Below are 144,179 nucleotides of genomic sequence, written 5' to 3' on the forward strand. Positions count from 1 at the left end.
TTATTAACTTGGCAGTATCAATTCAAATTTTACATTAGTGTACTTCAAGACCCAGTAATGATACTCATGTTTTCTCTACACAAACACTTTTATATCCCAAGGAGTCCTGTACAACAAAACTATTGAATTATTATTTGTCTGCAACATGAGAATAACCAAGATAGTCAATAAAGAAAAGGCTAAATATTATTATGGACTACTAATAATAATTAAATATCTCCAAGATATAGTATTAACTGAAAATTGCAACCTGCAGGCTACTATCTGATATCGCTTATGTAATGGGTGTGAGGAGAAAGAGAGAGCGAGTGATAGAAAGAGCAAGAGAGAGAGAGAACTCACATGTACAACACATATAAAATGATCAGCACTCATATATGTATAAAATAAACCTATCTAGAAGTATATATAGTAAATTAATTGTCATAGTTACTTCTGGGAGAGAAATTTGTGTTGGCAGTTTGATAGTCAAGGAGAACTTTTTCCTTACCTACATTGTTAGTTTTTTGTTTACTTTGTATTTTTATGTACTATCTGAATAGTAATGGATATTAAGATAACATTTAAGCAAAAAGTACTTTCTGAAAATATTATATTTTTATCATATAAAGAAAAAATGTACATATATGCACATATTTTGCTTTACGAATTCAAATTATCCAGCCTGGTGATTTTTTACCTATGTATAACTTTGGGACCCACCACTCCAAGATATAGAATGTGAAATAGCTAATTTATAATACAGAATATTATCTCATTTATTTAACAAAAAATGAAACTGATGATGGAATTGAGGAAAGGCATAAATATCACACTTATCTTAGTGACTGCAAACAAATCGGAACATTTGCATTTGCATCTACATGGTAAGATAGCAAAATGAGAATAGAATATACTGTATATTGTATTTAAAAAGAAAAGTGACAATGATATTATGGTCAAAGTCCTTTCAGATTTGTCAGCATACTTGATTTTCATTTAATCCAGTTATGCAGGATGAAAGTGATTTCGGGGCGTCCTCTTTTCTTCTTTTCTGTAACGTGATTATTTCATTACCATGAGGATAACAATTAGCTGTGTGAACTGACCAACAAACTAATTTTGCTTTTGCAACAACTGTTTGGTACTGTTTAACTTACTAGTATTTGCTGAATAAGTCATGCCGGTACTTTTGTGTAGGTGATAATATCTTTAAATTAATAACTACATTAGATATAGTAATGGTTTTGATGTTTAGAGAAAGTAGAACCAGAAACAGATGTCTTGTATGATTAGATGATCAAAACCTTTATCTGGAGCAACGACGGACATTGAGAAAGTGGTTTTTATATTTTAGTCTCAATCTTGATGATGCTTTGTTTAGTTATGAGGCTGGTAAAATGGCAATGCAACATCTCCTAGAAGCCATAAAACCATGGTTCATTTAGCTTACACTGTTCCCGATGAAGACCTAATAGAGCTGAAATGAGAAGCACAGTTTTTATGATTCTTATTAATATAAACACCCCCCCCCCACACACACACACATACACACACACACACACACTTCAAGCAAATGGAAAGTATAGGAAATAATATAATGAGTATCCATGCATCTTTATCTAGGTTGGTGATATCTGAGTAGTGTACATTATATGCTTTTGTTAAGGATTATTTTAAAGAACTAAACAGTTATTTTTATAATGAAATTACCTTTATAACTTTTTCCATTCTCAAATTGATCAATTTCAGAGTAAAACATTTTTGATTTGATATTTATCTTCCCACATAAGTTTTATACATTATTTTTCAAGTTATATAACTACATGTGAATTATATCATTATCCAGGTATCCTTTTAAAACTTGCTCATTTCTTTTAACCCAAGATTGCTTTTGAGATTTACCCAAGATGAAAAAAGGAGTACTGTTAGTCTTAGATCTTTGGCCAATAAATTAATCATTACAAATAAATTATAAGTCTTTTATATTCTCAATAGAGGCCCAGTGCATGAAATTCCTGCACTGTGGGGGGTGTCCCTCAGCCCAGCCTGCACCCTCTCCAATCTGGGACCCCTCGGGAGATGTCCAACTGCTGGTTTAGGCCCGATCCCTCTCACAATCTGGACCAATGGCTCCTAACCACTTGCCTGCCTGCCTGCCTGCCTGATTGCCCCTAACCACTCTGCCTTCCAGCTTGATCACCCCTAACTGCTCTCCTGCTGTCCTGATTGACACCTAACTGCTTCCCTGCTGGCCTGATTGCTCCCAACTATCCTCCCCTGCTGGCCCGATCACCCCCAACTGCCCTCCCCTGCAGGCCTGGTCACCCCCAACTGCCCTTCCCTGCTGGCCATCTTGTGATGATGTGGGGGTGGCCATCTTGTGATGACATGGAGGCAGTCATCTTGTGATGACGGGGGGCTGCCATCTTGTGACACGAGGGCATGAGGGTCAATTTGCATATTACCTCTTTATTATATAGGATCCTTCAAGTGCCATCCTTTTTGTTCCTCCTGGATATGAACACTTATCATAAGTGTTTTCATGACTGGTCAAATTATTTGCAATTATATTGCATATACATATATCCAGAAACTAGAGACCCGATGCATGAAGATTCGTGCAAGAATGGGCCTTCCTTCCCCTGGGTGCTGGCACTGCCATTGCTCCGTCCTTTTCTGCCTTCAATCTGCCCAGAGGCCCAGAGTGTCTGGGGTGGTGTGGAACGCCTGTGACGTCGCCATGGCGATGATGCAAGCATCCTGCCCCCGGCCACTCAGTGCCTGTGTATGCAAATTAACCATCCATCTTTGTTGGGTTAATTTCCATACTCACTCCTGATTGGCTGGTGGGCATTGCGAAGGTATGGTCAATTTGCATCTTTCTCTTTTATTAGTGTAGATAATATGCTATATTGTTTTGTGTTTATGTGCATTTTGCCGTATATCCATATAAAATATTATTTTTTATAATTTTGGCAATACTTTTGTAATACAGTCTGGTTTTATCTGAGTTTACATAGTCACTCTGGACTTCTTAGATTTACTGTTTACATAATTTATTTATGCTAGTCTTTTATTTTCAACTTATTTGCACCTTTATATTGAAAGACACATACTATGTAGTTGGGCCTACCTTTTTAAAATTGGGTTTAATAATCTGCTTTTTATTTTGAGAACTTAATCCATTTATATTCAATGTAATTGCTGCTATGGTTGGATATAGGTCTATCATTTTATAATTTGTTCTCTATTTGTTATAATTTTTAGTTTCTTTGATCCTTTCTTAACTGCATTTATGTTAATTAAGTATTTTAGTCTTCCATTTTATTTTAGCTATAACTCTGCATTATTTTAAAGTGTTTTCTCTAAAGTTTATAAAATGTTTCTCTCACAGTCCAATTAATGTTTATAGTGGACTAAGTTGAGAAGCTTGCAAAGTTCAATTTCATCTAACACCTCTCCCATTCTTTGTGATATGGTGTCATAGGTATTAGGTCTAATTCTCTTATAAATTCAAGAATAAAATATAATTTTGCTTTAAACAGTTACTTGTCTTTTTTAAAAAATGAAAAAGAGAAGGGAAAATATATATCTCATACTTGTCCACATAATTGTCATTTTTCATAGCTTTATTTTTTCTTATAGACCTAAGTTTCTATTTGGAGTGGAGTTTCATCACTTTTTCCCTGAAGCAAACAACAATGTTGAATAAAAATGGTGAGTGTGGACACCTATTTCATTCCTATTTAATTTAAGCAATAGCTTCTAATGTTCCTTACTCTGAATATTATTATTATTATAGATTAGTCAATTTATTAAGTTAAAGTATTTTTCTATGTTATTAGGTTACTAAGAGCTCTCATCATGAATACATGTTTAATTTTATTAGTCTTAACTGTATTTAATGAAATAATCATCTTTCCCTTCTTTAATCTTTGAGTGTAGTGAAGATATTTCTCAAATTGTTAACTAAAACCAATCTTTGTATTCCTAGGCTAAAGATAATTTAGTAATTTTTAAATTATCATATTTTTATATAGTGTGGAATTTGTTGCTGTTTTGGCCTTTAACACTTACATTCATGAGTGATATAGATTTTTAATTTTTCCATTTTAATATTGTTCTTTTTCTGGTTCTTTATTCCTAAGTACCATCTTTAGTAGTTGTTTGAGTAACTGTGTTAATAGAAAATTGTCTCAATTTTTATTTCATTCTGATCCTGTTTGAGCATGTATTAATTGTTGAGAAGTATTTGTATAGTACTTTTAATGCATTATTCCATTTATTTTCTGGCCCCTACTGTTGTTTTGAAAAACTTGCTATCAGAGGCAGTTTATGTTTTATAATTATTTCCTAGTAATTTCTATTTTCTCCATAATTGCCTTTATGTTCCCCTTTATGGAGTTCTGTAGTTTTTACTAATATAAATTTAAGTTTGAATACTTTTTAATTTGTATCATTCAGTTCATGTTGCATAATGAAATAAAGATTTCAGCAGTCGCTTAAATGTGTTAATATCTCAAATTTTGCCTCTTTGCAATCTGTCTGGTCTTTCATTTTGAAAATACATTATTTTAAATTCAAAAGTTGGATTTTCTCCTTCTCTCCTGATGCTATTTAACCTTCTTTCTTAGTTTCTATTTATTCATCTACTGTGTTCTAATCTGTGCTTCTATATTATCTTCAAATATCTCCAATCTTTTGTATGAGCTGTTTTCTTTCTTATGTTTTTAACTGATTATTATATTTTACTATTTATTTTAAATAGACATAGTTTCATCTGTGAGGATTCCTAGTTGAAGTTCTCGGTGGTCTAATTCTGTAGATGTTATGCCTGATGACTTTTGCTTCGAGTGTTTGATAATTCTGAAACTGTGAGCTTTTTCTTATACCTTAGCTATGGGAATCCTATGAGCATGAAGGAAGATTTCATTGACTTCTACCAGGGACCCATTTTATTATTAATTTTTAAGCTTGTAGTTGTATCCATTAAAACAAAAAATATAAAATTAAAAATCTATCATATGTCATGGAATATCCATGACTAGACATTTTCTCACCCTCTTCTATGTGGTTTACAGTGGATTGGCCCAGTGAAGGAACATGACACTGATAAACAGTAAAAATTATTTCTTATTTATAAAAAGGACATTGCTTATCTGAAAATTTTGAGTGACAACATGGTAAAGAGATTTGTAAATGATTAAAGTACTCTAAATACTCATTTACCATGCTGAATTAATATATTTACTTCAAAGAGGTACACTGTATAAGTTTGAGGGTGTTTTGCTAATATAATTACAGTATTAAGAAAATAATTTCAATGATCTGTGCTCCCAGGTATCAAAAAGTTACATAAATAAACATTTGAAGTGTGTAAGTTCCAGAGTTTATATACTAACATTAAGCTTTTATTACATTAGTAATGAGCATGATAGTAAATTAAAAAATTACATTGATTATTTGGCAGTTCACATAGTGCCTCCATAGGAGAAGTTAATTACATCTTTAATTACATTTTTAGAATAGTAAAGGAAGTAAGGCAGAAATAATTACATTCATTTTTATATATAGGTCAGCAGCCTCAACCTAGTTAAGTAACTTCTAACATTGAAGGTGGAATGTGATCATAGGCGTTTTAAAAAATATATTTTTACTGATTTCAGAGAGGAAGGGAAAGGGAGAAATAGAAACATCAATGATGAGAATCATTAATTGGCTGCCTTCTGCAAGCCCCACACTGGGGATTGAATCCACAACCCAAGCATGTGCTCTGACTGGGATTCAAACATGTGCTCTGACTGGGATTCTGACCTCCTGGTTCATAGGTTGAGCACTGAGCCACACTGGTCAGGCAATCCTAGACTTTTAATACTAAATTCATTACCCTTATAATTACACCTTTGTACTAAAGATTCCAGGAATAGTCATTTAAAAAACAGCCCTGAACTTTTTTTCACACTGTGAGTATTACTTACTCTTTTGGTTAAGTTTAAGTTTGTGGTAGTATAAAAAATAAAAAAAATAAAAATCTGAAGGAACAGAAATGTAATCCTGATTCTGACTGAATTCTTTTTCTTCTCTGTGGGAGTTATACAATTGTAAATGCAGCTTTTAAGATTCCTAGTGTGTTAAATTTTGAGTCTCTGGGCACCAGATTTATCATGTAATAAATACTAAGATGATTTATTCCTTTAATTACTTAACTCAACAATGACAATTTATTTAAAAACTAGAGGCCCGGTGCATGAAATTCGTGCATGGATGGGGTTGTCCCTCAGCCCAGCCTGTACCCTCTCCAATCTGGGACCCCTCAAGGGATGTCCGACTGCCCGTTTAGGCCCGATCCCTGGGATCGGGCCTAAACGGGCAGTCGGACATCCCTCTCACAATCCAGGACTGCTGGCTCCCAACTGCTTGCCTGCCTGCCTTCCTGATTGTCCCTAACCACTTCTGCCTGCCAGCCTGATCACCCCCTAACCACTCTGCTGCCAGCCTGTTTGCCCCCAACTTCCCTCCTCTGCCTGCCTGGTTACCCCTAACTACCCTCTCCTGCAGGGTTGATCACCTCCAACTGCCCTCCCTTGCAGGCCTGGTCCCTCACAACTGCCCTCCCTTGCAGGCTGGGTGCCTCCCAACTGCCCTCTCCTGCTGGCCATCTTGTGGTGGCCATCTTGTGTCCACATGGGGGCAGGATCTTTGACCACATGGGGGCAGCTATATTGTGTGTTGCAGTGATGATCAATCTGCATAGTACTCTTTTGTTAGATAGGATAGAGGCCTGGTGCACGGGTGGGGGCCAGCTGGTTTGCCCTGAAGGGTGTCCCCGATCAGGGTGGGGTTCCCTTGGGGCGTGGGGCGGCCTGAGCGAGGGGCCTGTGGTGGTTTGCAGGCGGGCCACGCCCCCTGGCAACTCAAGCAGAGGCCCTGGTATCTGGAATTTATTTTCCTTCTACAATTGAAACTTTGTAGCCTGGAGCAGAGCCAAGCCTGGGGCTCCCTCCGAGGCCCACAGCCATTTGTGTTGGGTTATAATTGAAACTTTGTTGCCTTAAGCGGGTGGGCCCGGCCAGGGTGTGCAGAAAGCTTTGCTTCCCCTGTTGCCGGCAGCAAGCCTGGCCTGCTCTCTCAAGCTCCATTCTGCCGCCATTTGTTTGAATTTGTTTACCTTCTATAATTGAAACTTTGTAGCTTGAGTGGAGGCTTAGGCCTGGCAAGGACAGGCGAAAAGCTTGACTTCCTCTGTTACCTAGGAAACCTTGCTCTCTGTGGCTGTAGCCATCTTGGTTTGGGTTAATTTGCATACTCGCTCTGATTGGATGGTGGGCGTGGCTTGTGGGCGTGGCTTGTGGGTGTGTCGGAATTGTGGTCAATTTGCATATTTGTCTATTATTAGATAGGATATCTCTAATAATATTTTTCACAGTGCAGATTTTCCTTGTTTAGTCTAATAATAACCAACTATTGGGTAGAGCTGAAGATTTCTATTTTTGGTATATTCCTATCTAGTTGAATTATAGCACAATTTTAGCATCTGAGATTTTATTAAGAAAACATGTATGAGCCCTGACCAGTTTGGCTCAGTGGATAGAGCATTGGCCTGCGGACTGAAGGGTCCCGGGTTCGATTCCAGTCAAGGGCATGTAGCCTGGTTGCGGGCACATCCCCAGTGCGGGGTGTGCAGGAGGCAGCTGGTCGATGTTTCTCTCTCATTGATGTTTCTGGCTCTCTATGCCTCTCCCTTCCTCTCTGTAAAAAAATCAATATAATATATTTAAAAAAAAAGAAAACATGTATAAGTTAAGCTTTGGTTTAGTGCTATAACTAATGGTACTTTGTGTATAAAAATATATATTTACCTATTTACCTTTTGCTTTATTTCCTAATTTGTAAAGTAACAGTAAGGTCTAAGGAAGAGATTATAGATGATGATGTAATTTTCTGTCAAAAACTATTTGATTTGAACTTTGATTTTGTATATATTGCTGTTAGTCTCTGAGTTCCTGTCACATTGGGACTCTGAAATCACATTATCATACTTTTCTTATAATTTATAAATTGTAGTTGAAGTATAAATGTTTATCAATAAATGTAAATTATTGTATAATATTTATTTAGCATATTGTTTAAATATACATATTTTCATTAATGATATCCATATGTTTCTAGCTGCTATTATCTTTGAAAAAAATTATGTTTGCATAAGGCTAAAAGTATGTGGTTGGCTACTCATTTATATGAAATTGTTCATTACAAGTTACTGAACTCCATGAATTCTAGCATTTATATTATTATATGATAAATACTGAAAATATTTCATTGATTACGTGGGCTCAGTAACATCTTGTATGGTGGTTGAGATAAAAACTTAATTAGAAACATAGGAGATTTAAAAACTTTTCAATGAAATGCTTTAAGGATCTGTTTGGACCTTATCAACAATAACTTTAATGAGATCTCTAGAGGAAACTATGGACCATTTTAGATCTAGAGTTGTTTGCATGTTTACTTTTGTTTGTTTTGGACTCCTAAATTTTCCTCCTGTGTTCTGATTCGTACTTTCTTAATTGTAAAATCCCATCTTAATTCAGCAAAGTTATTTATTTGGTTAAACTATCTAGATTTCAAAGAGTTTATTGAAATATGTAAGATGTAGGGGAAAAAGCTGACTAAAAACTATATAAAATATCTTATCTAATGTAGGAGAATACTGACTATGAACTGGATTCAGTATCATTAACTTATTGGCTGCAAAACCCAGAGTAAGCATGGTCTTTTATTAGTAGGAACTGGTATGCATAAGGATTGAATTTTATATTGATACTAGAAGCCCGATGCATGAAGATTCGTGCAAGAATGGGTCTTCCTTTCCCTAACTGCCGGCACCGCCTTTCTGCTCCGGCCCAAGAGCCGCCTCTTTCCACTCCGGCCCTGCCTTCCCATGCTGCCCAGAGTCCCTGAGTGGCTGGGGCGGTGCGGAACTCCCCTGGCCTGCTCAGCGCCTGTGTATGCAAATTAACCCACCATATTTGTTGGGTTAATTTGCATACCCACTCCTGATTGACTGGTGGGCATCGTGAAGGTATGGTCAATTTGCATCTTTCTCTTTTCTTAGTGTAGATTAATTTTTTATTTAATGCCATAATGGGATATTACACTAAGAAGCACATTGTGTATTATATCTAGAGCAACTTCAAGAGATACCACTTATTGATATAAATATGCACTTACTAAAGAGTCACTCATATTTATACTGTTAGAATGATAAGGAATTATAAGTCCCAGTAAAATATAAATCAAACAACTTCTTCATACTCCTAAAATAATGTCACAATTCAAGTTTTTCTCAAACATCAGTATGACTCTAACCTATGTGGGAGGTAATGCACAATGGAAAGTCTGTCACTATCACATTAGGGCAAGGGATGCTCAAGAAAAATATCTTTCCCTGACAGTTCATTTTTTTTTCTATGACATAATTTACAAAAGGTTCCCTCAGGTCAGTTTTCCCTTTAGGGTAAGATCATTTGAAAACACTCAGCCTTTCCTCAGAACAAAAGTATCTGGCAATGTTTTTTTAAACCTTTTTCTTGTTGGAAAAATCTGGGATTTATAGAGATCAAATTTATCAGGCCAAAACAGAAAACAGTGTCAGGGGCTCAGACAACAGTGATAAACAGCCATCTCCTGATGCCACATGTCACAGCTGATGGAGTCTTGCTGCTGATCCATTTCTTTCATCAATCGCCTAACACTGTTTTATATAGCAGTGCCTCAGGGCACAGAGAAGGGCTTGGATGTTGAACAGTTTTTCCCACTGAGCATCTGTTTCTTGAGACTGTCTTGCATGTGTTATTGACTTTGTTCTGTAGCATATCCTCAGGCATGCAGAGGCACCGAGCACAGAATCAACGTCAGTAAATTGCTAAGATTTTGTGAGTCTGTACCCAACTAGACTATGGAGCATCTGTGGAACTGACTGGCTAAAATTTCCAAAGAAATGCAAATAGAAAGTTTCCATCAAAAGGTACTTACCAGAGAGCAACACACTCTTTTATGTTAAATGAAACTGAAGAGGACGAAGTTCAAATAATAATCAGAAAATTCAGTAGGTACTTAAAAAAAAAACATTAAAATCCCAAATCTACATATATTCAGCTATTCCTATTCCCATCATTATCCTGTCAATTTCTGTCTCAATCCAGTTCCTTTCTTTAAAATATATATATATATGTGTGTGTGTGTGTGTGTGTATATATATATATATATATATATATATATATATATATATATATATATATTTCTTTTTATTGATTTCAGAGAGGAAGAGAGAAGGAGAGAGATAGAAACATCAATGATGAGAGAGAATCATTGATTGGCTGCCTCCTGCACACCCCCCACTGGGGATTGAGCCGCAACCCAGGCATGTGCTCTTGGCCGGAATCGAACCCGGGACCCTTCAGTCTGCAGGCCGACGCTCTATCTACTGAGCCAAACCAGCTAGGGCTGAAGAGTATTCTTATTTTTCAAAGTTGTTTTTGCAAGTGACAAGACCTCCCATTGTGCAGTGGCAAATCTTATTGTGGAAATAAACAATACAAATAGAATTAGCACAAAAGGTCTTTAGGTTTAAAGTAGTCCAAGCGAGTAAGTACCTAGTCATTATGTTACATGACTCAAAACACATGGTTGAAAAACTAAAACATCTAAAGAACACAAAACCTACAGATATTTGGAAATACTGGGAAAATTAACTCCTTTTTTGGTTTACTTTTTGAATTCAGATTTGCTCCATGTTGCCAAAGACACAAAAATTTGTTTTCTTCATTAAAGTAGTTATTAACTTTTGTTTGAGTTTATATCATGAGAATTTTGGTAGAAAATGTGGCTTGTTTTTCCTGAACAACTCAGAATTCAACTTCATAACTTTTTAATATATATATATTTTGGTTTGTTCTTTTAATATAAATATACTAGAAATGCCACATGGATCTGAGCATTTTTTGTCATCAAACAAAACAGACTTCAGTGGTTGCAGTGGGTGAAAATAATTTATTAATAGGGTACTAGCAGAAGCATGGGAAGTAGCCATTAAACTCTGCCAAGTTTTACTGGAAATACTTAAAAAAACAACAACCCACCATATCTGAGAGGGAAGAGGCTGGCACCAGCAAGAGGGCAGAGTAGAGATCCCAGCCTTCATCTCACCACAGAAAGCTGTCCAGGGATGAAACTAGCTCTAGGGATACTCAAGAGTCCAGTTAGGAAGGTGCAGCAACACAGTGGAGCAAAACACCCTGAAAATAACTGCACACAAAGGGTAGGAAGAACAGTTGCATTTTGCCTGCATCAACCCATCACCCAGACTGACACAGCTCAGTCAAGATCCCCTCCCAGGGGCAAAGGAGAGCAGGATGAAGGAGCAGCTTCCCCAGTCCTTTGCCAACCGCGTCAATTCTGTGCACACATACAGCTGGACAGCCTGAAGGATTTGCTTTGATTTAACCCACCCAGATTGCTGGGGAAACGGGATGTAGCTGAGATGTCTGGAGACTGCCAGGAACAAAGAAGCAAGGTGGAGGCCATCCGTATTAGCCATGTGGTAGGTGCAGCCATGGTCCCCAGTGGCCTACTGTGCAGAGGACACTGCGGCCTTTGTCACTGAGGATGTCAATAGCCCTTGTGACTGCCCTAGAGGTTTCACCACCAAGGACACTGCAGTGTTCACTGTTGCAGATCCCAGCAGCCTGCTCTGCAGAGAATCTCAGTTGCTTTTGCCAGTGAAGAAACCAACAGCTATTGCAGCTACTATGGATGGAGGCAGTTTCACCTATGAGAGACCATAGTCTTTGCCTCTGCAGACTGGCTGCCGGAGCTGCCACCCCCTGGAGCCAGAATACTTAGTCCCACTGTGAGTACCCTGCCCCTTGGCAATAGTGTAGCCATTATGTTTACACTCATGACCTGCCTCAGCCCCGGCCACCAGCCCTGGCTTTCGCTACTGCACGTGTGCACATGGCCAACCCCTGCAGCCGTGTGTGCATGCATAGCTGGCTCAGGTAGTGGTGCTGATCCCCATCACTGCAACCATGCCCACAATTGGCCTTGGCAGCTACACACGTGCATACCACCGGCCCCTAACCAGGCGTGTTCACCACTGGACCTGCAGTGGTCAGACGGCTGGATCTCAAGAGTTTTCACAGTAAAAATGGGCCCCCTCCCCACACAGCTTTTACTGCCAAGGACCACAGGTGACACTGCAGAACATAGCAGCCTAACGTCACCAAGTCACTGCAGCTCCGAGACCGGGAGTCACCACAGGCCTCTCGTGTAGAAACCTGCATGCCACTTGGCACTGTGTGACAGCATCTGCTGCGTGCTGCCCTAGTCGGCGCCTCATTGCCCCATCCCACAGGTGAAAGCCTTTCCTTACCAAACCCATAAAGTGTGGATTTTAGGCAATAAATCTGGAAATGTGTAGACGCCAATGCAAGGGTACAGGAGTACAATAAGTCAGGGAAATATTACACAACCATAGAAAAAAATGACTAGAACACACTTTGTTTCTATCTATGTATGTGTTTTCTACAAATTAAAATTATATGTATGCAAAATAAACCTTCTTATGATGTGTTGACATTTACATTATGACGAGTTGCCATTTTTGTTTGCATTATGCAATCTGATAATATCCCAATAAAAATGAAGCAGTAATTGAAGAAGGGACAAAATAATCCCCCAGGTCAGGAGACAAAAACAAATGAACAGCACACGTCACAAAATATGATTTATTTTGAATTGAGTGTCAACAAAAATGCTACATATAAAAGTTTGTGAATTACATTTAAAGCAATTCTTAAAGGAAACTGAGCTTTAAAAATTCTTTTCTAAGAAGTAGAAAATAAGGATAGTTAAAAAAGCAAGCAAGCCCTGACTGGTTTGGCTCAGTGGATATAGCATCAGCCTGTGGACTCAAGGGTCCCAGGTTCGATTCCAGTCAAGGGCATGTACCTTGGTTGCGGGCACATCCCCAGTAGGGAGTGTGCAGGAGGCAGCTGATCGATGTTTCTAACTCTCTATCCCTCTCCCTTCCTCTCTGTAAAGAAATCAATAATATATATATATTAAAAAAAAGCAAGCAAGGCATTCTACTTAAGAAGTTTGAAATATAAGAACAGAGTATATATAAAGATATAATAAAAATAAAAGTATTTAATTTTTTAAAACTTAAAACAATTTTCACCCTTCCAGTGTGGCTCAGTTGGTTGAGCATCTTCCCAAGTGCTAGGAGGTCACAGTTAGATTCCTGGTCAGAGTACATGCCTGAGTTTCAGGCTCAATCTCAAGTGGGGGCCATGTAGGAGGCAGCTAATCTATGTTTCTCTCTCATTGATGTTTCTTTTTTTTTAATAATATATTTTTATTGATTTCAGAGAGGAAAGGAGAAGGAGAGACAAATCAATGATGAGAGAGAATCATTGATTGGCTGCCTCCTGCACGCCCCCTACTGGGGATCAAGCGAACAACACAGGCATGTGCCCTAACCAGAATCAAACCATGACCTTCTGGTTCATAGGTCGACACTCAACCACTGATCCATGCCAGCTGGGCTCATTGATGTTTCTATCTATCTCTCTCTGAAATCAATAAAAACATAATTTTTAAAAAAGTTAAACAATTAAAAATAAACAAAATAGTTCCTTGGGAAAAAAAATTGGGATCAAGAAATCTCTGGAAAGTCCAGTCAGCTAAAAAGGGGAGACAGCAAAAACAAAGTATAAATTTGAATAATACAAAAACCAAATACATGTGTTTAAAATGTATGAAGACTATACAAACATGTCTCTAAAATTGAAAACTTGATTAAATGGATGGATTTAAAAAAATAAATATAAAGTATCTAAAAATTGAATGGACCAATTATCTTTAACAAATTAAAATGTAATCTTAGATATACATACAAATCTATTGAACTAAATGGTTTATTGAGATCCAACAACCTTTCAAAGGATAGATAATATCTATTTTCTTTAAGATATTCTTAAACATAGAATATCAGGGAAACCTGTAGATTGTATCTAGAAGGCTAGTAAAATCTTATTCACATTCCTCACAGTGGACTAAGAAGCTTTAGATGTATCCCTATTCCACGTAACATCCAGAAATACAGGTGATAAGTAGATGCCTGACATGACTGTTAAAAATAGTACTGGAATTTCAGGTTGTAGTAGTTCATTCATTCATTTGTCCAACAAATATTTATTTATTGAGCACCTACTATGTTCTCAGTATTATTTTAGGGCCTGGGACCTTAGAGTGGATGAAATTTTAAAAAAAGCTGTGGTCTTGATAGGGCTTGAGTTCTACCAACAGAAAACAGATAAAATTAGCAAGTGAAATATACAGTGTATTAGAGTGTGGTTAAGTACTATGGCAAAAACCTTACAGGGAAAGGGGACAGGAAGTAAAGGAAGTGAGGTGTTTCAATGGGCTGCAATTTAAAATAGAATAACCAGGAAAAGCCACACTGCAAGGTGATTATAAACAAATAGGAAAAGATATGAAAAAATGAGTCAGACAGAGAGGTGGAGGGGAACACACCCACACCGTGCACAGAAAATGGCAAATGCAAAGGCCCTACGGCTGGTGCATTTGAGGACCATAAAGGGTCACCAATATAGTGGGAGCTCAGAATGCGCCATGGAAAGAGTAGCAGTAAATAAGGTCAGAGAGGAAACAGAAGGCCTGATGTCTAAGTGATAGGGCAAATTATGAGGGCAAAATAAGCATGAACTATGTCAATGCAGCATTTTTGTGGTAGTGAGGAGTTCCCAGGAATTTATCATTATGGGAACACATAGGTTAAATATAGTTAACACATATACAAAATGTACGAGCCATTAAAAACAACATAAATATATGCAGAAATTTGGGTTAATGGCCAAAATTGATATTTGAGTAAAAATTTTTAAACCAGTAACTATACTTATATCTTTATCAAAGTACCAACTCTATACATTAAAATACACAGGACACACACAAGAGACCTGTCTTCGGCAAAAGTAGATGAATACACAAGAAAACAGATAAAGCACATTAAAAGGTATATATGGGAAGGGGAGATGAACATTGTGATGAGGAATGAAGGAGAAAAATAATATGAAAAAAGAGGGCTGTTGGCAGTACTGAAAATGATACTGTTCTGTGAACAGATAAGTTAAGAAAACCTTCCTAGGGTAAAAAAAAATCATATATCTACCTGCAAAAGTAAAAAGTGCATTGAAATTAATCATATGCCACCATTTTTTATATTGTGGGATGCCAGGTATGTATTTTTGGATGGTTTTCCCTACTTAACTTTATTCTTTTTTCACATATATGTAAAAGTGAAATGGTGGTGAGTAAAATAGTAGAATTTCTTGTTTGGGATTCCTTGCCAGAATGAATTATTAAAGTCATGTAAAAATTCTATTGAAGCATGATCTTTAAAATGAGAAAAATATTAGTTTATTAATAACTTAATCATACATTTTGTTCCAATTGCAGACTTCTTAGATCAGTTTTTTTTTCTCAGTATGTGAAGAGTGTAACAGGGTATATTACAGAAAGATTGACTTCTCATCTTGTTGCTGCAAATTGTTCATTGCTAACTACACTTAAAATGTAATGCCATTCATAATATCCAATTTAATGCTTGCTTTGTCGTGAATAATGCAGATCAAGAATGCTATGTGAATACTTTTAAGCTGTAGTGTTAGCATCAATATGATAAGAATTCTGTTATGTTTTCTGTCTATGAAGATTTTCTACGAAGATTGGTATTCTTACTCTGTTTGTCTTAGGATGCCAGCTCTGGAAGTGGAGGGTGTAATGTTGTGTAAGCAACATGAAAGGTAAAAAATGTTCCCAAATATATAAGCTGCACAAAAGTAACCTCAGAGCCACAATTACCATCTGTTTCTGGGCTCCACTAATGAGAGAACTTGTTCGATTGCACATCAGCTCAATCTGAAAGTAATAAAACCATGACTTCCATGAGTTAAAAAACATGCCCCTCTAACCTCCCCCTTTCAACCTCAAGTTTCACTTGTTGAAAAACAAGGAAAACAAATAGACATGTGGCCACCCACATGGTTGTGTAAATTTTTTTTAAAAAAAAGGGAAAATAACATGCGACAGAATGCCTGAAGGTTTCACTTAGTTCTTCACACATGGACTTAATCACTTTGGCAAATGCTCTCTCCCTCCCATATGAACTTTAATAGATCATCTTTCAAATGAAAAGTGCCCTCTTTTCTTTTATGTTTTAAGAACTAGTGGCCCAGGGAAGGACTGGGAATTGATTTGGGAAACTGTATTATCTACTCAGAATTTTGCTGCTTTTTAAAATTCACCAGAAATGTGCCAATAATATAGATGATAAAAATTTTTTGAAGGGCTCCTTGGTATATGGGACGATGTGTATGTGTGTGGGGAGGGTGTGTGTGTGTACATGCACACTCATGATCTCAGTTTAAGCCCTCCCTGAAGCAGAAGTGTTCAGGTTCCATGGGATACACATACTGTATTAAGGCAAATCCATGTTCCATTGGGCTTTGATTTTTAAAGTTATTTCTAGGGGCGAACTACTCTGCAAATCAAGATTAGAGAAAATGATCAAAAACATTGGATGATGGCGTTGACAATGGGGAGGGGAACACACCCACACCTAAATATTCTAAACCCACCTAAATATTCTTTAGACAAGACCACTTTAGTCTATAAAATTGGAAAACAATCAGTTCTCTAGTGGAATGGGGACCTTTTGTTTCTTGATAACCTACAGAATTCAAGTTTACATGGAAAGCATGAATAAAAGCTATAGGGTCTTACTCATAGATCTGCATACACAGAGCTGGTCAACAAAAACACCTTACAGTTGGCTTTTAATTCAGTAGATTAAAGGTCAATAGACAACGTGGCTTGTTTAAGGGCTCTCATGAATTGTTCATCGTAGCCTTGATTTCCATCCTTCTTAATCCTCTTGCTTCATGAATGCTTATTCCATAAATCTCATTCTTTTTGACATGCTTTCTATCGATAAGCTGAAATATGACAAAACACCTTCCATCCATCCAAACACTTCAATGTCACCACTTCCCTATATTTGTCAGTCATGTAACTTAGAGGTTAGCAAGTATTTTCTGTTAGGAGTCAGATAGTATTTTAGGCTTTATGGGTCAGAGGTTGTCCGTTGCAACTACTTAACTCAGTGCTTGTAGAGTGAAGGTAGTCATAGACATCATGTGAAAGAATGAGTATAGTTGTGTTCCCAAAATCTGTTATTTATAAAAATAAGTGATTGGCTGGATTTGGCCCTTGGACTGTAGTTTTTTTTAGAAATTCCTCTGATTTGCTCTAAGCTTTAGTGGGAGGACTAAATGACAAAGCCAATGCTTTTTGTTTTTCCCCTATATGACATTAGACTTGGTGACAGTCAAACAACAACCTCTGTGGTCTTGGGAAAGAGACAAACTTTCAAATCTTTATTTTTCTCATCCATAAAATAAGATACTAATAATATATATATTCCAAAGAGTTGTTATGAGGTAAAATGAGAAAATGTTTACAAAGAGGACAGTATGGTTAAGTCTTTATTCATTCATTTATTTATTTATTTTTTCTTTATTGATTAAGGTATTACATATGTGTCCTTATCCCCCCATTGCTTCCCCCTCCAAACCCCAACTCATGCCCTCACCCCCCTGGTGTCTGTGTCCATTGGTTAGGCTTATATGCATGCATACAAGTCCTTTGGTTGATCTTTCCCCCTTATCCCCACCCTCTTCTACCTTCCCTCTGAGGTTTGACAGTCTGATCAATACTTCTCTTGTCTCTGGATCTGTTTTTGTTCATCAGTTTAAGTTGTTCATTATATTCCACATATGAGTGAGATCATGTGATATTTATCTTTCTCTGACTGGCTTATTTCGCTTAGCATAATGGTCTTATTTCAGGTTTTTGTTTTTAGAAAGTGAGCTCTGGATATAGTCCATGAATTATATTGATACAAATTCATAAAATCTTTTGTAATGAATGACTAGTTGGACATTGTTATTGCTAATAATGTTAATTCAAGATTAAAATAAGAGCAAAAGCAGGGAAGCAAAATGAAGCTATGAGCAACAAACCAGAACACCTTAGCTTGAAAGACTCCATTAACTTTATCTGTTCTGTTTATAAGTTTATTATCTGGAAAATTATTTTTAGTTACTACTGAAAGATGTGAACACTTGATGATGGCTCTGCATATATAAACACTCTCTGAACAAGAGATGAGATCTCTTTATTTATTTTTAAATATATTTTATTGATTTCAGAGAGGATGGGAGAGGGAGAGAGAGATAGAAACATCAATGATGAAAGAGAATCATTGATTGGCTGCCTCCTGCATGCCTCCTACTGGGGATGGAGTCCCAATCCAGGCATGTGCCCTTTACCAGAATCAAACTCAGGACCCTTTAGTCCACAGGCTAACGCTCTGTCCACTAAGCAAACCAACTAGGGCAAGATCTCTTTAATAAAGAGGAAATTGGACATGGCTCTCAACTGTCCTGTAGAAGTGAGTGATATAGTTGAACAATGTTTATCTGAAATCACTGTACTCTGACTGATACTCTGAGAAATTACCCATGTTTTGTTTTCATGGCCTTCTCTCAGCACAACTGGGCACATACTTTCAAGTTCTCAGTGTAAAGCTAGTGTGTTTACTTTATCCGTTTTCAGGTGGATATTTTCACATCCCCTGAAGGAAATGAATTAAGAGCAGATACTGTAGTATGAACCCAAATTGAAATGGTATAAAATATGAACATATTTAATAAGTATTTATATTCAAGGTTTATTGGCTTAATAATATGCAATGAGTTAAAACTATATCTGGACCTCTGCTTTAGGCAAAGCATAATATGCTAAATTCAGCATGTGTTTTTAAAATTCTCTCCCTGTGATGTAATTGTTCACTGATAAACCTTGCTGTAAGGATTTAACTATAGTGCCAGACTGAATACCTGGGGTGATTCCATTGGATCATTAGATTGTGGCCAGTGCCAGACAGGTCCCACAGAAGCTGAGGGCCTGCACAGGCTTTGTACATATGGGGGAGAAACACCATTAATATTTGTCAATTTCAATTTATTCTCTTAGTTGATAGATGAGTGTGAATGCATACAGACTGTTTATTTTAAAGGTATTATTTAAATTCTGTGCTGTGTGTTTAGAGATTTCCATTTTTTTTCTGAGTAATGGTAAAACATAAGATTTACAATGATGTGATTTGGTGGTGATGCTATCTAAGAACATTTTGGAGCGTGTACAGCAAATGTCCAAACAATCAAAGCTCTTGTCTGCACCTTCCTGAGTTTTTCAAGACGTCCAATGCTTTCCTTTAAAATATAGTTTCTAGGCCAGTGAGTTTCCATATTTGTCTTTAATGTACTTCAAATACCCTACTTTATGTGCACAGCCCTTATTTTGTTGTGTATTTTAAAAAATACTTCCTCTTCATACTATAATATGTTAAGCCCTATGAATGAAATTACCCAGTCCCTTTTATCAAGAATATTTTAGCAATAGGCAAAACTAGAAAAAAAATCCCCATTTAAAATATAGATTGCAACATATAAAATATATTTTTCGATTTGTAAAAAACATGTGATGTACAGTTTGAATGAAAATTATATTTAAAACCACTTGTCATATTAGGATTCAGTTTCAAACAAATTGAGGTGGTTAATGTGTACATAGTGACAGGTACTCTGGTACAGTGTAGAAAGTGAAGGTGGTTTTTCACTATTGCTAAGTTAATGAAAAAAGAAAAAATGGATTCATATAGGATTCACATGCTGTAATAGTTCTGTTGTTTAAGGAGGAAAGACAGCAATAAGGCCAGTGGGACTCTTAGATACTTTCCTCCTACACCAACAAGCAGTCTGCATTTTAAACTGTATTTAGCTTTTACAATGTCTTTCTGTGCAATTGAATAACACCGAAAGCTTAAAAAATGAATGGCAGTTTTGTTTTCTTAAATGTGGAAAAAAATAACACGGTTGCTCTTTTATTCTTTCTTTGCTTCACACATTAATGATATTTTTCATGATCCTTCAAACCTTCCTGGAACTGCAAGGTGAAGTTGCCATCCTTGCTGCTCGTGGGAGTCCATTATTGTCCCGGTGTATACAGGTGTATAAAGCCCACGAGGAAAATCCTTGTTTTATTCCCCATCAGTGTTGCTTTTGTCCAAACGCTCTGGTGAGGGGAAAAAGGAAAGTGTTGAAAAGTATGTAGTGGCCCCACCTTTTCAGGGAGGAAGATGTGGGGCTGGGATTTTTTCCACACAGATTCATCAGATGCATGACTGTCTCTGAGCACTGATTGGCTGGCAGGTGGTGGAGAGCTCCCCTTACTGAACTCCTACTGGGAGACCAGAAATAGATCAACATGACCAGGGATTTCCAAATCCTCAGCCAGCCAACCACAGGATGAGGCCAGAAAACAATGGCTCCAGCGTGTTGATGTAAAGCCCTAGATAGTTGGACCTGAATTCTTGAGGTGGCGTGATTTTGTATTAAAAAGAGCAGACAAGATTTGGCTGGCTTGTGCCTCAGAATGCCAGGATCAAATTATTATTTGGGAATCAGCCTTTTTTTTTTTTCCTGATAGGAAACATTGGATTGGAAGGAATTCTTACTTTGTCACATTGTTTTAAAAGCTGAGCTGGCCGCCTTTGCTCATCCTTGGCTGATTCCTCCTGTCAGGACTGATGGGGACCGACGCCTGGTTCTTGCCATCAACCTGCTTCATCATCTGGGGACATACAACTGCAAACCATTATTTCATAGTTCCAGGATTTCTGACAAATTTAGCTGGCACACTGAATTCTACAATAAATTAAAAGCTTTCCCATTTTATTATTTTAAAAGGAAGGGCTCTTAGCACCACTGCACAGTTTCGGGGTATAGGTAAGAAAGGGTTGGCACAAGAATATTAGTTTCCGTACCAAATATTTAAGCATTAACTCTATGACCAAAGGTCTTTGGTTTTGAAAATTTGATTGGCCCAATGTTAAAGGCCATGTCACTTCATTAGGTCCTTCAGAAGCAGAATGAAGTCCAGAGGTGTATCTATCCATTTTCTGATAGTTCGTAGAAAGACATGTTTACGTTAATCTACTGTATTTTTATTTTACATAGGGATTTTTTTCACCCTTTCTCTTCACTCTGCAAATACATATGATCTTGAGGTGAGGATTTTTTTCTATTTACCTTCATAGCATCGCCATTTAATTGTGTAAATGTAAGGTGGAAAATTTGGAAGACAGAAAATGCCTTTTCCCAGTTCTCCCCATCAAAACACATGCCTCTTGTTGAAACTCATCGCACAAAATATTTGCACATAGTTTAACTAGAGTATTTGTTTATAAGATTTTGTAAGATTGCATAGTTTATATATGTTGCTCATAAATTAATACATCTGCATAATTCTCAGGAGAGATGTGCACACCATTTACAATTGCATGGAGGTCTATGAAATCATTGCAGACAGGAATCGGCATCTTTTAATTATTTTTCCCACTGGAATTTATTTCACTGTTTACAGTGCAAGTTCAATAACTAATGTTGTCTTACTACTTAAATGACAAATAAGGTAAGTTTAGCTAAAAATAATTTAAGAATAATGCTAAGGTAACTTAGTAAAGCTCTGTAAAGCACTGTGTTAGATATTTTAGATCACTTTTTAAAATGCAATACCTGTATGTGGTAGGACCTAGTAATCTAAGCTTTATATACCCTAAGGTAGGACAATATTAAAGCCCTACTCAGGCTACACGCTACCGTGAAGAATAAGGGGGCAGGACAAGATCCTGGTCCTACGAGCTAGACCACACTCCTACAAATATTTTGGAAACCCTTTAAATCTTGACTTTTAAATGCCCCCAAAATAGAAGCAGGAATATCACATCATCTCATTTTTTTTAGAGCTCACAGTGCACAGGTGTAGCCAAATATGTAAGTAAACAATATAACAGCATGATGGGTATTACATAAATGCATGACAATGTGCCATTGTCAACAGAAGGCCGGAAGAGGGAGCAGTGCTCTCTAGAGAAAGTGATATCTGTGCTGTATAAACTCTTCCACACATACGTGTATCTGTAAATATGTCTGTGTATAATCCTCTGTATTTCTATTAAGCTAAACATCAGTTATACTGATGTCTCCAACTCTGATGTCTAAGCCCATGCATCATCCTAGCCTCCTCCTCTTAATTCTCTATAATCACCTCCTGCTCCAATAGTGAGAAACCTGGATCTCACCATCTGCCATCTATTTAGTTAAGTATTTAATCCCAGTACCCATGCATGGTGGCTTTTGAATTGATAAGCCATACTTCCATGGGAAACAACTTTATAGTACTATGAACAGTTCCTTTCGCATTTAGTCTTACGGACTCCGCATATTTTCAAAGTGACTTAGGTCAGCAACTTTCCCCCAACGCCCTTCAGGAAGGTTGATTAATATTTTGGTAATAAAGATATGTCCTGTTGTCACATTCTGCATTCCATCCTGGGATCCCCTGACCGTCTAAATGATTTATTATTGAAGTTGCATCCATGAAGTTTATCTCTTTGAGCTGTAGGTGTCATGCACCCATCATTACAGTATCATGCAGGATTGTTTCACCAACTTAGAAAGTATCTGTACCTTACCTATTCAACCTTTTTCCTTTTTCCACATCCCTGACAATCTATCTTAACAATATGAATGCATACAACAGTAACTAAATATGCTAGCCTAGAGAGGGCTATTGGCTGTTTCCTTGAGTCTCTTTGACTTGTTACTTAATCAATAATTAATCTCTTTATGCTCTTTAAAAATTGTGAAATCTGACATTTCTGTGTCCATAAAATTAGGCCCTCTAGTTTTACTGAGATGAGTCAGTATCCTCATATTTTGTATCCCTGGCCAAACCCTGTTTTCTATGGTGTAAGGCCTGTCCAGAAGCATGTTGGGAATGTAGCATCGAGAACTTTGCTCTTTAATGATGCAGATTATACTTCTGATATTACCTACTAATATTGAATCAACTGTGCCATCATAGTAAATGAGTTTTCCCTTGCGTGTGCCTAATTTTAATTATAATAGCCTGTTATGGATCTGGCACACTTAATCATACTTGATCTATACTGTGTGATAAACAATCTTTTAGTTATGTCATGCAGTTTTGGGTTTTTATAACAAAAATTTCAGCTGTGGCATATGCACATAGTGGATTGTCTAGTTCTTTCTCCAACATCTTTTTTTCCCCTTTCTCTTATGTGTACCAGGGTAATTTGGTAGCAATCCATTCCAAACTCTACTGGTGAATGTTGACTTATCTGACCATAAGGGGTTATTTCAAGTAGCATAGACCTCAGCCAACCAGTATTCCCTTGGCCACAGGAACTAGTGCAGTGGTATTTTGACCTGTGAAAGGCTCGGGACATTTTTAGATTGTTATGAGATAATATTCCTTCTTTCTCATTTTTGGATGTAAGTGAAGAGCTATGACCCCAGTTATTGGTGACATCCATATTGCGGCCCTGAGAAAAGCCAACCTGAAGACACAGTGGATGTATGAAGACAGAAGTGACAAATGTCAGAGATGTGGACCTTGGACCTCTATCTCATCCCAACTGAAGCCCACATCAGGACATTTCAGTAATATTGGCAGTAAATCCCATATTTGATTAAATTGTTTTGAGTTGAGTTTTCACTTATTAGCAATTCAAAGTACTCAAACAGGTAAGTATGCCTGGGAATAGTGAAGCTGTAGGCTGTGTAAAATTCAGTAAATTAGCATTCCAGGATACCTACCATGACCCTACTTTATTAGTTCTACCCTCTTTCTCAACCTTCTTTGATCACATATTTTTATAGATTACTTTTATCTATAACATCTCAACAGTGTGTTTAATATGTGAAATATTTTCATGAACTAAAATTTTTCAAGGCCTCATTAGCATAGAACTTGGACAAAAAATAAAACAAGTAGTAAAATAAATAGATTTAAAATAATACTAGAGGTCCAGTGGACAAACTCGTTCATGGGTGGGGTCCCTAGGCCTGGCTGGAGCTCAGGGCCAATCAGGGCCAGGCTGATTGAAGCTTGCCTACCAGGGGGGATGGACAGGGGGAGGGACCTGAGGGCCTATTGGGGCCTGCCAGCTAGGGGGGGAGAGAGACAGAGTGTGGGAGGTTGGCCGTCAGACTCAAGGAGGGAGCCAGCCCTCGGCCCTCTTTGGAAAGGGGCCTCATCTGCCACCACCTAACCCTGGTTCCCTGTCCCAGCCCAGGGCTGAAGGCCCCGGCAGGGTTGGGAGAGGAGGTGCTGGTCCTTGGGCTGGCGGAAGTAATGGACGCTGGACACTGACGCTGCCGGCCGGCTGTGGAAGGTTGACTGTGGTAGCACACTGACCACCAGGGGCAGCTCCTGCATTGATTGTCTGCCCCCTGGTGGTCAGTGTGCATCATAGTCATTCCAGTCGTTCCAGTCATTCGGTCCTAATGGTTGCTTAGGCTTTCATATATATAGATGCTTCTATGATTCTTCAGATTTATCTTTATTATAATCATTTTGTATCTTGTGGACATGAAAATATACAAATACAACACTAGCTATTTTCTACACTAGGACTAATATAATAATTAAGAATTTCAAGTATTTCATATGTGCTTTGAAGTGAATAATACAGGTGGGTATAGTTTCATTATATAGTATTATTCTTAACCCTTTGCACTCGCTTGCTTTTTTCATCGAGCTGCTACCGATGCTAACCGTGTCGAGTCACACTCGACATCCGAGTGCAAAAGGTTAATACTACAATTAAGCTATTCTTGAATATTTGGTTTTAGTCTGCTTTATAAGTAGATATATATTTTTATCGAAGTATAATTGACTTATAATGTTACTAGAAGCCCGGTGCATGAAATTCATGCATGGGGGGGGGGGCTCCCCTCAGCCCAGCCTGCACCCTCTCCAATCCAGCAGTTGGAAATCCCTCTCACAATTCTGGACTGCTGGCTCCTAATCGCTCACCTGCCTGCCTGCCTGGTCACCCCTTACTGCCCCTCCCTGCTGGCCTGGTTACCCCTCACTGCCCCCTCCCATTGGCCTGGTCGCCCCACGCAACCTGCTGTTCAGTCATTTGGTCATCCCTCACTAACCCCCCTGCTGGCCTGGTCGCCCCATGCAGCCTACTTGTTCAGTAGTTTGGTTGTCCCTCACTAACCCCCCCTGCCGGCCTGGTTGCCCCACGCAGCCTGCTGTTCAGTAGTTTGGTTGTCCCTCACTAACCCCCCCTGCCGGCCTGGTTGCCCCACGTAGCCTGCTTGTTCAGTCATTTGGTCGTCCCTTGCTAACCCCCCTGCCAGCCTGGTTGTAAGCAGCCATCTTGTGAGGGTGTGAGGGTTAATTTGCATATTACCTCTTAAGCCCTGTTGTATATTAGTTTCAAATATACAACAGGGCTTTAATATTTATATTCATTACAAAGTGATTGCCACAATAAATTAGTTACCTTCTGCCACTATACAAACTAGATAACTTCATTCTGTTCTTACACTCCTTCCCCAAAATGCTTCATAGTAGGCAAATAGTAATTGGAAATGCATATGTCTCTGGTATTTTATTACAATTTAAATCTTTGTAACTATTGTGCTAGGCAGGTATACCATCCCGTTTTGTAGATTAGACAAGTGAGATTCATGTGGTTTTGGTCTCCTACCCAGTATCACACGGCTACTAAGTAGCTGCAGAGGCATTTGAAACCTATGCCTGTCTGACTCTGGAGTCACTTCATTTGCTAATTGAATTTTCAGGGTTTGTAATTTTCCTATCCTTTGTTTTTTTCCTCCCAGTGCATGAAAAGGATAGTGTTTTAATCTAGCCTAGACCACTCTTTGTGAGGGAAGGAGAGAGGAAAGTTGGACAGATGGAAGGAATAGAGCTTTCCCATGACTGGAGTCACTGCTGGAGTAGATGAGATCAAGCCAGGAACATATGGATAGTAAGCACATGTGGATGGCAAGAGTGCACATGCTGAAAGTGACTTTCCCAATGTCTGTGCTGAAATCATGGATTGTAGATGAACCCTCATGCATCTCAGGGACTCTCATAATATGGGTCCTACTTGTAAAGGCATGATCCTGAAAGAAATCCACATGTTCTTTTGAGACTAGAATTTATTTACTTATTCTTTTCCTCTGTAGTTGGGTAGAGGGGGAGGTGAGTAGCGCATCTTTTTCTAGCCTTCCATGACATGGCCCATATGGAACTCCTTTCTTTTGACAGTTCTTTGATGCTAAATTGGTAATGATTAATCCCTTTTAAATTAGATGTATTATTGCATCTTGCTTAGAAGCCTTTTATTTTAATATTTTCTTACCTTTTTACTCTTAAAAATTCTCAGTGGCTTAAAACTTATGAGAAAAGATTGGAGACACCAAAATCTTGACAACTATTTTTAGACTAAAATTTCAATAAGTAAACAATTATTTCAGTCCTGTTGAAACCAGAGAACAATTAAATCAAAATGTCCAAAGTAAATGTAATATATATTTTGATTATGATACCAAAGGTAGTGACTCTTTTGAAGATATCATAGTAAAATTCTACACTGGGCAGAATCACATTGAGTTATGTGGTAAGCCATTAGGAAAATTTATCTTTATCTGAAAAATTGAATATATTGTAGGATAGATTGTTATGTGATGTGGTTAACTCTGTGTTGTAATTTTATTATAACTTTAAGAGAGCAGTGAAGTAGAGTTTCCTATAGTCAGATGAAAGGGGAAAGGCTGTGGATATTTTAAATATTTCTGTTCATTTAAATCAAAGAAAATTGTGAGTTTGATCACTCCAAATATCTAAATCAAAATAATCATGACAGATGTGAATTAGGTTTTAAATAAAATATTTCCTTCTTCCTATGGACGAATGTTCTTCTTTGATTCAATTTACTGAAAAATGGAGAAATCTCCATTTTAATGTAATTTGGTAGGTCTGACTTTTGAGATGGAAAGTCTTCCAAGCACAACATGATTGGACATATGTGTGTTGGAGTCAAGATCACTATGTAGGAGACTGTTTTGTAGCTGCCTGTGCTTTGCAAACCCACTCTTTTTCCCTCCTAGTTCATTTTTATGGTGGGTCATTAAAGTTCCACAAATCAACCCTATCTTGCTTGTCTTTGTGCTGTATAGCAAAGAGGAAGGAACTTATTTTAAAAAATATATATTTTATTAATTTTTTACAGAGAAGAAGGGAGAGGGATAGAGAGTTAGAAACATCAATGAGAGAGAAACATCCATCAATCAGCTGCCTCCTGCACACTCCCTACTGGGTATGTGCCCGCAACCAAGGTACATGCCCTTCACCAGAATCAAACCTGGGAACCTTGAGTCCGCAGGCCAACGCTCTATCCACTGAGCAAAACCGGTTAGTGCGAGGAAGAAACTTCTTATCAATTTGTTCTTGAAAAATTAATGAAGATAGCCATTACATGAGTCTGATAAATATTTGAGAAGTATGGCAATAACATACATGTTATTGTCAAGGTGAAGTTGCCAATTAAAATATGCCCTAGTTTTATGGCCTTGTTATGTACTTGGTGGCTTTCTTGTTATTGAAGAATTATTAATAATAAGGAAATTGAATTTAATGTTATTTCAGTTAACTGAATTGAGAGTAGAAGTATATTATTCATACGTAAATATTTTTGTTTGCCTGTGTACTGAGAAAAAATATCGGGTATTTCTGTTTTGAAGGAGGTAGAAAAAAATAAAATGTTTACAATTTGCTAAATTTCACAAGAATAAAATGCAACGATTTTTTTCCAGATTATTGAGCCAATTCTCTTCTATGTAGATTGTCCTTTAGTCTTGCTACTTAACTGTGTCAGTTTTAAACTAGTTTTAACCCAGAGCTTCTGCATATTTTGCACCAATGAAATATGTCTAAAAGATGATAGTACTCAGTTTGCTCACCAAAGTCATCACATGGCTCTTTAAAGTTTCTGTAGGATATCTGTATTTTTAAAAAATATTTTTATTGATTTCAGAGAGGATGGGAGAGGGAGAGAGAAACATCAATGATGAGAGAGAATAATTGATTGGTTGCCTCCTGCATGCCCCTACTGGGGATCAAGCCTGCAATCCTGGACATGTGCCCTTGACCAAAATCGAACCCGGAATCCTTCAGTCTGCAGGCTGATGCTCTATCCACTGAGAAAAACTGGCTAGGGCAGATATCTGTATTTTTGTGAGTATAATGTGTGTATTTGCAGTTGTATGCTTACCCTACTATGTGATCATAGGAACCATCACAGAAATATCAAATTGTGGTTCATCAAATCCATTTAAAAGTATTACATCATGAACTTTAATTGCACTGTGTATGTGACAAATGCCATTTTTTATGATGACACACATTTATCTTTGTATATTTTATATGCAACAAAAATGAAGAATACACAGCTAATCTATTAGTTTCCAAATTAAATAAAAACTAGAGAATTAGTATCTTTGATAGCACTTTTGGTTCTATTTTTGATAGAGTTGAAGAATTCATAGGTTTTTTTTTTTTTGTTTTCATGATATAGTTTTAGACTAATATGGATATAAAATATGATTATATGTTAAAGTAAAACATAATTCTGATTATTTTCCATTGTTTCATAGCTCTTAGTTGTTCATTTAAAAATATTGAACACATATATATGAAAGTGGAGTACATAAATATTCATCTGGGTAATCCAAAAAAATAGATTGCTTCAATTGTTTAGATATTTTTTATTTTTATTGTTGCTACTGTTACAGATGTCCCCATTTCCCTGTCCTCTTTGCCCATCTCCACACAGCCCTACCCATTTCCCCCCTCTGTCCTTCACCACACTGTTGTCTGTACCTATGGGCTATGCATATATGTTCTTTGGCTAATCCATTCACCTTCTTTCCTCCAGTCTCCCCTCCCAGTCCTCTCTGACAGCTTTCAGACTGTTACATGTATCCATACCTCTGTTTCTATTTTGCTTGTCAGATTATTTTGTTCATTAGATTCCACATATAAGTAAGGTTATGTGATATGATTCTTTTTCTGATTGGCTTATTTCACTTAGCACAATAATTTCCAGTCTATCCATGCTGTCATAAAAAGAAAGATTTCCTTCTTTTTTATTCCATTGTGTTATGTACCACAGCTTTTTATCCACTTACCTATTTTAAACACCAAGTCTTCATTTTAATTTTTGGAGATGCAATTAGTGTTTCTTATACACAACAGCGTTTATGTAGGTTAGTGTTGCATTGTGTAATAGCATGCTATGAAGCACATTATCTTACCTGAACCTCAGGATAAACTTGAAATATAAGCAATGTAGGTTCCTTCCCTGTTAGTGAATACAAGGCCAGAAATATTTAGCAATTGGCCCAAGTTCATGGGGCTACTAAAGAGCAGAGATAAGAATAGAAATGGGCACTGAAAGACTGTATACCCTGGTGCTTTCCATTTTAATGGTCCTGCCAAATAGCATAAATAGTCAGTTAGCCAAAATAGTAGGGATATAGTTTTTTAACAATAGTAACAGTGTATATGATATATAGGATACATTTAACAGAACTGTGCTTGCCTATTTGAGGAAAATAGATGGATTTTACTGAAGGGCCTAGAAAAAATATTAAGAGGTGATCTCTGAAGAGGAAGAAGTCAACTCCTCAAGTTCACCTACAAACTTAACACAATTCTAATCAAGTTCCCAGTGGAACTGGTTTGGAACTTGTCAAATTATTTTGAAGTTTATCTGGAAAAGAAGTTAATGAATAGCCAGAACTTTATTTTTAAAGAAGAGCAATGCCACCTCCAGATTGTAAAATGTACTATTAAAGTATAAAAATCATATGTGGTAGGGTTGTGCCAGACTGAACTGAAAGATCTAAGAAACAGAAGAGAAATGCAGAAAAAAGAACTCTATATGGGATTTTAGTATATGAGAGAGATGACATTTCAAACTGGTGAGGAAAGAATGGATAAATGAATAAATCATGGTAGAGCCACTTGGAAACTACCTCACACCTTATACCAAAGTGAATTCCAGATAAGTTAAATATTTATATGGAAAAACTGAACTTACAAATCCACTGGAACAAAATATAGTGAATATTTATATACTCAGACGGAGGAAGGATTTTCTAAGGCCTAATACCTAAAGAAGAAAGGTTTATAAATTTGAGTACATAAATATGTTAAAATTTAGTATGGTCAGTTACCATAATTCAAAGTTACAATGTAATTGATAAATATAAGGCTAATAAAATTGATAGCAGGATCTTACCAAGTAATAACAAAAGTATATAAACATGATAATATAAAAATGAGCAAAAAAATCTAATGTAAATAACTTACTGAAGGAGAATTGCAAATGGACAAAAAACTAAAATGTTTACTAGTTTACCAAAATATGCGAATTAAGTCAAGGCAGTGATGTCCCTGGATAGGAAAAATCAGTGAATTTTATCAAATATGGGAACAAAAGTGTTTTTTTTAAACTTTCACATAGCCAGTTCCTTGAATGGCTGACACTTTCATAGAACCATGTTCACAATTGCTTTCTAAGCTGACTTAAGCTATGTCAGCAAATATGGGATTTTTCTTGAGGATCTGTCTTATTGTTTCCTCTTAATACTTGAATTTTGATTTTATGTATTTCAGTGTACCCAAGGCAAAAAAGTACCTGAGGCAAAAAAAACACAAAACACCAAAACAAACAAAACAAAATTCTGCATCATATTATGTGATTCTCATATCTGAATTGTGGATTATTAGTTGCTTTCAGTTTATTTAAGGTGAAATAAAAAAAAAAAAACTTAAGAAGAAACACACACCATCACACACTAATCCTACCATGTAGTATCATTCACCGATTAGACTATAAACCTGCAGTGTAGGCAAGAAATTGTTTCCTTAAAGATTTTTGTTAAATTTAAAAATGTATTTTAAAATTCTTAAGTATTATTTAAAAAAATTTTTTAAATTTAGTTAACTCTTTTTTTTAAGTTGTTTTTTTTTAAAAGTTGTAATTGGAGTCATAGCCATAGAGTTCAGAGTTCACTAAGAAGAAGTAATCAGTTGGACTACTAATCTCAAAGAAGAGAAAAGAAAAGAGCTCTGATTAGCATACAGATCCCTAGTATACATATCTTCAGAAAAAGGCAGCAGCACCTCACTCCATTTATTTTTTCAGATATCTTGAATTCTAATGGGAAAATGCTACAATGGATGGAAACTCTTAAAATTATAGGGTTATTTTCTTTCAAATAACACATTTTATCTGATTTTTACATTTTCTAAATCCTGCAAAGCCAAACCAAAATAAGTTTTACGAGGGGGAAAAGTATAAAGATGACCAAAGGAAATATACAAAGAAGAAAGAAGAAATTCCATTTCAATGGAAAAAAAACCCAACAATATGTAATTATAAGCATTATAATAGAGCTTTATATAGACATAACATGTGGTACTGTTATTACTAATTTCTACAATGTTAAGATATTTTATTCTCCTTTTTTCCTTAATGAACAATGTAAACCCATACATAAAAAAAATCTTGTTTTGTAGTTTTGCAAATAGATTTAGAGTTTCAGATGTTTGAAACTAAACAGTTGTGGATAGATGCTTACCTTGCAAATCAACATGACATATGCACTACCAATTTTGAATTAATTCATGTGTTAGAATGTGAACATTTAACAAAACTTTGAACTAAAGAAGATTATGTGTTTTGAACTTAGATGGATTAAACAGGTATTTTTAAAACTGAAAATGACTTGAAAATATCATTTTAAAAAGTAGCACCTCATTTTCACATTGGTTTGTATTTACAAAACACTTTTATGTCTATGGAACACTCTTTTAATTCATATTTCACATATGAATAATAAGGAATGGAAATGTCAGTGGATCACCAAAGGTTGCATATATCTACTATGGGTAATATTATAGCTAATATTATAGGACTTTTCCAAAAGATTTATTTTAGAATGTTGGGATAATTTTAGTTTTAATGAAGATAGAAATGTTAACTCATTGTACTTTAGCATGTTTAATTTTAGTATTTACATTTTTAAAAGGTTCTAAAAATCCTGGTATTCTGATTGAGTGTGAAATAATTGGCAAGAAAAATTATAATTTATCACATTAGACTTTAATAGGAGTCTCCATTTGGCATTTTTGATGGAATGTGTTAATGAGAGAAAGAGTAGGCAATATTGTACACTGCTAATAATTGAAAATATATTCCCCAAAGGACACGAAAAATAATCAATTAATTTTTAAAACCTACCACTTATAGTCCACAGCCATTAAATATTAAATTACAATGACTGACTTTGGTTTTAAGGAGAACAGTTTATATATATATATATATATATATATATATATATATATATATATATATATGGCTTTAATGATTCAAGAATAGTATATATATATATTTAAAAAACCCTCTCACCCTACAAAATTTTATTACAAAGCCTAGGGCTATTAAAAAAGCCTAGGGCTATTAAAAATATTAAAGCGCATTCTTGGCTGCTTGTATTACATTTTTGGAATACCACCTACTATCCCACAACACTTATAATCCTTTCCCATTCAGATACACTCTGTTGCACCTGACCCCTCTTTAGGAAGTTCAAAAAAATCCCTATCGTGGGCCAACGTAATACTCTCAGGGTCCAAGTTTATATTGAATTCTAGACTGTTAGAGTGAATGTGTTTTGTTCTTTTTTCTTCTGGTAACAAACCCTTTATTCTTATAAGGTGCTCACTTTCTCCAATGGGCTTCACGTATGGCCTCATGAGTCCAGAAAGCCTTTCTTTCTTTCTTTCTTTCTTTCTTTCTTTCTTTCTTTCTTTCTTTCTTTCTTTCTTTCTTTCTTTCTTTCTTTCTTTCTTTCTCTTTCTTTCTTTCTTTCTTTCTTTCTTTCTTTCTTTCTTTCTTTCTTTCTTTCTTTCTTTCTTTCTTTCTTTCTTTCTTTCTTTTGCCATTGAGAAAGTCTTACTTATAAAATCAAGTTTTATCCCTAATATTGCAGAGCTTTAATTATATCCATGTGACCCATAATGACATTTCTGTCAACAACTGACCACATATAAGAATCTGATCCCATATTATCATAATGGAGCTGAAAAGTTTCTATCTTCTAATAACATCGTAGCTGTATAATGCCATAGCACAACACATTTCTCACGTGTTTGTGGTGATGCAGGTGTAGATAAACCTACCGTGCTGCTAGCCTTATAAAAGTACAGCACATACGATTGTGTATAGTGCATAATACTAACAAAGACTCAAGAAGGGGCTGTAGCATACATGGAGAACCTTCTAATGACTTGGATTGAGGACCAGACATAGAAGTGTATCCATCCCAGCAGCATGACTCTCACAGGCCAAGCAAAGTGTGTTTGCAATGTTCAAAGAAAAGGCTAGACCTGATTACAATGTTGAATTTACTACAAGCTCTGGGTGGCTTTAATGATTCAAGAATCACTATTCATTCCATAATGTGAAAGTGAATGGTGATATTTGAAGTGAAGGCAGCTAAAGCATTTTTGGAAACTCTAGATAAGCCAATTGAGGATGAAAATTACGTGCCAGAACAACTGTTCAATATGGATGAAACCTCCCTATTCTGGAAACATATGGCTGAAAGATCTTTCATCCAAAAGGAGGCCAAGTCAATAACAGGTTTCAAGGCTTTTAAGGACAGGATAACAGGCTTGCTTGGGACCAGTGTTACAGGTTACACATTGAAACCAGTTGGGATCTGCCATGGTGAGAACCCCAGGGCCTTCAAGCATATCAGTAAGCACACACTGCAGGTGAGCTACAGGAGCAATCAGAGGTCTTGGGTGACCTAGCTCTTCTCCCAACATATCCTCCTGAATTGCTAGTGAAATGGAGAAGTACTGTTGGAGAATAACAGACCTTTCAAGATTTTGCTTGTTGTTGATAATACTTCGAGACAGCCTCCTTTTATTGATGATCTTCATTCCAATATCAAAGTTGTGTTTCTCCCTCTAAATATCATCTTTTTGATCCAACCGATAGATCAAGATAGTAGCTTTTAAGGACTATTACCTGAGGAGGAACTTTGCTCATTCAATTGTTACTACTGAGAAAGACACTGAGAAGATGCTGATGCAATTCTGGAGGGATTACAGTATCTATAATTACATCAAAAACCTTACTCGGGCTTAGGGTGATGTCATCAACGAGCATATGAAGGGCATCTGGAAGAAGACACTCAAGTGGCTTGTCCTTGACTTCAAAAGATTTACCAAGGATGAGGAGGTTGCAAAAATCAACAAGGCTGCAGTTGAAATGGCAAACAACCTTTTTGTTGTTGTTAATCCTTACCCGAGGATATTTTCCATTGATTTTTAGAGAGAGTGGAAGGGAGGGGAGAACAGAGAGAAACATCAATGTAAGAGAGACACGTACTGTAATTGGTTGCCTCCTGCACATGCCCTGACTAGGCCTGGTTATTGAGCTGCAACCTCGGTACATGCATGTGACCAGAATTGAACCCAGGACCCTTCAGTCTGAGGGCCGTCTATCCACTGAGCCAAACTGGCTAGGGCTGGCAAACAACTTTTTAACCTGGGTGTGGATGAAGATGACATTGAAGAGCTCCTAGAGGTGATTCCTGAGGAACTGACTAATGAGGAATGTTTGCAATTGGAACAGGAATGCATAGCTGAAGAAGAGGCAAGAGAAAAGGAAACTGCAGGAGAAGAAAAACAAGAAGAACCCCCAAGAGAATTCACAGTGAAGGGTTTAGCAGAAACTTTTTCAGATCTCATCAAGCTCCTTAAAACATTGAAAACATGGACCCCAACACTGAAAGCTTTTCATTAATAGAGAGGAATGTTCATAGTGTATTATCTCTTACAAGCAAATCTATGATGGCAAAAAAGAAGCCAACAACCACAAACATACCTGTGAAAAGTATGACAACTCCATAAGAAGAGCCTGAGGCAGGTCCTTCAAGAGGTATTCTAGAAGCAGGCATTGTTAATGCAGGGGATGACAGCTCCATGGGTATTATTGTCCCTGCAGCCCTTCCAGTGGGAGAAGATGAGGAGGGGAAGACAGTGCTGTTAATGAGATCCTGACCCTGTGTAGGCCTAGGCTAGTGTGTATATTTGTGTCTGAGCTTTTAATAAATAACTATAAAAAGTAAAATTTAAATAGAAAAAAAAGCTTATAGAATACAGATATAAAGAAAATATTTTTGTATAGCTATACAATGTGTTGTTTTTAAGCCAAGTGTTATCACAAAACAGTTAAAACATTAGAATATTGAAAAATCTTGTAAAGTAAAAGAGTTACAGTAAGCTAAGGTTATTAAGGAAATTTACATTAAATAGTATTGACTGTTAATTTTAGAAACACTGTGTAAATTAAGAATGACGTTTCGTTGGTTTGCAATAATTGAAAGTCATCATTGGACAAGGTTTTTGGGGGCTGCTTCACCTCTCAACTTCTTAGACTATATAAATATATTACTTTATTTCTGCTGACTCAATTCCTTATGTTACCAGTTTTTATAACTGTATAATGTAGTTATCTATAACAGCAATACTGAGAGCTGCAGTTTTAATTTTATGAACTTGCTATTTTGGTAGACCTATTTTCTATGATTTGATGTAAACTCCTGCCCAGAAATATAAAATGATTCTTTAATTCAGCAATGCATTTATCTAGTATTTATTAATAATTGCAAAGGTAAGGTTTCCACAAAATTATTGAAGTAGACCATTGTTCATTCTAAGAGCACTCAGTATTTAGCTTATCCTCATTGCTGATGCACATATATAATGTTTGTTTCATGGCCTAACTAGAATTATTAAGGTTTTTCTAGGTCTGACAAAGTAAAGTCTTTGGTACAAAATAGCATTGGATGGGGAAATTGTGTGGTACTGGGAATCATACATATGCATTTTAACACATACATGCACTCAAATGTTATGGCCTTCTGAACATCAGTCAATAAAAGGAAAAAGTTTATGCAGTGGCAGAAAGATAGTCACCGAGGTAATGTGACTAGATAGGTGCTAAATTACATTAGCTCTTCAAATACTTTCTAATTATTTTCACTCTCCTCTTGTATAAAGCTCATCTTTTCAAAGTGGGCATGAACTTTGCTGGTGGCACAAGGTATGGTAGATAGAGCAGGAGAAGCACAAGGAACCGTGACACATCTAGTGTCAATTTTATAAAAGAGTTGATAGTTTTAATTTTAACCATGGAATGTTATAAAACAGAATTTATTACAATCTTGTGCCTTGAAAGAAGTTTCCTGACCTTGGCTGTCACTCCAGAAGGCCTCTCTCATCCTCCTCATTAGTGGCACATTGGTGACCAGTTTTTCTAGCAAGTGTCTGAATTCTCTATTCACAGTAGCTGGTATGGCTGCCATATACTGTATATATATATTTAAATTTTAATTGATTTTAGAGAGAGAGAGAGGAAGGGGGAGAGACTGATTTGTTGTTCCACTTTTTTATGCATTCATTGGTTGGTTCCTATATGTGCCCTGACAAGGGTTCAAACCTGCAACCTTGTTGTATCAAGATGATGCTCTTAACCAACTGAGCTACCCAGCCAGGGCTGGCTGTCATATTTTGATTTAAGGAGACTCCCTGTCTTAAAAGAACTACTTTTGCCTTTCATTTTAACCCAAATGCTTAGAATGTTTATAATCTAATTTAGTTTTCCAATAATGTTATTAAAAATGCACATATGCTATTATGAAAAACTGATCAATTACACTGCTATTTATTGTCACAATAACTTATACTTTCGGCAGATAAACAACTATGTAAGTTTTTAAGGAAAATAAAAAATGAAATATCTATTTAGGCAAAGTAATAAGGCAGTAATTATATGGAAAACCCTGATTCTCTCCCCTTCACAAGCACGAATACAAGTATACTGTTAATGGAGGTAGTCATATGACACTGAATAACTAATGGGCTTTATAAAAATATTGATAATCTTATGAAATGTATGCAGTAGAAAGTATAACTAATTGTTCAGCTTAGAAGGTGATTGACTAATTGGTAGCTACCCCTTGATCCAATCTGAAATGTATCATAAGTAGATTTGTTCAAGACTATTCAGTTAGATAAGTTGTGCAGCTGGGTATAGGTCTTTGTAGCCTGACACACAATTTAGGCTCTTCCTCTATGGCCCTAAGGCCCCTCTCTAGCCTAGCATAGTACCGAGACCTAGAAATGACTTAAATCTTTTTTTACCCCTCTGTCTACTCTTACTACATCTTGTTAATCTATAAGATTGAAGTGATAATGTTGGCCAAAAAGAATTATGCATGAAATTATTCCACTACTGTCCTACTTCATAGTAAGTGGAACATGGTCAACCAGTTCAAATAATCAAAAAGATTTACTGCTACACATCACAGTGTGCAGTAATGCTTTTGCACTCTGAGTTTTCCTTGTTTTTATCTGAGTTCTCTGCGTGTATTGAGTCCATTTTATTATCATTAGCGGTACTCTCAATCTTTTGGCAACATTTCGGTAACTTCAGGGAGAGCAGCCAACCAGAGAAAAGAGGAAAGGCAGAAACAGAAGTTGGTGGGGAGACTTGAGGAAGAGAGACCAGGAGTTCAGCCAACCAGTCAGCCAGGGGGACTCAGCTAGTTCCAGGAGGTCAAGCATCAGTCAGCCAATATTTGATAAACAAATGAACTCAGCTACTGAGCTTCAGTCCGCCTCATTCTACTCAGTTCTATCCTGGGAGAGAGATGACCTGTCTCTTCCTTAAATTCCAGAGGGCCTTCCAACTATAATCACTATGTTCTTGAGCCAGATTCTGAAGAGAATTACATGTGGCAAAAAATTATGTTCTTTTCATCTGTATGGGGAAGATAAAAATATGAAACAAAATTTAAAGACATTATCCTATTTGCCAAACATCCAGATCAATAATAGTGTAATCATAATCTAAGTCTCATAGGACAAAATATATGGCTGAAGTTTTCATTATTTTCATTTATTATTTTTAATGTTCTTTATTTTATTTATCTGTATTTTGACATAGTTTAAAATCTGCACTTGATTTGCCAGGCAGTACAATAAACTTCTAGATTCCTCTCACAAAGTAATATCTTATTCTAGAGCCTTTTATTTATACAATACTGCATTTGTTCTCTCTCTCATTCACTCTCTTCCTTCAAAACAAAATTCACCTACCTTGCCATCAGACCATTCTCCCCACCAAGAAATCAACTTGATATAGCATTCTATTTAATATTTCCCCAGCTGCTCCTGCAGGCTCTCTTTTTCATTTCTTGTCCAGGATCCTACTCAGAAATACATGCTGCACTTAGTTGTCAGGTCTCAGCAAGATTATTTGAACTATTCCTCAATCTTTCCTTTCCTCTGATGTCATTGAAAGTCTTGAAGAATGCATTAATTTCATTCTATCAGGTACCCTCCGCCTGTGTCCATCTGATGTTTCCTAACAACCAACCTCAGGCTGAGCTTCCTTGTGGGAAATCCCACAAACGATGCAGGGCTGTTAGTGTATTCCATCTGGAGGCGTGTGATATCAGCCTGTCCCACTACTTGTGATATTAACTTTTATTACCTAATCTAGTTGCCATCTGTCCCTTTTCTCCAGTATAAAGTTACCATTTCCCCTTTTTTATCTCATATTTTAGAAGGTGATATTCCAATATTTTTGAATATCCTATACCTCATCAAACTTTCACCCATAGACTATATACCCATTGATGACCCTTATGCATATCAACCACTACTACGATGGTTACCAAATGATGAATCTGTATTTTGTCCATTCTTTCTACTTTGATTAATTAGCATTCCACTGTTTCTCATATTCTATGATTGATATGCTTGTTTTAAAGTAGGGCTTGATAATATGATTTCAAATTTTTTGAAATCAATGATTAAAAGGAACAGTTATATCTTAAACTTCAAATAATCAGCACACTTATTTCACATTCTAGAGAAGATCCCTGAGAAGGAAATAAAAGAAAAAAATACTTATTTACTTTCAGTTTATGAAAGTATCTGCATGATACAATGATTTTCAAAAACAACCAAATAAGAAAACAAAACAAGAGAATACTCCAGTGTTCAATGAGTGAATTATGGACATTGGCAATGTTCATAATAAATAAAATGTTATGAGTTGTAGATCATGCTGATCATATCAATATAGGACACATTTTGGTGGGAAGTCAAGTGAAATATATGTACTTTAACATCACAGATGTAATAACATATATACTTATATTTTTGAAATTAGGTGTTTATCATTGACAGAGATAAACTTAATGACAGTATGGTAAAATAAATAAAATCTATATAATATTTTCCTTTTGCATAGATCTTTCAATAAAATACTATTGTTTGTTTGATATGACCTACCATTTAATATTTATATAATGTGTATTCATACACAGACATGCTATTTAATATTTATATAATGGAAATTCAAGGTGTTAAAAGTAAAATCTTAGATCTGTCACTCTAATAAATGTAGTTCTCATTATTTTTTATCTCACTTGGATAATCTATGTCTGATTTTTTTCTCCTTCTTACTATGTGTGTCTCTCCCTACACCTTTTCTTTTTCTTTTGGATAAGCATGGGTTTAAAGTATGAAATCTGCTTATAGATGTAAATCCAGATATAAATTTAGACATAAATCCAGAAAGACGTATAATAGACACAATGCCTAGGCACAGTTACCTCAAATGTATTGATAATTATATAATTCTTTGTGACCTGGAAAAATCTTATATAGCTTATCTGGATCTAGTAACAATAGAAAAAGAAGTCACCACCAATATAAAGCTTGGTAATGCCTAGGCCCATGAGATAGGAAAGACAAGTAGAGGACATTCAATATTATGTGAGATGGTACTTTGCTACCCGAGCCTTTTGGTAAGAGATTATCAGAGTTGCTAGGAGGATCTGATAGGGCCTAAACTCCTGAAAATAAATTAGTTACTATTTTTACTTTATCTCCATCATTTTTATCCATGCATTTAATTTTTCTGCAAATGAAGCAAGTCTTTGTGTGTGTGTGTGTGTGTGTGTGTGTGTGTGTGTGTTATCACAAGAAGACCTAGCAATTCTTGGCTATCATTTTTGTATTTCTTCTCTTTTGAAATTTTGTCTTTAGCTAATCTTCAGTTTTATCATCCTTGCCTAATTTCTATTTCCCTTCTTTCAATTCCTTTGTAGGCAGATGTGCACACATGTATCACAATCCACATTTACCACCATCATTACCATTAACAATAGCAACAACAAAACACATGAGTTTTAAGAAGTATTTCCAAACAATGGATAGGGAGATATACTGGGTAATAAATAAAAATATTGTCATATTTCTATTTAATCCATCAATAACCATCCAACTTGTGTTTACTTAAACTTCTAAAGCTTTATTTCCTTACCCATAAAATGGTGAGATTTGTCCTTTTTTTCCTTCTTATCACAAGGTTGTTGTGTGGACCTAATAATGTAGTGGGAAACATTTTGAAAATTGCCCAGTGTTACATAAAACTAATATTATCATTGTCATCATTATAAGAAAAATAACTTTCTTCTACTCATTCTAGGTCTATATGTGATTAAGTGGGTACTAGTATGCCTAATGTGAAAACAAGACAAAAAATTATATTTCAATTCCTAATGCCTTCTACTCTGTTGTCATTTAAATGTAAAGTTTTAAAATTTATAAAAAATGCTTTAAAATAAGAAGATGTACTTTATAACATCAATTTTAGAAACTTTGAGATTAAATAAAATAATTATTTAGCTAAAGGTCACAGTTTATACAAATAGTTTTAATTTTTATTTTACAAATATTTATGACAGAAAATGTGTAATTGTGGGCAATAGCAATTTCATTCCAGGTAATATTAATTTCTATTTTATTTTTAAGAGCGATTTTCTAGATAAGGAGTCCTCAGAAAGCTTGCCTTTGTTATTCTTGCTGAACCATTTGAAAGTAATTTTCAGATAGCATGACATTTGCTCCACATATTTAGGCCTACATATCCTAAGATGAAGAGCATTCTCCTACATAACTACAGCATTGCTCTAATTATGAATATTAATTCATTGTTTAACATTTATTCAGTGACGTAGTTTAAAATATAGTCCATGCTACAGTTTTTACATTTTTTTTCAAAAAAGTCCAATCTGCGATGTAATCAATGTCAATACATTGCCTTAGTTTTTCATGTTACTAGTTTCCTTTAGTATGGAACCATGGGCCACCGTTTTATGACTTTTGTGACCTTGTAATTTTTAAAAACTTAGATGCCTTATAAAAAGTCTTATATTTTGGACTTGATGAATTGTATCCTAATGATTAGATTAAGATTAAAGAGTTTTGTCAAAAATTTGCAAATGTGATTCTGGGTACTCTCTGTTCCATCACATGAGCGTTAGTTTATTCCATTTTTTGGTGATGCTAAGTTTGATTATTTGGTTAAGGTTGTGCTTATCAACTATTTCCACTGTAGAAGTAACTCATTAAGCAATCCATAAAATGATACATTGAAAATGTGTTCTTTCCCCAACAAACTTTCATCCAATTGCATTAATATGCTTTGATGATCTTGATTAAAGTCATTCTTACCATTTATCTGTCATTTAATGGATTAATGGATTTAAAAACTATGTTATGATGTGTTATTTTCAAGATTCTTTTCTATTGCTAAAGAATGTTTTATATTTGGCCAGGGAAATAATGGGTTATAGAGTATAGATAAATATATATCCCCATTTTGAAGATATACTTGCTATTTTAATAAGAAAACTTGGTATTTCTTGCATTTGTCTTGTATTAAGGATTCTGATAGGTATGCAAAGATATCTTACTGTGGATTTAATGTTAATTTCTCTGATGGGTAATGAAATTGAGCACATTTTAATATAAATATATAAAACTGTATATTGTATTTTATAAAGTGTCTATTCAAGTACTCTACATTATTCTATTGTTTTTCATGGATTTGTGGGAATTTTTTATATATCGAGTGCAAATATTTTGTCTGATATATGCATTACAGCTATCTTCTTTCATTCTTTGGTTTGGCTTTTTAAAAAATCTCTTAATGGTGTCTTTAGATAAATAAAATTTTCTAAATGCCAAGTGTTAGCTGAACATAGAGCAAACAGAACTCTCTAACATTGCTGGTGAGAGTGTAAGTTTATATAACCATTTTTGTAAATTTAGGTACTATTTACCAAAGTAAAGATGTAAATATTCTGTGATATAGCATTCTAATCCTAGGTATAAACTCAAGAGAAATGAATACATATTTTTACCAAAGGGCACATGAAAACTGTTTAAAATGGCCCAAAATATCAGCCTCACTTATCTGAGCTTTCCCTTTTTTTTTTCTTTTCTTACAATCATGGCCTCTCAAATCGCATTAGTAGTTGTCCAAAACTCCCAAACAGATTTCAAATATTTTCCAGCTTTTCTAGTTACTCTTGGCAGAGGATTGGTCTGCAACACAATACTCGACCATTATCAGAAGCAGAAATCTTAAAGTGATATCACGTATGCTATTTCACATACCTAGTGCTATGTTGTTTAATGGAATCATTAACTTAGAGTCAGAAATAAAGCAGCTTTCATTGTTGTAAACCTAGATATGAATGTAGAATTGCTGAATTCTGATTTAATCACACATGCGTTTTTTATAACATCGGCACTAATAAAAACTAGGTGGTCAGGATTTTCAGCTTTCTCGAGGATTCCAAAGGAGCTCATATCCAGTCTGATTCTTTCAGTGTCCACTTGATGGTGGGTCTGAGGTCCCTGAGTGTGTTACTGCTGTCCTGTGCTTGCCATTCCAGCGGCACTGTGCTCTGCCACAAATGCAGTAGCTGTGGCCTCATTGTTCAGTGTGCAGCTATGTTGTTGACCAATTTCTTCATGTGACATCAAAAGGGCCATTCAAATACATTTTTCGGCATAGTTATTCTCAGAACACTGATGTCAATTAGTACACATAACAAGTAACAAATATTACAATTAGTACCCAAAATAGTCAGCAGTTGAACATACTAGATTGAAATCTCTCAGAGAAATATACATAAGTATTCTTTTCTTAAAATGGAACCTTTTTGTCTTTTGAGATTTAGAAAAATAAGGTTCTTACATTTTCCAAGGTTTTATAATCTCTTGATTTACTTTGAGAAAAAGTTTGGGATTCCCTAGTGTACCTTTTAAATTTTAAAATACTGACGTCAATGAAGAGGATTGGACCAAGTAGAGAAAAGCCAACATCAAATACTGCCGAGACGAGCCTTGCCAAAAGATGGTCTGGATGACCGCATATGGGGCTTTGCCATCACTAACACCTAAGGCTTGGGGGACTTTTAGATTAAGTGCATTGGAGCAGAGACATAAGCTGTCCTCATTGGAAACTTCTGAGTCTGGTGAGGAATAAGGTCACACAGCTACTTCATCAAGCAGTGCTTCCCAAAGGGAAGGAGGGGAGTCTCATTGTAGGCCAACAATGATCTAAAATTAAAGGCTGATTATTATGTACCTCTAGGAAGACCAGTTACATTAAAACTTAGGTACAAATAGATTCACCAACTTCTCCATGCTTCTCTTTGGTACAATACTAAGAGTACATTAAAATGCAGTTGTTACTCAGTTGGCAAAACTGGGGAAACATGAATTCTCAGATATGGCTGGTTGAAGAGTACAATTGTACAATCCAACAAATCGCACGTGGACAATGAAGTCATTTTCCCTTCTAACATCTGGGACATTATGTGAAATGAAACAATGCTAATGACCATTGGCTCTGCTTTCAAGTTGGAGTGGACTGAATAATTTTATCTTCTGCATGAAAAATGGGTTAAGGTTAGGAGCTGAAAGTCTGATGGGTGCTTGGGACTCTCACAGTGAAGTACAATTGCATGCTTTTTGTGGTAGTTGTTCTTTCCCATCCGTACAAAACAATTGCATGGAAACCCTTTTCTTGTGGCTTTTGTTTATATATGCTAACTGAAAGGCTCATGGAAAAAACTGGTTTTCATTAACTTGTAAAAACATAACACTATATTTTATACAGTTGAATTTTTGGACTTTAATTATGTGTTATAAGAGTTTATTGTACTTAAAAATGAAAGAATATATATATATATATATATATATATATATATATACACACACACACACACATATATATATATATACATATATATATATACATATATATATAGTGTCCCCCAAAATATATACACACATTTTGAGTAATTATAAGAGCAGTGTTTGTTAAATACATTTCATTTTCAAAATTGAGCTGTCAGCTGTTAAAATGTATATGCAGTTTTTGGGACTCTCTCTCTCTCTCTCTCTCTCTCTCTCTCTCTCTCTATATATATATATATATATATATATATATATATAAATTATATATCAATTTTATATATATATATATATATATATTTGAACAATTTTATCTTGGAATTTAATTGATATATATTATTATCCACTCTAAAAATCACAATCATAAAAAGTTATTCTTTTAAACTTTATGAATAATAGAAAAATATTAGAAGTACAGATGCCCCACAATAGTTCATTGATTAAATGTTATGGTATATATATCTATAAAAAGGGAGATTTTTAGGTATTGAGAAGTAACTATGTTAAAATGTTTATAACATGCTTTCTTATGCATATTAAGCATTCTGTATATGTATCTCTTAGGTATTTATAGAGAAACTTCGGAAGGAGATTTAGAAGCTCCCATGGAGGTGAGGATAAGAGTCAGGTGACACGGGATGAGAGGGAGGCTTTGCATAGTTTTTATATTTTCTTTTTGACTTATGCAAATATAACACTTATTCCAAAAATAACACTTAAAATGCAGTCACATAGATAAGAACAACTGTAATTTGTGAATGAGAAATCTAACAGCAATACTTAGATTCATTCTGAGTTGCATCCAAGTATTACACTTATATTTCACTCTTTCTTAAAAGTTGGTAAATGTTATTGATTATCTATCTTGTCTTAAAGATATATTTACATCTCAAAAATCACAATGCTGACAGACTCCCATACCTTACAAAGATCAAGTTCTCTGCTTTTCCTTTTATAAGGACATACATGGTTAGATGCTGTCCTTTATTGGAGGACCAGATGACATACTGGAGGGCTGCAGGCCACATTTTCTGCATCAATTAATAAAAACAAAGATAGCTATGACCCTTCAAATTACGTTTCTGTAGTCATGGAGGAGCTCGCTGTTAGGTTCTGTCCATTCTTTTTTCAAGTTTCCTAATGTGATTAGCTTATTTGTTTGTTTGTTTTAAACTTTTTAAAATTGATGTATACAATATCCTATTAGTTTCAGGTATACATTATCATGATTTGGTATTTACATATATTAGGAAGGTAATCCTCATTGTAAGTCTAGTTACCATATGTCATGTCATGTACAGCACAGGGAATATAGTCAATAATAGTGTAATAACTTTGTATTTTGACAGATGATTAGCTAATTTAAAAATGTTGGCCTATTTTCTTATCCCTGTAATCCATGAATGGTGATGTGGTAATTTATATTACACATATATAGATATGTATGCAAACTTTGTTTACATGGATATATTTTTCATACTGACTATCATAATATAGGGCTTTAAATTTTGTATAATGGCACTTAAATGGACATTATTCCTGCCACAATAGCCTACTTTGGGAGGTTTACATATATATTATGGTCTTTCCTTAAAACATACTTAGAACCCTCTCATAGAATTATCCTTAAATTCAAGTAGCTTCCAGCTATTTCCAAAAGTCAAACCCACCCTCAAATGATGGAATTTTGACATTCCAATCAAGATTAGTCTAATATTGAACTACTTATTTAGGTGGTCATCCTAAAAATTACTTTGAGCAATGACATCTTATTGAAATAAAGGAAAAAATAGCTCAAGATGGGCCTTCACTTGATGTGTAACTATTATTACTCAAGGTTCAATCATAATAGAAGAAAACACTTGTATTTCAAGAAGGAAGAGGTTTAATACAGGGCTTAGGGGCTTCTAAAGCTGATGGGAGGGCTGGAGAATCAAAGTTCAAGAAAGACAAAGGTAGCTCTCTTAGAGCTGCTCAGCTTCCAGGCACTCAGGTAGGCCATAGGCTGGCCCAGTCTGTTCCTGAGGTAGCAGCTGTTGTTCCCCACAGCTGTCTGAAGCAAGTCAGGGGTAGATGATTTTTTGGGGAGTACACAGAGGCCACTGAATAGTCCCAGGTGTGCTGAATGCCATGAGAATGCCAGCTGTCTGCAGGCAGAAAGGAGGAAGTAATAGCTTTGGCTTCCATTACACTTTCAAAATCTTACATTTTTTTCACTGGCCAAACCTAAATCAAAAATCTTCCAGCAAGTGCTGCCTGAAAAGCATATATCCTAGGTGTAGAAGCCAGACATACAGGGCGGAGCAAGGCAGACAGTGGGTTATTCTAAATAACAGACAAGCTGGCATGCTTCAGTATGTGAATTAAAATTAAATCATTACACTGTGACCAAAGCTGATAGTCCCAAGTTGAGAAGAAACAGCACACTGAGCACTGATTTGCCATTTAAATTTATCCAATGTGTGTAATTCTTTTGAGTTTCACAAGATACTTGACTGTATTCACCAGATATTTTAAAACAAAAGATGTTTTAAAAGGACTCAGTGAAGACTGATTTATTTCAAAAATTAATGCAATGTGTATTTGAATTTACCTCAGTGATTGAAGCTATTATCATTGCCTATTGGAATTAAAACTTTAAGAAAATAACTCTTTGCTCTCATCAGAATTTCTAATCAGCCACTTAGAATTCTCTGGAAAATATTCTTTCTTTTGACAGGTTGTTTGTTTACTAGAAATCAGAATAACTTCTGAATATTGCAAATACAATATGTTCTTCATTTTGCTTTCTCTTAGGTTATGACACAAGTTTTATTTCCTCTGTTCTCTTAATCTGCTATTGAAAGTAATTCTGGATATTTTTATTAGAATGTAATCTTTAATTTCCATGGTTTCAACAAAATCTTCATATTACTTCATATTATCAAAAGATAAAACAAAAAGGCAGAGTTCTCTTCCAGAGGAAGCTCTGCTTGTGTAAAACCACAGCCTAGTGGACCTGGAGGGGAGGTGAAGGGGGTTGGTGGGGAGAACAAAGGAAGATTTGAAGAAAAAAAAAAAGGCTTATCCTATCTAATAATAGAGTAATATGCAAATTAGGCGTCACTCCGCGCAAAAATGGCAGCCCCCATACCCACAAGATGGTGGCGCCCAGTCTCCTCAGCCCCGCTGCTGGAGTGTCTGGCCTGTCCCACCAGCAAACAGAGCACTGAGAGCAGGGCATGGCGGCTTCCTTAGTGCTGTGGCAGTGGGAAGCCGCCAGGCCCTGCGCACATGAAGCCGGTGGAGGAGCAGGGCCTGGGGTCTTCCCGATGGTCGCCATGGCGATCGGGAGTACGCCAGGCCCTGCACCCTCGGAGCCAGCGGAGGAGCAGGGCCTGGGGTCTTCCCGATGGTTGCCGCGGCAATCAGGAGGACGCCAGGGCCTGGGGTCTTTTCGATGGTCACTGCGGCGATCGGGAGGACGCCAGGCCCTGCGAACATGAGCCGGTGGGCCATCGGGAAGACTCCAGTGCCAGCAGAGCAGGGCATGGCGGCTTCCTGATCTCGGCAGCCGGGAAGCCGCCAGGCCCTGCATGCCGGGTATAGCGGCTTCCTTAGTGGGACAGTGGCAGGGAAGTCCCCAGACATGGCAGACAGAGCCCAGACAGCAGGGCTTGGGGGCTTCCTTAGTGGGGCAGTGGCAGGGAAGTCACCAGACATGGCAGACAGAGCCCAGACAGCAGGGCTTGGGGGCTTCCTTAGTGGGCAGTGGCAGTGAGAACACCCCCAGGCCCCGCAGACAGAGCCTGGACAACAGGGCATGGGGGCTTCCTTAGTGTGTCCATGTCTGGGAAGCCCCTAGGCCCGGCAGACAGAGCACACTGCAGGGCATTGGGGCTTCCTTCACATGGCACATGGCGGCAGCAGGCAGAGAGCGACAGCAGGGCATGGGGGCTTCATCTCCATGGCTGCAGGGAAACCTCCAGGCCCCACAGAGAGCAGAGAACCATGGGGAGTGGGCCTAAGCTATCAGTAGGATATCTTCTGAGAGCTCCTGGATTGTAGAGGGTGCAGGTTGGGCTGAGGGACCCCCGTGCACGAATTTCGTGCACCGGGCCTCTAGTTTCTCATAAGATTTTTCCAATGCTCATTGCTCAGTTTTTCATACTTCTGTTTCATCTTACCTCCCAGGATGTCTGCCGATTGAAGTATTAAAAGAAGCAGGACCCAGATAGAGGCATAAAAGTTGATAATTTAAAAAGGTGTGACTAAAAATGAAAATTTCTGCCAACCTAAAACCTTTGCCTGATCCCATAATTCCACGTTAGTTTAGCTTGGTAGGCATGAAAAATACCTTTGCCCATTGAGACGTTACCAGACAGAGCGTGAGCTACTTTAGATGCAGATAATATACAAAAGATATTGCTAACTGTACTCTTCAAGAATGGGAACAGGGGCGTTCCAAGAGAGGTACAATCTCAGTTTTATTACAAAGGACCAGGTTAAGTTGGAATGTGGAGAAGTGAAGCCCATTTATAACAGAGAAGTAAGACTCTGACCAAGGGAGGAAAATAAACATATATAAGCACATAAAATAGGAGATGGGTGTTTTTAACTTTTAAGCACTTAAGGCAAAAGTTTCTTTGCATTTAAAAAAAATGATATGACATCATCTTTGGAGTATAAGAATGTATGATTCATGTGTCCTAACCTTAATAACATATAGATATTAACTTTATAATAACTGTAATTTCCTTTTAACTTGGTTGCAGGAACCAATACTTAAATATTGAAATCATTTTATCGGTAGAGCTGTCTTTCCTAGTGCCATAGTCAACATCCCTAGTTTCATTTTGCTTTGTCCCACAGGAAAAAAAAATGGCAAAATATACAGAAAATTGTTTAATTGTGTTTTGAACACAGAGATATATGAAGTTTTCACTTTGAATTTTGGCCAGTCTAATGAATGGAATTATCTGTTCCCCTCACTTTCATCTTGATAATCTATGGTTACTTATATTTTTATGAAAAATGTTCAGAAAACATCAGCCCCAATCAGCACAATGTAGAGGAGGGATATGTACCAGATACAATAACATCTGTAGTATTTTCAAAAAGAATAGGGGGATAAATGAGATTTCTGAGTGGATTAACTTTACACAATAAAACTGAAGTTTGTAATTTCATAGCACATTTTTGTTTGAAAGAGAAAGCAAAATCTGTAGAAGATAATACCTTAATCTTATTAGCATGTTACTCTTATTTCCAGCTGACTCAGGTAAAATATTTTAAACCCTTAATGTAAGGCTATCATCTCCACTGCTTTCTTTTTAAACTTGTTTTGGCTATTCTGTATATATTTGCATATGAATTTTAGAACCAGCCTATTCATTTATGAATAAAAGGCAATTGGAATTTTGATATGGATTTCTTGGAATCTGCAAATCCTGCAATTTGGGGAATATTGCTATCTTAACAATGTTAAGTCTTCCAATCTATGAATATGGAAGTTCTTTCTACTTATTTAGACTGTCCTTAATTGCTTCTAGCAATGTCTTATAGTTTTAGGGCACAAATCTTGTACTTCTTAGGTTAAGTTTATTTCCAAGTATTTTATTATTTTTGAGACTTCTTTAAACATTTATTGGAACAACAAAAAATCTTCCATTCATTTCCAAGGAACCCTTAAGTGTCTGGGCACACGATCACCACTCATCCAGGTAGTTTAAAATTGTGCTTTCACTTTCTGCTTTAGCGCCTAGGGCCTTTTCGGGTCTTTCCTGAGCATGTGCACAGCCATGAGCATGTACAGGAGCTTCTAGATTCACAGGAAAATGTGGAAACAATTAAAAGCCCTCTAGGACATCTCATTCCCCAGCCTTTCTTCCCAAGCTTTGCATTTAGGCTGTTTGCTTGTTACCTAACATGTCAGGCAGTAGCACAGGTAAATGTTTTGGACAGATTCTCTTGAAAGTAACAGTAGGCTTTAGGAATCAGCTAGCCAGTTTTAATAGGTAAAATAAAGATACGACTTTTGTGTTGTTCTTCTAGGGAGCAATCAGACAGGTCAGAACTTGTAATTTTTTGTGAATGAGGTGCATTCTGCTCTCTCTGGTACTGGGAATGCAAGCTGTGACTGGTATTGATGCCACCACTGGAGAGTGGGCGATGGGATCAGGGTAAGCTACAGAACCAAAAAGTTCACTGTTCTAGCCAAAAATCAACTGGGGATTGTCCTTCTTTTTCTTGCTCTCTTTTCTTTTCCTTTTTAATACATGTTCCCTGGGTTGCTTCAAGCCTTTGTTAATTTTGAGTTATGAAAAAACGTAATTCTGACTATTTTTGCCCATTTTTAAAAATTGCTTTATGGAGGGGCAGAATTTTAAATTTCTTATTAGGTCTGCAGATTTTCATTGAGAAAATACTGGTATTTACCCTTTTTATTGATCAAAAACTTATAGTCATATTCTCCTAATTTTTGTTAATTGATGAAAACTTTGTTTTTGACAGTCTATTGTATTATTAACTATTTCGATAAGATTTAAAAATGTGTTTGTTCAACCTCAATTTATCCACCAAACATTAATTGAATGTATACAATATGTGATGCACATATCTTACCAGACACAGGATATACAATTAAGTAACTCAAAGTATACTGGGGCAAACAGGAATCTAAATACTAAGATCATTTATACACTTTTTTTTTGCCATTAAATATTGACATCACATTTTTCTAATCTGAATAAATTTACCCATTAACTAAGTCATTAAAAATAAAATAACAAGGTTAATTTAGCACCTGGGTATTTCTGATGGTTAAAGCATAGTCCCACTAGGGTACAGAACAAGCATTCTTATAACCAGACATTCTCCATGAGTTTGTTTAACTTGGACCAAGGACCTCCTCGCCTGAATGACATGCTTCATTCCAACTTTTAAACTGTCGACTGAGTTAAGATGTGTTGATGAATATTAATTTCTTCTACTAAAAGCTCTGACACTGAGACATTCCTGTTGTCTGCTTGTTCCATCAAATAATGAAAGGTCCTGGTGATTTCCTCCAAAGTGTGGATGTTGGCACCTGCAGCTGACAGGCATATTTCAGACAACCTGTGCTATAAACTCTCTGTTTTGCTGCTTCGGATGGCCTCGGAGGTGCCTTTACTCGGTTCCTGCTGCACGTGTTTGATACTGTAGACCCCTTCTGAGACTGTCCCGGGATTATTTATAATGTACTGATGTTCCCTTATTAGTAGCTGCTATTTCTACACAGAAGCAAGGGGTTTGTTGACACTTGTTTTACTGCTGAGACTTTATTTTTGGTGTCTGGGAGACCACTCTGGAGTTTCACTACTGAAATGTTATGGCAACCTGAATGAAAAGTCATCCCATGTTCATTTCCCTACAGGCTCCCAGGGATTAAATCAGCACCTGAATAAGCTTTAGAACTTGACAGATAATGCGCTTTCACAACGTTATTGCATTCCTGTTTCAATTGGCACCTCTAATGCCCTAGCAGTTTGTGAGGCTGGGAACTTTCCTTTGCAGAGTATTTCAAAAATAGGTCCAAACCTACAGCGTGCATGTAAATGTATAGAAGGGAGAAATATGAAAGCGATGTTTTATTAATTGTGGAGCGGTGCTCTTTTGGCACTGATGAGTAATTTCCAAAGCTGGCTCTCCTGTGCTCTAGTGATCTGCAGGCGGAAACAAGGTGACATGATGGAAACCTTCCCTCTGCCCTTGCAGGCCTGTATACCCAAAGCTTCCTCCTGAAGAGCTCCAGATTGAGGTGCTGAGGGCAGGCCTCTGTTCAGTTTCTCCTATGTCCTTCAGAGGTCTCTGTTTTCTCACTAAGGAGCATCTAACCATTTCTAAATGTATGCATGCAAACTATTTTTTAATTTAAAACACATCATGGGGGACGAACTTTAACAAAATTGTATTTCCATTCTTTGAGGCAAGTTGTGCATTTTAATTAAGACATTTCCCCTATAAAAATATATCCAAGACTGTTTTATAGTTTTATTTTGTTTTGGTTATAATATAAGCTATAAAACAAAAAGGTTAGAGCTATATGCAAAGTACATTGAAACTTTTTTAAAACTTAGGCTAAGAAGGTGACATTTTTCAGCTATTTGTTTTTGTGTGAGTTTGCATCTCTATATATAAAAACCTAATATGCAAAGTGCTCCCTTGGGAGTTCCACTGACTGGGAGTTCGATCACTCACTATGACGTGTGCTGACAAGCTGGGGGGCAGCACGGAAAGAAGGAAGGCCCCGGCCGGCAGCTGGCAGCCGGGGAAGAGAGGCCCCGGCCAGAAGCCGGCAGCCACTAGGGACCCTACCTAAGCAAGAATTTCGTGCACTAGGCCTCTAGTATAAATATAAATGCATGTACAAATTACTCATCAGTACATATATATATATGCATTGTTTGCATATGAATGTATATGAATATATGTATACATATAAGTATGGGTGTATATTATATATGGGTGTATATTAATAAGTATGGGTGTATATGGGTATCTGTATGTATACATATAAATATGTGTGTATATATGTATATATACCTATATATGTGCTTATTTATACATATACATACATGAAAATGTCTAAAATTTAGGAAAAGATAAGTAGAATACGATTTGTCTCATTCAATCATTTAGTCAGCATTTGGTTTTGATTCCCTAATGCATGCTAGACATGACACTCAGTACTGAGATACAAAGTGGCCTATTAAAAGTTGTACTTGCTTTCAATTTACACCATAGGAGGCGGGAGCACGGACAGGTCAATAGGCAGTTGCAATAATGTGTGAAACCTGATAGGGCAACAAAGAGTATAGAAGAGGACTCAAAACCCCCGATAAAGCACAGAAGACATCCTTAAAGAAGTGCTATCACCCTAGCCCGTTTAGCTCATTGGATAGAGTGTTGGTCTACGGAGTGAAGGGTCCTGTGTTCAATTCTGGTCAAGGGCACATGCCCAGGTTGCGGGCTCGATCCCCAACCCAGGGCGTGTAGAAGGCAGCCCATCAGTGATTCTCTCTTTTCGTTGATGTTTCTATCTCCTTTCCTCTCTGAAGTCAATAAATTTAGTGCTATTGATTGTGATATTCAAGGTCAAATAATCCTTAGGTAGACAAAGAAAGCAGATGAGGAGGAGAAGAAGGCAGAGCAATACAGAAGGGGCAACATATCTGGGGCTAAGAGACAAAGGAGCAAACGACTAGAGGAAGCAAATGACTAAGGAGAGCGTAGAAAGCACTGTAGCTGGAAAAATGGGTAGGGTCATGAAGATCCTCATAACTGGTGCTAATGAGTTTTAAGTAGGGGAATCAGATGGTCCCATTTGAACATATGGCAAAGAGCTGCACAATGATGATATTAGGAATCCTAGTATTATACAGCCATCAAGAAATTTAAAAACATGTGATTCATATTTAATAGCTCCTAGTCATTTTTAGTCAAGTCTATGGATTTACAATAGTAAGACATCATATGGCTGTTCTTGTTTAATCTGTAAATTAAATTGATATAATGTATGATGGTGAAGATCACTTAAAATTTTTGGTTGACTTTATTATAGATGATTCATTACTGGTTAGAGATAGTGTTACTACTAATGTGTTCTTCTCTTCATAATTGGTTCCTCTCTTAGCTTAATATGAATAGCAATTAGGCAAACCTAGTAACCAATAAGTTGTCATAAGTTGAGAGAATTATAGACATATAAAAGTCCACTTAAGGATAAACATTCAGATTCTATGTATTTTGGAGTATCAAGAAAATAAGAAAGCCTCCCGTGGGACTGGCCAAAACCCTTACCAAAAAACCCCACAAGACAAATATCTCCAAGCCCTAGGGGGAAAAGGTCTTAAGGAAAAATGATTGAATATGGGATAAAATTTGAGAGAGGTCTCAACTGCATTTCCAAGATGCCTTGAATTTTCACTTTTTTCGTCACTTCTTTGAGTTGGTTCTGACTCTTGAAGCACATTTTAAAATGCTCTCATATTTCCCCTGAAGAGCTATGTAGGAGTTCATTAACCCGTATTACTCTGTAGCCTAATTGACTGGTGTCCATGAGGTAATAGGGTTGAGAGGAAGCAAGACTCAGAACACATTTATTCTATGTGATAGAATCAAGTTTAGGGAACTTGCGGATTTCAGAAAGGCAGGCTCAGGTGGGGAGCAGTAACAGCAGTTTCTCTATCTGGGGATAAGAGGAGGGGACTGCGTTCTTAAAATTTGAAAAGTATATTAAAGAGGAATTGAAGAAATACTTGCGTCTTGAAATTTCTGGTTGTATACTGGTCCTAAGTGAAAGTTTATTCCACAGAATTTTAACAAAATCACAACTATCTGGACAATACCTTAGAATTAGCTGTAATGTGATAATCTTTGTAATTAAAGTTTATAAAAGCAATGCTTACTTGTCTGAAAAAAAAATTTCCCCCCCTCATTGAAGAAGAAAGCACCCAGGCTCAGAACCTATCACACACTTACACCAGCCTCTGACTGTTAGGTACCTGAGTAACATCAACAAGGTACCTGAGTAACATCTACAATTCAATAGCCAATTGCAATTTGGAGATCATATAATCTGGTAATTTTTAAGGTCAAGGTAAACACTATCATTGTGTTCCCTATGATTCAAATGGTTTGCTTATGAGAACTTTTTAAATAAATGCAAATGAAAAGAATTGTTTTTTGAGGAATCCTTGCAATCTGTGGCGGGGTCCCCATGTTGTGCTGGTAGAGAGGAAGACAGGCAGGCAGGTTGGTGGTTGGGCTCCATCCTTTCAACCTGAAAGAGGACAGAGGTGCTATTTTTCTAATTAGGGCTCCATATAATATTTGGAAAAAATACTATTTTTTAAAGAATAAAAATGAATGACTCCATTCTTCTCATTTTACCACTGAAAACATTGTGTACACAGAGGGCTTAGCTCAGGGTCACACACAGATTAGAGCAAAATCAGGCTGAGAACCTGGGTGGCTTATTTTCTAGCTCCATGTCCTTTCAACTCCACCATACACTCTTACAATACAGCCAATAAACATGGGGAGCAGGTTTTAAATTAACAGAATGTGTCAGACTGTAGTACAGAAGTCATGCTCACTCAATCCTTTATGTTTCCTCAATCATCACTCTTTTAATTCCCTAATACATGTGATGTATTTGGTGACCAATTAAAAATAAGACCCAGTCCCTTTCTTTCATGGTGTCCCTAATTCTTCTTTGTGTTTGGATATAGGATCATAACCAGGCTACTTTGGATGAATTTACTTCTCATAAGTAGGACTGGCTCTTCTTGGGATAATACTGGATATGAGACACATACCCATGCTTGGTCCAATTTTTGAGAGTGTCCTGTGCTTATCTGCATGCATGCTTGCCTGTGTATCTTATCAGCAGCACTGATTGACATGAAATATTCTGCAGACAAGGGACAGCTTGGTTAGCTTGCCAAGAGCTGCCGCATGGTCTTCTGGATAGGCCCAGGGGAAGTCAACATTCTATTAGCTGGAAGCATGCCCACTTTCAGATTTGTTTAAAAGGAAAAGGAAATTTTCTCCTCACTGCTTATTCTATTTCTAAACATCTTGAAAAGGCCTCTTTTTCATCTTTTATTACAGGACATTACAAGGATGGCAGAAATGAGACTTTCCTGGGCATTTACAAATCTCGTGTTTTGAAAGGTATATTACTTTTTCCACTGGAAATTAATGTAATGAGAAATGTTTTACAGACACACTAAACTATAAAAACACAAACACATTTCGTGTGTGGCTTTTCCTTCTCAGAGGAGCTTTCAGTCTCTGGGCAGATCTGTGCCTGAGCGGCCCTGCAGGGTGGCCTCTGCCAGCCCAGCTCTCCTGCCTGGCTCCTGGGCTCACTTTTCTCCTAAACCGTTTTTGCACCCACCTTTGTTCCTCTTCAATCCACCTTTCTTGTTTCCTTTCTCTCACTATTTCACGTTTGGATAGCTTGTCTTCATATATAGCTAAGAGACCTTGTTCTTTCAGACTTGCTTTGATATGCTTATATTCTTCCCGGATCTGTATTATTCTTAGACGCTGAGGACACCTAAGTCTCTGCACCTATTCCCATTGGCTTCTCCATCCACATCTGACTCCTTGTTGGACTTGCCCACTTGGAAGGACAAAACCTACTCAAGCATCGTATCTGACTTGTATTCCTGATTTCAGTGCCTCATCAGTAACCCTCTCCTGATAATCTGAGCATCTTTCATTCCATCTCCTACTTCCCAACTTGCCCTGTGCCTTACCAGATTTTCAAGCCTATGCATTTGTTAGAAGGCCACCCTCTGCCTGAGTTCCTTCCTCAGACTGTCTCTTTCCCATCTTCGTATGACATCGTGTTGTATGAAGGTGCTTTCGATGGAGTTAACAATAAAAAAGACATCCTTCTTCAGAACACGTACTAACTAGAAGGGTCTTACATTAATAGTAAGAGAAATAATAATGAATAAAATATTGAATGAGATAAGTGATATTTTGACAGACAGTAGAGGTCATAAACAAAGTTGTAGGGTGCCTTCCTCAATCCTCATACCTTCCTGCCTTCATGATTTCCATCACTACTTATAATGACATACATATTTGGCAAATGTATATAGTTTTGGGCCAACATTATGTAAAAAGGGGCATGTGGTTCATTGCATGCCATTATTAAAATGTGGGAATGAATACTAGAATTTAGAGGCAGAAGCAGCATCAGTGGAATGAGCCACAAAGGGGCTCGGTTTGGGGCATTTTCTCCCGTGATGCTTTATGACGTGGCGTGTGAGAGTAGGCAGGAGCTCTGGAATCTGGTCATCGGGTGAGGGAGAGCACGGGCACCCCTAGTGACTAGTAACTGCAAGTACGGTAAAAACTGTATGTGTTCTTACCATTTAAATTGGATTTAGCAACATATACAGTACGTATTGTGCATGGGCACCATTTCAAGTAGGTAGGTGTTATATGTATCCTGATTTTACATATGAGCAACCTGAGGCACAGAAAGCTAAATCATCTGTGCAAGGACATACACTCAGCAATTGGTGCGAGTAGGCTTCAGGTGATACCTCATACAGACTAAGTATGACATGGGTGTTGTTAAATAAAATTTAAACTGTACAATAAAGACAGTTTGGTACTGTGGCTATGTAAGAGAATATCCTTGTTTTTTTTGAACTATACATTGAAGTACTCAAAAGTAAAGGACAACGGTATAAGGAAACTACTTGTAAATGGTTCAGAAAAAATGTTTATATATGTATACACATATAACATTATATAAATGTGTGTGTGTGTGTGTGTGTGTGTGTGTGTGTGTGTGTGTGTGTGTAGATAGGTAGGTTTATAGAGAATAAAATGACAAATGGAATAAAATACTAACCAAAAGTGATTCTAGGTAAATGTATGTGAGTATTCATTTTATAATTTTTTCTTTTTTGTAATTCATGTGTAAGTTTGAATTTCTGAGTAAAATGCTTGTGTTTCTCAGGAAAAAGGTGAACAAAAATAATAAAAATAAAGTATTGTTTGATCTAAATTTTTCCACTGTGACCCCCTTCTCCCCCTCTTCCTTCCCTAATGGACTCATGACCCCTGTCTCCTCCTCTCTTTCTCTAAGAAGCCAGTGGCTGCTTCCTTTCTCAGAAGGGGTGGATGGCAAAAAAGAGGCGAGGGTCTGGCAACTGGAGAGTCTTCCCCTGTTGTGATGCGTATGATTTCTTAGGTTGCCCTCCCTGCTCCTCCTCCCAAGTGAAGACCTTTAAAAGTATAGGTGTTTTCACAGGCTTATAGAATTTTTTTATCTGCATGGATATTGTATTTTCTTTTTAGCCTGACTTATTCATAAACCAGTCTGCCCAAGATAATAAAAAGGTGATTATACCAGTATTGATTAAGAATGGATGATATGAGAAATAGCTAAATAATGAACAGCTAGCAGGACTCAGGCACTGGCCAAGCATAACAGGCGCTTTTGTCATCTGGCTGACCTGGGCCAGCAGAAGCCAGGTGGCACTGAAGTGGTATGTGCTGGTAGAAAATTAGCTAGATCTTCCTACTTTGAAGAAAAGATTGATAATCATCTTATCTTTAAAGATAAAGATAAAAATAAAGATAAAAATGGATGAGTCTTAGCTGCTTAGATAGCTTTGAGGTCTTTCCTGATAAATGTATGTAGTTCTAACCCTGAATTCTTTCCATGAAGCTACTTTTTCTTTCCCCCCAAGTTGCTGCCTCACATTATAGAGAACCATGTTTGCTGGTCACTTTACATGTTTTGTTTTTGTATCATTATTTTTTAAATTATAGTTGACATACAATATTATATTAGTTTCAGGTGTACAGCCCAGTGATTTAACTACTAATTTGTACTTCTAAATCCCTTCACCTTTTTCACCTAACCCCCATCACCTCTCCTATCAGGCAGCTGTCAAAATGTTCTCTGTATTTATAAGTCTGTTTCTGTTCTGTTTGTTCATTTATTTTAATTTTTAGATTCAATTGTTGATAGCTTTGTATTTATTGCCATTTTATTGTTCATATATTTTCTATTTTTTTTTCTTTTTCTTCTGAAAGAAGACCCTTTAACATTTTATATAATACTCGTGATGAACTCCTTTTAGCTTTTCCTTGTCTGGGAAACTCTTTATCTGACCTTCTATTCTAAATGATAACTTTGCTGGGTAGAGTAATCTTGGTTATAGATCCTTGCTTTTCATCACTTTGAATATTTCTTGACACTCCCTTATGACAGTCCTATGAGTGCTCCCTTGTGGGTACTAACTGCTTTTCTCTTGCTACTTATAAGATTCTCTCTTTGTCTTTAACCCTTGGCATTTTAATTTTTTTAAATATATTTTATTGATTTTTTACAGAGAGGAAGGGAGAGGGAGAGAGAGTTAGAAACATCAATGAGAGAGAAACATCGATCAGCTGCCTCTTGCACACCCCCTACTGGGGATGTGCCCGCAACCAAGGTACATGCCCTTGACCGGAATCGAACCTGGGACCCTTGAGTCCGCAGGCCGACGCTCTATCCACTGAGCCAAACCGGTTTCGGTGGCATTTTAATTTTGATGTATCTTGGTGTGGGCCTCTTTGGATTAATCTTGTTTAGGACTCTCTGTGCTTCCTGGACTTTTATGTCTATTTCTTTCACTATTTCTTTCTGTCATTATTTTTTCAAATAGGTTTTCAATTCTTCATCCCTCTTTTCTCCTTCTGGAACCCCATGATGTGAATGTTGGTACATTTGAAGTTGTCCCAGAGGCTCTTTACACTATCTTCATATTTTTGTACTCTTTTTTCTTTTTATTGTTCTGATTGGGTGTTTTTTGCTGCCTTATCTTCCAAATTCTTGATTTCATTCTCAGCATCCTCTACTCTACTGTTGCTCCCCTATAAATTATCCTTCATTTCTGACTTTTTTGTTTGTTTGTTTTATGTTGTTGATGTTCTCACTAAATTCTTAGAAGTTCTCAGTAAGTTCCTTGAGCATACATATAACCACTGTTTTTGAACTCTGTATCTGGTAGTTCTTTTGCTTTTGTTTCATTTAGTTCTTTTTCTGCAGATTTCTCATGTTCTTTCATTTGTGACATGTTTCTTTGTTTACTCATTTTGGCTGCTTCCCTGTGCTTCTTTCTATGTATTAGGTAGATCTGCTATGTCTCCTGGCCTGGGGAGATTGGCCTTATATAGTGGTGTGCCCTGATTCACCTGAAGGGCCCCATGGTTCAGCCTTCCCAGTCACCTGAGCTGGGCATTCCAGGTGTGCCTCTGTATGAGCTGTATGCCCTGTTCTATTGTAGTTGAGCCTTGACTGATGTTGGCCTCACTGGGAGGGATTGACCATCAAGCCAACTGGTTTTGAGGAATGGCTGTGACTGCAGAAGAAGAGCTATTGTGCAGGAGCCAACCCTATGGAGCAAGACTTGCTTCGGTGGGGCTTTGTTGTTCACTGAATCTGCCCTTTGAGTGTGTCACTTGTGCAGGTGGTCGGGTTGTAATCCAGCATGGTTGAAGCTGACCACCAGGTACAATGGCTTTGGGGCCTCCTGGGAGATGCAAAGTCAGACTCTGCCTGTGCCCTGCCCAGGGTCACCCAGCATGAACGACAAAAGCAGTCTGCAGATGGATGCTACTTGTGTTGAGCATGAAGGTGCCCAGTAGAGGCCAATATGTGAATCAGGGCAGGCTGCAGCTAGTGGCAGGCCTGGGGCCACTTACTGCAAGGAATGGGACACGTTAATGTCAGGTACTGCTTGGTTGAGAGATTTTAGGAAAGCCCGAAGTATGAGGTAAGAGAGGCCAGTTGTATGGAAAAGCCATTGGAAATGGCTTGGGTGAGCCTGCAAGTAGGAAGGGGTGGGATCTCAGGAAATCACCAGGGCAGGTAACAACTGTGAGCCACGGTGATGGAAATTTAGATATAGTGGTGTCTATCAGTTCCATGACAGGGAGGGCTCAGCAAAGGAACTCTGGCCTCTGCAAGCACTTCTGTCTGGGAGAAAGCTAACCCTCCAGCTCTGACTCTGATTCCAGACAAGTTAGTTCCTCCCTGAATGTCCCATTTTCCTTTCAGGCTGCTTCCCCAGCACTGGAGCTCAGAGGGAGTGAATCTGAGTAAGTATATGTGAAGGCCCTTTAAGAGGTACTGCCTGGGACTCCCCCAGCCTCTGTGTCACTCAGCCACAATTCACACTGGTTTTCATAGTCAGAGTTGTGGGGACTTCTCTTCCTGGCAGAGGAACCCTGATCTGGGTGCCTGGTGTGGTGCAGGGACCCCTTGCTCCTCAGAGAAACCTTCCCAGCCAAGAGATCCCTCCTGATTTTAAACCACAACACGTGGGTGTTGAACCAGCTGGTTCCATGATTCTGCCCCATGTCTCTGTCTCTCCTACCAGTGTCAATGTGTTTCTTCTTTAATTCCCTAGGATTAAAATTGTAGGATTTCTATTCAGCTAGTATTGGTTTTCTGTATTATAGTAGTACATTTTGATGTGGTTGTGGGAGGGGGAAATACTGCATTTACCTCACATGTTTTATTTCTTATATCAGGCATAATAATCTATGTTTCAGAACTGAGGAAATTGAGTCACAAGTGGTAGATAACTATTACAATTCTTTTAAATGTAGAGGGGTCTTTTGCATTGTTATACAGTTAATTCTACTATTACAGAGGATCTGGTTTTAATAAATAATTTGGTCCATTTAGTCTACCAATATTTTACTTATAGAACACATTTATGCACATAAAACTATACATATTATACATATACATGCACATAATATTTATATGCTAGATATTAAGAATTTCTTCTCCAACATGGTCTTCCAAATTTGCATTTTCATAAGCAGCACATGAGAACTATTTCCTAAAATCTTCTCCATACACAAGGAAGGACTTTTGTCATCTGCAATCTGATAGGTGTAGTGTGAAAATTTTCTTTTAATACCTAAATATTTTTAATGCTATAAAGGGCCTTAATAATCATTTCCAATCTTTATTTTTTTCAAGAGGAAAATGAATCATTGGGCACTTAAGTAATTTATCCAAAGCATTATAACCCAATACTAAATGCCATCCAGTCTTATTATCGTCTAATATGATACAATAAGTCATCTTATCTATCTAAATTGCCTCATGTACTATTTCTAAATTAAACATTTTCCCCCCAAATAATTTGGTGCTAATTTTAATTTTATTTATTTGTATGGGAAAATATTCAGAAAACTGTTCATGATTTCAGATCAGCAAATTCCTTCAAGCTACTAAACTTGTTCTACAAAATTATTGTATCTGTTCAATTAAATTATGTGTTCATTTAATTGAAACTTGAATATTTATAGTATACATTACACTCTCCAACTATTTCCATAGCTTTGCATCATCAACATGGATAAAATTAAGTTTAATTTAGAACTTTCTCTAAAATGAAGCATACATTATGACTCTTACATTATCACTGTAGTGAATAATGGCTTTAGAAGTAAAATTGAATTCAATGCATTAATCCTTCAAATGTGTTTTTACTAAAACCATTAATGTGCATGAAAACAACATTTGAATGTAGATAATCTGAATAATTTCTTCACATTTTAAAATGTTAATTCTATTTTTCCCAGTATCCTCCAATCATTAAGTCTAAAAAAAAAAAAAAAAAAGAGCAATTAACTTTAGAATACATACTTGAAATTACCCCAAGGACCTCATTCTAAAGACAATTAAACAAGGAAAATAGGAGAGAGGCTGGTAGATTTGCATTTCCCACGAGTTGGTGCTTGATTTTGCTTAGGTCTTCATTTGTTTTACCTTATGCTTCTTGGCATCTGGGTTGGTGTTTATTTCCAAGATTTTATTAAGATAGTTAATTGTGCTATTGTTTGTGGACTTTTAATCTGAACCTCATTATTTTTTCAATAATTGTTTACTCTGAATTTAGAGTGTGCAGCAGGAAAGCCAAATTAAAGGACTCATTATACATCAAGAGGTGCAGAGTGTTTAAGAAGCTTAAAAAAATAAATTTTTCACTAACACTTTTTAAAAACTTTTTCTCTCTTTCTCTCCCTTATTTGTTTTTTTTGAGCTGGGATTTATTTTTATCTTTTAGCCACCCAGGAGATGCTGTCATATGACAGTGGAGTGTTATAATGTCTATTTGAATTATCATAATGGGTGATAGACTGGATACAGTGCACCATGATCTCACCAAGGAAACTAGTTAATGTAGAGTTATATGTTGGAAGCATATAGGCAGGAGCAGTGCTGATGAGTCAGAAAGTAGATATCTTAATTTGAGTTCCCACCTTTCTCTTATCTCTAAAATACTAATTCATCAGTATCTCATAAACTATCTTGGTTTCAGAAATTCACTGACAAAGAATTTTATTTTTAGGTAGGTGAAAAGGAGATTTTTTTTTTACTGTATTTTAAAAATCTCTATTACTTTGCATTTTTAACATAAGAAGTGCTTTGAAGAGTTTTAGTTTTATTATGTTTATGTTTGCAATTTTAAATTGGTGTGCTTGTCTGATTAAATGCATATGTCACTATAACAACCATGATTCCCGATGGGGCTCAATGGTGCCAGAGTGAGGACTGGTTGAGTGGAAGAAAAGAGAAAATGATATATGGTTGGGGGACAAATGGTATGATAGTATGGAGAGTGTTTTTGATTCTTTCTCAGCTCAGGGTTGGAAGGGAGTTAACTCCCCAGCATGGCTGAGCCGCCTTTTGCTGAGAGAAAGCCCTGAATGAAGAGTCTCACAGGGGAGTACTACACACTAGTGCTGGGGGGATGTAAGCCGAGGGTCCACCGGAGGGTCACCTCCGACCCCTCCCTCACTGAGGGATCTTTTTCCACAAAATAATTCTGATGAAGCAAGCCAATTGACATCAGTAATACAATATCTGAGTCATAATTAAATATGATGGAAGGCCAGTAAAGTATTATTCTTGGAAAAGATGAGCTGCTGAACCTCAAATGTATGAAAGAGATCAATAGAATTAATAAAGAAAGATTTTTTCCTTGGACACTGGAAAAAACATTCAAAAATGAACAGACATGCTAACATAGAAAGGTAAGATTAAATAAAAAAATTTTACAGCCTATTTATATGGAAAGTAATAAATAAATGTTTTTTTAAGTAAAATGTGAATTATTTCAAATTACATTTAAGCTCCATTTTGGAAGAGTGACTTATACTGGAAATTTAAGAGACTTTGCATTTTTTTAATTTAGGTATTTTAAATTATAAAATTCTAGGGCTTTTTTACTATTTCTCCCCAGTTGTTCAAAAAATAAGAGATTTATTATCTATATTAGAATATAAAATAGACATTTAAGCAAATATCAAATAGTATATGTTTCATAGTTTATTAAATAATTGGTCAGTTAAAATTTTTTAATTTTTATGGAATTTTTATTATTTGGACCCAAAAAGTAGTTCGTGAACAGTTTTATTATTTGCTATGGAAAAGCAACTTAAGCATTTGATTGAAACTGTTTTAATTAAATAATGTTATGTTATGGTAGTGCTGTCCAATAGAAATATAATGTAAGCCACATATATAATTGAACATTTTCTAGGAGGTGCATTAAAAAAAAGTAAAAAGAAACAGGTGAAATTAATGTTAATAATATTTTATTTAACCAATGCATCCAAATACTACCACTTAATATGTATTGACTGATTATGTATTATGTGTTGATTATATATTCTACATGTAATCAGTATAAAAGTAATTGACATAATACAGGTTGTCCCCCCAAAATATATACACACTTTAACAGTTGATAGCTCAATTTTGAAAATGAAATGTACTTTAATAAACACTGCTTTTATAATTATTAAAAGTGTATGTATACATTTTTAGGGACACTTATGTAGTATATATTTTTATACATGTGGTCTTTGAAATCTGGTGTATATTTTACAATTATATCTTAATTCAGAGTAGCCACATTTCGGTGTTTGATAGCCATGTGTGGCTAATGGATACCACATTGGACAATGTAGCCTGTTAGGAACATGGCATCTATTCCCAATTTTTTCTTTGCCTATTTCCTGGGTTTCATTAAAGGGATAGACTTGCATTACCCAGAGATGTCCTAGCATGAGACTTTGAACATAGGATTAAGTTTGAGGCCATCTTCTTTCTGTGGTGGCCACTGGCAAGCAGGGTTGCCCCTGGTGACTTTGGTGGCTGGGCCCCCTATGCCCTGTCTGATCACTCTTCTTGGGGGGCGGTGAGACAGAGGTAACAGTGGACTGGTGGGAGCAGTATCAGAAGCCCCCTGATCTTTGCTTCTGCATGTCTTGGACTCCTGCAGTATTCCTCCAATCCTGGTTGTCTTTCACCTACTCTTACTTCCTTTGAATGATATCTATTTCAAGAGCTAGCCCAGGAAACATCTCACATTCCCGAACTCACACTTCTTACCAACTTGCAATTACTTCCTTCCTAAATTATGATCATATTATTTTGTGGGTGCCTTTTGAACTCCTCTGTCTTATTAAAGGGAAGGATAGTCTCTTTACTATTGCTATTTTTATCATTAACAATTGTTTAATTAGCACCCACACCTTGTAGGTTCTCACTATAGTAAATGTTTATTAAATAAATGGCTGAAGGATGGAGAGGACATCGATGGGCAACATATATTTAAAACTACATCTTGATTTAAATAAAATGTGGGAGCTGTTGGCCATGGACACAGGCTGTGTAACTTAGGTCCTTGACAATCAGCATTGGGGGAAAATAGGCAAAAGTATAAACAATGGCGTATCGAGTGGTTCTACACATTTCCATTAGGACTTGAGCAATGTGAAGGGCTGCTCCTAGTCTGGGATTCACAGTAGGTGTCTAATGAGTTCTCTTCAGGAAATTAATTGATTAAGTAGATGAACAAACATGCATGCAATCTTGACATTTCTGCCATAAACTTTCTATTACAGCTAACACATAATTTGTCTTTTCTAACTTCTGACATTGGTTTTTTACTTAGATGGGTCTCAGTAGAGATGAACTGGCAAGCCATTTTTTTTAAAATTAAACTTGTTTTGCTGCCTTTTGGTTATAGTCTCCAAATTTAATTAACCCCAAAGAGGCACAAGCCTCAAAAGGAAGAGTCTTAATTTTAAGGAATAGCACTATAACTACTGCTTCCCAGATCCGGCTGCCAGTGGGCCACCCAGTTCCCTTTGTTTTTGTCCCTTACATTTTCTACAACAGGAGGCTCTCTTTGAATATATGTTTCACTAAGGAAAGTCAACCAGACCTTTCATGGATTTCTTTTGTTTTTTATTGTGTGTTTTCTCTACTCAAACTTTCGGCAAAGTGTCTGCAGAATTGATTTGCAAATTTATTTACAATCTGTAGAATATAGACCCAAAAAAAAAAAAAGAAAAAGAAACAATGAGAAATGAGTTTTAGTTAAAATTTGGAGATTTTATTAAAGGCTAAGGATTTGTATTATGAATTTGACTTTGAAGAGAGCTTTTCTTTTTTTTAATTTCTTTATTAATCAAGGTATCACATATCTGTACTCATCCCCCCATTCCCATCCCACACCCCTCCCCACACATGCCCCCACCCCCCTGTTGTCCTCAACCGCCAGTCAGGCTCATATGCCTGTACACAAGTCCTTTGGTTGATCTCCCCTTTTACCCCCACCCTTCCCTACCCTCCCCCCGAGGCCCGACAGTCTGATCCATGCCTCCTTGTTTCTGGGTCTGTTCTTGTTCATCAGTATATGTTGTTCATTATTTCCCCTAGATGAGTGAGATCATGTGCTATTAGAAATACACTTATAAGAACCGAAAATGAGACAAGCAATAATGGTTATGGTGACAGGCAAATGAATCAGTGTGTAGTGAGTTTCTTTCTGGGCCAACAGTTCTTTTGAGACCCAATTTCAATGTCCAACAGTTCCTTATGTGTACATGTCAGCACTGACATTTCAGTTCTGGATGGTGGACACATGGTGGTAATGCAGGTCCGACTCTGTCCGGTTTGGTCCTAGGCAATCTGCAGTGATGCACAGCTGCTAACTGCTAGTATGGGAAGGCCACATCAGTGTCTTCCATCTCTGGACTGCTTCTCTTCTGTCTTCATGGCTGGAGCAGTCCTGTCGATTCCTCTCTTGCTGGAATCCACATGGTCTCGGAGTTGTTTTCTGAAAATATACAAACATATTCTCTACCAAAAGTTAATAAAGGAATATTTTCTATAAATTTGACTGGGGATCCTTTTTCAATTTTTGCCCAAATGATTTTCCTCTGGCTTGTTTTGTCACCTTGTGTGTTTTTCATGGGTGTCTTGCTTTTAGCCTTACAATTAATTTTCTAAAGTATTAATTTTCTAGATGTAATTTACTTACAGGATATTTTTCCTTACATGATATTCCTCTACTATCTTCTCCTTTTTTGATTTAAATGTTAGGAGGCTTTTGAAAATTTTATAATGTAGTCTTGATGGCTTTTAAATTTTAATTTTTTGCACTATAATATTACTGTTTTAGGTTCATTATATGGTGCACAATTTTATCATGAGATGAAGTACCAATAAAAATTTTAGTTGACACTTTAAGAACACCTTTTTTCCAGTACAATTAATTTTTCTAGAATATTCACTTGTTTCAACTAGCCAATTTAAATTTGCCTGAAAACTTGACTACTATTTTACTGTCAAATTTATTACTCTAACAACAATCTTATTTTACCCTGTAAATATTAGTGGGAGGGATTATTTGCCTTCTTGAGTAGGTCCTGAGCATTCCTAGTGGTAGGCTGGATTTAGATATCGTAAACCCACTTCCCCACACCATGGGTACAAGACAACTCAAACAATTCTTGTTGGAGTGAGAGGGCAGCTGCTGTCTGCCAAATATCTGTCGGTCACCTGGGTCCTGATCTGAGCTGGGCATGGGAAGCACGAAGCAGCCATGGGGGCAGGAGACCTCCCTCAGAAGGGGCTAGGATTCAGGCCCCTGCAATGTTGGGGGGGTGAGGGTCTGTGCCCCACCTCTGTTGATTCCCAAATTCTCTCCTGATGGCCCCTCTGCGACTGTGCCTGTCTTAGGTTGTTCCTTCCTTGAGGAATCTTACCCGTCTCTGGCTAACCAGCCATCCTCCGGGGCCAAGCAGGGTGACGTGAGGTTCAGTTTTGTCTCCTTGGTAGCCTATGCCCCCGTGGCCTCCAAGCCCAGCACCTGCCTTGGGATCCCCTCGCCTGCTGGCGGGGCCCCAGCACTGATCACATATCTTTTGGAACCCGGGTTTCTTCTCCAGGGAGGGCTCAGTTCGCCCTACTGGGTGAGAGACAGATCCATGGCACCAGTCATCACGAGACTTCAACCTCGACATGAACAGAGAGCTCATACAACAGCTGTGAGCAATTGAATTGTGAGAAGAGGGTCTCTCTTGGCCTAAAGGGTAAGAGGGACCAATATAAAATGCTCAGGTGCCCTCCCAGGAGGCCCTCTACACAATGAAAAGGGTTAAATCCTTACATGTCCTTTTTAAATTGCTGCCAGACATTCAAAGAATTAGTTTGTACGTTTGCTTGGGATAATTGTATATTATGCTGTAGTAATTCTAAAGTATCAAGAGATGTGTTAAATTTGTCTCCAAGCACCAAACAGATGACTTTTTTTTTTTCCCCAAGGGTGCGAGGAACTATTATAAGTACTGGGGGTGATCCAAATCTGGGAATAAATTTTAATGATAGTGTAGAATAATATCATGTAAGGAGCTTTTATTGAAACTGTATCTTAATTTAAATAAATAAAGAGTTAAAAGACCATTCTGAGTTCAATATTGAAATCATATAGTATACACATATTCTTTTAGCTGCAAATCACTACCGGGAGCTATTCTAGTGGGGTGAAATTTCCTGCAGGGGAAATGCTGGTGAGAATGACTGAGGAGAAACCATGGACAGTCCACGTGTCACTACCAGCAGAGGCACAATGAGGGTTTGCTGGGACATTCAGATCCTTCTTCCTAGGAAGCCTTGGCTTTCTTTGTCAATCTGCTCTTTGGCAATACCCCTTCTTTTCTTACTCTGCCTCAAATAGTAAGCTTCCTGCTTTCCTCTCCATGAAAAATACTGGTTATTTTTCTTTGAATTCCCTTCCTCCCCAGTTACTGTGGGATGGAATCCAGTTCATCCTCCTACTTCTGATCATCATATTAGCCCGGAGCCTTTCGTAGGTATCCTAGTAATTTATCCTGAGGCCAACAGAGGAGATAAATGATAGCAATTTATTTTAATTTGAATAAAACTTCTTCCTATTACTTATTAGAATGTATTAGTAAATAGAACTGAGCTTGGGTGCTTTAGACATAATCATCCCATTGTTGTTATTAAGAATCTCAATCAATATGTCTTCTGAATTCCTCTTGATTAGATTAGGGAGCTTTATTGCACCATAATCCCTAGACATATTGATTCAGAAGCTCTAGAGATGGGGCCTAGCAATTTGAGTTTTAAAAAGCTCACCAGATATTTCTGATAGACACTGAATTTTGAGAACCACCGGTATAAACATTTTGAAAGGACTATTCCATAATACTTTGATTTTAGGAAGGGTAAAGAATACTTGAAGCTTTATAAAATCTTACGAGAGGCTAAAATGACTGAGATTCTGTCCAAGAATATCTGGGTTGGGCTGATAAATTAAAAGGAAACCAGCCAGCTGAACTTTGCATCTTGCTGAGTATTAGTGTAGGAAGACTGGTGCCTGGATTACTGCAAAAATATCTGACACAACAAAAAGGTACTAAAAGGAATCCATACAAATGAGTTTAGTTTTATTCATACACTTGTAAAAAGGGAGGGTTTGGGGTATGGATGCAGATTAATCCACATGAATGGCGGGTCCAGTTCAAAATTCATGCACCTGAGCAACCGTGCACAGCCACAGGCGACTTGTGTTCTGTGCTCCACGCTGAGCTCCTTGCATTGACCACTCAGGAAAAGCACCTTGCACTGAGGGACCACGGGGACAGGAAGATTGGTTATGCAGCTACCCAAAGTCTAATTATGATAAAGGATATGCTTTATTACTTCCAAAAAATATGGAAAGCCGAGTCTCCAAATTTCCTTCACCATCCTTAATTTGAAAAATAGTTAAAACAAAAACCAGAAACAGTTATCAGCTAACAAAACCGAGAGAATTTGAACTCTTACCATGCACAAAGTAAAAACAGGTTTTCAAACTGTCTGTTTTAATTTAAATATTGCTTCTGTATTAGAAGATTTTCCGAAGTCATCTAGCAGGTAGCTCAAGGGCAGAGTTACTCTAGCAGCCGTGCCTCCCCAGGGATCGAAAGGAATGACTTCTGAAACCAGGCATTTCTTAGCAAGTCATATAAAAACCTCACTGGAGACTTTTGCTGCCAGGAGAAAGATTTTAAGCATCCAGTGATGAAACCTCTAAGACAATAAAGAGTGCCAGATGCACGAGATTTAGGGTTTAAAACTGCTGATGTCCACATTTAGCCCCAAACATGCTTTATCCAATATTAGAAAACTAATGTAGTTCTACATTCTTGCTTGCGAGGTAATGTCGTTTTGGAGAGATTTTCTTTCCTGTTAATACAAATCAGAAGGGTGGCTGTCTGTATAAAGCAAAGATAACAAAAATAAAAATATAAAACCATGATTTATATTGAAAAGAAGTAGGGAAGGGTATATGTGTGTTGAGGGGGTGATATAAAAGAGAAAGCAAGAGAGGGAGAGGGGGAGAGAGGAAAGGAGGCAGAAAAGGGAGGGGAGAGAGAGAGAGAGAGAGAGAGAGAGAGAGAGAGAGAGAGAGACAGAGAGAGAGAGAGAGACAGAGACAGAGACAGAGACAGAGACAGAGACAGAGACAGAGAGAGGCATAATATATGCATATATGCCCCCTATTCTGAAGGACAAGAGGCTTGAGTTGTCCAATAACTGTATTTGACTTTGTGTCTAATGATCCTGTAATTGGATGTCTTCTATTAATCACAGTCAAAGTAAACAAAGCAAAATATTGAATTTTTGTTATGGATCAGGCTTTTAAAAAGTAGCAGTTGTTAAATTGCTATACATTTGGGGAAGTTTGTTCTGTATCTGACCTGTGGTACCCGTTACATCACTACATGCATTTGTCAAAACTTGCAAAACTGTACTATAAAGTGGGTGGATTTTACTCTAGGAAATTAAACCTTGGTAAGAAAAAAATTGCTCTACCTATTTTAAACCGCAGAGAGATGCATCATTGTTCTGAACATCTCAGCAATTCACTGTCACTAAAGTTAATGGTTTTATAATTCATTAAGCAGTACAAGAATAGGTTGAAAATTTATGATAAGATCAATAGTATCTATAAGAAAAAGTTACATTGAAATAAATATATATAAGTAGTTTAACTTAGCATGGAATATAAATGGAACGTTTTGATTGAACTTCCTTGAGTTTTATTCTTCATGTTCCTCTAAGAAGCTCTATTCTCCTCCATTTTTAGAAAGTGGTGGATGAGCTGACACTGGCAGTCTTCATGGACATGCTCACACATTTAATCTAAATGTCCTTTTCCTGTGACATGAGCAACCAATTATTTTCTGTGAATATATGCCTAGACTTTCACCTGGACTCCTCAATACAGGTGGTATAAAACTATCTTGTATCAGTTTCACTTTTACAATATGCAATTAAAGATTTTGGATTTTTTATTTTTGCCTCTGCAGAATGCTTTATTAAACAGTTTAATAAAGTCTATTTTTAAACCTGATGGTTAAAATGATTTTTAGCATGGTTATTTCCAATCTATTTAAACTTTGGATTCCACCCTCTCTCCCTTCCCAGCCAAGCCATTCTAACCTCCTAATGGACCCTTACTTTTCCTTGTTAAATCTTAACAACCTATTACTAGCTCTAGGCTGGTCTGGCTCTCTCAGAAATATATGCTGTCTTGGAATCATAAGTGCTTAAGGGGTTTTTGGGGGGTCAGATAAGGGCCATGGGCTAGAGCCAAACTCACTGGAAATGTTGGTACCTAAAAGAAATCTGAAATGAAGACTCTTTATGGAGAGAGTGATGAGGTGAGAAACCAGGGGGGTTGTGTGTAGTTTACTGTATTTGCAGTTTGACAGGGCCAATCTTTAAAAACCAAACCCAACTTTTCACTTAAAAGGAATGAATTGTATCATCTCACAATTCTTTCTTTCTGCTCCATGTGACACAGTTGTCTCAATACATGAACTAGCCCAAACTAATTATCTTATCCAACATTCTGTAGGTTTACTTGATATTTTACAAAATCCCTGAAAGAAAAAATAAAAAGCAAATTGTGTTGTTGTGATACCCATTTTTTTTTAAATAACCATTTTCTTTAAAGGTGGATGAATTCTTCAAGTGACTTTGAAATAAATGCCATTACCCTGAAAAGTTTTTTAGTGGATAGAATTATCTTGTATAAATCATCCCAATAGATTATGATATTATTTGAAGAGATGTAACTTATTTTCAAACTCAACATCCAAACTAGTATTAACAGATGAGTGACAAAAGATCATTAACCACATGAAATCTAGTTTCAAGGAATTTCCTGCTTAATTAATAACAAGCATCTTGAAAGAGGTGAGAAATTAGGATGGTGGAATTGGAGCAGAGAGTTATGGGAAGATAGCTGTATGTGCAATTCACCTGCTAAAATGTCACATCTTACTATTGCCCTGCCCGCAGCTTTATAAATAAACCCCTCATTAAAGTCTCATCTATTACTCTGACTTGCCTAGGTCTCCCCCTGGGACACTGGCTGATTTACAGGAAAGATAAGAAGGAGTCATCCATGCAAAATTAGGGGAAGGGCATTCCAAGCTCAGGTAGTAGCAAGTGAATTGGTGTGAAACATACAAGCATGATGAGGCAGATAATTATCATATCCAGGTGGTAGGTTACTTATAAACCACCTAGGGTCATTATTGATGGGTGATTTTTCTTACACTATTGTTCAACAAGTATTTTTGACTAGCTATTTGTTTAAGGCAATGAACTAGGTACTGTAGCTATATGGCTCCCATTCAAATGTTGCCATATTCATTCTTGAATTTGTTTGTGAACAGATGTTACTCTTTTGGTGTTCACTTATTAGGAGCCAGGGGAGTAAAGAATTTTTATAGTGGGGTTACTTGAAAAATTCCTTCCTTAGTGACAGAGCATGAATTGACGTAGCATAAACACAGAGAGGACTGTGTTTAGAACTTTATGTTCCTTCATGCCATTCCACACTCAAAAAAACACCCATAATACACATACATACATATCCACAAAGCAAATTTTTAACATATCCAAAGTACAGTTTAGTACTTGAATTTGTCTCCAACCAGGTCATATAGGTCCTTTGCTGCAGGCTTTTTACTTAAAGACATATTCTAGTTACTTTGGCTTCCACTCTAATGTTGCCTTTATAAGAACATTCTTTTCTGTTTTGGAGTAATATACTGCTTTGATATGATTAATGAAGGTCCAATATTTCCTTCAATATTTTCAGTGGAAGAATTAAGCATTTAATATATGGTATTTCACAAAATATCCTCATGTGATAAATAGATGCCAAATTTTTGTTTCATGTAAGTTTTCATTAGGTAGTAAATCACAAAAGAAAAAATAATTTGAGGAAATAAGAGGGAGTCCTGTTTAGCTTTGGTTTTTTGGATGGGTCTTGTTTTTACAGTAACTTTTATCAGCCCTCTGCCCTACCATGAAGCTTGATAAAGTTTGGGCTATTTCCATTGCTTTTCCTGTTTTCATTTGGCTAAGATGCATTGTGGGGGAAAATGTTTTATTTTAAAAGCCAAAGGAAAGAAAGAGAAGCTTTCCTGAAATTTTAATAATATTTTCTCTAGTCTAAACTTTAAAGACTTTATTTTTAATCTTTGTTTAGACTACATATCTGATTTAAAAAATAATTTTCTGTCACTCAACTATTTTTGTTTAATATATTTTTAAAAAGTTTTCCTGGGTGGTGTGGTTTGTAAGAAAGGTGTTCTTTTTTCTTTTTTCTTTTTTCTATATGCAGGGCATTTGTCAAGGGTGCAATCTAAGAAAGTTTTTTTTTTTTTTTTTGGTGAATTTTTATTCTTGTTTCTCTCACATTAGGTACTTTTTAAATTCACTTTTAAAATGTCTTTTGAGATTTGAAATTCTCTCCCTCTCTAATTAAACATTTGAACAAAGAAGAGAAGTGATATTGAAGATGGAATTTAACTACAAAGAAGTACATAGCTTTGTATATGAAACTCTATTATTAGTACAGAGACTAAATCTTATTAGGGCAAGTTTTGATTTGTCCAAATATGTTTTTATACATTGATCCTAAGAAACATGATAAGTCCTACTTGGTCATGGTTTATGATCTTTGTGATGTACTGCTGGATCTGATTTGCTAGAATTTTGTTGAGGATTTTGGCATCTATGGTCATGAGGGATATTGGCCTATAATTCTCTTTCATTGTGTTGTCTTTATCTGGTTTTGGTATTAGGGTGATGCTGGCTTCATAGAATGGGCTTGGAAGTCTTCCTTCCTCTTGAATTTTTTGGAATAGTCTGAGGAGGATAGGTTTTAGTTCTTCCTTGAATGTTTGGTAAAACTCTCCTGTGAAGCCATCTGGCCCTGGGCTTTTGTTTGCTGGAAGCTTTTTGATGATTCCTTCAATTTCTTCCATAGTTATCTGCCTATTGAGATTTTTAGAATCTTCCTGTTTGAGTTTTGGAAGGTTGTATTTTTCTAGGAATATGTCCATTTCCTCCAGGTTGTCTAGTTTGTGGAATAGAGTTGTTCATAGTATTTTTTAACAATCCTTTGTATTTCTGTTGGGTCTGTTATTATTTCTCCTCTTTCATTTCTGATTTTGTTTATTTGGGTCCTCTCTCGTTGCTTCTTGGTGAGCCTGGATAGAGGTTCATCAATCTGTTTATCCTTACAAAGAACCAGCTCTTGGTATCATTGATCTTTTATATTGTTTTTTTTTTTTTGGTCTCTTTGTCATTTATTTCTGCGCAGATCTTTATTATCTCCTTCCTTCTGCTCACTCTGGGCTTTTCTTGTTGCTCTCTTTCTAATTCTTTGAGTTGTAGTGTTAGATGATTTACTACATTTTTTTTTTTTAGGTAGGCCTGTAGAGCTATAAACTTCCCTCTCAGGACTGCTTTCATTGTGTACCATAGATTTTGGATTGTTGTGTTTTTATTGTCACTAGTTTCCATGATGTTTTCAATTTCTTCTTTGATTTCTTTGGTAATGCAATCATTGTTTAATAGCATGATTTATCCAGGGGATTCAAGGATGATACAATATCCACAAATCAATAAATGTGATATATCACATAAACAAATTGAGAGATAAAAATCACATAGTCATATCAATTGATGCAGAAAAAGCATTTGACAAAATCCAACACCCTTTCTTGATAAAAAACTCTCAGCAATGTGGGAATAGAAGGATCATACCTCAACATAATAAAAACCATATATGACAAACCCACAGCCAACATCATACTCAATGGACAAAAACTAAGACCATTTCCCCTAAGAACAGGAACAAGACAGAGATGCCCACTCTCACCACTCGTTTTGACATAGTACTGGAAGTACTAGCCATTGCTAACAGACAAGAAGAAGAAATAAAAGGCATCCAAATTGGAAAAGAAGAAGTAAAACTGTCCTTATTCACAAATGACATGATACTGTACATAGAAAACCCTAAAGACTCCATCAAAAAAATATTAGACTTAATAAATGAATTCAGCAATGTAGCAGGATACAAAATTAATGCCAAGAAATCCATGGCATTTTTATACATCCATGGTGAACTTACAGAGAGAGAGACTAAAAAAGCAATCGCATTTACCATTGCACCAAAAAAATTAAGATACCTAGGAATTAACTTAACTAAGGAGGTAAAAGACCAATATGCGAAAAACTACAGGACACTGAAAAAAGAGATAGAGGAAGACATAAACAGATGGAAGAACATACCGTGTTCTTGGATTGGTAGAATCAACATCATCAAAATGCCCATACTACCCAAAGCAATCTATAGATTCAATGCACTCCCCATTAAAATACCAATGGCATATTTCACAGACCTAGAACAATCTCCAAAAATTCATCTGGAATAAAAAAAGACCCCAAATAGCTATAGCAATCTTGAGAAAGAACAACAAAGTAGGTGGGATCGCAATACCAGATATCAAGCTGTATTAAAAAGCCACTGTTCTCAAAACAACCTGGTACTGGCACAAGAACAGACATATAGATCAATGGAATAGAATAGAGAACCCCAAAATCGACCCAAACCACTATGCCCAATTAATATTCGATAAAGGAGGCATGAACATACAATGGAGTTAAGACAGTCTCTTCAATAAATGGTGTTGGGAAAATTGGACAGATACATGCAAAAAAATGAAACTAGACCACCAACTTACACCATACACAAAAATAAACTCAAAATGGATAAAGGACTTAAACATAAGAAGGGAAACCATAAAAATACTAGAGGAATCCACAGGCAGCAAAATCTCAGACATATGCTGAAACAATCTCTTCACTGATACTGCTCCTAGGGCAATGGAAACTAAAGAGAAAATAAACAAATGGGACTACATCAAAATAAAAAGCTTTTGCACAGCAAAGGAAACCATCAACAAATCAACAAGAAAGCCCACTGCATGGGAAAACATATTTGCCAATGTTATCACCGATAAGGGTTTAATCTCCAACATTTACAGGGAACTCATACAACTTAACAAAAGGAAGATAAACAACCCAATCAAAAAATGGGCAAAGTATCTAAATAGAAACCTTTTGAAAGAAGACAGAAAGAAGGCCAAGAGACAGATGAAAACATGTTCAAAGTCACTAATCATTCGAGAGATGCAAATCAAAACGACAATGCAGTGCCATCTCACACCTGTCAGAATAGCTATCATCAACAAATCAACAGATGACAAGTGTTGGCAAGGATGCAGAGAAAAAGGAACCCTTGTGCACTGCTGGTGGGAATGCAGACAGGTGCAGCCACTGTGGAGAAAAGTATGGAGTTTTCTCAAAAAACTAAAAATGGAACTCCCATTTGACCCAGTGATCCCACTTCTAGGAATATATCCCAAGAAGCTAGAAACACCAATCAGAATGGATATATGCACCCCTAAGTTCATAGCAACACAATTCACTGTAGCTAAGATTTGGAAACAGCCCAAGTGCCCATCAGCAGATGAGTGGATTAAAAATCTGTGGTACATCTACAGAATGGAATACTATACTGCGGCAAAAAAGAAGAAATTCTTATCATTTGCAACATCATGGATGGAACTGGAGAGCATTATGCTAAGTGAAATAAGCCAGTCAGAGAAAGATAAATATCACATGATCTCACTCATTATGGAATATAATGAACAACATAAACTGATGAACAAAAACAGATCCAGGGACAGACAGAGAAGCATCATTCAGACTGTCAAACCTCAGAGGGAATGTAGGGGAGGGTCGGGGTAAGGGGAGAGATCAACCAAAGGACTTGTATGCATGCATATGGACACAGACAACAGGATGGTGAGGGCATGAGTGGGGGGGTTGGAGGAGGGTAATGGAGGGATGAGGACACATATGTAATGCCTCAATCAATCAATCAATCAATCAATAAACATGGTAAGTAAACTGGTCTCCCATAGATGGAACCTGTGAGTATGTGACATTTTATGAAAAAAAAAAATCAGAAAGAGTCAAAGCTTGAGGTAGACTCTATTAGATTATATCTATCAAATATGAGTTAACCACCTTATAATTTGGGGGGACAAAAGCTAGCTGGATGGTAGTCATTTAAACATAGAACTCTCTGGAAAGTTCCTGAAATGCCAATATTTTCTGAGTCATTGCTATAGATACTGATACTAGATGGATATAGATATTAGGTGAATAGATGTAAAATCAATAATTTTGCTTCTGTGTATTGGGGCAGGTGTGAAACCTTAAGGGAGGGGTAATGTGTTACAGTATTCCTAAAGCTGAGTAGAACCAAGAGGCGTTTTTTACAAAAAAATTCATGGGCATGCTGGGGGTGGGTGATCAAACTCAAGAAACTGGTAGAATGGAAATTGGTTTCATTTCAGTAAATGGTGCTACAATCCACATACTTGCTTTAAGCACACTTTAGAGTTCATCTGTGATCCCCTTTCTTTCATCTCATATCAACCAGTAAGTGATTCCTATCAACTCTCTTGTCAACATTTGTCATGTCATTCATATGTCTCCCCATACTCACTACTACCACTCTAACAAATGATGGCTAATATTTATAATGTGCTTTCTACAAGTGCCAAACCCAGTACTAAGCACATTCATGAATTAATTCTTACAATCCTCCTATAATTTCTAATTGCCACTGTCATTATTTCTTTTAAAATGATAAAAAATATAGAGAAGTGAAGGTCAAGTAACTTGCTCAATACCACAGGTAGTAGGTGGCAGAGAAGGAATTTTACAATCTCCTTCCATAGCCTGCACTCAACCATTCCATTTCATTCTCTTTCAAGTCCAGATCAAAGGCCCCTCTATGTCTCACTGAAACACCAGTACCAGCTTCCTTCTGTGGGTGTTTACGTATCTAGGGAAATGCTACCTCAATATCCCTGCTTAGTTTTAGGGAGTTCTGTTATGGGAAAACTAGAGGCCCAGCGCACGAAATCGTGCGAGTAGGGTCCCCAGCGCCTAGCCTCCTGTGATCAGGGCCATCTTCTGGCCATTCACCAGTCCCCAGGCTGAACACCACCTCCGCCGCTGGGCTGTCAGGCCATTGGGATCAGCAGCTCATCCCCAGCTGCTTGGGGGCTCAGGTCTTCACCTCCATGCGTGTGCGCTATGCCAGCTGCTGATGGAACACGCTGCCTGCTCTGGCTGCTCATGCCAGGGCGGATTGGTCATGGGCGTGCCCCGCAGCTTCTGTTAGAGCCTCAAGCCCCAGCAGTGGTGGCAGTGGCAGCGGTGGCAGCGGCGGCGCCCACATGAGCAGCCCCGCCCCAGCGGGCGATGCATTCCATTAGAGGCCAGCCCGGCGCACAGGCATGGAGCTGAAGTCACCGTTGCCTGCCTTCCTGCAGGCCTGAGCAGCCAGGGATAAGCTGGTGATCCCAATGGCCTGACAGGCAGCCCAGTCCTCCCACCACCCACCATGATTCCCCTGTTCACCATCGCTGATCCATCGGAGCTTGCAGGCTGGGGGCAGGGACCAAGAAGTCAGCCATTCAGCCCACTTGCCAATTCCCAGTCCCACCCCGCCCCGCTCGTGAGCGGTTGTTTGGTCCTCATGGTCATCACACAAACACTGGCTTTATATATATATATATATATATATATATATATATATTGATTGGAGGCATTCCCCTGTTTCTCACTATAAAAACCTTCCTGTACCATGCTTTGGAAGTTTGAGCATGGGCATATGACAAAGTTCAGACCTTTGGTCGATACCACTCAGAAGTTTGAATTTGAAGGGAATGATGCATAGAGGCAGAAAGAATTGGGAAAATGTATATGACCACATGGAGGCATATAGAATCCAGCAGAGATTTTTAGAGTTTAGCACGCGATTTTGAGTAACCAAGTGGTAGTGGCATTTGGGAGGGCAAACCACCAGATTATGTCTTTATCTTCATTTGGCTGTGTTTTCTGTTGTCCACCATTTCTTGATTTCCGTTTGGCTTCTGTATCGGATCCTCCAGCCTCTGGACGATTCTGTGGGTTACTTGATATTCTTCCAAATAGTTCTTTCCTGTACAAGTTAGTCAAGTATGTTTCTGATACTTGCAGCCAAGAACATTAATAGTCTTCCAGCTTCTACTCTTGATCCATTTGCATTCTGTTCTCTCCTTGGCAGCCAGAGTGGACTTATAAAAAGGTTAATTAATATTATTCCTCTCATTTAAAACTCAAGATTGCACTGGGAATAAAATGTAAACTCCTTACCAGGGCTTACAGGCTTACAAATTCCAACAATATTTATTCTCCTATCTATTTTTCTTACCTACTCTTGTTCCAATATCTCTCAGTATTCAACACATGGTTCAATGTTGAATAAACTAAGATATAAAAACATCGCTGAATTTGTTCTGTTTGGCTGTACATCATTCCACATCACCTTTCTTCCCATTAGTATTTTGTTCTCCTTTCAGTAAAACTGTATTGGGTGTCACCTTGGTGAGAAGTAATGCACTCTTCCCACATGGAAACAAAAGGGGCCAGATTCTCTCCCCATTCCTATAAATTCAAGCTGCGCAGGCGGTACAGGCTCAGCCATCCAGACCTCAGGCCTGGCATGAGTATGGATGGAGGTCCTATTTTATCCAGTGTCAGCAATGAATTGGGCTAGCCTCTCCCATCTGTGTGAACTTTGCCATGTGTTTTAATGCCTCGTCTTCTCAGAAGTCCTTGGTTCCTGTTAGTTTTCCAAAACTAATAGTCTAGGTTTCTATTATTTCTGTGAGACTGTGAAAACTATAGTTTTCCAATAAATTCAATTTTTTGGCTTTGAAATGAACACTGTTAATTTCTGTTCCTAATTTCCAAGAACACTCATTGATAATTATGGCAAAACTTAGATCTCAGAGGTGAGACATAGAAAACTCTGTCAAACTTAAAAGGTAAGGCCAAGGTATATAGTCAGTTGCACTGATGGTTGAGGACACAGACAAATGAAATACAATTGGTTCAGAAAACTTGGTTCATTGATTAGGGGAATGTAACTGGATGTCACTTCATTATTATTTTTTTTGAAGGAGATCTAAGCTACCTCTGCCTGAGATTGTATCATGTCTATGGAAAGAGTAAATAATGAGAGACAAGCACCTGTGTGGGGCCCCAGAATTCTATGCCATAAAGCACTGCCGAAGTGACTTAGGAATGTCTAGCTACATGTAGATCTGCATTGTGATAGGCAAGAGGGGCCGTTCTGTATAAATATGACCCCTTGACATTGTCACTGCCCTGGAGTTCACTGTGATAAGAAATCTTGATGACAGGGCAACTGTCACTCAAATTTGACAACTCAAGATTGAATAGATTCTTTGTTGGGCCTTAAGTAAAACTTCGAGCTGATTATTTTTTAGAAAATTCAGTTATATTTATTAGAAGTGGGCTGGAGGTCTGCTGTTAGGGAGATTGTCTATGTTCATGACTTTAATTACTAAATTTATTCTTTTACTTTATGATCTATTCTCCACCTAGTTGCCAAAGAGATCTTTTATTTTTTAATTGAATAAATGTGACATGTAACATTGTGTAAGTTTAAGGTGGACAGCATATTACTTTGTTACATTGATAAATGTAATATGATTGCTGATATAGCGATATTTATCAAATTACATAATTATAGTACAATGTTATTTTCTTCATTATACTGTGCATTAATCCTCTATGGCTTATTTACTACTCCTTACAAAGTGATCTTTTACAAATATATATTAGATCATGTCATTTCCTGGCTTAAGTCTGAAGGGACTCCCATTGAATTTTCTGAAATCAACTTCTTTGCCGTGCCCTGAAAGCATTGACAGTCTACTACTGTAGATTTCACTTTCTAGAATCCAGCCACACTGGTATCCTGACACATATTCAGCTATTCCTATCTCTGGTTCTTTGTCACTCACTGTGAACGTCTCTCTAGAATACTGTTTTCCCAAGCAGATCTTTTCTTGTCTGGGTTACACTTCAAATGTCTACCCCCGCTAAGACATTTCCTATCCCATCACTTTCTATGTTTTGCTTAGTTTACAGCATTAAGACTTTCTTATGCTGTGTTTGTTTACTTGTGTGCGTGTGTGTGTGTGTATGTGTGTCTTGTTGTTTTGTTTTTATCTCTCCCATTGGAATTTACTCAATTGACCAGGAAATCTGTTTATCTCATTCACTGAGAAATCCTGGGCATGTCTAGTTCAGGTTATTAGATGAATGAATACGGAGTGTTTTGTAGAAGTTCAAGGTGAAGATTAGTGAATAATGTTCTAGCTGTTGATGGGGCCGTGGACTTACTATAATGTGAGACCATTTCCAGTGGGGAGCTAGGAGATGGGTGAAATAGGATAATGGTCACCTGAATTTGTCTCCCAAATGGATCTCTGATGACATGTTCTTGGTTTGAGTGACTGGGGCTCCCTGTAATGGAAACTGTCTTTGATGTGCCAGTACCCATGCAGCTTTTTCCAGGTTGTTAGCTCCCCTTACACCTACTCGGCTTCAGGAGCATCCCAGCCCACTCCACAAGCCTCATTAGAAAGGAAGGGCAGCCTGGCCTTGAGCCAGAGCTCACCAGAGCTGGAGACAGAGCTCAGTTAGCTTGGCTGCTCTGCCAGCTTTCACAGCCAAGTCGTTTCATCCTTTGAGTCACCTGTAAATACTTTGTGGAATTACACCTGCAGTGCAATATGATGCCAAGACAATTCTTAAGTGAGCAACTAAAATGCAGAGGCATAATAATCAACAAAAGGTGTAGGACTATGAAGTCAGAGTGATTAGCTGAGAAATTAGGTGAAGTCTTCATAGAAAAATATTTGAGCCTGAGGTTGAAGGAGAAATATAATTTCACCACACAAAAGAGAAAGAGGGAATTCCAAGCATTATCCTATAGAATATAGAGGGAATATGCAAATTGACCATCGTGCCATTACAAAGATGGCAGCACCCATAGCCACAAAATGGCGGCACCCAGTCCCCTCAGCCCTGCTGGAGTCCTCCAGTCCTCTCAGCCCTGCTGGGAGGGTGGCAGGCGCGTGGTGTGGCCAGACCTGCCCTCAGCCCCCCAGCCACCCAGGGCCGGTCCAAGATGCAGGCAAGCCTTGGACATTGGCTGCCCAGCCGACCAGGGCAGGCCCAAGGTGCAGGCAAGCCTCAGATGGCAGCTGCCCAGCCGCCCAGGGACACCTAAGGCTCAGGTAACCAGGGCCAGCCAAGGCTTGCATTGCCAGCAGTGGCAGCAGCAGAGGTATGATGGGTTGTCGCCTTCCTCTGATCACCGGGTCGCCTCCTACCCCTGAGGGCTCCTGGACTGTGAGAGGGGTCAGGCCGGGCTGAGGGACCCCTCCGTTCCAGTGCGTGAATTTTCAGGCACTGGGCCTCTAGTATATGTATAAAATTGCATTCTTAATTTTTCAAAATACCTCACTTTTTTCTTATATGAAAACATTATTTTATGAAATTATATTTGAGAAATGAAAAAAGAATAGGTATAGGATAGAATTGAACAGTTGGAATATTTGGGAAGTTGTATTAGAGTGATTGGATCATAATTTTTTTTCTTTTCTGGTAGTTTTCTTTGCTATATTACATTATTGCTTTAATGTGAAAAGTTAACAAAGTATAGAAAGTGAGAAACTCAAAGAAAAGCAATTTTATTTTCTTACATTGGCTACATTTTCATTTTGTGCCAGACAAATCTGGTTTTTCTTCAGTGTTAATGTTGGTATTGTCAAGCCTTGCTAGATTTATTTTCGCTGGACTATCTCTATTGTTCTATATATTTCCTGCAGTTGCAAAATTGCCTCTAATTTGCTAATTTTTATTCATGAAACATTTTTGTGAATTCACAAAAAACTCTAAAATATGAAAGCAAGAATATTTCTGAATTTGAAGTGCATTTTAAAAAATGACCTTAAATCATATTTTCGATAATATAATTTTTGACTTGTATGCATGCATATAAGCATAACCAATGGACAGAGACAGCAGGGGGGTGAGGACATGTACAGGAGTGGGATGCAGGGGGGGCAATGAGGGGATATGGACACATATGTAATTCCTTAATCAATAAAAAAAATTGAAAAAATATAATTTTTGTGGATATAGGATGATGGCAATGTATGCAACTGACCTTCAAATCATCTCTTTTAATGTAAAATGTTTATTTCAAGGATTTTACAATTATGCATATATATATTTTAAATTAAACATGTTTGCTTTGAAATATTTCAGCAATATGAAATTTGTCTTTTAGGATACTAAATATTTATAATTTATTCAAAGCAGTCTCCTATGAGATTTCTTAATATTTATCAGCTAGATTGATTGTCATCCTCCATCTATTTAGTAAATAGTAGAAATATATATTAGTTGAATGACAGAATCAATTTCTAAAGTTATTTTTGAATTATTAGAAAAAAATATTGATAATTTTGTTTCTCAAATAAATAATTAAATATATAAATATTTATTTCTCATTTTTTTGATATCTTCTTTCCTTAATCAACTACAACATTCTTCATTACAAGTGATATCACATTATATTTTTACTAGGGGCCTGGTGCACAAAAATTGATGGACTCAGCGGGGCAGGTGGGGGGGTGCGGGTCCCTCAGCCTGGCCTGCACCCTCTTGCAGTCCGGGACCCCTCGGGGGATGTCCACCTGCTGGTTTAGTCCCTCTCCCTGGGGGATCAGGCCTAAGCCGGCAGTCAGACATCCCTCTGGCAGCCCGGGAGCCCGTAGTGGGATATCTTTAACACTCTCGAGGAAGGAGGAGAGGCTTCCAACACTGCTGCTGCGCTCTCAGCCATCAGCCAGGCTTGTGGTTGAGGGGAGCTCCCCCTGTGGGAGTGCACTGACCACCAGGGGGCAGCTCCTGCATTGAGTGTCTGCCATCTGGTGGTCAGTGTGTGTCATAGTGACAGGTTGTTCCTGGTTGTTCTGCTGTTAGGATCAATTTGCATATTACCCTTTTATTATATAGGATAGGAAAAGTGATTTATATACAAACTAAGCCTAAAAGTACTATTTTTGAGAAAATGAAAACTAAAAATATTCTTTTTTAAAGTATATTTTTATTTATTTCAGAGAGGAAAAGAGAGGGTGAGAGAGATAGAAACATAAGTGATGAGAGAGAATCATTGATTGGCTGCCTCCTGCATGCCCCCTTCTGGGATCGAGCCTGCAATTGGGCATGTGCCCTTGACCGGAATTGAGCCCGGGACCCATCAGTTCACAGGCCAGTGGTCTATCCACTGAGCAAGACCAGCTAGAGTCTAAAATATTATTTATGTCAAAATTTATGCATCTTTTATATGCATTTAAAAAAAATTTTGAATACATTTGCACTTTGAGGTAATCACTGATATCTATTATATTCTCAACCCTACTGTTAGGTTCACAGGATATAGTTTACAATAAACAAACACAGTGGAAAACAAAATATTTCCATACTCTAATGGAGCTTGCAATAAATTCATGTTTGTGTGGAGTAAAGGAAGGAGAAAGATAAAAACAGTCAACAGATATATAAATGAGATAAATCTTGGTAGTGGTAAGTACTATATGACAATACTTTTTTATGGCATCTTATTGATAATCTAGGTAAAACACAAATCTGTTTTTATCGTGCCTATTTACTTTTTTATTTAATTTGTTTTCTTCAAGGTAACTAATTCTTCCTTTGATATAAAATTTGTCACTGCTTTTTTTTATCAGTATGCTCATCATAAAAGAGCATTATTAATGTTCCAATTCTGTAAGTTACTATTGTAGACTACTTGAAGTGTTATATGTAATAACGTATTTATATATACAAAACCATATTATGCAAATAGACTGAATGGTGGAACAACTGAACAACCGGTCCCTACGATGTGCACTGACCATCAGGGGGTGCGTACAGAACATAGCGCGCATTGACAGCAGGCAGCAGAGTGCGGAACATGGCGGGCATTGGCCGCGGTGGGATGGTGGCACAAGTGAGCGGGGGGCGCCAGACCAAGGTGAACTGCTGGTCGCTGTCATTGGATCGAGCCTTTGGTGGTCACTGAAAATTCTTTGCTCCACGCGCCGCAGTCCCACTGGATGCTCACACCTGCTTCCAGCGCCAGCTCTGCTTGTACTCGCTGCCAGCGCCGGAGCTGCTGCTCACACCCCCAGCTGGCACCACTGCTGGTGATGGCTCCACTCACATCCCCCAGCTGGCACGGGAGCCCCCATTTGAACCCGCTGCCAGCGCCCAGCAAGAGTGGGGCTGCTGGCAGCCAGGGGACCGGGGGCCATGGTGGGAGGGGCCAGGCAGGGGCTTGGAGAATGGGCCAAGACCCACCCCTGTGCCCACTGCAGCCTCGCAGCCCACAGTTCCTTTCAACGTGTACGAATTTGTGCACTGGGCCCCTAGTAATGGAATAAAACCATTAATAAATAGTACATAACATAGTATGTCTAAGAGCTTGGGTGTTTGAAGTTGGTTTCTAAAATACAAAAATTGGTCTCAGGAGTTTTTAGTCCTCAACTTGATTATAAATATGCAAATAAGAACATAGCCACAATTATAAGGTTGAGAAGAAAATTAAGCAGAGACTTAATTACTCTTGGCTTCTTTTATTTATTTTTTTGGTAGTGAGGGCATTCAAGATATTCATTGGTACTTATGATTTTAGACATATGCTCAGGCAGAATCAATATTATCTTATTTTGAAACACAACATCTGTTATATTATGTAGTTTTTTTCTTCCCAAGAACAAAATCCTATGACTGTTTGCAGCCTTGAAATACTTTGTATATTTCTTTTTTTTTCTTTTATTTCATTTTGTTTTGCCCTGTAATCTTTGAAGTCTCAAGGTCTTGTTAAGTTTACTGGTATCTGAGATCAAACATGCTTCAAACTCAAGTTTTATGTGATCCAAAGAAGGCCATCAGTCATTCATTTCTATTGTGCTGCCCTTTAATGGCATTTTTAGCTACACAAATTTAGTAGAACCTAAAATTTACAATGACTATATTTAATGTATTTTACAATGAATTTTCATATGGAATCAAACCTTCCCTAACTAAAGTGGATTATGTCATTTTAAAACGATTTCACATGCAAAAAAGGCACTCATACAACTTTCTGAATAGCAATATCACCCTTTTATACCTTTAGAGTAATTATGAAGCTTGGACTTTGCAATCTCTAACCACTGGATATTTGTGTTTAAATGTATTATACCAAAATTTTCCCACATCACATAACAAGTCATATTCATTTTGTGAACCACAAAATGAATATGACTTGTGTTTTGACTAAAGAAAAGAATCAACTTAAAAGTGGGATGCCTGGCACATGTGCAGAAGATTTTATTGACCCAGCATCAGTTGGCCATGTGTCTTTAGTTGCTTTTCCAATAATTGTAATAGATTTACACTGACTCATCCACACCCTTTCATCCAATTCTCATTTTGGAGGTGATTGCACATGTGCAAGATGGCAGGAATGTAGAGTCCACACGATAGCCACAGAACAAAGAGGTGAAGATACAACAAAAGTCTGCAATGGCTACTTATACCTTTACTTGTTTTTAATTGCATTTTTAATTTATTCTATTCATGAAATTTTGCATGGAGGAACATTAATCAGTTTGTTAGGTTGTGTAATGAAGTTTTAAATGTTCATTAAAAAAAAGACACTCAGCTTCTTTAAAAACTATACATATATCAGAAATGTTATTGAAACTTTCTGAATGTCTGACATGAGGTTCTAGTGGAGTAGGCTTTTACTTAATTTGTTAGTGCCCATTTTCTACCTGTTCATAATGTTACACATGATCCCATGAGGGAAGTTACTTCTGTAATTATATTTCCTTGGAAATATGGAAAGAGAGCAGAAATGAGGTGACTTCTGCAATTATTGTGGTACCTGAGGATAAATAGCAGCTTTGTCCTGGTCTGACAGTGCTGGCTACAAGAGTAATTCACTTCAGTTCTCTGTAACTATTCACTCTGAGCACACACAGCAGATGTGCTAATTATGATTCACTGCCCCATGCCACCTAACAGGTGAGCTTTCATGGCATATAATCCAGTGGAACTCAACTGTCCACCTTCAAAAGGGTCCTCTGTGGGCGACATGGACCAGTGCATAACAAGGGATCGCTCATACCCTGCTACTTCTGATGGCAGGAGTTGGGAGAAAAATGAATAAAACCTTACTGTTTTCTGGTCACATGTGTCACTGTTTATATACCTTTGCAAAAACAGGCAATCACAAATAAGTAAAAGAAATGTACTGGCATGGACTAAGCATACCTTTATGATATTTTGAAGTAATTTTATTCCAGTATGTTTTCCTGTATATGTTTTAAGTAGTTGTGGTTATTCTTTATTTTTTTATAATATACTGGAAGCCCAGTGCATGAATTCATGCATGAATGGGGTCTGGCCAGCCCGCCCCCAATGGGAGCAGATCGGGGCTGGGACTGTTGGGAGGAGGAGATGGCCGGGAAGTTGGCTGGCTGTCCCACCCCCATCAGGGGCCAACTGGGGGGAGGGGCCATGGGCGATTGGCCGGTGGGCCCCACCCTTGATTTGGGGGGGGGCTAATTGGGGGTGGGACCGGCCATGGGGTGGGGCTGTGGGTGGTGGGCTGGCCCCACCCTCAAATGGGGTGGGGGGGACTGATCAGGGGTCAGCGGCTGGGGAGGGGCCATGGGTGGTTGGCCAGCTGTCCCTGCCCCTGATTGGGGTGGGTGGGCTGTTCAGGGGTGGGGCTGGCCAAGAGGAGGGGCTGCGGGCCGATCAGGGTGGTTGAACCCTTTCGGGGTGTGGGCGGCAGGGGGAAGGAACTGCAGGAGGTTGGCCAGCCGGCCCCTCCCCCTATTGGGGTGGGGGGTGATCAGGGGCAGGGTTGGCAGGGGGGAGGGGCTTCGAGGGGGTTGGCCAGCCAGCCACACCCCCTGATCTGACCAGTTTACTGGCTGCAGTGGGCGTCATAGTGATCGGTTGTCCCAGTTGTTATGGCATTCCAGTCGCTGGCATTTTATATTATATAAATTCTTTCTTAGTTTTATAAATTTTAATTTTTAGTGGCTGCATGATATGCCATTGCATGAATATTCTTTTCTTAAAAATGTCTATTCAGGTCCTTCACCCATTTTTTTAATTGGATCATTTTTTTAATTGGATCAGAACCATTGACATTTTTAAATATGTTTTTTTAATTGATTTCAGAGAGATGAAGGGAAAGGGAGAGAGAGATAGAAACATCAATGATGAGAGAGAATCATGGATAGGCTATCTCCTACACGCCCCCAACTGGGGATTGAGCCTACAACATGGGCATGTTCCCTGACCGGGAATTGAACTGTGACCTCCTGGTTCATTGGTTGATGCTCAACCACTTACCCACATTCTTGATCAATTTTAACTTTCTTTATTTGGAGAGATTTAGATTAACTTTACACTTTTTTCTTAGTGTGAATATGGTTTTGACAAGCATTGTTGTGCGGAAATCTTTACATATGTTATACACATACACTCCCTGATAGACCCAAGTGAATTTACTTAGGTCACATTACAAGAAAATGCTTAAGGCTATTAATAAAAATTGCCAAATGCTTTCCAAAATATTGACTTGACTTACATTCTCCCAAGCAGTGTATGAAAGTGCATATTGGATGACACCAGAGAAACACCTAGTTAAAAGTTTTATGCAGATGGGACCCGGCTGAAGCATAATGTTAGCACATTCTGCTAAAAATAGAAGTCTGAGACATTTTGACATAGAAGCCTGGTAAATACTAGTAGCTAGCCTTGTTGACATGCACATTGAAGTACAGGAATGTGAAGAAAAATAATATTAAGGGTAGTTATGAAGTAGTATAAATGTATTATTAAAAATGTGTCCAAAATTTTTTTATTCTGGTAACAAAACCCACTATTTCACCTAAGTCCATTGGTTGACTTTTTGCCACTCTCTCACCTCACTCTATCTCAAGAACACGTCATGCATATAGATGTAGAGTATGGCTCATGCATGAGAATGTACCTGGGGAAACATTAGGCTTAGCATTTGGTTTCTTTGAAATTCCTCCTTAGTATATCATTTTGTTTATGTGTGGTGTTTCAACTCTTGTGTATTATAAATTATTTGGACTATAATTTTTAATAAAGAATTAATATAAAGCTCAAGCTTTATATTGGGTGTTATATAAAGCTTAAATCTGCACCAAAAATGTGTACAGTAAGAGACTTCTTACTGCTTGGTCTTCATTTAAAAGTAAGTCTCTATAAATATTTGAGGGCACAAAATTCCTGGCAGAAGTTCAGTTTGGGGAAGATGCCTATTAAATTCTGTTTATAGGTTTTGAAATCAGTCCCTAATGTTAGAGAATCTAACTTCAAAAGCAGTTTTTTCAAAGTGTAACATGATATAATCTGATCTTCTTTCTATCATTTCCACATCTGAACAGATATTGTGAAAAAAATTAATACAAAATATTTATGATTGCATATTTAATTAAATGCTAACAAAGGTATAAAATAATTATCTTCACATCCACATTATTTTTATAGTCAGTCCTTCTTTCTCGTAGTTTTCAGTAATATTTTCTTTCCTTTTAAAAAAAGTAAATAAGATAAATAATAAATTTTTAAAATTGTTATATTGCTTTCAAATAAAATGTACATTTATGATAATCTGCTCTCTTATTATTATAGCAAAGCAATAGCATATACGGATGTTAAGAGTAATCAATAAGCTAATTGAAAGGAATTTTATAAGTAATTAAAAAGTAATTTTCTGTATACTTCCTTGTATGTTCTCTGTTGCTCTGTACAGGAAAGAGTAAAAGGATAAATACTATATTTTGTATTGGCTGGGATACTGTTACTTCTGAGTTTCTTTCTAACATTCTACCTTATGAAGAGGGGAAATGTTACAGAAAGTAACATCCCCCTATTGCTGATCATATGCCAGGCTCTGTGCTAAATGTTTTAACATTTTCTCATTTAATCCTAACATTATTCCAAATAAATTGGGTGGTATTATTAAAAAAGAAAAAGTAATTGATAGTAAAATAAATTAGTGTTATTTTTTTCATTTATTTTATAAGTTTGGGTTAGGTAGTTCTTCATTTAGGACAGGGTACTTCCTCTTACTATCAGTTAATACACTACAGGCCATTGTTAGTTTGCTTAGCTGTCAACCCAGTGCCCTGAAAATTCACTTACTTCATTCTTAGGTACTTGCGTGGGATCTGGCATGTTGTATGGACTGCAAGTTCTTAGTAAATCAATAATATCATTGAACTTAGGTCAGTCTCACTAAAGTAGGACTAGTGAAGACCCTATGCTATCAGCCACTTTGACCATCCTGTCATGATTATAAACTTATATGTTAGACCAGAGTTGTGGTTTGAATGCTCTGTAGTCCATTTTCTAAGGATGCAGACATTCTTATGCAAACTAGGGACAATTTGAGTCATTGAACCTCTGTACAAAATTTTACATAAATTATTTTTAGATGAATTAGTCACTTTATGAGTGAACTATATAAACCAAGTATTGTTTTGGGTTCCTTAACAATTGTCTCCATACCCACTGAGTGTTTTCCCTACACAGGCACATTAGTCAGCGATGTAATCATTTTCAGCACTTTCTTTAACTTGTTTTTATTTTCATACATCTGTATATCACTTTGTTGCATCAATAGTAAATATTACAGCAAAGCCAACCAATAGATATTTGTGTTTTATTTTGAGTGAATTTGAAAAACTTATAAAAATCACTTCTTAGTGTTTGCTGGAAACAAACATATAATTGTCTTAAAGCTGTCTTCCAATAAACAACTCTTTGAGGACATATATTTGTGTATAAATCTGTAGTTTTTTCTTATTATTTTTTTAAATAAACGAGGCAGTGTTTCTCCTGAACAGCTGGAGACGGAGAGTAGAAAGAGTGTGGCCTTTGTTTTGTTTTTCCTGAGAAGAGGGCTTGAAGTAATACTGTCTCATGATGTTGCCAGTAGTGAGTTATTACTAAATAAAGGATAGTGTAAAATGTGCATGGACCTGAATGCTGGGCCTTTATTAATATAACACTAAACCCTTTCATTTTGTAGGGCTACTGAGCATATAATTCAGACATGAATGATCACAAAGCCTAATTTTTGAGAGGCAAAATAGAATTGCGTATCCCATTTGCTTTGGCGCATCGATTAAAAAGCCAGATGTTAAGAACAGATGTCAATGGGCTATTTTTCATATGCCATGGTTTACAGTTATGAACTCTCCATTTATCACTTCAGATGGGAACAGTTAATTTGACAATGAGTGCTTTGGTTATTAGCCAATTTCAACATGAATCCTTGGTTTTTGAAATTCAATGTACAGATATGTGATAAAAGACCACAATGGAAGCCCTGTTTACTTGATTTTTTGCCTTAGAGTTTATCAACATACATAATGCAATGGAAATGAATGTCCCTCTTATAGTGAATGAGCATAAATCCAGTGTTGGCAAATTAATGATGTAAATGTTATGGCTCAAATACAGAATGTTAATCCAATTGTAAATTCCAAATAACCAAAAGTCAGACCCTTGTATGGGCATAGTGAGTATTGCTTATTTCTTGTATTTTACGGCAACACACAATGTTCATTAAAACCATTTCTGGCAATGTTTATACTAAATATGTTTTAGGAGGTGGTTTTAAAATTTTGTCCTTCTATGGAATAATTTTCATATGTAGAGAATACTGTATTTCAAATTGTTTATTAGCCAGCCTATAAAATAATATGCAAATTGTCCTCTCAGGAGTTCAACCGGGAGACCAATTGCTCGCTATGACATGCGCTGACCACCATGGGGTGGCGTGGAACATGGCAGGCCACCAGCAACTGTGGCAGGGTGCTGAGGGAGCAAGGGAAGGAGGAGGTGGGGAGGCCAGGAGGTAGGGAACCTGATGGGCCCTGATCACTGGCCAGGCCTAGGGACCCTACGTGTGCACGAATTTCATGCATTGGGCCTCTAGTATTGACATAATAACTATTTCTAAATCAACCATTTACTATATTCTGCTAGGGAATTTAAGTAACAGACAAAATATCAGAATAGTAATATTTTTTAAAGTATATGGATAATATTAGAAGATTAAATATAATTTTTATGTATTATATCTTTACTTTTTCTCATCAATTTTGTAACATAATTATTTTAATGTTATTATTCCCAAGGCTTGCAAAGGATGGAGATGGGACTTAGCATTTGTTGTTTTTTTTAATTTCTATTCTATTTTTCCCCCTACTACAATTCAAAACTAAAAAAACCTTCAACTCAAAACTGAAAAACCACTAAAAAATCCACATACAATAGTTATTTCAATCCAGAGTTTGAAAAATGAATCAAGTTCTGTTCTAGGAGATCAGATTGAAAATAATTTAAGTCCTTTTCAAATCTTTACATAAACTGATGACTTTGATAAGAGCAATAGAAATTGGCTTAAGTGGTTTACCCTTACCAACAGCTGGATTAATAAAAGCTCTGCATTTTCTTGGTAAACACACTGATCCCAGCCCTCAGCACAATGAATGCTCAGCATTTCTGCTGCTGCCGCTCTAACTTTATGCTGACGTGACTCAGTAGAGTCTTGTCAAAACTCTTTGTACCTGTTGTATCTCTTGTACCAGCTGTATCTGTGGTATTAATGAAAGGTAATTGAATATTGCAGAAATCAGTGGAAGATAGTGAATAGAAAACTAAGCAGAATGATTTGAAAGATTAAATACAAGTTAGCTGCAATAAAATTGTGTGTCTGAAAATTTATAAGATTGTTGGGGAACGGGGATTAGAAAGTACTAGAAGCCCTTTGCATCCAAATTGCCATGTATATTTTTTTATAAATTCTAGTTTCATTTTTAAAGAAACCCAGACTTGCAACAGTAGATGGTACATTTTGTGTATAATTGATGCAAGAAAAGTGATAAGAAACTGCAAATTGTAGTCCCATTCTTAAATAAATGGCCTTATTCCTATAATGGAGAATGAGCAAGCATTTCTATTTTTTGAGTTAAAATTATTTTACTTATGACTATATCACTTTTTATGATTTCCAGATTTAGCTTCCTTTTACAATGATTTTACCAATGATTGATCTCAAATGTGCCAGCTATTAGGGATTCTGTTGTTTTAAATATCTAATGTTAACTCATTAAATATCTGTTGTCTAACCAAGTGTCCAAGACACAGTGATGATTGTTCACAAAGCCCCAGAGCAGGGTATCAGAGGTTTGAGATCCCTCATGTGAAGTCTGCAAATTGTGGACTCTGAACTGCCCATGGTTGGCAAGGAGGGGGGGAAACTTCCTTCAGTGTGATGGGCAGAGACGGCTTACTACCTCACAGCAAATAGAAATGGTGAGGTTTTTCAGGGATCTGACCTAGACTCCTGGTTCAGAGGAGTTCTCACTGAGCCTTGGGGTTGAGTTTTCTGTTTGTCACAGGAGTGGGAGGGACAGACAATGAGGGAGGTATCCAGTGCATGAATCCATCCTTAGTTCTTTTAAGAAAAATGGATGGATGAGATATGGTGAGGGATGAATGGACTCAGAGTAATTATGGCAATGCAGATTCCAGCTTAAGTCTTAAAAAAATTATATCACTCTCATAAAAACAATTTCTTTAATTTTTTCATGCTAAAGGGCTGAAAACCATTAGTTAAGAAAAATAAAAAAAATAGCAAAAATATTTTCACGCCTTCTCAATATGAACCTTAAATGCACACAGAGATATTTTATATAAACTTCGGTTAAGTTCCCTAGAACAAAACAATCTTCAATTATACAACAAAAACTACTCTTTTGGTCTTTCTAGCACTTAGATATATTTCAGAGAAATGTTTATTTTTGCACACAGATATTAATGATAATTACTAGGAGGCTGAAAAATTCAGATTATTTTTTTAAATTTAAATTTGGCTCTCTTAAAATTCCATAATTCTATTTTATGATCCAGATAAATATGACCTTGGAAGGGAAAACATCTAACTTAAAATAAAATATAATACCTGTCAGTTCTTGGGTTTTGTTTTTTCATCTGCAGTCCTGCAAAGCACATTCCATTTCCATCCGTAAGTTAATTTCTTAAAGTTGTCTTAAGAATTTTATCTGCATGAAATTTTCAGTCACTACAAAGTAACTGGGAATTTCTCCAAATATATCATGATTAAATTATCAGGACAACTGTTACAAGTTTGGAATTTCAGAATGATTTGGACAAGCAGCCAAAATCTTCTTTGTCATAAAATCTGAGTTTACACAGTAACTAGGCACCTTATTGCCTCTTCTGGGCTTTACATTTCTCACTTGGAACAGAAAGAGAAAGATCGTACACATCTGTTCATGGCTAGTGAGGCCATATGGACTCCACCTCCTTTGTTGTCAACTTCCACCCACGTTCCGGTGCACAGATGGGTGGATCTCTCTGTGTCCTAGTGTTCTGTGCAGAGGCACTTGCCCCCTCCCCAGTTTTGGATTTCTGATTAGTTGTAAATCGAAGGGAGAGGGAGAAAAAGGAACAACATGCCATCATGATGTTGATATCACTCTCCCCAACTTTTCATTTTTTTAATCCCTACCTGAGAATATGTTTATTGATTTAAAAAAAATTTTTTTGATAGAGATGGGGAAACATTGATGGGATGTGTCCCTCATGTGTACTGGCAACCTAGGTATGTATCCTGACCGTGAATCAAACCCATAATCTTTTAGGTATATGGGACAATGCTCCAACCAACCAAATCACCCAGGCAGGCTCCAACTTTTTTTTATGATTACGGTATATCTTTCTCCATATGTTTACTTTTAACCTATTTCTACTGACCTATCTTCAAGCTACTGACTCCTTCTTCAGCCATGTCAATTCTGCCGATGAGCCTTCCCAAAGCATTCTTCATTTCTGTTACAATGTTTTTGATTTCTAGCATTTTAATGATTCTATCTTAGAGTTTCCATATCTCTACTAACATTACCCATCTGGTCTGTCATATTGTTATCTTTTTTCCATTAGAGACTTTAGCACATTCATCATAGTGATTTTAGATTATTTGTATGATTTGAACATCTGTATCATTCTCTGAGTCTATTTCTAATGATTGCTTTGTCTCTTTAGTCTGTCTTTGTAATTGCTTTTTAGTATTTCTCTCAACTTTTTGTTGAAAGCCTGATATGTTTTGTTGGATAATAAGAACGCAGGTAAATAGATGGTTTGTATGGAGTTTTATGTTAATCGGGTTAGGGGTTAAATTGTGTTTAATGTTTGCTGTAGTTATAGGTGCTAGAGGGGTTGAATGTCTCTAGTGTTTTTTGTCTCTCCTCTTCACTCTGGGCTTTCCGAAGCATTCCTCATCAGTGTGACTGAAGCTCCTTCATCTCCAATCCACTGTTTTCATACTGGACCTTTGTGTGTGGTGGTAAATTTTGGGGAAAAGAGGCATTTTATAATCTTTCTACTATATATCAGTCCTTAAGTATGCCTGTGTCTCAGAACTATGAATTTGACAAGTGTTTCTCCAGTGGGATAGTTTTTCCTGCCTGACCCCCATACACCCTTTTCTGACTTCAGAATTTACCATCTATTTCTTTGAAGCCTCACCCCCTCTCTGTCAATTATGTTTTCCTCATTTTTCCCCTTAGTTGAGACAGGAAGCCTAGAAACAGCTAGAGTGGGAGGGTTGGCCTTTCTCTACCTGGGAGAAGGCTTCAGACAAGTTTTCTTCTTGGAGAGTATGCCTTTGTTATGAAGAATGTTCTGGGCCTGTTCTGATGATTATTCTTCTCTTATTTCCACCACAGCCAGAGGGTTCTTTCTCAGATATTCACCTGGCGGGTTTACTGGAGGTAAAGCCAACAACACAGTGGAGGTCCCCTAAGCCTAGAGTCCCTAGGAGTTTTTCACTCTCAAGCTAGTCTGTGCTTGGTCTCCAGAAATTCATCAAAATTACCAGTTAAGTGTTCCTACTAGTTCATGGCTTTGCTGGTTTTCCAGTCCAGGTTAGGCAAGCTTGGCTGTGTCTCTCTGGGTAAGCCTATCCCTTCAGACTCCACGGTGGCAGTTTGCCCCACAACCTCATTTCTCTGATGACTCCAAGAAGTCACTACCAGTTTATCCAGGTTTTTGTTGTTGTATGGACAACAGTGATGATTTCTAAACTCCTTATAAATTAGAGCTAAATCCTGTACTCCCTCCTCTTTTTAAGATCAGAAAAATTTTAAAACTGAGGAAGTTTACAACTTTATATAATTTATAAATAATACATGAATGTCTTCCCTGTCTCAGGATATTTGCATCAGGTTTCTGTTCTGCACCTAATTCTCCTCACCATTCACTTTTTATTCTCAGGTTTCCTCTGAAATGTTACTTCCTAAGAGATGCAGGCAAGATGTGGGATGCTTTGGGCCTAGACTCTGTGTCAGTACCCATGTGTTTGGAACTTAGCTCCTTCACTTCTGAGAGGCTGGGCTTTATTTAGTAAATCACTCATCCACTCTCTGTCTTAGTTCCTTCATTTGTGAAATAGAGATTAAGGTAGATCCTTTTCAAATGTATTATTTAATGTTAGGCACTTAGAATAGTGTGCAGCACACAATTAATTGCTCTATGGGGTTATCTATAATAATAAAAGTGTAATATGCTAATTAGACCGGACATCAGAATGACCTTCTGGATGTCCTTCCTGACAACCTGCCAGATGAAGCCAAGGCTGGCAAGGGCTGAGGCAGCTGCCGCAGCTGTGAGGGCCAAGCCCCTTGCATGAATTTTGTGCATCGGGCCTCTAGTATGTAATATGAAATAAATATTAAAATAACAATGAGAGTAACTTATCATATGTATCTATTAATTACTTTATTTAAAGTCTTCACTTTAAATAATCAGCAAATAACACCTTGATTTTGTTAAGTCTGTAACAGTTAAGAGGGCCATGATATTGATATCTATCACTATACTTCTTATTCTTATTTTCACAATCCTGTGAGATAGGTTGGGCAGATGTTGCCTTTCTCATTTTACAGAGACTTCATTGTCTTACCAAAATCCTACTAATTAGTAGCTGAGTTAGAACTTAAATCTATGTCTCAACTCTAAATGTAGTGATTGCTTTGTATCTTTACTGCCTCAGCAGATGTTAATGAACTCTTCATCATATCTGTGTTGTAGTCTAATTGATATTCCATTTCTTTGAGAGAGAATAGTGAAAATGAAAATTAAAAATTCCTTTCCTTTTCATCTGCTAACATTACACTCTCAATACAAAGCTGTGATTTAATTATTATTTTTTTTCCTGCTGAAATGCACCTTAAAAATCTCAGTATTCACAAAATGATGGCAATTACATGGAAGATGCAAGTCTAACCTGCATTTCTGTTCATAGTACTTAAAATAAGGATGAATATTTTGAAGGAAACTGAGTTACTGTATGGCTTTCCCAATTCTCAGCTCATTTTAAATTTGTATATGCTATACAGAATCACTGAAGAGTTCTAAAGTATTGCAATAAAGTTAATGCATAGCTGAGGTACACTGTAATTACAGTTTATTTCCCAGGCTTATGTTACTGTCAACAATTTATAATAGTCTACATTTTATAACTGTTCTTATTACCAAGTGCTTTGCCATGTTTATTGCCATCAACCTACAAATTAGCACCCAGCTATTTTAGACTTCCAACTTGACAAAGGAAGTACTTATTACATGGAATGGGGAACAGGTTGTTAAGTTACAGAAGGACCTATGATCCATTTATTTTAGTTTTCATAAACTTGTTCATGAGTCTATTTTTATAATTTAAACTGCTTTCTATGCTTTTAGCACAGGACACTGTGCTACTGTTCATGTTACTAACTGACTCGGATAGGCCATTCAATTTTGTGCTACCAGGAGACCTTATTCCTCATCCAGGGGAGCAGGAAAACTGAACGAAATTACAAGCCAAGAAGAAATTAGGGTGCATATTTTGTCTTCATTCTTTCAAATTGGTCACACTTCTATTACCCTTGAAAGGAGTTGACAAATTTGTAGTGTATCCTCCGAATGTCAGACTTAGCTAAGAATGATTTATATCTTTTGGGTTTTCCAGTAAGGCATTCTAATCCACTTCAATATTTTTGACCTATACATCTCACCTAAATACAAAGCTGGGAAAAGAGGGATTTATAGTATTAACTAGAGGCCTGGTGCATGAAATTCATGCACGGGTGTGTGTGTGTCCCTAAGCCCAGCCTGCACCCTCTCCAATCTGGGACCACTCAAGGGATGTCTGACTGCCCGTTTAGGCCCAATCCCACTGATATCGGGCCTAAATGGGCAGTAGGACATCCCTTTCACAATCCAGGACTACTGGCTCCCAACCGCTCGCCTGCCTGCCTGCCTGATTGCCCCTAACCACTTCTGCCTGCCAGACTGATCAACCCCTAATCACTCCCCTGCCAGCCTTATCGATGCCTAACTGCTCCCCTGCTGGCCCGATTGCCCCTAACTTCCCTCTCCTCCTGGCCTGGTCACCCCTAACTGCCCTCCCCTGTCAGCCTGGTCGCCCCCAACTGCCCTCCTCTGCAGGCCTGGTCTCCCCCAACTGCCCTTCCCTGCTGGCCTGGTCATCCCTAACTGCCTTCCCCTGCTGGCCTGATCACCCACAACTGCCCTCCCCTGCTGGCCATCTTGTGGCGGCCATCTTGTGTCCACATGGGGGCGGCCATCTTTGACCACATGGGGTTGGCCATTTTTAACCACATTATGGCGGCCATCTTGTGTGTTGGAGTGATGGTCAATTTGCATATTACCTCTTTATTATATAGGATTATTATATAGGATAATGAGAATGCTTAGTTGCACTGTGAGCTCTTCTGAAGGACACACACTCTGTTTCCCAGTTGCATGATATGCACCCATTTTATTTCACAAAAAACAAATAGAGATGTTCAGAGCCCAGTAAACAGGCAAATTAATCTGTTGCTCAGGTTTGCTGGGTCAGGGACCACAGTTCCATATTACTGGACAAGTGTTTATTTTTTATTTATTTATTTATTTATTTATTTATTTATTTATTTATTTATTTTTTTACCTGACAAAATACTTCCTTATATTTCCACTTATAATGACAATTTTTAAGAGAAAAAAAAATCTTATAAGATCTGGTGTTTTTCCCCAATTAATTCTTGAGAAGCGTTTTTAATTATCTGAAGGATGGATGAATTTTCATCCTAATATATATAAAGAGCTAGGTGGCATCACGACTGAACGGGCGACCGGTCACCATGAAGTGCATGGAGCACCTCTTGGTCCCCCCTCTCCCCCAGCCCCCGAGCCACTTACCATGAGGGGGGGCTGGCATCAGGGTGGGACTAGGGACTGTTGAGCCGTGGTGGCAGACTGCTTTGTGGGGTGGCCGTGAGCTTAGAGGAGCAGTCACCCACGCGACAGCAGGTTTTGCAAAACAGTCACGGGGCGGAGGAGTTTCGCAGAGCAGTTTCGGGTTGGGGAGCCTCGTGGAGCAGTGGCAGGGCGGGGGGTGCCTTGCAGAGCAGTCAAGGGGCCGAGAGCGTGGCGGAGTGTCCCGGGGTGGGGAGCTTCACGTAGTGTCACAGGGTGGTAGAGGCCATGCAACAGAGGCCAGGCTAGGCCTAGGGACCCTAACCGCGCACGATTTCATGCCCGCTGGGCCTCTAGTAGCTCATGAACAAGCAGATTTCAGAATGAGTTCCCCGGGTTGTAGGGTCTTTGAGAAGCATCCCCCCTGCAGGCAGGGGGCAGGGAGAGCATTGTGGAGGGTGGTAACGAGTGGCAGACTCATGAGTTTTCTACTCCCACCTCAACCTGGGTAGGGGTTCTTTATAATATTTATTGTGTCATTAGAAAAACAAGAACTCTGTTGCTAAAATAGCAACACTAGGAAGCACCCCAATTCCTTCCCAGGTGATATTTGTGCAACAATGTTTTTAAAAGAACTGATATTGGAGTGTACTGCTAGGAAGCAGCATTAACAATAAGTGTGATGATTGAATTACACTTTTTAATAGAGAATAAAAACTGAAGGGGGCTCGGGAGGGAAGTTCCAAGACAAAGGAAGTGCCGCACCGCCTCAGTCGACGCCCCTTCATCTGCCTCACTCGCAGGGCTGAGGCCGCCCAAGGACTTTGAATATGCCGGGGATCGCCCTCAGAAGACCCAGGAGAGGAAAGCTTGGAGAAAAGACCACCCATTTGGTTTTGTAGCTGTCCCAACAAAAACCCCCCACGTCACGATGAACCTCACGAACTGGGAGTGTGCCATTTCAGGGAAAAAAGGGACCCCTTGGGAAGGAGGCTTGTTTAAACTACGCATGCTCTTCAAAGATAACTATCCATCCTCACCTCTGAAATGCAAGTTTGAACCACCATTATTTCACCTGAATGTGTACCCTTCGGGCACGGTGTGCTTGTCTATCCTCGTGGAAGACAAGGACTGGAGGCCAGCCATTACAATTAAGCAGATCTTATTAGGAATACAGGAACTTCTAAATGAACCAAATATTCAGGATTCAGCTCAAGCAGAGGCCTACACAATTTACTGCCAATACAGAGTGGAATATAAGAAAATGGTTCGAGCCCAAGCCAAGAAGTTTGCACCCTCATAAGCAGCAATCTGGGGCAACATCAAAAGAAAGGGATTGGTTTGGCAAGAACTTGTTTACATTTGCAGATCTAGCATTGCTCTATACAATTACTAGTCACATAGGGGAGGTGGGTGGGCACCATTTTCCATTTCCGCCACTGGTACACAGTTCTCCACTTGTTGAATTGCCCAGTTTTTCATACAGGGTCTCTTCCTTCAGTCTTTTGTATTTTGATTGTTATGTAAAACTTTTTTTTTAATTTTAATATTGATGTCAGTATTCCAACTGCTGTAAAATGATAAACTTTTATACGTCTACTAGAGGCCTGGTGCACAAAATTCATGCATGGGGGGGTCCCCTCAGCCCAGCCTGTACCCTCTCCAATCCGGGACCCCTTGGGGGATGTCTGACTGCGGGTTTAGGCCTGATGCCAGGGATTGGGCCTAAACCAGCAGTCAGACATCCCTCTCACAATCCTGGACCTCCGGCTCCTAACAGCTCACATGCCTGCCTGCCTGGTCACCCCTTACTACCCCTCCTGCCGGCCTGGTCACCCCCAACTGCCCCCCCTGCTGGCCTAGTTGCCCCTAACTGCCCCCCCCCCCCCCCCACCAGCCTTGTCGCCTCTCATGGTCCCCCTGACAGCCTGGTTGCCCCACGCAGCCTGGTTGTAGGCAGCCATCTTGTGAGGGCATGAGGGTCAATTTGCATATTACCTCTTTATTATATAGGATGAGTCCCTGAGGAGCTAGTTCCCTTTGTTCGTGGGTGCAGGCATGCTTCCCTTGTCAGAGCTACACTACCCTCCAGCTGGCTGTATGAACAGGAAATCGGACTGTCCCCTTCCCTTGGCCTCTGTCCTTCTCTCCGCAGAACCCGGGTTGTGTTACTATGAGCCTCAGATCCAAAGTCAGCCAGCCTCTTCTTTTCATATCACTTCCTTTGTGTTTATATGTCATTTGGTCTGTGTTGCTGTTTAGAGTAAATAAACTGTTTATATAAAGGTTTTTGTTGCATTATTGTCATTAAAAGTATGAGGAGGCAGCCTCAGGGGTGTCTCCCCACCCTCCTTCCACAGCTCCAGGCCCCACAGAGCACCGTCTTCGGCCCCAGCAGGTCTCGCTGCCTGTTCCTGGGTCCTACGTGGCACCTGTCCTGGTCCGTTGTAAATAGTACTGTGTGCAGAGATGATGTGTGTCGGGGGTTTCTGTCTACCCCACCTGGGCCTTTGGGTTATAGAGCGCTAGAGTTCAGATCTGGTCAAGTTGGAATTTGTGTCGAGACTCTTCTAAAGTGTGCTCTGCCTGAGCCATCAGGAGATGCCTAAACCCAGGCCAGGGTGGCTGAGCCATGGAATGTAGCCTCCTCACATCCGGCACTGCCCTTGGGCCTCTGCATGTAGCATCCTGGCCCTCCACGCTCACCGCATTAGTCCCCACCCCTGGGTGCAGGTGGTCTGGGCACCGGGACACCCCTGGCGAGCAGCTCCGAGGGCCACTGGCGCACGTTCTTTCTTTTCCTGAAACGCTCTGAAGCTGGTAGCCCAGGGAGGCTGCTCTCCTCAAAGAACCCTGGAACATGAGCCCACAACGGATCTTCCAGGAGTCCTGAGTCCTGGCTCACTGGGGAAGTACGTACATGGAGACAAGAAGTGACAGAAGGGGACCTGGCCTCTGGGTCCCAGTGAGCACAGAGCTGACCAGTACTGAGGTCCAGAACTGGCCCTGTATCAACCAGCCTCGCCCTCCCACCCGAGGACCCTTGTCAGAACCAGGCTGCCTGTGGCTCTGGCATGCAGACTGAGGTGGGGATGGTCCCCAAAGGGGTGAGGAACACAAGGAGAGCCGGTCAGCCAGGAAGGGGTGCCTCTGTTCACCCTAAGAAAGGTGGCCCCCTCAGCCGACAGCATGGCCCGAGGGCCCAGTGCCTTGTTCACTTGCTGAGCTGGACGTCTGTTGGGATTCTGAGCTCTCGGTTTGATGTTCATGATTATTTCTAATGCAGAGGGTCTTATGCGGGGGGTGCAGTGGGTCATATGTGTGTAGCCCCTCCCAGAATGTCTTATTTTGTAATGACCGAATTACACTTAGGAATAGTCACACATGTATATGGTTAATATATATGGAAATGCAATATATTTTCTAGTTAAAGCATTCTAAAGTAATCAATGTTTCTAGCACATTGTCGTGACTTTGGCTAATGAAATGCCCTTTTGTGCCACAGTTCTTGGCTTAACAAAGATGTGAATTTTGTAATAGAAAAACTATGAAATGTGATCATTCTGTTTCTACTGTAAGGGAAGAGAGTGTGTTCCCAACATGAGGCACCTAATTAGTGAGGAATTGTGGGCAATAGATTAACCACTGTATCTAAGAATCCTCTAATTAAAACATTTACACACACACAAACACACACACACACACACACACACACACACAACAATAACAACAACAAAACAAACAAAAAAACAAAACAAACAAAAGAAACTGAAGACAATGATAAGGCTGATAATTCTAAAAAAGATTATTTTATGCATTGGAAGCATGTGAGGATGTAAAGGCATTAAAATTCCTATTCTTCAAAGTAGTCTGTGAACATCCTCTTGGTCACTCTTTTTACACATTGCTGACCAAGAGGTACAGACAACCTAGACAGCCAGTCACCCATAACTGTCCCCTCAGTAGCTGAAAGACTATTCGCCTCCAAATACCCAGAAGGAAGTACCAGATTTTCTTCTTAAATTATTGACACTTAGAGCAACCATTTAATCACAATAAGATGAAGTAAAGAAATCCCAAAATATAATTTTAGTTCAATATTTGTGAATTCTTACAGGAATTGTTACTTGCTGGCAGATGAACTGTGTTGCAGAAGTAAAGATAGGGAATCTGCAAAAATCCAACGTGGACAGTTTTCCTTTGCTTTTCTTTTTGCCCTCAAAATCCTGTGTCATATTTCAACCTTTAACCTTAAACTTCATTTGACTGTGAGGCCTGCCAAATTCACATCAAGGCAGCAGCCTATAGATACAAAGGGAAGTATAAATTATTATCATTAATAATCCGTCCTGTTCTTCCCCCACCTCATTTAAACTAATGGACCATATGTTGTCATTTTCTTTCAACTATATCCAAGAACATTTCAGAACAAAAGAGGAGAAGAGGTTGTAAAATATCAAGTGACCACAACCTTACATTTATTCTCCAATTAAGACAAGAAGAGTAATGATAACTGTGATACTTTTCATCTGACTCCACGGAAATATTTCTTGATTATAAATAGAGTAATCAAATTTGTGTTATTTAAGGTTGCAAAGGAGAAAACTACTTTTGAAAATGTTTCAAGGATTTCTAAAATGTAAAGGTGCTATAAGGGGCAACCATCAATAAAACTGTTACCGTCTTTTCTTTGTAGCATACTTAAGGCTGATTTTTTTTCATGACTCCAATTAATTGGCCACATTTTCATTTGTCTGTGAACATCTCAGAATTTTTATATCCGCTGAAAAGGCATATATGGCATCGGATGAGAAGCAAATGCTGTCCAGGCCGCAGGGGAGATAAAAGCAAAAGAGTCACGGCAGTTGTTTGTAGATGGTTTTCAGGAAGCCTCGAGTACCAGAAACTGAGATGTAGCTTATGGTGAGGTGGAAGGGATCCTGGTACAGGGTTTTTGAATGTGTCAGTTTATATGTCTGGAGGACTGGGGGAAACCAAATCGTCTCCTGAGGAAGCATTCAGTAAACATAAAGGGAAAGAGGACTGAGGGACAAAATTACGGTTCAGAAAACTATGCAAGGATAAGTGGACAGAGGTGGTTCTCAGGAGCTAGGGTGGTGACTCGGTCTGCATGGTCCTAGGTTAGCAACTCAGCACAACAGCTCTTTCACAAAGGATGTCCAGAGTCTGTAGGTGTTACTCTCTGTGGAAAGGGGGATCCCCGGCCTCTGACAATGCTGTGAGGTGACGCTGAGGCACAGTCATCAGTTCTCTCAACCTTGGGCTTTGGAGGGTTCGTATGTGAGCTGAGTATCTGCAGAGTGATTGGGGTTAAAGCTAAAGGAACACCTTTTCCCCCAATTATTATTATAATCCAGGGCAATACAGGGTATGAAAGCATTTTACATTTTTTTCTCATTGTATTTCTAATGAAATTATAAACTTGAAAATTACAGCAAATTATATATTTGACTTAACTCATACTTGATGAATCATGTTTCACTGACTTGATTTTCTTTTTTTTTTTTTTTTGGTAACTAAGTTTCCAATGTTCTACATTCAATGATATAATTAAGTAATAAAGAACATTTTTTATTTTAAGCAATCATTTCATGTTGCATGGCAAATTTCCTTTCATTATCCTACATAATAAAAAGCTAATATGCAAATTATCCCCTTGGGAGTTTGACTGACTGGGAGTTCGACTGCTCGCTATGATGTGTGCTGACCACCAGGGGGTGGTGTGGAGTGAAGGAAGGCCCCGGCTGGCAGCCAGAAGGCCCTGATCGGCCCTGATTGCCGGCCAGGCGTAGGGACTCTACCCATGCACAAATTTCGTGCACTGGGCCTCTAGTATTTTAGAAAAGGATGAGTTATAAGATCTGAACAATTTCCTTCCATCTTTTAAAGTGTTACAGAAGTTGGATAGAATATAGGGATACACAGGTGTCTCAACTATCAATATAACTGCTTTTTATTATCTAGGAGTTAAACATTCTTTGCAAATAATTGTATTGCCATAACTATCACTTTCTGGGAGAAGAGTTGAGTATTTTGACATATTTCTCCTGAAATCTATAGGGAAGTCTCTCCCACGGGCCTTCTGTGCATCAACCCTTGCATTGCTGCCCAGTTCAGTTGCTACTTCCATCTTAATGTCTGCTGCTGCTCTGTTTACTACCTTGATTTCTAACACAGCCAGAAGACTGAGTGAGAGTTAATAAAATGAAGGCTATTAGCTTTAAATGAGACAGATAGCTAATCTTATTGTAAGAGAAGTTATAATCTCTAATGTAGATATGATCATTATATACATTTACAAGATATACTATGCTACAGAAAAAATATATATGCAAAACCAGAGTGAAAATGACTTGTCTATCTATCTATCTATCTATCTATACTATGTATGTGTGTATAAAACTATACATGTAACATTGTATACGTATGTTTATGCTACATATAATCCTATATATTAAAGTGGTAATATGCAAATTGACCATCACTCAACACACAAGATGGCTGCCCCCTGTGGACACAAGATGGCCACCACAAGATGGCCAGCAGGGGAGGGCAGTTGGGAGGGACCAGGCCTGCAAGGGAGGGCAATTGGGGGGACAAGGCATGTAGGGGAAGGCAGTTGGGGGAAATCAGGCCTGCAGGGGAGGGCAGTTGGGAGAGACCAGGCCTGCAGGGGAGGGCAGTTAGGGGCGACCAGGCTGGCAAGGGAGGGAAATTAGGGGTGACCGGGCCAACAGGGGAGCAGTTAGGTGTTGATCAGGCTGGCAGGGGAGTGGTTAGGGGCAATCAGGCAGGCAGGCAGGTGAGCAGTTGGGAGCCAGCAGTTCTGGATTGTGAGAGGGATGTCCAACTGCCCACTAGGATTGGGCCTAAACGGGCAGTTGGACATCCCTCGAGGGGTCCCAGATTGGAGAGGGTGCATGCAGGCTGGGCTGAGGGATACACCAGCCCCGCCCCCCAGTACAAATTTCAATCACCGGGCCTCTAGTATATGATATATGATAAAATATTTTAAATATCCTATATAATAAAGAGCTAATATGCTAATTAAATGGACGGCAGAACGACCTTCTAGAATGACCAGTGAGCAGGGCCATGGGGCAGCTGGGGCCTCGAGGGCCGAGGCAGCCGGGGCTGTGAGGGCCGAGTCCCTTGCATAAATTTTGTGCATCAGGCCTCTGGTATAATATAGTTTTATACATAAACTTTTTATTTAGGTAAAACATAAAGACCAAAAATGCACAAATCCGTGTGTTTAGAATGATAACATTTTCTAAGAGTGCACTGTGATATCCACATCTGCTTAAGAAACAGAATATTGCCAAGTTCTCAGAAGTCTCCCTGGATTTCCCTTCTGGGTGCCATGCAGCCCAAATTGTACACACCCTCCTGATTTTTTTAAAAATATATATTTTTATTGATTTCAGAGAGGAAGGGAGAGGGAGAGATAGAAACATCAATGATGAGAAAGAATCATCGATTAGCTGCCTTATACACACCCCCAACTGGGGATCAAGCCTGCAATCAGGGCATGTGCCCTGACTAGGAATTGAACCATGACCTCCTGGTTCATAGGTCAATGCTCAACCACTGAGCCACACCGGCTGGGTGCACATCTTCCTGATTTTTAACCCTACTTAGTAGCTTTGCCAAAAGCAGCTATTTATTTAACTACATTTACTTATTATGATAAGGAGCTCTATCTTTAGTAATAAAATAAATTCATCATTAATTAAAGCTGATAAGATTCTATAAGTAGGTAACAAATAAGCAAGAAGTAGTACATGAAAATTGGAAGCAATACTCAATATGCTACATATTCTTCACATAGAACGTCAGATCTGGGAACCTGGACTCTTTACCTCATTTGAAGTATTTTCCTTGACTTATTTTGACATTGGTCACTGGGAGTTGGAAATAAGGAATGCAAATGCTTAACTCCAGATTGAGAAGATGGTCTTAAGGGGAACTGTGGAATCTGAATTATAGCCGCAATGGTTGAAATCCTTTTTGTCTGACTTTGGCCTTTGTAAACACAATATTCACCTTCACTTTCTCCCAAGGCACATGAATAGCCCTGTATAGGAATTGGTAAATGAGCCATGGAGAATAAGGACGGAATCAAACTGAGTGAAATAATTTCAGAGGCTGGGAACTCTTAATCGGCATGTAAACAAGAAGGGGTTTGTTGTGTGTGAACACGCCACGGAGGGGCACGAACTCTTATCTCTTCATGCAGACTGCATTGGGGGCCATTCAAGTTTCATCTGAAACAGTCTCCGATGCTTCAGTTCAATTTAAAATTGTGCTCAGCCATTATTTTATTATTTTTAGCTTAGAATAAAAGAAAAGTTTTGAAATAACATCCTTTTTCAAATTGGTGGTTTGCATAAGACATTTCATATCATTTTTCAAGGTATCTCTACAGAATTTGAATATGTAGCTAAGAGTTAGAGGGATTGCTTGTGATGCATTTTATTTGTGCCAGAGGTAAAATATAAAACAATCAAACAAACAAGAAAGTAGTAGAATCAGCCTAAAAATCTGTAACATGTATTCGTTTGGTTACCAGTCTGGGTTTTCCCTTTGTTTTCCTGATCCCTGATCCATTGTCAATATATCCTTGTTGTTGTTTTTTTGTTGTTGTTAGAAAAATACATGGAAATAGGCTTTTGATCTTTGCCTATAAAGTCTCATTTCCTAGGATTATTTTTCATTCCCCACTATCATTTTCCTAGACTTTTCAGTGCTTGAACCAAAAGTGATGCTTAGGGTACTGTTGTTTTATTTATGGTTGAGAGACAACAATTTTAATTGCATGTGCTATTACAAGAATAACAGTTTCAGAATAAGTAAAAGACACAAATAAAAATCTGATATGTCTAAGATTAAAATGTTTACAATTGCATTTTAACAATTTGTGTATCAATCAATATATGTTTTTGGGAAAAACCCACTATTTTTTTTTAAAGTTTATTTTTTTCTACAATAAACTGAACACATAAGAAATCCTAAGAGAGAGTACTACTTTAAATGCCCTCTCAATGAAAAGTTATATATTCTTTCATAACAAACTAATATATATTCTGTAGTGATTTTAAATATGATGGAATTTAGCCCCAATTGCAGACATTTGACAAAATTAAGATTATTGCTCACTTCAATTTTTATTATCCCCACTCTGCCTTGGACTTTTCAAAATGCCAAGAAAGAAGCAGAAAAAAAAACAAAAAACCCTATTCAAATAATTTCAGTTAGTCAAATCAATTGTATAAAACCAACGAACACTATACCATATTTGTGAGTCAATATAAATAGAATAAAACAAAATGAAGTGATCCTTTCAATGGATTACTAATTTTGATTTTAACATCTTCCAATCAGAGTTCCTAACCTGGACACCACAAAACATTTGTGAAGAGGATTCTAAGGGAATAGGAGCCTGACTTTCATTCTGTTTGGGGGGTAATTTCTTCTTTAGATGTCAATCCATCCCAGTGAATTATAGTCACAACTCAGGAAGACACATAAAAGGCAACTTTACAGCTTCTAGCTGGGAAAAAATGCCTCCATGGAATTTGGTAATTTATTTCCACCCAGAAAAAGGAATACCACGAACATATCTAAGCTTCTCATGTTCTTTGTTTTTTTTCATCAAAAACTATTTCCCCAAAACTAATTATGATCGGAACATGAATTATAAAACCCACACTGCTTTAGAAAATTATGTGCTATAGATGTATCTATATCCTACTATAGTAGGATAGTCTTAACAAAAAAGATCAATTAGTACAGATAAAATTAGAAACTAGGAAGATATTCCAGTTATCTCTTCTTTTAGAAGAGGGATGGGCAAGCCACAGTCTTAGGGACAAATCTGGTCTGATTTTTGCAAATAAGGTTTTGTTGGAAGACAGCCACCCCTATTCATTTGTGTATTTACTAAGGCTGCTTTCATGCTCCAACCATAGCAGAGTGAAGGAGCTGCGATAAAAACCATATGGCCCACCACGCCTAAAGCATTCACTAGACTATCTGGCCCTTCAGAGAAAGAGTTTCTGAACTCCTGTTTTAGAGAATAAATCTCTCACCACATCTTTGATTACATGAATCATGCTTAAGCACTGTGACTGATCAATTTTTTTACTTCTTTATTTGATATCTAAATCTAAATAAACCTTTAATAATAATAAAAATAATAACTGTCTACATTTATTTATCATATAACTCATGCCAGATAATGTATTAAAATGGTTATTGTTTTAAGCTGCTTCAGTTTGTGGCAATTTGTTTCACAGCAATATAAAACTACTGGAGTTGGTATTCCTCTTTTGTTGATAAAGAATCAGAAGCAGCAAGAGATCAGGTAATTTTCCTAAAGAGTCACAAGTGAGGAAGTGACAGGTCCTGCGCTATAAATACCTCCTACCGGATCTACCTTACTCTGAACTTCGGGGAGTTTTTTTTTGTTTCTTGGGAAAATGTCTTCCCGGGTAATTTCCTGTTCCATAATGTGGATCTGTATTTCGAAGAGACCAGTCTTACTTTCACCCTTGACACAGGATCACTGAAACAGGTTAAAACGTCAATGCTTTGGAGAAGGAAATGTTGGGATGTATTTCAGCTTCTTTTCATGTGGAAGATGGATCAACATGCCATATTTCCTGTTAGAAGAAACATCATTTGAAAAACATAGTCCATGGCCTCCTTACATAAGATAATTTCCTTGGAATAGTTGGTTGGCGGCAGCAATGTTGGGAGGAGTAGGGATGATACCAGGACTGAGTGGAGTGCCCGGGAAGTAGGAACCCCACCATGATGCTGTGCTTTATGTTCTTCTTGCCACCATCACTCTTGAGAAAGTTTTCATTTTCTCATTGACCAAGAGATGTCAGTTTTCTAGGCTATAGCCTTTTTGTTTCCCCAAGATTATGTAAAAGTTTACCCTAGCTTTAATTCAAAAGTAAAACAATTATCACTAGTTGGATAGTTTGAAACAGCAGCGGTAGTCATAGGTTGAACTTGCCCAAAATGCTGCTACTCGTTGTTTTGGTAATTCAGGTGTTTTTTTAAAATATATATTTTTTATTGATTTCAGAGAGGAAGAGAGAGCGAGAGAGAGAGATAGAAACAATGAGGAGAGCAAATCATTGATTGTTTGCCTCCCGCATGCCAGACACGGGATCGAGCCCGCAACCTGGGCATGTGCCCTTGACCGGAATCAAACCCGGGACCCTTCAGTCTGCAGGCTGACATTCTATCCACTGAGCCAAATTGGCTAGGGCTAATTCAGGTATTTTGAAACCTGTAGGCATTATTAAAATTATTAAATCCTTCATTAAAATATTAGGTGGCTCTGTAACCATACATAAGTTTAGGAGTATTTCAAGTTTAAAGGGTAATAAAGCATTAAAATTTAAATTGCTTCTTTTACATTTGCCTCTATTTTGCTTTATAACAAAGGCTATAAAGAAGTGTTGAGCTGTAGAATAAAAGGAGCAGAGAATAACACAACAATCTAGAAAAAGCAATGTCCTAAAATAATGTAAAAAACAGAATATCAGATTCTACTAGGCATACGGCGGTGAACAAAAGCCACGAACCCTGTCCGCATGGGGCTAATATTCTGGTACCTACAGGAAAAACCCTGCTTAGAATCCTAACTTTATTTTTGCCAATGGAGGAATCATATTAGGGATTTAGAATTAATGACCATGAACTTTGGCATTTTCTCAGAGTAACAATCTCATTACCTAACACCCATACACGATGGCTTATAAATATATGAGAAAATGTCTCAAATAAAACAGCCACCTCTTTAAGCTTTAAGAAAAGCTTAAGACAAATGATAGGACGTAATTTATTAGGATGAGTAAATTTTCAAGCTTTCCCACTCCTAAGTGGAGTTTTTTTGGAGGCTTCAGTCTTCTACTTTAAAACTACTTTGCTTCCTTTTAACCTCTAAGTCTCTTTGTTATAACATACCACAGACACAGCCTTCATATACTAGTATGTATATATCTATGTAAAGAATTTATTTGAAAATATTTTAAAATTCTAAATATTCTCAGAAACTTTCAGTTCTACCCTATTAATATTGGTTTCATATAATTACCGAAGATACTAAATCCTGATTTCCCCTAAGTCCTTTGGCTCTATCTGGGTCTCCCCCACCCCAGCTTGTTACACTGTTGTTTATCATAGCTTTTGTTTTTCCAATTCTTCAGTGCTTTTGAAATCTTCCATAATCAGACAGTGCAAATTCCTTCAGCTAGCAAACAAACAAAGCCTTATTCTGGGTATAGGCTTTTAATACACTGAGCTAAATTCATTCAATTTTGCTAGAGTAGTTTTTCAGAAAACTAGTAAAGTGGGGTATGCTCATTTTATTTTATTTTAAAGTTCTTAATTTGCTTATTCACATTCAATAAATATTAAATAAAGGACATTTTTAATGATGCCAGCATAGTGACATATTATGATTGTAGGGTTTGAAAAATAGCAACTCAAAAATTGTTTCTCTAATCTTTTAGGAACAGTATTGTTTGGCTTAAAACACTTTCAAATAGAGTGAGATCTCCTAATAATACCTGAAAACTAAAGTTAGTCAGTTCCTTTTCCTCAATGAAGGCAGCTCTCTGAAAGGATGCTGTAATACAAAGGTAAAGTTGATTGAGCTGTATTATAATGAACAAGAGGAAGTCTTAGAAATTGGATATATCTTTCTAAAGACAATCTTACTTCCAAGATAGTATACAATAATTTGAATCTAATCTATTTTTGTATCTTCCTTTCTTCATCATGTCAAAATTTATACATACATTACAATAAAAAATAATACTATAAAAATGTTTAAAGTGCACATGCCCCAAAAGAAGTAATCTTAAACTCTGACCTAGAGATAATAAGTAATTTTCATTTTGTGATATAGATTTCTAATGTTTTTCTATTATTATAAAGCACATTTTAAAAATTAAATTAAATTTAAAAAATGTAATATAGTACTTTAAAATGTAAAAATGCACAGTGACTGTAATTTCCTTTTACATAATTGGGAATGGCTGCATGCTGTTTAATAGTTAATTCAACTTTACTGTGGAACATTAGGATTGTTTACAATTTTTGATTATATAAATAATGTTTGGGAAAACATGCTTGTAACTATGTATTTGTACAAACCATGATTATTTACTGAGGATAGATTCTAATAAATGGAATTGTTTAGTCCAAGTTATACACATTGCTGAAGTCCCCATATGAATTGGAAATTTGTACCAATTTAGAGTCTTGCCTAATATATAGCATGCTGTCAACATGAACCCTCTTTAACACTAACTAGCTTTTAATTTTAATTTTGTGTTAATATTTGTTAAGTTGAAAATGACACATTATGCCTCCCTTTTCATTGTATTTCTTTGATTTTTAGTTAGTTTAAACTCTCCCCTAACTTTGTTTTAATCATTTTAATTTGTTTTATGTAAAATATCATTGGAATTTCAAGTGTAACCCAGGACTCTCCAGGAACACAGGGTTATATAGTTACCTGTTCACAGGTATTATTTTATTTAAATTATAGAGATAACATCTACAGCATTTATTTTATTTTCTTAACTTTAGGTTAAACCTATAGCTATCCTGTTTCCGCAGTCTAAAATATTTTATCATTTTATTACCCATGGCGATGCTACACTATAAGGCAAAAGTATGCTGTATTCTCAAATAGTATCATATTGTAGGACAAATGTACCTTAAGCATAGCCTTCCCCTTACAATTTCACTGATAAAAGAAAGGTTGAGGTATAGCATGCATTTATTTATTTTGCTTAAGAATTGAGCTCTAAATCTTTATTTTTACTCAATCACTAACAAATATTACTATGTAAAAAGAAATGATTGATCATTTTAATTATTCCAGATCACACTAATAGATTATTTAACCTTCTATAATTGTCATCAGTGAAAAATAAGCTCTCAAAAATGCAACCCTTCCCATTAGAACCCAATTAATTTCAATGGGGAGAAGGAAATTAATCCCTGCTGAGAGAGTAATTTCTACTGATGTTTTACCTATGTTATTTCAAGTAATCCTCCAGGAGGCTCAATATATTCCATATTACCGTCCTCATTTAATAAGGGCAGAAACTGAGACTCAAAAGTTGACTAATCTGCCTGGGTAGAAAGTTAGAAATGAAGTGAGTGAGGATAGAAGCTCAAGACTCCATCACTTGAAAGAACTTGCTTGTTCACACTTTATGGTCTCAAATGAGAAATAAATTGCTAAATGTTCTAGGAACTTTTCAGAATGTAGTATTTTTACTTGTCATGTTAGCAATGTAGCTAGTTGTAAACTCCCGTGACACCCAGGTTACCAGTGTACTTCACAGAGAATTTAAAGATGAACCCCATGTTCATGTTCCAGGGAAACAAAGCACAACAAATCACAGAAATTAAGTTTCAGTGTGGTCATTTTGATAATCTTCCAGATGAGCTCTCAGGCGGGCGCCGGATCTTCCCGTGTGCAGGGATAGGCGCCTCCTTCGTTTACATTTCCCCCCACTTTATTGTCACCCGTTCCTGGAACATGGAGTTTCTTTCAAGCCTTTTTCAGTAGACCATTGAGGGATGGACTTGCTTCTCCTCAGGGTCTGAGAAAGTAAAGGACACGCATAGCCTCAGGCCCTCATTTTGAAAGCACTATCCATTCTGTATGAAATGACAAAGGACTCAGCAGAGCCAACCTTTTGTTTTCCCACCTTGGCCTTCGATCTGTTTAGTAATGCCGTGACATTTCTATCAGGTTTCTTCCATAAGGCCCTTTCAAGACACAAATAAAAGAATGAATGCAGGAGCTGAGCTTTCTCCCATTCAACTTTCAGCTCTGTTAGCTTTCAATACCAGAAATGTATTTAAAACTGGATAAGGTTTGTTAACTCTTATATACCACTGTCACTCATCCAGATAAAAAAAAGAATAAAACTATATATGATAAGATTTGCAATTCAAATCAAACCATTCCACTTTGAAAATATAGAGTGTTGTGGGTTGGGGAAGATGGGGAAAGCAAAAATAAGGTTTCACATTTACCTTTGGTAATAAAAGTGTACTTCATGTTCATGAACTAACTACCTAATTGTGCATTTCTTTAGAGGATATTGTAATAAAAATTTTCTGATCAGGCTATGCTTATGTTTGGTTCTAACTATGATATAACATCAGTTTTTATAAAAAATTAAGTATATTTATGAACAAATTTAGGTTTTTAAAAGCAGGAAAGCCAAATAAGTAAGATATTTTAAAATTTTTCACAATATTTGTGCATTCTAAGTCATATGATGGAGACTTCATCCATATTTCACACAATTTATGATTCTTGTAAATAGGCAAAGAGAACTGAGTGAGTATAATTAGAATCTTTCAAAACACAGTAAAACAAAGAACAAACTCCTTTCAAAACAGTTAAGCTAAATTTCATTGCCTGTCACTTAGATACTATTATTTAAATGTTATAAGGAGCTTACTCCAATAACTGTAACCTTAAACTTGAAAAATAAACCCAAAAGTTTTTGAATAACAGTAGTATCAAAACACAATGGATTATTTTAACTTTAACTGATTTTGAGAACTTTCTAAAATGAAAATAGCACCATACATGTTTTCAAGTTCTGTGCTTGAGTAATGATTGTGTGATATATTACAGGTCTTTAGGAAAAAATGGAAGCAAGGGAAGCAGTATGAATTTAACATATGTCTACTGTGAAAATGTCACTAGGCTAGCTCCACTAGAGATTTATGAATGAATAAATATACAAGTAATAGAGAAGAGCTTTAGCATTGTTCTTCTAAATCTTCTGAATCTGAGAATTACTGACCAGACCTACCTGGGTTTTCATAAACAGCCCTGTTTGTTTGCATGACCCTTCCCAGCCCAGCTGCTCCTCCTAGCAGTGGATACCTTGATCAAGCAGAGCCTACCAGCTTCTTTCTCTCAGGTGTGTGGCGTTTTGCTTTGCTGAGCGATATCTGGGTATGATTTATGGCTAAAGCAGGCCTCTGACTTTGACACAAAGAGAAAGTTCAGGCCTTTCAACAGCTAAGATCTCTAAAATGACTCTTATTTCTATCTGTTCTGAAGCTTGATATATCAGCTGCTGCATGGATTCTGTGAGGTTACCCAATATCCTTTGAATAATGTTCCTAACTGTACTACCTCCACTTAGTTTCTGGTACTTGCAACTGAGAGAACCTTAGCCAAAATTCTCCCTGTTTAACCTTTTCCTGGTGGATCTCTATTTTTAAAGCAAAACTTCATACAACATACATATCTCTTAATGCAATGTTTTGGGTGATTATCTATCTATCTATCTATCTATCTATCTATCTATCTATCTATCTATCATCATCTCCCCAAATGATTTACATATTTTTAACAAACATTTATGAGGGCAATGAATTCCTAGTGGGCTAATATTTATGTAATTAATGGAGACCAAATTTTTTTTTGCATAACAATACACATCCTCATTAGGAGTGATTTGGCCTCTTTACATATAGAAACAAGTGGCTGGCCTACTTTTTAAGGTTTTACCAGGCGCCACATTATGTAACTATACAGGTGGTAATTAACAACAGGAAAATAGAAGATATTCTAAGGGAAGACTATGCAAAGAGCAGTGGGCTGATGATGGAATCTGTCATCAACAACTAGGGAGCAGGCAGATACAAAGAGCTCAGGCTATAAACTGAGAAGAAGCAGTATGGAGTGTTCAGCATCTTAGAAAAGAGTGTCTTCATTTTTCATTTAACCATGGTGTGTAGAATAGAAAAATCACAGTATCCTTCATGATCCAAACTGTTTCCCCCAATTCTCATTTTCTGAAACTGAATAGATTTTGGCGCATTTATTAGGATATCCTTCAATATCTGGACTCTATCTGCTAAATGAAAATTTGGGAAACAATAGATTAAGTAAATGTGGTATTCTTTGCTATCTGAACTTGAAGTTGGGACTTTTTAGACTATCACATTAAAATATACTAGTATGTATACTAGAGGCCCAGTGCATGAAATTGTGCACAGGGGAAGGGAGGGTCCCTCAGCCTGGCCTGCACCCTCTTGCAATCCAGGATCCCTTGGACATGCCCCTCACAATCCGGGACCGCTGGCTCCTAACCACTTGCCTGCCTGCTTGCCTGATCACCCCTAACCACCTCTGCCTGCCTGCCTGATCACCCCTAACTGCTCACCTGCCTGATTGCCCCTACCACCTCTGCCTTGGCCCCCGCGGCTTCGTCTGGAAGGATGTCTGGAATGACATTCAGAAGGTCGTTCGGCTGTCTGGTCTAATTAGCATATTATGCTTTTATTATTATAGATATTTGAAAAAATATATATTATATATACTTTTATCTGAAAACCATTCACATACCCAAAAGAAATAAATATAAGATATAATAGTGGGCAGTCTTCATTTATAAATTGTAAATTCACATAGAATCATATTTTATTATTAACTTCTCATATAATAAAATGAAAAGCCAACTGTAAGTTTTTGATCCTAATTTCAATCTGGGGTGGGTGGGTTCTGATACCAAACAAGCAATGCTCTGTACATAAGCCTGTGCCTTACAATTCAACTCAATTCTGTGGAGATAGCATCAGATTCCACAGGTTAAGGGTTTAGTGCTCACTACTGTCCACCCCCTTCCAATGCCAGCTTCAAGTGCAGATGGTACCAGTGCTTCTAACCCATGGGCTGTAGATCAGAGGTTCCAACCTCCCTCTCCTTGGGTTTGAGTAATTTGCTAGAGCAGCTCACAGAATTTAAACATTTTACATATGGGATTATCAGTTTATTATAAAAGGATGTAATTCATGAATAGCCAGATGGTAGAAATTAATAGGACAAGGTGTGGGTAAAGGGTACAGAGCTTCCATACTGCCTCTAAACATACCACTCTCCTCAAGTCTTCATGCGTTCACCAGCCTGGAAGGTCTCTGAATCCCGTCCTTTTGGGTTTTTATGAAGGTTTCCTTCCATAGTCATGATTGACTAACTCACTGGCCATTGGAGATTGATTCAACCTCTAACCCCCCTTTCTTCTCCCCTCACAGGAGGTCAAGGGAGTAGGACTGAAAGTTCTAACCCTCTAATGACATTGTTGGTTCTCTTGCCAACCAGTACACCCTGTCCCCAGGTACAGTCCAGCAACAAAAGACACTTACTTGCTCTTATCACTTAGGAAATTCCAAGGGTTTTAGAACCTCGGTGCCAAGAACACATACATATTTCATAATATCACACCTACACAGCATTTTTATGTCTATCTGTGGCCATGTGAACAAGCTGTTAACAAAAAGAGGTATGAAAAAAAATGATGTATGTAAATTCTAGATTATACACTTAAAAGAAACCTGCTTGTCCACTATTTCTCATTCCAATAGTTTAGAATGATGATATAGTTATCTTTGACCGCAAGAATGAGGAAAACATCCTAGGATATATAGGATTCACAGCTGGAATATGCCTATGTCCCTAAGTGAGAAAAGTTGTCTGGCACTTGGAATAATGACCAGCTCAGAACTTTATCTAGTACTAGAGGCTCAGTGCACAAAATTTGTGCCCTGGGGGGTGGGGTGGGGCTCCCTCAGCCCAGCCTGCGCCCTCTCACAGTCTGAGATCCCTCTTGCATCCGGGATCCCTCATCCCTTATTGCCCACCTACTTGCTCGGCTCTCTGCTCCTTAGCAGCAGGCTCCTTACTGCTCGGCTTCCTGCTCCTTAGAGCTGCCGCTAAGGCAGGAGAGGGTCCCACCACCACCGCTGTGAGCTGAGCATCTACCCCTGGTGGTCAGTGTGCATCATAGCGACTGGTCATTCTGGTCGTTCTTCCATAACGGTCGCTTAGGCTTTTATAATTTTTTTTAAAATATATTTTATTGATTTTTTACAGAGAGGAAGAGAGAGGGATAGAGAGTTAGAAACATCGATGAGAGAGAAACATCAATCAGCTGCCTCTTGCACACCCCCTCCTGGGGATGTGCCCGCAACCAAGGTACATGCCCTTGACCAGAATCGAACCTGGGACCCTTGAGTCTGCAGGCCGATGCTCTATCCACTGAGCCAAACCGGTTTCGGCAACTTAGGCTTTTATTATATAGATAACCCCATCCTCTTCTTCTTTCTTGGGAGTGGGCTTGCCCACAGAGCAAATATTCTTATTTGTCCTAATCATTTAGCAAGGGAAGATGGTGGGCTCCTGGCCTTGCTTGTGTATGCACATATAATTCTGGCATTTAGTATTTAGAAATATTTGTCCACAATAATAAGCCCCTTCCTCAAAAACCAGGTTGTTCATACAGTTAACAAATTTGTATATGGGTTGCCTCTTTCTAAAACTCCAGTTGCAACGTTTGTTAAGAATGAACATTATTATCTGTGAAAGAGATATTTTCATCTATGTCACCTTCATCCTCTGGAAAAGTAAGTGGTTCCTTTGAGAAAAATAATTAAATGTGAATACATACAATGAAATTGTCAGTGAACACACATATATTTTGTGATAAACATGGAACATATACAATTCAACATACAGAAAATTATGCACCATACATTAAATCAAAGGTTGTTGCCTGGCATAACCTGAGGACAAAGAAGACCCTGGCTGATTGACATGGAAATCTTTTTGTGGTCTGTAGTGTCTGAAGTTACTTTTTTCTGACCCCGTTAATGTTACTTTTTTGATGAGTTGAAAGAGGCTCATTCAATGGGTTCCTGTCCACATTATGGAATCTGCTTTTGCATAAAAGGCTATGACAGCATGCCCCTTCCCCAATACAGAAACCATTATTTTATATCAGGATATACTTTTCCACTCAAATATCCAGCTAAAAGCACACTTTTACACACTCATTTCTTGCTATTTTCTTGTGTTATATTTCCCTTATTTCTACAAGATAAGAATATTTTTCTAAGACTGATATACTACAGTTATAGCTTTTTAATGTAATTCTAAGAATTTAATTTAATATATATGTTGCTTGGAGTTTTTCAGTCATTATAATTTTTAAGCAGCAAAAGCATATAGCTAGCTACATTTTCTCCTCCAGTGTCACAGTTGAAGGTTTGTTTGTCTGCAAGCAATAGTAGAGATTATAGTTATGTAAATGAGAGATAATGGGGAGTAATGGAATAATAAATACTCTAATAAAAATATGCAGTTTTTGAATATTGCAATCTTTAATGCCAGAGACACATTTTTTAGGTACTTCAAAAGAAAATGCTATCTTCAATCCTTACAGAATTTGCATGTTAACTTATTTCCTGTCTACATAACATGAACAGATAACAGAAACATAACTGTTTCACATTAATATATTATTTTGTGTAAGGGTGTGCAACATAAAATGCTATTGAAGCATACAAGTTACTTCTGTCAATTACAAATAAGAGATAAGACAAAACATAATTAAATTAATAGCTACTAGCTCTGGGGAATGAAAGGTGAATACATTGTTTTATATTTTAGCTATCTATATTATTTTCTTAAACTAATTTACCCAATGCCTCAGAACATGTAATGAGCATTACTATTCCATAGACACTGATGCATACACTTCAGATGTAGCTATGGCCTGGCTGGTGTGGCTCAATGGTTGACCACTGACCTATGAACCAGGAGGTCATGGTTCATTTCCTGTCAGGGCAAATGCCTGGGTCGATCCCCAGTAGGGGGCATGCATGAGGCAGCCAATAGATGATTCTCTCTCATCATTGATGTTTCCATCTCTCTCCCTCTCCTTGCCTCTCTCTAAAAATCAATAAAAACATATTTAAAAAAGAAGATGTAGCTATGCACAAGAAAGTAAAATTTATATTTCTCATGGAACTGATATTCTCAGGGAATCTGGGCAGCTAAGGTACTTCAGATAGGGAAAAGTGGTATTGATCAAATAAACCAGGGTAATAGAACCACTGGCCAGGTCTGCTGGCGGAGATGGGATTAGGAAAGCCTTTCTGAGGAAGGCAAAATGCAGATATGATTGGGACCTTCACCTCTGAATTCCTCAGGCCATCTAATGGTGGTGTAGAAACCAACACTCCTGCATCTTATACATTCTCAGTGGTGACATACATTTCCATCACACGCCTCCTCCAAGGCAGTCCTGCTGTTGGTATACTGTAATGGCTGAGGGCAGGGTCGGAGTTTTCACTTGCTTGCAGGTGCCTGTTAATTGACCCCAGCTTTTTCTTATCTTATAAAGTGTACATTGAGTTTAGCACATTCAATGCTATTTTTCTCAAATTCACCACAGTAGCTTTCATTGGGCATATGCAAAACCCCCAGTGGGTGCCTGAAACTGAGCCCTATATATACTTTGTTTTTTTTCCCCCACACATACACACTTATGATAACGTTTAATTTATAGACACAGTAAGAGTTAACAACAATAAAATGGGGCAATTCTAACAATATACTGTAATAACATCTATGTGAATGTGGTCTCTCTCCAGTAATTTTTATATTTTTCAGGGCAAATCTCTGCCTAGATCTGTGCAGCTATCTGTCCCTTACTGGCAGCAAATGGCTTGGGCTCTCTTGATTCAGAGCTCCCTTGCTGAAGGCTCAATGCTCTCTGGTGCAACTCATGACCTTCAATCAAACACAATCTTTCTATTTGTCTCCCACCCACAATCATAACGCCTTTTCCATCTTAACTAAGCATGTGTCAGGTACTGTAGCCATAACTTAGGCAGTTTGAGGTGTGACAGCAAATTAACTCAAACTTCTTTTGCCTTCTTCCCAGTTTCAGGGACAGAAGATTCGTTCTTATCTTAGATCTTAGCAACTTCAGCACAGGACGTTGTTTTCTTTCCTTATTAAGGCGTGAACTTTCACCTTTTCACTTCAAGGAAGCACTTAAAGCTTCTCTCTGGCACTTCCCAATCACCATCACTGCTCTTGCGCGTGTGGGCCGTTAGGAAGTAAAATGAGGGTCAGTTAACACACTGAGTGGCTACCGGGTGCAGAGTGTGTACAGCGAGCAGACACTGGACACAGGGAGGGGTCACGTCCCAGGCAGGTGGAGCAAGATTGCATCATGCTCCTCAGAACGGTGAGCAATGGAAAATGTCTGAATTTTTTAATTTCTTCAATTTTTCTTTCAATAGTTTTGGACTGGGGTTGACTGAGGGTAACTGAAACCTTGCCAGAAAGCAAAACTGTGGATGGTGGGGGTAGGGGGTGTGCTGTATTTCCTCCAAGTGTGTTTCAAACAAGTGATACATTACACATTCCTTTTCACTGGCACATTGCTCTACTTCCCGAGTGCATTTTCAACAACTGGGTCAGCACCTTGCGCCAGGACCTGTCCTTTGCTTCCCTACCTCAGGTGATGAGGTGCTTGATGCCGCTGATGACCCACCTCATTGCCTGCTTTTCAGGACCACTCTTGGCACCCACTGTCACAGGTCAGGATCTCGAAGGAGACGCTGAGCTGAAGTTAAATGTGCAGATGTTGTCTGGAGTTTGTCCTAGAAATGAGTACTTATGGAGGGGAGGTAAAAGAACAGGGTTGGGCAGAGGAAGATGATGGGCAGAAGCATAGGGCTGATGATGAAGATGAAAATGGCCCTTTAGAGTCCCTCAAAGCTGCAATCATGGATTATCACAGGTTATCACAGGTCACCAGTGAGTACTTCCTGGAGGGGAGTAGGTGGGGGGAGTTGTTTCTTTTCTTTCTTTCTTTCTTTCTTTCTTTCTTTCTTTCTTTCTTTCTTTCTTTCTTTCTTTCTTTCTTTCTTTATGTTTACATCCATCGTTTTAATGAACAATTGGTGCAAAAAACAAAGTATGGAAGGCTTGGTGACCTCCTGTTCTCAGTGCAGCTAGCACAGGCCTTAAGTCACAGGTAACCACAGTTTGGCCATCACCTTGGGACCCAACATTTCTGATCCTAATATGAGGTGTGGGGATGTCTGCAAAGGACACTGGTTCTCTGGGTGCTCTGTTATGCTCACGGCAGTTTTTGGTGACAGGCCCAACGCCCAGGGGCTAGACTCCCCCCTCCTCCTACTGAGTTCCCTGAGGACTGGGATGTCCTACAAAGTAGCTTTGCCTAGGGAGCCCCAAACTGCCCTCTTCTTGGTCAGGCTTGGCCTGTGGTCCAGGAGGCTGGGAGAGAGAGCAACTGGTGTGCTTCTTGGCCTTCCTGGTGTGCTTCTGCTGGTCTTGACCAATCGCTTCTGGAGCATGAAGCTGAGGCTGCACTGTACAGAGGAAAGGCCTCTTCCTGGTGTGGAGCTGCAGGTGGTTGATCAAGTATTCCTTTCAGCTGCAATACGTCCCACACTCAGAGCCCTGGGAGGGGCACTCACCTGTGTGCAGCGTGTGGTGCCCTCGGAGCCAGAAGCACACAAAGCTCTAACTGCACCCCAGAACACTGGTGGGCTGGCTCTGCACAAAGCCTGCTGGTGCCTGGCCAGGTGCCATGGCCTCTGTGTGCAGCTGTCCCCATGCTCCAGTTCCAGGTGTAGCACTGAGGGGGGTGGGAGAGGGCATCTGCTTGACGGCCTTGTAGCAGGGAGGTAAAATTCCTGAAGCAGCTGTAGGTGGTCGGGTGCTGCCTTTGGCCTCTTGGGAAGGCTGTTTCTGATTGAGGCTGCTACCTCCATGCTGCTGCTCAACGTGGTACTGCACCCAGATGGGCTTCTGTGGTCAGTGCTCGGAGCAGGGCCCCTTGAGTCTGGGAGTGCTCAGCTGTGGAACTTGTCCTGGGGAAGGGGCACTAGAACATGGGGAGGCACATGTTCTAGTCCATGGATGCCATGCTCTTCATCATCAACCGAGTCTACCCAGGAGCTCCTTTCCTTCTTGTGTAACATGCATTCGGGGCCTCGATCTCACACCACTACCAGAATCTTCTAGTACAGTGGTCGGCAAACTGCGGCTCTCGAGCCACATGCGGCTCTTTGGCCCCTTGAGTGTGGCTCTTCCACAAAATACCACGTGCGGGCGCACACATACAGTGTGATTGAAACTACGTGGCCCATGCGCAGAAGTCGGTTTTCGGCTCAAAAGAAATTTCAATCGTACTGTTAATATTTGGCTCTGTTGACTAATGAGTTTGCCGACCACTGTTCTAGTACATTAATCTTTGCTCTGAGTCTTCAATATCCTCAAACCTCTGTATCCATCAAGAAGGGAAATAACTTTCTCTTCTGGGGCCCAGGCCTTTTAAAGGGGAATGTGCATAGGAAAGATGATTGAGTTGCATGAAGCACATGTCTTTGGTATCTACCAGAGCCATCTCAGACCACTGGTTCCCAGAGCACACAGGCTCCCTTTTCACACAACCCTGTGTACTTGGGCATGTGTTCCCATGTATGTGTGTATGTGTGTGTGTGTGTGTGTGTGTATGTGTGTGTATGTGTGGTAAGCATGTGCCACACTTCATACGTTCTATAGTTCCTTTGACTCCCTGGCCTCATCCTTGCATCAGTTGAACCAAATTGGCCAGTCTCTCTTATAGGTGCCCCTGTGGAGTTTTGGCTCCTTATACAGTCTGGTTTTACTGCTCTCCCTCCTCCTCCCCAGAATGTACACATAGTTAAGTATCATATCATATTCCTTGTATATCTAAACCCGTATGTTTGGGTTCATGTTTATTATTTATTTATTTATTTATTTATGGGGCCTTAAAATCAAAGGCTATGACCAGATACCTGACTTCGGAGTTCCCAGTATTTTATGGCAGTTAGGGGTCCTAAGATTGGTTGGCATATAATAGACTTGTTTGGTCAGAAGAAAGACAAGAACACTAGAGGGAACTATTGCCTAATTTCACAGATTAGGATATGACAACTCTATTCATTTGCTAGCCATGAAATGTCTGCAAAGCAAACTATTATTGATATGAGTATGTTTGGGCGATCTATTGATCCACAATAAAATTGGTGAAATTTTTAGTCAAATAAGATATTCTGTGCTTGGTTGCGATTCTTTCATGTTCACTAATTATTTTCCGTATCTCACACTATGCAGTAATCCATAGTTTGCACCAGGATGGGTTATTCAGTGGATCACTTGTTTTAGACTAACTTCAAAGTCTTATTTTCTTTGGCAACAACTATGTCAATATCAGATTCTAAGAACAGAATCTTTCTCACCTGAGTTTCTATTATTCTAATAGCATTTGTTCCTAATTTGCTAATGCAAACATCCCTAATGGATTTCAGGAGGATCTGTGACTTGTTTCTTCTTTGAAACTTCTCTTCTCCTATAAGTTGAAAAGAGTCTTTGGCATGGAGAAAAGAGTTTTGATGTTGTAATTATGAATCATTTACAAATGAAAGCTATTATTTTTCTTGTTCATTTGATTTATAAAATAAACAAAATATTGATGGAATGCTATATAACTACAAAATAATCTACTATTAGTAGTTTTCAAACTATAGAGAATAATCTCCGGGAGTGTTTATATAAAAATGTAGATTTCTGGAACCCACTTCTCAAGATTCCAACTGAGTGTGTGTGTGTGTGTGTGGTGGGGGGCAGTCTGAAAAATTTGCATTTTTAAGTTTACAACTGTGCTAGGTTATTCTGATGCAAGTGGTGGGCATTCATCAGTTAGTTATGTCAAAACCTTTTATGTTTATAAATAATTGAAATTGTTAGAAGAAAGGAATCTTGGTGAAAACTGTGAATAACATCATAAGCTTGAGATGATAAACTAGAATCTCAGAGTTTGAAGACCACCTAAAAGTCATCCACCTTGAAGTGATTGTCAGAATCCAAGCCAATGCTCCCCCAATATCACCTGCTAACTAGTCTGTCATCAAGTAGATGCAAGTTGGTTTGACGGAATTCAGATTCAAAACATACAGAATCCAGTAAGTTTCATTATGATGCTCATGAAAAGAATTGCATCTTTGCACTTTAAATGATTACTGTGTGGTGTTTGTGTTGACACAAACATATTCACATAGATTTTAAATTTTCTGAGTGATGCTTTGATAGGCAGAAACATTCTCGTATCCATTTAAGTTTTGCATGTGAAAGAATCTTGCTCTACACATTATTTAGTAACCTCTTAGAGATATGAATAGAAGGCTTTACTTACAACATGAAAATATGAGAAAATATATAGATGTAAGAGTCCAACTAAATCAAAGCCAATCTACTTGGACCATGTATGGTCTCTCTAGAGATTCTAAAGAATTTTTTAAAGATGCAAAGACAACTTATCCCTCTTTTCAACTTCTCTTCTAGTAGATACTGTGGTTTCTCTGCATGGACATTGAAATATAGTTTAAACATATGGCCCATATGCATTTATAATAAAAATGTTCAATGTCAAGTACTACAGAGTCTCCTTTCCATAAATTACTTTGCATTTTTTTTTGGTTTTTCCAAGCTGAGAATTTTGGGGGGATATCATTTGAGTATGTATTTCATTAGGGAATAGTATTTTTGGCCTGAAGTTCTTCTTATTGATGTCAATTCTTGGCATATACTAAAAGTAGGAAAGTGAAAATTGCTCAGCAGCAGTATATATGAATTTTGGAGAAAAAAATGGCAGCAGTAAACCATGCCAGCATGATCAGAGAGAAGAGAATAGCATAAGTAGAGTGCAGTGAAAGAATGTAAAAAGAAGGCATACTGGGCTATGTTAAATTTATTTTTATTTTTTTTAAAGATATTTTTATTGATTTTTTACAGAGAGGAAGGGAGAGGGACAGAGAGCTAGAAACATCGATGAGAGAGAAACATCGACCAGCTGCCTCCTGCACACCCCTCACCGGGGATGTGCCCGCAACCAATGTACACGCCCTTGACCGGAATCGAACCTGGGACCCTTCAGTCCGCAGGCCGACGCTCTGTCCACTGAGCCAAACCGGTTTGGGCTAAATTTTTTTTTTAAATCATAAATCATGATAGATTTAATCTTAGATCTGATTGTTAACTTATGTATTTACAATTAGACTTAGAAAGAAGTCACTTAATCTCCATCTGAATTAGTTGTGAGTTCTTAAACTTTCATACCTTACAGTTTGCTATCACATTTTAATCTAGCTACCCCCAAGGAAAACGTATTAAGGGAATGCTTATAAATGTAAAATTCTTTCAGAAAAGTAGGCCCTTCCTTTCTTTTATTTATAACAATTGGTATGGACATGACAATTGCAGTTGTAGTGTTGAGTGCAAAATGTCATGAAAATTCTTAGAAATATTCATAAAAGCCTTTTGTTTGACTGAAGCAACTGTATTCCACTATAGTGAGAGAGGAATGGGAGTCCATAAAGTAGTTCCCAAGGTTTGGGAATGTGGTGCAGGATTATCTGAGGCACAGGAGTGAAGACTGAGATGGCATGGCGGTCAGGAAGGGTAATGGTCCAAAGATGGAGTGATGGTTCTGGCCCATTCATCACTTACAATAAATCAAATTTAAAATTTTAATTTTTTTAAAGATTTGTTAACATCTCTGAAATCAAGAGTAACATTAAATTCTTTTTTCCCCAAGATAACTGAGAGAATAGATGCCTTTCTGAGCTCTGAATCTTAGCAAAAAGAAATTGATTCTTTTTCCCCTTCATTTTATTATATCTTGTTCTTTATCCAGGGGTCAGCTCAAATGCCACTTCCTCAGTCCCTAGAGTAGGCAATATTCCCCATTATGTACACCCATACCACAGTATAGTTTTGCTGACATAAAGTTCATCACACTTTAAATTAATTGCTTAATGACTGTCTTTTTACCTGTAAGCTACAAGAAGGCAGAGAGCTACGAGAAGGCAGAGAGCACAGCAGCTATAATAAATATTCAGAATATAGCACTTGACTAACCTATAGCAAGTGATCACTAAATATTTGTTGTATTTTCTGTAATTGGATGGTCACCCCTCATACATCTTTTATCAGGACTTTTCTTTCTTACCTGGCCCCAAATTTCAGACATTACAATCCTACAATTTGTCTTTCTTTTTAGGTTAGACCAACTTGTCCCAAAACTGTGTGCTACAAAAAACATTTTTAAAAGCTATTCTAGGAAACATATACAATTTTAAGGTTGAGTAGGTTTGGGAAATGCTGTGTACAATGCAGGATTTTTTTTTCTCATTTTATTTTTATTTATAATAGCAAGTGTACTGTAGCATGTCACAGACTCTGCATTCTGAAATAAATAAAACCACTTAACCTGACTTAACTCACTCTTTTAGGTTTGTTTGACATTAGAGCCCATTCTCCATGACTTTTCTATAACATCTTACAGAATTATGTTGCAAAATATCACTTTGGAGAAAGATTGAGTTAAACAACAATATTATATGTGGATTTGGATCAGGGCCCGTTCCCAGCTCACATGAGTATCCAGTAATGAGAATCCCATGAGCATTACAACCTGGTTTCTAACCCCATTTCCACTGCTTATTGACCATGTCACCTTAAACTAGGAAAATTCATGACACTTCCATGAGGACCGGTTTTCCTCTTCTGCAGTGTTATTTGACCTGCTGTAGTGGGTTGCATGGTAGCCCCCAACATATCTGTCTATTTGGTAACTCCCAGAACCTGTGTATGGGACCTTATATGGAAATAGGGTCTTTTCGTATATAATCAAGTTAAACATTTTCAGATGAGGTTATCCTGGATTATCCAGATGGGTCCAAAATCCAATGACAAATGTCTTTGTAAGAGACAAGAGGAGAAAACATAGACATGGAGGAAAAGGTCGGGAGAAAAGGGTGCCGAGATGGGAGTTATATAGTCACAAGACAAAGAAAGCCTGGAGCAGGGCAAGGAAAGGTTCTCCCTTAGAGCATCCAGAGGAATGTGGCCCTGCTGACACCTTGACTTTATATTTCTGGCCTCCGCCACTTTAAGAAAATAAATGTCTATTGTGTTTATGCCACCAAGTGTGTGGTAATTAATTATGGCAGTCTTAACAAATTAATATAACTGCCTGTTATATTGAGACTATCATAAGGCATGATGCATGTGAAAGTCATCATTTTGAGTATTAAAATGAAGTATGAATATGGTGAATTTTTATTAATTAGTGAAGCTGAAAAGCAAAGCAAGGGACACTGGGTAGTATCGATTTTGGATTCTCAATAAATGGAAGAAGTGTCAAAGAGGCAACAAAATATTTTGTCTACATTTTTTTTCCTTCCAGAAGGAGTTATTTTTGTTTTGTTTGTTTGTTTTTTAGAAGAAAGTATACTTTTAGAGAAATATGACTGGAAAGAAATGTTAATAGTAGCTATAACATAATAAAAATAAAAATAATTGAGTAACTAATAATTTCAGGTGTGTGACATAAATTACATCATTTAATTTTGTCAGTTTCCCAGAAAAATGTTCTTTTCTTTCATAGATGAACAAGAAAGGTTTGTTATTAATGGTGGTGTTCATGTTGCTAGTAATAATAGCAATTTTAGTAGTGATTCCTGCTGATTGAGAAACTGCGTTATGTTATACTAGTACACCATAGAATGCATACTGGTCTATGCCTTCATATATATTTTCATGCAAAATGCTTAATTTTCAGATAAGAAAATCGAATCTCAGAGCAGTTGAATAGCTAGTCCACAGTCACTCAGATGGTAAGGTTTGGAACTGGAATTTGACTAAATCTTGTGACCTTTCCATTATATCATGACAAGTTTGTTTTAGCCCATGTTTATTCCTAAAGGAAGCTTATAGGCTGTAATTGAACACGGTGTGACGCCAGGAAGGAATCCTTGCTTTCTCAAGGAGGGATCCATTTCAGGAAGACAAAAATGGGAGAAGACGAGCTAGAAAGATAAGGACTTGTCACATATGGTACCTGGTTGAGCCCAGGGAAAGAAAAAAAATTATAAGTATGCTGGTAAAAACAGGCTAGGGTGTCAGGCTCCCTTCATAAAGAAAATATTCTACATCGTAACTGGTAACAAATGATTTTCATAACTAGACCAGCAAGCTTCAAGCAAAAGGGAAGTTTTCTGCCACCATCAGATACTAGAGGAGAAAGCTCAACAGATGTCTTTCTCTCCAGGTTTATTATTCCTTGTAATGTCCACTATTCAGGGAACTTGGCCTGTATCCAGAACTAGTCACTTCAAGATCAGCCCGGCCTTTTCACCTTCTTAATTTTGACTTTAGGAATTTTGACTTTATATTTCCTCAACAATCATTCTTTCTTTTTTTTTTTTCATTCTTACCATGTTTATTCTTTTTGCTTATTTAACCCGCATTTTTCTTTTAAATTTCTTGGGGAAGATGAAACAGATTGTTCAACATTACATGTCTTACATTTTTGTTTAGAATTGAGTACAAGTTTTTACTTTACATTCTTTGCTCATAATGAACAATATCCATGACTGAACTAAGTTTTGAAATTCTGTGTAATCCTTAGAGGGAGAGGAATATTGTACTTATACAAATATGAATACATACATTAAATAATTATGTTTTTATTACTGCATTAAGGGAAAAGCTTACAATGAGTGAACCAACGTAGAGGCTATCAATCTTGATTATAGAAATTGAGTGACAAAATGCCCTCTATTTTGAGATGACAAATCCCACACCTTTGTAATTCTATCTCTAATTATCAGGGAGTGATTTAAATGCAAAACCAAATCAAACAGCATTCATCATGAAATAGAAATTGGTGGCACCACTTCTTTTATTTTTTATTGATTTCAGAGATGAAGGGAGAGGGAGAGAGAGATAGAAACATCAACGATGAGAGGGAATCATTGATTGGCTGCCTCGTGCACAACCCCCGTGGAGATTGAGCCCACAACCCTGGCATGTGCCCTTGACCAGAATCAAACCTAGGACCCTTCAGTCCACAGGCCAACACTCTATCCACTGAGCCAAACCAGGTAGGGAGTGGCACCATTATTTTATATTAGGATTCTTTGTAAAAAACATTTGTCAATTCTCTTATTTATTCTTGAGGGGGCCGACAGATTTTTCTTTGCATACCATGATGAGGAAAAACAAGTGCTTTATATGATTTGCTTCATTTAAGACAATCATCTTTAGAAATTGTAATAATGCTTCATGCTCATAATTCCACACACCACTTGGCTCAAAAAAGGATAACTGGGTGTAGTTAATGGGGGGAAATTATCTTGGTTGTTTTGTGTGTTTTTTCTTCTTTAAATAAAATATCTTTTTGAAGTGTAAAATTGCCTGCTGGCCTCTGACAAATTTTGAGAATATTTATAGTTACTGTCTGTGGAAGAAAACCTACTCAGAGACACTACAAAACAAAAAAACAAAACATTGGCTTCACAATGTTCTCTGCATTGAATGGAATTATTGGCAATAAAAATTCATATTATCTCAATTTGGAAAACACTGTATTTTTCTCAAATTAACTTCAAAAATCTCAGCAGTGTATCACAATTTACATTTACACTGGTTATGCATGTCACCCTTTGCACTGATAATGAGATCATGGACATCCATATATAACTTTGAGAGTCACTTAAAAAATTAGACTCACTACAAATCTTTTCACCCTGCTAAGTGTTTCTTTCTTTGCCTTTCCATCTCCTAAACAAATAACTTTGGAAAAATCAACTAATTCCTTGGGCTTCAGTTATGTCATATTTTATTAAAAAGCCCATCTTAAACGGAGTTATTATTCAGACACATTTTAGCTCTAAATTTCTAGAAGATACAGCTGCAAATCATTCAAAATGCATTGTCAAACATACATCAAAGAAATATAAAGAAAAAAAGATAAGTTTATTCCTTCCTGCCTTCCTGCCTCCCTGCCTTCCTGCTTTCCTTCCCCACTTCCCATTCCTGGCCAACTGGAGAGAAAAATGTGCACATACAATAACTGTAATTTTCGTTATTGAATATGTGTGCTATTATGGGCTTTTGTCTGTTGCCTCCAGCCATGTTCAGGCCTTTGACTCTGCCTTTTGCCACATGATGTATAATTTTAAAACATTACAATTGTGTCTAAATTATGTCTGCCATAATAAAAAATCTTCATTTCTCTTTGTAGGCAATTTTAAGTTAATGATTATAAGTATTTGACCTGCTTTGAAATTTCCACAGATGTAAGAGGAAGAGATATCATTGGAATAAAAGCACACACCACGTATTATTATCAGTAGCAATAGTAATATTAGTAAAAAAAATAGCTAACATTTATTGAATACTGGTTATGTTTGAGGTATTAGAATGTTAGATATTTTTTAGGGGCAAGTGATTTTTTCCATCAATTTATAAAACAGGGGTTTCAGATTAGCATGGTTAAATAACTTGGGTTGCTCTTATACAGCAACCAAATTGCTTTAGAGCCTATGATCAAAACCACCAGGCTAGAGAAGCCTAGGAGAAAATAAGTTATCCATTCTACCATCAACCCATACAACCTCTGTCAACATGTGCAGGAGGGGCTCAGTGCCTAAGGCCACTGCTGGCACTGTGCCAGTGTGAAGACTTATGGGAAGGCCATGTGGTGATGTATCCAGTGGGCCCCCTACAGGGGTCCCTAGTCCCCAAAGCTCATGTACTCAATAGCCAAGTAGCCAGAGCAACCTTCATTAAGGTCTTCTTTGTGGAAAAGAATGCTCTTTCTAGGCCACTTATTTTAAATCCAGATAACATTTTGTCAGGATGGATAAATAGTAAGTGGTTAATAGTTTTTAATAATTTACAGATACGATAAAAATGAAATTAGCTATAGTTGTATATTGATCATTCATTATGCTCCAGGCTCTATGCTAAGCAATGTGAGTGTATGACTGCATGTGAGCCTGTCTTTTTTGCCTGTGTGTGCACACGTCTGTGTGCATGTTTGCCCTTTCATTCAGTCTAGAAAATAACCAGCTTATGGAGGAAAAAAATCGAGTCTCAGAGGTTGTTACTAATAATGCCCAAAGTTATTCGCCTGGTTGATGGCATGGTAGAGATAAATGCAATTTGGAATTGCATATAACTGAATTTTAATATTTCTTTGCCAATTTCTAGATGGGGAGTGGTAGTTTCTGTATTAGTAAAATCTGGATAGTAATATATACATTAGGTTGTATAAAGTTTAAATGAGAAAATGTATCTAAACCACATGGTCCGCTACCTACAGAGAGCAAACCATTTTCTCATATTGCTCGAGTTCAGCTACTCTGCTTCCAAAAAGAAGAGCAGTAGGTTTACCTTCCCAGTGTGTTGGGCAACTGTGGGAAAGGCTTGCAGCCAGTTAGGGGAGAATGGTGGTGGGAATAGATTATTTCCTCAACAGTTAGTTTAAGTGAACAATTATCGTGAACTCATGTACTGTGCCCTCCTCCAGAAGAGAAGAGCGTTCCATAGTCACTAAAGGCAGCACCATTAGTGTAGAATCTCTTTCTGGGACCAGTCTCTGTGTCTATGGCCCTGGCTCATTTGCTTGCTTTATGCCACAGGACATAAAGCCTGGAGACACCACAGTTTACTCACACTTCACACTCACTATGCATTTAGAAACATTGAAGTCATCTCCTTATTTGCTTCACCAAGAGCATCAACATCAAGTAAAACATGCTTGATAAATTCAGTGATAATTCAAAAGCTGTGTCGAAACCACATTTTGCTGAAATGGAAATACGACTAAAACTGGGGACTCGGAGTCTATTACGGTGCTCACCAGGTTTTCAGAGAAGTTGCCTCTCATTAGTTCCCATTCCCTGGTGGACTCTGGCTATTTTTACAATTGGGTTGAAACAAAGCGTCCAGGACCACCTGCCAAGGCGGAGCAGACGCTTTGTTCAAGGCCTTGCTCATCACATGAGGTAATGACACATCTGTTTGGACCATCGGAGCCCAGATAGCAGATGCTGCTGCAAACTGAGCATTTGGAGAAACAACAACAAAAATAAAGAGAAAGCTAGTTTTGAAACAATCCCCCTTCAGCTCAGATTCACAGGCTGCTGCCAGAGACCGCAGGGAGCTGTGTGCACTCCCTAATGGGGCCGGGCAGCTCTGATGCATCACAGATCTCCAGTTGGAGGGATTAGATGAAAATAACTTTTTCTTTTAAATGTAGCAGATTCCTTGCAACATTAGGACATTCAAAATTATATTCTTAACTGGTGTATCTTCTAGCAAATGACAGACTTTGCTTTGTGGCTGTGTTAAACAGGAAAGTGTTGTGCAATCCTGGCTAATACTGGAAATGGCCAGATATTCTACCTGTAGTCTTCATGGACCTCACCTTTCTGGACAGTTCATGTTCTGTACCTGGGTCATTTTAAACAGAGCAAAAACATTTATCATTGGTGTTTGATCTGTTCCTCAGACCGTCCATCTGTAGATCCGTCGTCCATCCATTTATCCTTCCATTACAATGGTTGGACATTAAATTGGCTCTTTAGGCTTGTTTCCGTTTCTTAGTTACATTGACTCAAATTGTGTATTTTATACCATTTATTTAATATATTAGTATATTTTTCTTCGGGGCATTAGGAAAGATAGTGAAAGTAGGTTTTCATTAATGCGGACTATTTTATGTGCCTATAGAAAGCAGAGAGTCCTGAATATTTGTCAGCCAGATGCCAGATGCTGTATGCATGTGGTAACTTGACTTGTGCTTGCTGTGCTAGATCCTATTTTTTCTGATTATCCTGGTATTCTACTTAGTTTATCATGCCTATATTTTCTAGTTTTAACAAAGTAAGAATTTGTATTAAGAGCAGTTGGGATGAGTTTGCTAACTCCAACCTTGTTTTTTTGAGCTTTGGTTATAGTTTCAATTGGTAATATGTGATAATGGAAAGTAAACAGAATTCTTATTTTAATATATAGTTAAATATGTAAGTTGACCATATTTTTTACAATATATTTTTAAAAATACATTTTTATTGATTTCAGAGAGGAAGGGACAGGGTGAGAGAGAGATAGAAACATCAATGATGAGAGAGAATCATTGATTGGCTGCCTCCTGCATGCCCCCTACTGGGAATCAAGTCTGCAACCCAGGCATGTGCCCTTGACCGGAATCAAACCTGGGACCCTTCAGTCTGCAGGTCAATGCTCTATCCACTGAACCAAACCGGCTAGGGCCTTACTGCTTATAATTTTTAGCACATCAAATGAGTCATATATTGATAGCCAAGCGGGATGAACACTTTGATAGTACTTCTATATATCCCCAAATACAGGGAACATTGAACTCCTTGCTGCTGTAGAGAGCCCATAGAGTGTGGGGAGAAAGCATTTGCTGCCAAAAAACAAACAAACAAACACAAAAAAACCCACAAAAAAACCCCACAAAAGCATTTATAATCAACAAGATGTGATGTTGGATGGACAAAGGTAACCTAGGGGAAAAGTATTCCTGGAACTAATGTCCTCTGCCCTTCACGATGATTGAGCCTAGGAGTTTGTCTAATATTTATGAAAATATGTATACTCTTGGTGGGTTGGAAGGAGGTGGGCAGCCCCAGGGGAGCCCCTCGGCAGTGGGTTGAAGAGAGGAGGGAGTCTGGCAGGTTGAGGTAGTTTGGATTAGTGCTATTGTAGGAACATTAGCAAATAGACTGGCAGTAGCCTGGTAGACCTTTAGTCCATAGTGACCCGAGGTGAGAAAGCAACAACCTGGACACCATCTCACTCCCCAGGCCCCTCCAGCACAGGGTTACAAAAGCCATGGCGAGGCCTTTGTGGTCATTTAAATGGCCTCTGATCTTGAGACTGTGGATCATATAGAGGATGTAGGTGAAGATGAAGAGCATGGTCAAGGGGGGAGCCATCCCATCCAGATGCCTGGAGAAGAAGCCAGCATAGCCAGTAACCAAGGATCCAGTAGAAAGGAGCTGGGCTGCCAAGACACTCAGCTTTTACTTTCTAAAGGACATAGTGGGAAGATCTTCCCTGAGAATATGAAGACGTGCCTTCGCTTAAGAGGTCATGAGCTGTCAGCATGCCAGTAATCAGAGTGGTTGGGAAATGTAGGAGATTACATTAAGCGTATATGAAATGTGTTTGGTAAAAGGTGCTGAGCAGTTCTGTCAAGCTTACAAAGGCTACTTTGAGTATTCTTGCTATTGTCATTCTTGCTATATTATACAAGGTAGACCTATAAGTGTGTGTGAGTGTATATGCATTACTTAGTAGTATTTTTTAATGTAGCAGTAAGTCCTTTTCATAAGATGTTCAAAATAAAAAGTGCATGTTTAATGCAAAACTTAATAATTGAAATTCAGTTTTTAAAGAAAGTTGATGACATTAACCAACAAATATAGGGGCTGCACTGACAAGAAAAAATCAGGATAGTGATGAACATTGCTTCAATGTTCATAATTACTTCTAGAGGAGCATAGCAATAATAATACATGGCCTGCTGCAGAGGGGTATTTATGTGGCCTTCTGTCTTCATGACTTCTAATATATATCAAGTGACTATTTGTCTAATTAACTTCACTCATTTTCTATTCAAAATTTTATGTGTGTGAGTGTACAGAAATAGATACAGTAATTGTGAATTCATCAACAGAATTTGCAGTTTAATATCTGTATCCTCAGATGCTTTTAATATAAAATCATATAATTAATTCTAAGAATACCTACATTTTTCCCATTCCAAGTTATAGTATCAGAGCTTCACTTTTCCAGACTCATTCTACTGAAGGTAAAACATCTGACATTATTGTGTGTGCTATTATAAATTCAGCGTTTAAAAGTCTAAAGGTGCCGGTATATAAGCCCATGAGAATTCATTGAAGAAATACAGATGGAAAGATAGTTTGTCAGGCTAAACTGAATCAGAACAGAGTTAATGCCCTTAATGTGTACTTTTAAAGTTCCTGTTAACTTTTCATAACTGAGGAAACACACACACACACATATATGACTGGCCAGATAGATCCCATACTTGTACTTGACATTTGACTGAATTTATTAGAATTTCTGTAATTGCCTCACTCAGACTTTAGAAGGTTATCTTTTAGATCAATAAATACCCTGTCTAAAAACATTGCAGAATCTTATGATAGAAATTTTAATTTTAAAATATTCCATTTCTCTAGTCCTGGAAAGACCCAAACTACAGTAGACAGATTGCCATGTGTGTTAAAATGTCTTTGTAAGGATTTAAGTATGTGTGAATCTAAAAGACAAGCGGAAATATAATCGGCCCATGAAAGATTATTATGCATAATAGCTAAGAAGATGATAATGAATAATGTATGTGTTGTTATTTAAATGACTTGCATTTGAGTTTCTCACATGTGCCTGGTACTCAAGGGAAAGATGAGATGTTGTAGAGGCCATAAGATTAACATACAATTAAATGTGATTATATGAATAATTTGTTCTTTTGAAGACTCATTTCTGTCAGTGATGAAACATGACATGAAGCTACTCTACAGACATAAAAGGAGTCTTGAGATCTTTTAACAAATATAAGGTATTCTGAACATTTCCTGAATGTACTAGTATATTCTTTTTTGTTTCTTCTTTCAGTTAAATTTTTGCCCACTGCTTGGATACCAAAATGGGTCCTGACTTTGCCTGTGAAATCCCAAAGACCTTTATCACTTGGTTTGCACTGGGATCCAGCAGAACATCATTGTGTACAGTAGTGGATGAAACTGAAAATCCCGATGCAATGTTCAGAGTGCACCTGAGAGAACGAAACTATAGATATAACTAAAATATTTCAAAAACAGTTCTCAGGAATCCTTTATTTTTTATGTCTGAAAGCCTGGAGTTGGGAGCTGGTTTTTCTTCACCACATGTCTTCATGGCCTTATTTTTTAATCAGCTGATCGGTAAACATCTGTCCTTATGGGCAATTGTAAGTTGTGGCAAAATGTGTTCTTAAACTTCAAAGTCTTGCCATGACTGGCAGTATAATGCATTGCTTCCTTTTGTTCCTTGATTCCTTATTTCTATCTCCTTAGCTCCACCCTAACCCAACACACACTTTTTTGTTAATTGTCACCATCTACATTCAATCCTATTATATTCATGTATTTATCCCTTGAATTATAACTATGGTCCTTGCAATCATCCTGTTACCATATAGCAGTGATAAAATTGTAAAACTTCTGTAGACCAAGCTTTTCTATTTTAACATTTAATTCAAACTATGGGTCATTATGGCAAAGTATATTGTGTTGTTGTTGTTTTTTTACCATGTTGTTTTTTTACCATGTTGCTTCCCTTCTACTATTACTTATTCTTAGAAATGTTTTGCGAAAAAATAGAAAATTATATAATGATATTACCCCAGTGGTGTATGGCTAACACATTACATACCGTGTTAAAGCTACCTAAGTGATGTGAATTTGGCAAGAAGTAGGAGTCATGATATTGGTTTGAATCATGGTTCCAGGATTTACCAAGATCACCTCATGTGTCTTAAGGTTACAATGAGATAATCAATCAACTCATACCCATCATAGCAGCTAAATGAAAAGTTTCTGGTTAATAAGTCTCAATATTTATGACAAGAGTTTGTCAAACTATTTGAACAAGCCCTGCCACAAGGAAATAACCATGGAATCAACATTGCTACATTGTACTTTCTCACCGAGAGGGCCAATTCCTAAGAGAAAAATAACCTTATATTTACAGTACTGCTCAAGAGTGGACTTGGGGAAGGTGTTTGAAATGTATACAGAAGGAAAACAAATAAGTAAATATTATTACTACTTGTTTTTAATGCATGGAAAACTAGATAATTAGCTAAGTGACATATTTGATGTATTTTTTTTACCATCAAGCATTTTTTTTTTCTAGAAAGGATTAAATCCCAATTGGCAAATGACTGAAAATCACACTAGACATATTTCAAGTCCTAAATATCTATATGTGGTTGGTGGCTACTATATCAGATAGTACAGATACAGATAATTTTCATCATCACAGAAAAATATAATAGAGAAATTTCATTAAAGACCAATTTTCAGGTGAGATTTTATGAATAAAATATTTGCGCTTTTTATGTAAGATATGCACTTATTATTGAATATAGAATCTACTTCTCCAGAATTAACACTTATGCATAAGCATAGTAATCTGATAACTTAAACACAAAATATTTATATTCCATCAAATGTATTTCAACAATAAAGAATATTTGTTTCCGTATGTGCTTTTGTAAGTGGAAGCACATTCCTGAGAAACCTTTGATAAAAATTCTAAACTGTATTATTAAACATGTGTTTTCAAACCTGAACTTCTCAAATATAGATTTTTAACACACTAAAAGGTACTGTTTTAGAAGACACCATTGCAATAATTTAAGGTAAAGATTAAAAATGCTCACATAGTAGAAGGTAAACTGAAGCAATATAATTGTTTCCCAGAATGTTTCTGGAGTTAATTATTTGAAAAAAATATAGTGTCCTACATTAAGAATGGGATTGAATTTCCCTTGCCAGATGATATAGATGTAGCAATGTTTTTAAATATAAGAAAGCCTTATGCTTCTTGAAGAGTGGATTATATTATTGAGGATATTGGTCATTTGAAAAATGTAAAGGTTATGTTAATAAATTATGCACATTCTTCAATTAAGTTTGACACTGCACAAGCCACATGCATAATTGATGTTCATTCAGATTAAAATATAAATGTAAATATCAAACCTTAGTATAGTAGGTACTCAGTCTCCTTGGGTGTTATGTCCAAGTAAATTCCATTATTTTTTAATGGCCTTTCACAAAAGATTACATTATGCAATATTTTCAGATCATATTCATGAATTTGCAAAAGCCTATATTACATCTAGCCACATAGACACCCAAATTTTTGCTCATGTTAGCAGTTGAGTTAGTAAATGACTTAGTCTATTTAACCTACATCTAATAAATGTAACATTATAATTTTATACTAATAATTAATATTATATTCAGCTATTTAACAGTTTTAAAAAAACTATGTATAAGGCAGAAGTGTTAGGCTGAGTTTTGATGGAATAAGAATAAGAGAAAAGCAGAGTCTCTACAAAGCAGGGTAAGATATGACAATAGTTGGAAGAAGGAGCTCTAAACTAATATTAATGTCCTGAAAACTGTGTGTTTTTTTTAAAAATTTCCTCATGTTACAGATGTTTTACTTTCATAAAGGAACTTAACATTCTAGAATAGTTATTTTACCCCCTTCACACTTCTGTCTCAGGATTTGGTGTGTGAAGGCTTTTTATAAAAATCATAAATATGAGATCAACTCAACCCTGCTTAAACAAACGGACCAACAATGAAATCTATTCTAATGATAAAGAGTTTGGGTTTGTAGTTTTTAAATGAAACTCAAGTGGGAAAGTGCAACTGGGCATTACTGACGGGTCGTGGAACCAGCAATAGGAACACAAAACTTATAGGGAATGTGAAATGTACAAGCTCTGTCCCGGGCCTGTGCTCCTCTGTCATTGCTGCTTAGTTTTCTTTCTGCAGATGAGCTTTCTCTTTCACTTGGTTTGCACGGCTGAAACGGCTGTCGTCAAATCCTACGTTTTCATATCTCCACCACTCAGCCCTTTATATATCCTCCATGGCCTTGCTTACTATCTAATGTCCCGCCGTGAGTCACTAACTCATCTTTTAGGATAGACGACAGCCATGCAGGGAGTCTGGACTAATTACCCACAGTGTGATAGTTTCATACTTACATGCCTTTTCTTCATATACTACACAGCCTTAAATGGTTATGATGAAGTTGTAGCCCCCCTCTTATTTTATTTTATCTATAGCAAAATGTCATATGAACATGGGGCACAAACATTTAAGTACCTAATTGTCTGGTGTTTAAGCACCTAACACAGGTTAATGAGGGCCAGGGCACTTGCCCTATGCCCATTCTGAGATATACTTCCAATTCGTATGTGAAATCACCTGTGAAACTTGCCACAAAACACCTGAGTACAGAAGAAGGCTGATATATTATAGAAGAGAATGGGCTAAATCAAAATATAACTCCTGCTAAATAAAGGTTTTTGGAAGTTGTTCTTCCAATGTTCAGTCTTACTTTATTCTTCCAAACTTATTAGCCTGAGTTAGATTTTGCTTCCATTGTTTTCTGTTGTTGAACATATGTTTATTGATTTCAGAAAGGAAGGGAGAGGGAGAGAGAGATGGAAACATGAATGATGAGAGAGAATCATTGATTGGCTGCCTTCTTCATGCCCCACGCTGGGGATGGAGCCCTCAACCCAGGCATGTGCCCTGACCAGGAATCGAACTGTCTAGTCTCAACTACTGAGCCATGCTGGCCCGACCCATTGTTTTCAATTTAAGTGAAAAACTGTTAATCTGTGATCAGATGACCTTGGCTCCATTTGGTTAAATTCAAAGCAGCCATTTTTAGGTCACTCTGCAACAGCACATGCATACTACATCAGGCTTCACTGGAAAACAGATCAGATTTCTTCTTTGCTCATTAGCGGTTGGTGTAATCTATTTTGAAACTGGGCAACATTTCTATTCCAAGCTATTTTTTAATTAAAATATGTTTCTGCAGCCCTTCTGTCTGTTTAAAGGTACCTTCTAACCTTTTACTACCTGAATCTGGAGAACAGGCTGTAAAACATTAAATATGAGAAAGCTGGGAAATGTAACACACTGTAAATGCATGAAGGTAGGAGCTCAAAATGTGTGGACATAAAGGTTTTATTTCTTTACATAAGGTTTAAATGAAGAGTCCGTTGTATAATCTTTACTTTCAAACTGGACCATCATTTTTAAGCAAGAAGAAAGGAATGCTTCACTCTTAAAAAGAAAACATTATACTTTAAGACTAATTCAAAAGAACCACAAAAAGCGACATAACATATAAACTTGAAACTCCCCAAATGATAATGCAAATGTCAAAACTATTTTCAAATATTATTATGTTTCTTACTTTTGTTTAAAACTTATTCTTGAATGGTAACATAATATGATTAAATTAATATTTGTGTGTGCATAAGTGCTAAAATTATCTAAAAGATACATGGTTCATCCTATTAAAATTTATGTTGTAGGGGTACATTTTATATATTATCTTATGATTTATTATATGCATTAAAACATAATTTCAACGTTATCTCATATAAGTCCTGTGCTAGTTTATTATCTTCTATTTGTAAATGAGGGAGCTTTGACTAGAACTGAAAAAAAGTGACTTATGAGAGGCCACACACACGGTGAGAATGCCTCAGTCGCCAAACTTATTTAACTTGATTACAATGTGCCAAGATGATTTAAACGACAAAAAACACTGCAGTATGGTTACTATATTGATATCTGAAAGGACTTAAACACCAACTAAAGCCTTGTACAATGTTTTCCTTTTTTTTTTTTTTTAATCCTTACCAGAAGATATTTTTTCCATTGATTTTTAGAGAGAGAGGAAGGGTGGAGGAGGAAGAGAGAGAGAGAGAGAGAGAGAGAGAGAGAGAGAGAGAGAGAGAGATGAGAGATGAGAGAGACACATTGATTGGTTACCTCCCACACCTGACCAGGACTGGGGATTGAACGTGCAACCTAGGAGGCTCCCTTGACCAAAAATGGAACCCACAATCCTTTGGTGCACATGGTTAATGTCTTACCATTGAGTGGCACTGGCCAGGGTTACAGTGTTTTCCTAAAACTTGTAGTGCTTCTAGTGATCAGTGATGAGGAAACACGAACTGGTTGTGTCCTAGAAATATACTCCAGGATTATGTGCCAGCTAAAATTAATGCTGAACATGCAGAGAACTGGGAAAACAAAATAAAAAACTCAGCATACTCAAACTAACAAACAAAACAAATGTAGGCATATGGTAGAAAATTGTTGCTAATTTATGAAGCGGAGTTAACTATGCATGCACTTGAATGGCAAACATGAAGTCTTTCAAAGAAAAGGCCTCGGACGTTTGGGATCAAAAAAGTATTCCAGAACATTTAGGTGAAATGTATTTCTGAAAATCTTTTAGCACATACAATGAACTAGGAGTTTTCAGTAAGAAGTACATCAGCCTGTTTTTCTCAGTGGTTAGAGCGTCGGACTGCAGACTGAAGGGTCCTGGGTTCGATTCCAGTCAAGGGCACATACCCAGGCTGCAGGCTCCATCCCCAGTGCAGGAGGCAGCCAATCAATGATTCTCATCATTGATGTTTCTCTCTCTCCTTCTCCCTTCCTCTCTGAAATCAATAAAAACATAAAAAAAATAAAAAAGTAAATCATCCCCAAAGCTAGCTTTCTTCTGCTGTACAATATACTGTTTAGGACAGTAAAGCATGGTTTTCTGTCAAATATGTAATAGAAAATTGCACTTACAAATAGATTTAGATTTTCCCTCTGATGCTGCAGTAAATGTGTTGATGACACTAAAAAAAGGAAGATTAATCACGTCTTCTAGTAACTTAAAATGTCACAACCATTTTATAGATAGTTGACTAAAGAAGTGCTGGTCTACCATCTTGTTAAATATGAGTATCTAATGTGTGAAAAAAAGGGGGAGGGACATATGTAATATTTTTAACAGTAAAGATTTAATTTTTAAAAAGAAATATCTGCTTGCAGTTGTGACTGAAATAAGATTTGTAAAATCATTTTATGAACTACAAAAGCACAACACAAATTGAAACTATTATTTTTAGTTAACTGTGATATGAAAAAATATTAGAAATTGTTTTTCTCATGACTTCCTCAGAAATATATCATTATAATCTCATGAGTAATTATAATATTTTATAGTTATCCTGAATGTGCTAAGTGTTCTCATTTTCATTTTTGAGAGATATTTCTTTCTTTTTTAAATTTTTATTGCAATTACCAGTCAAAACATTCTACACCAATATAAAAATGAACAAAGTATGTCATACTGTTTTAATAATTAGGTTAATTTTTAAATAGATGTCTATGTCTCAAATTATTTTTTAATTTTAGCAAGCTTTTATAAAACCACTAGTGATATTGCATTCTGTAAAATATTGCTTAAACAGCAACCTTTTAATGGCTCTTCAGCATTATTATTGTCTATAATGAATTAATTTACACATCTATTTCACCTTTTAGTGCTTACTAAATTTACAAGGTTTATAAATTTTCATGCAGGGGAGTTTTATTTAAAAATTAAACTCCATAGACAAAATGAATTTCAAGTCTACACAGTAAATGTCACAAGTGATTTTTTTTGCTTAGGGAAAACTAATTTTTCTTGAGGAAATTTGCTAGTCATTGACTAAAGACACAGGTAGAATTTATAATATTAATAGTGTTTACATTACTCATTGATTCTTTAAATTGCTCATTTGGTTCAAAA

The 144,179-nt window shown here is 37.6% G+C and overlaps 1 protein-coding gene across 1 annotated transcript; it reads left to right on the forward strand.

The window, feature by feature from the left end:
• Positions 1-33,627: 33,627 nt before the first annotated feature.
• LOC307099063 (SUMO-conjugating enzyme UBC9-like) lies at positions 33,628-101,248 on the forward strand (the record flags this gene model as incomplete). Its single annotated transcript, XM_079770263.1, is given in 4 exon segments — positions 33,628-33,916; positions 36,232-36,274; positions 100,758-100,786; positions 100,789-101,248. Coding segments are annotated over 4 exon segments (813 nt in total). The 3' UTR covers positions 101,241-101,248.
• Positions 101,249-144,179: the final 42,931 nt, after the last annotated feature.

Source organism: Cnephaeus nilssonii (genome assembly GCF_951640355.1).
Source record: "Cnephaeus nilssonii genome assembly, chromosome: 5".
Taxonomy (NCBI): Eukaryota; Metazoa; Chordata; class Mammalia; order Chiroptera; family Vespertilionidae; genus Cnephaeus; species Cnephaeus nilssonii.